Source organism: Pinus tabuliformis, chromosome 6 (assembly GCF_031772625.1).
Source record: "Pinus tabuliformis cultivar Carrire ecotype Pingquan chromosome 6, CPIR1, whole genome shotgun sequence".
NCBI lineage: Eukaryota > Viridiplantae > Streptophyta > Pinopsida > Pinales > Pinaceae > Pinus > Pinus tabuliformis.
Window position 1 is genome coordinate 1523060034 of NC_142292.1, and position 144179 is coordinate 1523204212.

A 144179-nucleotide genomic window follows, 5' to 3' on the forward strand; every position below is an offset into this window, starting at 1 on the left:
ATGGCGATTGTAGAAGGATTGATGTGTTCTCCTGTGAGGCCTGGATTGATGTGTTCTCCATGGCGATTGTAGTAGGATTGATGTGTTCTCCTGTGAGGCCTGGATTGATGTGTTCTCCATGGCGATTGTAGCAGGATTGATGTGTTCTCCATGTCGATTGTAGCAGGATTGATGTGTTCTCCTGTGAGGCCTAGATTGATGTGTTCTCCATGGCAGCCTGGATTGATGTGTTCTCCATGGCAATTGTAGCAGGATTGATGTGTTCTCCTGTGAGGACAGGATTGATTAGTTCTCCTGTCGAGGCATCCTACCCATGCAATCCGGGACTCATGGGAAGTACCTCTCATCTGATCAATGAGCAGGGAAATGAAGTTAGGGACCATAGTAGTACCGATGGATGCATTGTTGTAACTATCGTACTCCCTACGCTAGGATGACCTCCATTGATCTGGGATCAATGATACTGGTCTGGGACCAGTGGTAGGAGTTGTACCATACTATGACGCTGACTTCGGGTCGGTTGAGACTGGTCTGGGATCAGTGGTACATACTCTGAGACTGACTTTGTGTCAGTGGAGGATGATATTGGTCTGGGACCATTGGAGTTGTACTCACTATGACGCTGACTTTGGGTTGGTTGAGACTGGTCTGGGACCAGTGGTACATACTCTAAGACTAACTTTGAGTCAGTATGATACATCCTCGATCATTTCTTCTTTTTCATAATTCAAACAAAAGCAGAGTAGAACAGAACAATGCAAGAGCAGAGCAGAACAGAACAAAACAGTACAGATCAGTGCAGCGCAGAACAAGACAAAGCGGAACAGGCAGAATAGATCAGAGCAGGGCAAGGGTCAGGCTGTACAGGGCAGTGCATTTGATGGATGAATAGTAACGATCGATAGACAGATTGCAGATGAAGTTCTCCATGGTTGAGAGGGAGTGTTAAAATTGGAAACCAGGGAAAAACTTCATGTGGATCATCTTATTCATGCTGATAATATTTTTATTAGATTCCTCTCGTCGAGAGGTGTAGAATTGATATAAATATCATCCGATTCCAATAAGTATTCACGGAGATATGAATTTATTTTGATTATGGAATTATTATCAAGCCGACCTACAACTCATGTAGGCTCAAAAGCCCAACAGTCACATCTATTCACCCACCAACGTTGTGTATAAATATAAGAGGACTTTTCCTCATTTATATTCACTCATCTCATCACATCTCTCTCTCTCTACTGCGCAGATATGAGTCTCTTCTCTACTGTACTGAAATGGGTCTCTCTCTCTCACACATGTGAACCTGGAAGCTGTTGAATTTGAAGCTGCAACTGAAGAAGTAAAGATTGACTTGCGTGGCCTTGAATATCTCCTCTTTGGAACTGCGCTATAGGTTCATCTGAACCTCCTCTGAAAGCCACAACTTTTGGTGGTGGAATGAAGTCAATCTGACGAACGGTTTGCAAGATATCGACTGCCCTAGTTTGAAGCCGGAAACTGCTGAAACTGAAGCTGCAACTGCAAAAGCAAAGATTGACTTGTGTGGCCTAGAAGATCTCCTCATCTGAACTACGTTGTAGGTTCATCTGAACCTCCTCTGGAAGCCGAAACTTTTGGTGGTGGAATGAAGTCAATCCGACTGTCGGTTTGTGAGATATGGTCTGCCCTAGTTTGATAATGAAGCCGCTAATGCTGATGCTACTGATCTAGGGTTTGCTACTGCTGATATGAATCAGATTTATTGTACTATTTCTCTCTGCTGAATTATTGAAGATAAAAGAAGATTTGATCAAAGGGTTTCCCCACACATTGTGGGGTTTGTCCCTGGCTAGCCGCCACATCTTGTGTCTCTTGTCTTGGCTTGTTTTCTGTCGATCGTTTAATGTTCTATCTGCACTTTACTTTATGTACATGTGATTGCTAATCGGTGGAATATAATAAGAAAAAGAAGTAAACTATTATAAGCATAGAACATACCATAACTTAACACATACTAACAATATAGCACCTGTTTTCCAGATTTTCTTATGTTAAGTAACGATTTACAACACCTATAACTATTCATAATTACCCTTGACTATTTAGCAGAGTCTGGTACCCATCATACACAGCTTGAAGTCTTTAAACAACTCCCTTTGTAGCTCCCATTCCACCTTATTCTTCTTTCATATTTCTACCAGAAATCAGTAACTGAAGATTATGTTTTCACAGAGTTCTCCAGTGGATTTCCCCCTTATCCTACCTTTCTTCATCGCCACAGCTATTTCAGTTCAAACTGTTCCATTTCCATGTGTAGGCCAGCAGAAGAAGAAGCCATCCCTCTTTGAAGTTGTCTCATACACCCCCTACATTTAAATCCTTAAATTAGCCTAAAATTCCCTCATTAAAGGCACATTGAACTGGAGCTAAACCCTCTGAACACCATCTCAATTTCGTGACAATTGGAGTGCTGCACACCCCTTTCGAAACATCTCACAAGCACTCCTCTACCTAAGATGTCCTAGGCACTGGTCTACACTCAACCCATAGGCTATATCTAGGGAAGTTTCCTTGCCTCCTGTTGCGCTTGTGTTGTAGGTGCAAGATTTAGCTACAACATCTTTCTGGCATCGTTGTTGGGGAACATATTAGAATATTTTTTCCTGGGTATGACAAAACATTTCATTTCCTCTGATAGGTGAGCACAGGAAGTGTGGGTTGACGATCTCTCACCTTGGAAACTCCACTGTCAAATCTATGGTAAATATCCTAGCGACTCCACTGTCTAGATATTTGTTCTAATCATCCTAGCCTTTAAAACAGCCTTATACTCACTCATACTACAACATTCAAGATGGCCATTCCTGCATTCTTGGGCAACCAAATTGCACCACTATATTTCTCTGCCATTGTTGGTTTTCCTCATCATGACCCTCCATTTCATGAGTGGAACACCTATTTGCCCAAATTCAGTGAGAATTATGAGAAAAGACTTGATCAGTGCCTCAAAGACTTTCACAATTGCATGGAAGAACAAGATATCTTTCTTGAAGATGTCCAAATGAAGCTATTTAAATTTTCTTTAGAGGGAGAGGCTAGAGTCTGGTTTAAAACACTACCTCATGGCAGCATATCTTCCTTGAAATCCTTTCATTCAACATTCTATAACTAGTATAAGAGATTTTACCCACGGAATGCATTGTCTGAAGATTGTTGCATACTTTGTAATGAAGAAATCAGTTTTGAGGTAGATGAACATGCTGAAGATGCTTGTGGAGCTTCTATCCAAGAAAACATTCTTTCTCATCAGGAAACAGTGCCTTATGAGCAAGAAGAAGAAGGAAGGAACACCTCTAATCTGCAAACTAGCTCTCAGAGCACTTATTCTTTTGATTTTAATGTTTTCTCTTCTTATGATCAATATGTTTCTGATGAAGAGACAAGTGAGGCAGAGCTTCCATTCTCCCAGTTATGGGAAGCTGAACAAGAATAAGAGGCCCATCAAGAGGTCAACAAGGGGCTTCAGTCCATGATGCATATCTTTCACATGAAGAGAAGGATCAAGAATCTCCTTCTATCTATGACTTCTATGATTCAGAAGAGGAGGAAATGGTCATAGGGTTGAAAAAGGAACTAATTACCAGTCAGTGGAAGGAAAGCTCCCAGCAGCAAGCTTTCCATGAAGAGCCCAAAGAAGAGTTGCTGCAAAATTGCTCAACATGCCCTCCAATTTATTATTCTTACAATTCTGAAGATGATGAGCCCGTCGAAGATTTTCAGAATAGTTGTCCCATTGAAAAAGGGGCAGTAAATGAGCAGCAGTCAGACAGTGAAGAGTCTGTTGCAGATTTCCAAGACAGTTGTCCCATTGAAAAAGGGGCAGTAAATGAGCAACAGTCAGTCCTTCTTGGAAACACTAAAGTTGAGTTGGATAATGTTTGTGGTTTCCCTGGCCAAAAGGATATTGGTCAACAAACCATAGGTGAAATCAAAATTGCAGCAAACATTCCTAGTTTATTCCATGACCTTGTGGAAGAGTACATGAACCTATTCTTAAGCCAACAACAGAGGTCACTTCACCAGCATGTGACAGGTCCCTTGCTGATTTTTCATGGTGCATGTTGATTTTGGTTGTGTTTTTTCAGTAGTATGAAGGTTTACGGTCCAGTACTCTAATGTTGGCCTGGTTCTACTAGAGAATGGAACATACTTAGCTGAATTTAACATTGTATAGAAGTAGGACTGTACATAAATAAGCTCACCAACTGAGCATTTACTTTCAGTTGCTAGTTTTATTTTCTGCATGTATATAGATAAAGAAAGGTCCTATGGAGATCTTCCTAACTTTTGAAGTACATATACTACTGACTTCATGCCCAATGGTGAAGAAGGTTGGTCTACAGGTTCTCAGCACCTTGCCAGCAAGGCACTGTCCCCAGAAGGAGCCAATGTTGTCACTCACTGCTATTCAGTCACCAGTTGCTTCAGAAAGTCAAATAGCAATGATGTTTGACGTTGATTCCTGAGTCTCAGAAGTTGTCAAAGATTGATCATATGCAGAAATTCATAAAAGGGGTTATCAAAAGGGGCCTAAGACTTATTCAAAAGAAAAAACTGGCATGTTCGCCAACTTGCTTGTTCAAAGCCGCTCGTCTCCTGTTTTGAATTAAAATCCTGTGACCAAGACAAAACACTACACAAAGAGCTTTTCACAGATCGAGGGGGCGGCCGCTGGAAATTAATGAAGTATCGGCATAATCAAGAGAAAGATGACATGTCATGCATTATCAGTTGGCGCCGAATGAATTTTCACTGTTGAAATGAATCAACGTCCATCAAACCACATTAAACCATTGAAGGAATCTCAAAACAGAAGGAAGCTCAGAACAGCAAGAACGTGTCTTAACAAGCGGCTTCCACTGAAACATCAGCGAGACATCTCCTCCTTCCTTTCTCAATCCTCTTCCTCTTTGTATTGATTATTGAATTTTTTGAAAGGGGGATTTAACCATGTTGTAGTTACTTTTCGAGAGGCAGAGCTTGACAGAGACGCAACAGCTCGCCCTATGTGACAGTTGAGGGCTCAGAGCTGGATGTTTGTAAACATTAATGAAAGCCTCCCCTTCTCTTATAAAAGGGTCAAAGCGATATGTAACAAAAGAGGAGTTTGGGGTTCGAGGGGTTTGGTCCTTTTAGGGGTTGGGAATTCTGGTTGCAGTGATTACTAAACCCGTGAGGGCTGATCTCTGTGAGTCGATTTAACTCAATCTGCTTGTAATGAGGGCTTCACTCACTTGAGGAATTAATAAAGGACTGGTTATTGGACCTTAATGCATATGGCATTTTCTCCTATTGATTCTAAATATGTGAATGTACAGTAACTCTTTCCTTTGTGATTCCATTTCAATATGTTTCATTTCTTTAAAATATAAAGTTATGTTTACTTCTGGCTCATTTTTGGATTTACCTTCGTTGTGAGATTGCCAACAGTACCTGCATAGTTACAGATTTTTTTAAGTTGCCTACTAACAGTACAACACCTGTTTTCCAGATTTGCTTCTGTTAAGTAACAATTTACAACACCTATAACTATTCATATTTACCTTTGACTATTTACCAGAGTCTAGTACCCATCATACACAGGGTGAAGTCTTTAAAAAACTCCCTCTGTAGCTCCAATTCCACCTTATTCTTCTTTCATATTTCTGCCAGAAATCAGTAACTGAAGATTCTAATTTCACAGCCTTCCCTAGTTGATTTCCCCCTTCTCCTACCTTTCTTCATCGCCAAAGCAATTTCAGTTCAAACTGTTCCATTTCCATGTGTAGGCCAGCAGAAAAAGAAGTCATCCCTCTTTGAAGTTGTCTCATACACCCCCTGCATTTAAATCCTTAAATTAGCCTGAAATTCCCTCATTAAAGGCACATTGAATCAGAGCTAAACCCTCTGACCACCATCTCAATTTCGTGACAATTGGAGTGTTGCACACCCCTTTCGAAACATCTCACAAGGACTCCTCTACCTAAGATGTCCTAGGCACTGGTCTACAATCAACCCATAGGTTGTCTCTAGGGAGCTTTCTTTGCCTCATGCTGCACTTGTGTTGTAGGTGCAAGATTTAGCTACAACATCTTTCTGGCGTCGTTGTCGGGGAATGGATTAGAATATTTTTCCATGGGTATGACAAAACATTTCATTTCCTCTGATAGGTGAGCATAGGAAGTGTGGGTTGAAGATCTCTCACCTTGGCGACTCCACTGTCAAATCTATGGTAAATATCCTGGCGACTCCACTGTCTAGATCTTTGTTATGATCATCCTGGCCTTTCAAACAGCCTCATACTCACTCATACTACAGCATTCAAGATGGCCATTCCTGCATTCTTGGCCAACCAATTTGCACCACTGGATTTCTCTGCTATTCCTGGTTTTCCTCATCATGTCCCTCCATTTCATGAGTGGAACACCTATTTGCCCAAATTCAATGAGAATTCTGAGAAAAGACCTGATCAACACCTCAAAGACTTTCACAATTTCATGGAAGAACAAGATATATTTCTTGAAAATGTCCAGATGAAGCTATTTTAATTGTCTTTAGAGGGAGAGGCTAGCATCTGGTTTAAAACACTACCTCATGGCAGCATATCTTCCTTGAAATCCTTCCATTCAGCATTCTATAACTACTATAAGAGATTTTACCCACGAATTGCATTGTCTGAAGATTGTTGCATACTTTGTAATGAAGAAATCAGTTCTGAGGTAGATGAATATGTTGAAGATGCTTGTGGAGCTTCTCTCCAAGAAAACATTCTTTCTCATCAGGAAACAGTGCCTTATGAGCAAGAAGAAGAAGGAAGAAACACCTCTGATCTACAAACCAACTCTCAGAGCACTTATTCTTTTGATTTTAATGTTTTCCCTTCTTATGATCAATATGTTTCTGATGAAGAGACAAGTGAGGCAAAGCTTCCATTCTCCCAGTTATGGGAAGCTGAACAAGACGAAGAGGCCCGTCAAGAGGTCAGCAAAGGGACCCCAGTCCATGATGCATATCTTTCTCATGAAGAGAAGGATCAAAAATCTCCCCCTATCTATGACTTACATGATTCAGAGGAGGAGGAAATGGTCATAGAGTTGCAAAAGGAACTAATTACTAGTCAGTGGAAGGAAAGCTCCCAGTAGCAAGCTTTCCATGAAGATCCCAAAGAAGAGTTGCTGCAAAATTGCTCAACAGGCCCTCCAATTTATGATTCTTACAATTCTGAAGATGATGAGCCCGTCGCAGATTTTCAGAATAGTTGTCCCATTGAAAAAGGGGTAGTAAATGAGCAACAGTCAGACAGTGAAGAGTCTGTTGCAAATTTCCAAGACAGTTGTCCCATTGAAAAAGGGGCAGTACATAAGCAACAGTTAGTCCTTCTTGGAAACACTGAAGTTGAGGAGTTGGATAATGTTTGTGGCTGCCCTGGCTAAAAGGATATTGGTCAGCAGACTGCAAGTGAAATCGAAATTGTTGCAAACATTCCTAGTCTATTCCATGACCCTGTGGCTGAGTACATGAACCTATTCTTAAGCCAGCAACGGAGGTCACTTCACCAGCATGTGACAGGTCCCTTACTCGCTGATTTTTCATGGTGCACGTTGATTTTTGTTGTGTTTTCCAGCAGTATGAAGGTTTACGGTCCAGTACTCTAATGTTGGCCTGGTCCTACTGGAGAATGGAACATGCTTAGTTGAATTTAGCATTGTATAGAAGTAGGATTGTACATAAATAAGCTCACCAACTGAGCATTTACTTTCAGTTGCCAGTTTTATTTTCTGCATGTATATAGATAAAGAAAGGTCCTATGGAGATATTCCTGATTTTTGAAGTACATATACTATTTACTCCATGCCCAATGGTGAAGAAGGTTGATCTGCAAGTTCTTAGCACCTTGCCAGCAAGGCACTGTCCCTAGAAGGATCCAATGTTTTCACTCATTGCTATTCAGTCACGAGTTGCTTCAAAAAGTCAAATAGCAGTGATGTTTGAGGCTAATTCCTGAGTCTCGAAAGTTGTCAAAGATTGATCGGACCCTCCCCCCTCCCCCCGCCGTCCCCCCCCCCCCCCCCCCCAATTGGCCTAGTGCTCGGAAAGAGCTTTCCAAGAGTATAAAGAAGTCCAAAAAAGGGTTCATGGATCAAAAAATACACTCAATTGAAGAATCCATTTGGAAAGCCTTGCAAGCATGAAATGAGAAAAATGGCTAAGTGTTGGAGAGAGAGATCGCCATCGGGACAGTGAAGGCACATCGTCATATCGGCTATCAACGAAGTCAAGAGGCACACACTTAAGACTTATCGACGGAGGCGAAGGCTGATTCCGATATGGACCAAACTGTCGGGGGAGGCCGATTTCTGAAATACAAAACAAAAGCACTGCAAAACAAGGCTCAGGTCGCTCCATCTCTCTCCTCCATGTGTCGCTCCACCAGCGAGATCGCATATCGGCCATCAGCGAAATCAAGAGGCACACACTTAAGGTTTATCGGTGAATGCTAAGGCCAATTGCGATTTGCAAAATTTCCCCCAAACACAATAAAAGATCACAGTTTGGTTAATAAGGGCCTCGCGTCCGGATTATCGACGATATCGCAATCCCGCATACCGGCATTCCCTAGGGATCAGAGTTAAGATTTATCATCGGTTTGGAAGGCCGATTGTGATTTGTGATCCCGCATATCGCAATCGGTGATCAGCGAGTTATAAGAGTTCAAAGACCGCAGCGGGGGTCAATATTGCAATAGGCGAGGTTTCTCCTGAATGCGATAAATTATTAGTTGAAATCTATAAATATTTCGGGTCCGAGAAATCCGCCAATAAGGGTTTCATTGCAATATAAGGAAAAATCCTTCCCCACATGTTATGGAGATCCTTAAGCGCTTTAAAGATGGGCTCTTGGTCTCCGCCTGTGGTCATATGTAGAAATTCATAGAAGGGGCTCTGAAAAGGGGCCTGAGACTTATTTAAAAGAAAAAACCAGCCTATTCACCGACTTGCCTCTGCAAAGTCACGCGTGTGCCTTTTTTGAATTAAAATCTTGCGACCAAGATAAAACACTACACAAAGAGATGTTCACATATCAAAGGGGCGGCCACTGGAAATTAATGAAGTATGGGCATAACCAAGAGAAAGACGGCATGTCATGCCTTATCATTAGGCGTCGAACGAATTTTCACTGCTGAAATGACTCAAAGTCCATCAAACCGCATTAAACCACCGAAGGAATCTCAAAGCAGCAAGAACGTGGCTTAACAAGCGGCTTCCACTGAAACATCAGCAAGACACCTCCTCCTTCCTTTCTCAATCCTCTTCCTCTTTGTATTAATGATTGAATTTTTCGAAAGGGGGATTTAACCCTACTGTAATTAATTTTCGAGGGGCAAAGCTTGACAAAGCCGCAACAGCTCGTCCTGCGTGACAGTTGAGGGCTCAGACTTGGATGTTTGTAGACATTAATGAAAGCCTCCCCTTCTCTTATAAAAGGGTCGAAGCGATATGTACCAAAAGAGGAGGTTGGGGTTCGGGGGGTTTGGTCTTTTTCGAGGTTGGGAGTTCTAGTTGCAAAGATTATTAGACCTGCGAGGGCTGATCTCTGTGAGTCGATTTAACTCAATCTGCTTGTAATGAGGGCTTCACTCACTTGAGGACTTAATAAAGGACTGGTTATTGGACCTTAATGCATATGGAATTTTCTTCTATTGATTCTAAACATGTGAATGTACAGTAAGTCCTCCCTTTGTGATTCCATTTCAATATGTTTCATTTCTTAAAAATATAAAGGAAGTTATGTTTACTTCTGGCTCATTTGTGGATTTACCTTCGCTGTGAGATTGCCAACAGTACCTGCATAGTTATAGATTTGTTTAAGTTGCCTACTAACAGTACAACACCTGTTTTCCATATTTGCTTCTGTTAAGTAACAATTTACAACACCTATAACTATTCAGATTTACCCTTGACTATTTAGCAGAGTCTGGTACCCATCATACACAACTTGAAGTCTTTAAACAACTCCCTTTGTAGCTCCCATTCCACCTTATTCTTCTTTCATATTTCTGCCAGAAATCAGTAACTGAAGATTTTGTTTTCACAACCTTCTCCAACTGATTTCCTCCTTCTCCTACCTTTCTTCATTGCCACAGCAATTTCAATTCAAATTGTTCCATTTCCATGTGTATGCCAGCAGAATAAGAATTCATCCCTCTGTGAAGTTGTCTCATACACCCCCTGCATTTAAATCCTTAAATTAGCCTAAAATTCCCTCATTAAAGGCACATTGAACCGGAGCTAAACCCTCTGACCACCATCTCAATTTCGTGACAATTGGAGTGTTGTACACCCCTTTCGAAACATCTCACAAGCACTCCTCTACCTAATATGTCCTAGGCACTGGTCTACAATCAACCCATACGCTGTCTCTAGGGAGCTTTCCTTGCCTTCTTTTGCACTTGTGTTGTAGGTGCAAGATTTAGCTACAATAGTAACAATAATAAATAATTACAATTTCTAACTAGATAAGAATGTCAAGATAAGATAAATCCAAGTTATTGATTAGCAACAACTTCTTAAATTGAACTCTTGGATTATTTTGTCTTAGTAGAATGTTTATTCTATTTATACAAAATTTTATTAAAAAAAATTATTTCAAATTTATTTAATTTGTAAATTCTCTTACATTTCTTTTTCAAGTAATATATGTCATTTTTGAAATTAACATTTTAGATATTGATGTAATTTTTGTGAATATCATTGTTTAAAAGAAAATTTTAAAACATTGTTGTACTAAGTATGTGGTTTAATAGAAAATTTTATTTTAATTTCAACTTATTCTTTTCTCCTTGAACTTCAACTAACCTTAGAAGTTTATAGTAGTATTAATAATAAATAAATACTATGAGATAAAACTAATGATACGTACACAATTTTTATTTGAATTTTATTTGATTTGTGATTTTCTTCGCATTTTTTATTTCAAGTAATATGTCATTTTCGAAATAAACATTTCATATATTGATGTAATTTCTGTGAATATCATTGCTAAAAGAGAATTTTAAAACATTGATGTAATAAGTATGTGGTTCTATAGAACATCTTAGTTTAGTTTCAACTTATTTTTCTTTTTTTCTTGAAATTCAACTAACCTTAGAAGTTCTTAGTAATATTAATAAATAAACACAGTTTCTAAATATATGTAAATGAGATAACATAACTCCAAATTCTTCATTAGCAACAGCTTCTTAAATTGAACTATTGGATTATTTCGTTATATACAAAATTCCAGTAAATTATTTTATTTGAATTTTATTTAATTTTTAATTTTCTTTACATTTTTTATTTCAACTTGTAGATGTCGTTTTTAAAATAAACACTTTAAATATTGATGTAATTTCTATGAATAACATTGTTAAAAGAAAAATTTAAAACATTGATGTATAACTATGTGGCTATATTTCACTTTAATTTTTTTTTCATAGTAATTCAACTAACCTTAAAAGTTCATAATAATAATAATAAATAAATACAATTTTTAAATATATGTGCATGAAATAAAACTAATGATATGCACACAAATAAATTATAATTAGCAATGGTATTTTGTTTTATCTATGCAATCAAAGTTTTTGTTGAAGAACAATGAATATATATATATATATATATATATACATGTGTGTGTGTGTGTCTTTAATTTCTTCTATAGATTTGTAGAGACTTCTAGACATTTAAAAAAGCAATTGAAATGATCTGTTAATGAAAAAGGTATTATAGACTATGTGTGAATTCGTTTAATGTACTTAGTGCAACGGATCGAAAAGATTGCGAATAACATAAACACACAAACAATTTGAAAACATATTTAAACACATCAACACAGCCAAATTTAATAAAGGAGTTCACCAGACTTTCTGGCTACGTCTCCTAGTCCTTTCACTTCCAATGTTGACGTCTTTATTTTGTCTTCAATATGTTGTTACAGGTATGAGCTCGAAAATAGAGTCTCAAATTAGAAAATGGACATCACCACTGCGTCCAGCTCGAAATTTCAAGTCAAACGAGTATAAATTCGACCATATTTGGCCACAGTGACCTCCAAACCCCTGGAAGTCAAAAACCACCTTTGTACCTGCAATAAAACCACTCTCTGCAATCAAAACCTGCTTTGGAATGCGCACTGGTGGTTTTTGTTGGTTCGACACTTGCATGAGTTTAAACAAACTTTGGGCAGATTGAATACCAAGTTTCGTCGCTTGGTATGTTGGCTATCGGACTTGTGTTAAGGCGTTGTTATATATAGTGGGAGGTCGGCAGGTCGAAAGCCCCACCAGACACTCCGGCATTTTACATGGTGTTGATACGAATATACATATCATATATATTATATGATATGGTTTGTTGCGATGTCGTTGTGGTTCGTTGCAATATTAAATATGGTTCATGACTCTGGTTTGATATATATATTCCGGTAAGGTGACCGGCAGTCGTGGGGTTGACCCCGACCGTCCATCCCTTTTCTGATGGCCACATCCCGAAACTTTAATTACAACCACATCCTTTCCAATATCAAGTCCTATCATAGCCCAATCGGTGCGCTATTCCGGTGAGATCTCAGCCTTTCCGGTAGGTCAGGGGTTCGATCCTCCCTTACCCCCAAAATTTGGGATTTCATGCCAACATTGGGCAAATCTAGGTTGCCATGTGTCAGCACTGAATTGGCCCGTATCAACCAATCAGATCACGACACATCACCAACCTTGATGACATCACCTTGGACATATGGCGCATTCCCGAGACAACATGTGTCCTGCTAACATCACCCTGTGTTGACCGTTGATTGTTGACTTTGATTATTTGACTTTGACTTTGTTTTTCCTCATTTTGCCCTAGTTTGCCTTGAAACTTTGACTGGCTTTAACTTTTTCATCTGGACTCGGATTTACGCGCCATTCGTACCATTGGAATCGTATTGACGAGCACTTCGATTTGATTCAACTTTCAACTGAATTTGAAGACTTTGATCAGGGGTCAAAACTGAATCCATTTTGGATCACTCCTCCCCACTAGAAGCTTTTGGACCACCAAAAGATGGTTTTAATTGTCGAGTAAGTGAAGATAAATTTCCTTCACTTTTCCAATCTCTATCCATCGTGCTTTACTTGGACTTGTATCTTTGAGTCCAACTCGAAGATACTCAACATTTCCCCGTCGCGAAGTTCTTATACTCTTGTCAAGAATTGTGTCCTCTTGTAGCTCATTGAGATATTTGGGCAACGGAAGGTAGCTGACCTTGCTCTTCAGGATCTTCAATCAACGAAGGCTGATACAATCACAAGTTTTCAACATTTATGACGGAATAGATCTGCATAGAAGCTGGTAGATCTAGGTGGAAAGCATTTTCACCAATTTTGTCAAGTATTTTCAAAGGACCATATCTAATTGGTTTCATTTTTTTACCTTCTTCCCCTTGCAGTCTTTCTTTGCTGATGTACAATAAGACTTGATCACCAACTTGAAAACTATGCTCAACTTGATGCTTGTCATGTCGTGCTTTATACTTTGCTTGACTTCTTTCCAGCTGTTCCTGTACTGCCTAGTGATTTCCTGGATTTGTTCAATGAACTTGGTCACTTTGTCCACATCATTGTGTCCATCAACTGCTATGTCTTTACCAAAGACAAAATCCAAGAGAGACTTTGGTATAAAACCAAAACAAGTCTCAAAAGGAGATCTCTGAGTAGAAGAATGGTTCGCATGGTTGTAAGCATGCTACACATAACACAAATGCTCATCCCAAAGTTTGGGATGCTTGCTGCAATATCCTCGAAGCAACTGTATCACTATCATGTTAACCACTTATGTCTGACCATCTGTTTGCAGATGAAACGTCGTGCTCTTCTTTAACTTTGTGTCCATTAACTCCCAAAGACTTGACCAAAATTTCCTGACAAATCGAGAATCTCGATCGGATACAATAGAAGTGAGTAACCCAAAATGAACCCATACATTTTGAAATAACAACTTTGCAATTTGTTCAGCTGTGACCTATTTAATGCATGGTGTCAAAATACACATCTTTTTGAACCTATCCACAACTAGATACAAATAATCATGACCCTTTCTAGACTTTGGCAATCCCCCAACAAAATCCATGGAAACACTTTCCCAAGGACGAGAAGGAATTGGTAATGGAGTATACAAGCCTAATTTTATATTACTTGAATGCTTGTAGCACACATAGTGCATCCTTTAATATATCCAGAAACTGTCTCATTCATTCGTGGCCAATAGCAAAATCCTTGTAATTGTGCAACTGTTTTACTTACACCAAAATGACCTGATATGAGAGAAGTATGTGCTTCTCAAAATACATTAACTCTTTCGGTTTGTGGAATGCATAACTTTCCCAAATTATGTAAGAGTTTGTCCTTTATGTAATAATCCAAGTCTTCTACCTGCTTGCCATGATTTAAAATTGCATATACATCCTTAAAATCTATGTCTTGAGCATATTGTTCAATGTAACTTTCATTAATTGCTGAATTATGCTTAAGTATTGCGGATGCATTTATGATTAGTCTTGATAACATGTCTGCAACCTTATTATGTATGCCCTTCTTATATCTAATAACAAAATGAGATTGTTGTAGAAAACCCATCCACCTGTAATGTCATGATTGTTGCAATTTAGTTTGTGAGTGTAAATATTGAAGTGGTTGATGATTTGTGTGTATGATTGTTTCTTTACCCATTATGTAATGTTTCCACTTTTTAACACTTTGAACTAATGCATATAATTCTTAATCATATGTAGGATAGTTAACTACTGCTGATGTGAATGTCTCATAATTAAAGCATATAGGCTTTCCGTGTTGCATCAACACTGCCCCCATGGCATATTCACTTGCATCTGTCTCGATCACAAATGGATGCTGAAGATCTGGCAGTGCTAGTACTGGCGTTGTACTGATCCTTTCTTTCAATGTGTCGAAGGCTTTCTGTTGTTTGCCTCCCCACTGAAACACCTGTTTCACACTTGTCAAAGCATGTAAAGGAGCTGCAATGAAAGAAAAGTTAGAAATAAACTTTCTCCAATATTGTGCTGCCCCTAAGAAACTTCTAACTTTTGTAGTAGTATTGGGCTTAGGCCAATTTACGATGACTTCGACTTTAGAGGGATCTATCTTCAATTCACCACCCCCTACAATATAACCCAAATAATTTAAAGATGTTCTGCCAAATTCACATTTTGACAGTTTTACATAGAGATTTTCTCTTTTCAAAACATCTAAAATCTGTTTTACATGCTTAACATGTTCATCCCATGTTCTACTGAAAATAAGAATATCATCTAAATAGACTATTACAAAATCATCAATGAATGGTCTGAATACATCATTCATGACTCGCATGAATGTCGTTGGAGCGTTAGTTAAGCCAAAATACATAACGATCCATTCATAGAGTCCTTGCTTCATTTTGAAAGCAGTCTTCCATACATCCTGTTCTGCAACTCTGATCTGATGGTAGCCACTTCGCAAGTCCAATTTAGAGAAGTAAACTGCATCTTTTAATTGATCTAACAAATCATCAATACGAGGAAGAGGATAATGATTCTTTATTGTGATTTTATTTAATGCTCTAAAATCAATGCACATTCTCCACGAACCGTCTTTCTTTCGCACTAACACAATAGGTGATCCGCACGATGATGTGCTTGGTCTAAACTCTTGACCGAGCAACTCTTGTACCTGTTTCTTTATCTCTGCATTCCCTAGAGCTAATAACCTGTACATTCCAATGTTAGGTAGTGGAGCATCTTGCTGCAAATAAATCTCATGTTCTATCTCTCGCTTGGGTGGAAGCCCTTTAGGCTCTTGAAACAGAATATCATAATTGGAAACAACTTTAACTAGATCTGCTTTCTGTTTAGGATTACAGCATTGGAAAGCATCAGATTTATCAATATCCTTTGCTTTTACAATCATAAGTAAAAATTGTTTACTTCCATTTACAATTATTTTCATCTGTCCTGAATTTATGAGAGAGGAATTATCTTTTAGTTTATGAGCCCTTACAATATATTCAATTCCATCCTTAGTGAGTTGATACTTATTTTCAATTTGATAGAAGATAGCATTTCTATCGTACAAGTATAGACTTCTTAATACAATTCCACATATATCCAATGGGACTATGTCTAACTCAACCTCATCTACAAACTTTGACCTAATAGCAAAACGAAGTTTACATTGTTTCGTAACTTGTAGCTTAGTTTTATCACACACCCAACCTAATGGATATGGTTTTTTATGAGGTTTTGTTTCTAGACCCAACTTTTTTACAATTGCTTCAAAAATCAAATTAACTTGTGACCCACTATCAAATAAAGTATCAATTTTAGTATGCTTGGAAATGACTCTTATGTGAAATAGCTCATTTCTTTTCCTCTCATCATTATCATTATCAACAGAATGCGAAGAAGTACTTGTAGATGCTTTAGAATCTTTACCTTTTATACATGTAGTTGTAACCGTTGTCTCGTCACCTGAATCTGATCCCAAGTCCTTTTGAATAGCAATAACATTCTTTCGCTCTTTACTCCCAAACTTCTTAGGCTTCAATTCTGGATGTAAAGACCAGCAGTGTGCCTCATCATGTCCTTCCTTCTTACAATGAGTACATGAAGGTTTATCTTTCTTCACAATGTTTGTTTTCTTCTCCTTCCACTTAAGTTTCTTCTTGCCTTTATTCTTGCTTTCAATAGGTTTGGATGATTTCCCAACATCTGGGGTTACATTTTTACCTCTAGCTTCTAGATGAGTTTCTTGAACTGATACATCATCTAAGCAAGTTGGATTAAACATAAGCATGGTATGTCTCAAATAACAATGAAGACCACCTATGTATTTCAACAATGTCTCTGGTGAGTCCAATGATATGCCTAATGTTAAAGCTCTCTTACGGAATTCCTGAGTATAAATTTGAACACTTTGACTTTTTAATTGACGTAGTATTTGCCAACTCATCATTGCTTGTTGCGTATAAGCCAATGGATAAAATTGCTTTTTAATAGCATAAACAAATTCATTCCAAGTTGAAATGATTTTACCATGTTTTTGGAGATCTGCTCATGTCTTGCCTTCCCACCATACAAGTGCGGTTCCTCCAAGTCGAAGGCTAGCAAGCTGGATCTTCTTTCTTTTTGAATCAACTTTCTGCACCCTACAATATACATCAATTTGTCTTATCCAATTATCAAGCTTTTCAGCGTTAAGTTCTCCATCATAAATTGGCAAATCAAATTTTACATCTAATTTGATCAAAGAGGATTTATTTTTCTTCTTTTTCTTAGAAAAACTAGTTTTATGAGAAGAAGAGGATGATGACAATGATGTTGATGATGGAGGAGATGGAGGAGGCTTTTCTCCCTTTCCTTTATCTTCTTTTTCTGGAGAAATAAAAAGAAAAGGTTCCTCTACTCCTTTGTCTAGTTTAGATGATGAAGTGCCTTCATCTTTGTTCTTCTTAAACTCGCGATACATCTCTTCCACCATTTCACGTATCATCATGAAACTATCCAAGAATTGAGATTCTGACCCAAGTGGAGTTTCATCTGCCATCCTTCTTTGTTAAAAGACCCTTCCAATCTTTGAATTTGCCTCAACAAGTTCACCTTCACCTCGTCCGAGCCTCAACCTAGTAAGCATTCAAATCTTCACACAAACTTGTCAAACCTTAAAAACCTTACTGCTCTGATACCACTTGATCCGTTAATGAAAAAGGTATTATAGACTATGTGTGAATTCGCTTATGTTACTTAGTGCAACGGATCAAAAAGATTATGAATAACATAAACACATAAACAATTTAAAAACGCATTTAAACACATCACCACAACGAAATTTAATAAAAGAGTTCACTGGACTTTCTGGCTACGTCTCCTAGTCCTTTCACTTCCAGTGCTGGCCTCTTTATTTTGTCTTCAATATGTTGTTACAAGTATGAGCTTGAAAACAGAGTCTCAAATTAGAAAATGGACATCACCACTGCGTCCAGCTCGAAATTTAGAGTCAAACAAGTATAAACTCGACCATATTTAGCCAAAGTGACCTCCAAACCCCCAGGAAAGTCAAAAACCACCACTGTACCTACAAATACCGCCTCTTCCTGCAAGAAAACCACTCTGCAATCAAAACCCACTTTAGAATGTGCGCTGGTGGTTTTGGTTGGTTCGGCACCTGCATAAGTTTAAACAAACTTTGGGCAGATTGAATACCAAGCTCCGCAGCTTGGTATGTTAGCTATCAGACTTGTGTTAAGGCATTGTTATATATAGTGGGAGGTCGGCGGGTCGAAACCCCCACCCGACACTCCGGCATTTTACATGGCTGTTGATACAAATATATATATCATATATATTATATGATATGGTTTGTTGCGATGTCGTTGTGGTTTGTTGTGATATTCAATATGGTTCATGACTATGGTTTGATACATAAATTGCAATACATATATACCGGTAAGGTGATCAGCGGTCGTGGGGTTGAACCTAGCCGTCCGGCGCTTTTCCAATAGCCACATCCCGAAACTTTAATTACAACCATATCCTTTCCAATATCAAGTCCTATCATAGCCTGATCAATGCGTTGTTCCGGCGAGATCTCAACCTTTCCAGGAGGTCAGGGGTTTGATCCTCCCTGACCCCCAAAATTTTGGGATTTCATGCCAACATTGGGCAAATTCGGGTAGCCACATGTCAGCACCGGATTGGCCCATATCAACCAATCAGATCACGACACAACACCAACCTTGATGACATCACCTTGGACATATGGCGCATTCCAGGGACGACACGTGTCCTGCTGACATCACCCTGTGTAATTTGCCTTGAAACTTTGACTGGCTTTAACTTCTTCATCCAAACTCGGATTTATGCATCGTTCGCACCGTTGGAATCGTATCGACGAGCACTTCGATTTGATTCAACTTTCAACTGAATTTGAAGACTTTGATCAGGAAGCAAAACTAAATCCATTTTGGATCATGAAATGAACCATTATTTTTGGTCTCCTTTAATGTTCGTTAGTTTTTAAATTAAAAAATAATAATAATAATAATAGTATATATATATATATATATATATATATCATTTTATTGTTATTTTCATTAGCTTCTATTTTGTATTTCATTTTTTATCATTTTTCTTGTTTGATTTTATTAATTTTTTATGGATTCTTTAACGTTTCAATTGAATCTAATATTATTGATTTTAATATTATATTAGTTATTTTCCTATCCATTATGGATTAATTGTTGCATCTCTAATATATTTACTTGTTCACCTGATCAAACGATCCATTTGTGTCTTGATGAACCAAAATAAGTGGTTTGAAACATGTCGACCTTAGTAAAACTTGTGATTTATCCGGAAGAGATTTTGTATAAATCGTGAATCACAAAAGCATGCATTCTATAATGGTATACCACTGTTGACCATGGTTAACTTTGGTGGACCTTGATTGACTTTTGTTGATTAAGGTTGTCATGGCTCACTATGGTCAATCATAGTTAACCTTGACCATGGTTGACTATTGTTGACCATGCTCATAAGTGACTATGGTTGAATATGATTGACCATGGTTGACTTTGGCTATGACTATGGTCAACCTTTATTGTTTGTGGTTGAATATAGTTGACCATGACCATAAATATAATTGACTTCGAGTACAATTGGCTATGGTTAACCATGATTGACCTTGATGATGGCTTCATCAAGGTTGATGATGTGGTTGACCTTAATTAACTTTGTTTTATTTGGGATGAGAATGGCTAGACTTAGTTAGCCATAGTTGCTTATGGTTGATTATGGTTGATCATGTTGATCATGTTTAACCATGGTTTCCTATGGTATTGTTACATTCCAATGTTCATCGTGGTTAACTTATGTTGAATTACTACATTCTCAATGGTTGTATCAAATTGTGATGTCCATTAAAGGTTATGTCATATTGTGATGTTCCTCAAGGGTTTTATTGGCTTGTGATGTCTCCTAATGATTATGCTACATTGTGACAATTATCTTCAGTATGCTATGTTGAATTACTTCATCCCTCAATGATTACATCACACTGCAATATCCGTTAAGGTATATCTTACATTGCTGCATTCCTATGGGGTTATGTTTGATGCAATGTTCTTGAAAGGTCATGATGCCTTCTGATATTGGATCTTGGTCAATATATATGGAATTGTTATGTTCCTTAATGGTTATTTCACATAATGACATTCATCTAAGGTTATATTTAACGTTATGGCAAAAATGTACTCTAATAAACCACATCCTTTTATGAATATACTGCCTATTTTTCAGAGTCAAAGGTAACAAAGTTATACCAATAAATGTTCCTAACAGCATTTTGGCATGAATATTGATGTAGATCTCTTCTATCTCCTGACGTAGAACCTCCAAGATTATACAGATGTCCTTTTCCATGAACCTTCCCTGGTAAATCCTGAAGATTAGAAGGGTTACTCTTATTGCCCCATTCAGGTTTGGAGGTATTTTCCACTGCCCATCTCCACGAGAAGATCTCCAACAAAAAATGACTGCACTACTTACCATATTGATACTGGGATAGGGCAAAATTCTATGGCATGAATCTCGTTGCATGGATTGAATCACGTCCCTAAGGTTCCCCTATTCTCCACTGTTATCTGATCAAAGCGGTTTCATAGGAGCCCCCTCACTTTCTCCTTGCCTGACAGAGGGAAGGCACTAAATTCGGTATCAAGCTCCTATGGCATGTACTACAGTATTGACCATCTGATATGCACTACGTATTGCCTCGCTTCCCATGGCCAGTAAACAGATTTAATTTCTTCAAAGACAAAATTTCATAGTTTTTTTAATCAGATTACTATGACGTGAATAAATCTAACTAATTGTTAAAAGACAAAACCTCCAGCTAATCAAAGGATGTTTGTTGCTAGTTTCTTGGAAACATGATCACTTATTTATCAAGTATTCTATGCCTTCATAGGTCATTTACTTCGGCGTGAGGAATGGTCAATCTGAATATACTAAGGAAATTCGTTGAGCTATTACAAAGCCAAAAAGGAAAGGTATAAAATTATCACTTCCTAGGCAAGTGGAAAGTATTCCTTAAATATTATCCATTGCTTTAATCCGTTGTTAGCTTAAATCTTGAATATTCTGGTGGCCGCTGTAACCATGAAAGAACAGAAATCCATGTACATGGTAGAAATTATGATTATATCAATTGCCTCACATTGCAGTGAGTTCAATTTCCATTTGGAATTCCACCAAAATTAGAATCTTATTATTATTTTTTTCAAGTGTCTCATAGGTGTCAACAATCATTGACAAATATGTTGAAGATTATTTTCATGTGTACTTTGCAAAGATGCACTAATATAACAAAGTGCAAAAGTGCAAAGTGGTCCTGTGGCAAATCATCTAACCTTGCATGCAGGTTTAACTTCCGAGTCACTAGGTGTGGGACAAAGTAGAGCAATTTTCAAAACAGGGGATTGGGGGGCATCCAGTGTTGATCTTTGTAACTCAGGCAGGTACTTCTGCACAGGCCTAAGTGTCTAGGCGTCCAGAAATCACCCAAAACCTCATTAAGGTACCTGCTCAAGTATTGAGTAAATTGTTTTTGTAACATAGCCCAAGTCTAACTTAAGAAAAGCACATAATTAATTATGTTGGCTATTGAGCTAAAGAAACTCAGGAAAAGTGAAGTACTTATTTTAGTGATTATGTTTTAATCTCAACTGTTGATCTCAAGTGAGGCAAGATCTAATCTGGGCCATTCATCACTTTGGAGATTAGGGTTAGAGATTTAGCTCAATAAGAAATTATAAAAAAAAGGCCACAGAGAAGTGAAAGACACACCATACAGCAGTACAAAATATTGAGAGAGATTTTCTCAATTGAGGAGTGAGAGACTCAAGTGTGATGGCTCCGAGGAAGGTGCAGGGGTGCACCATAAGAGATCCAGATCAGCCAAGCAGATCAAGGATAGATATAGAGCTTGATCAGTTGGGTCAGATCCAAGGTATGTTGTATATGTATTTACTATTTTCCTCAGTTGAGGCATTATCCCAGGATGGGAGCCCAATTAGGTTTAGATTATTAATTTAATGAAGAATTGTTGATTGGGCAGAATTTGTATGTGTCAAATCTGTGATTGAGATTGGTTGTAATTGTGTTTTCACTAAATAGTTTGTTAAGAACCTAGGTGTTCTTTCAACTGTGATATATCTGCTAGAAATTAATTGCCAAGCTCTGGGTTCAGAATTTAACATCCAGGTACACAAAATTCTTAATAAATGATAAACCAGTTAAAATTTTAAAAAACAGCACTAATATTGGGGTATGTGGAAATTTGAGTGAAGAAGAAAGTGAAATCAGAAAATATGAATAGTGAAGAAAGCTGAAAATGCTGAAAAATATCCCCGAGAACTTAAAATCTGAACAGTAGATTTGTGTAATTCTGCTCTTCAATCTCTAATGGTCGCCACCACTTCCCTGAGAAAAAATCAGCTCTGCTTTTCATGAATGAGCTCAAAAAGAAAGCTGAAAGTTAAAAAATGAAGTTGTTTTAGGGTTTTGGAGGTAATAAAAAAAGCGGGCCCGGCAATGGCCCTAGGGTTTCCTGCTGGGTCCACTCCTTTTTTTATCTTTGCCATTTTCTTAAAACAAAAAAAACTATTTTCATTTTGGGTTGATCCCAATTTCAGGAAACATCTCAAATTTTGGGAAACATTCCCTGATTTTAAAATGTTTTATTGGGGACAATTTACACACTAATGGAAAACATTCCCAGCTGCTGAAAACATCCACATTCTTGTTTTGGGTACAGGAGATACATACCCTAAGATAGGTATACATCCCTGTGCTATATACTTTAGCCTACAGCTAAACAAGAAACATAAAACTCTCAGAACAGCCGATGCAAATCAAATGTTAGTTACATCATTCATCAATATAAAATCAAAAGTTAAAACCCGGCAAAGTAGAGCAGTCTCTTCAGCGTTGTATTAGAATATTATGCAGAGAATCTCATACAACCTATGATGCACAATATTCCAAAACAGAGTAAAAGCAGAACATAATGTTGGCCAGCCTTTAAAACATTACATAGACATAATCAACAAAATTTACAATGTATTAGAGAAAAAAATTCTACCATGAGAAATGTTTAGGAAGAAAAAAACACCCTGGGCCATCTCAGTGCTAAAACACCTACCAATGTAGGTGATAACTAGCTTCCTGCATCAATGGATGGGCAAGATAAGCACCAAGAGTCAACACAAGTATAGTCATGTACGGCACTCGGACAAATTCCTTGTAGTAGTTGTTTGGCAATTTTTGGCGGCCATCAAGTATAGCAGCAAAGGGAATAATGCTGGTGCGGTTTTTCACAGCCTCAAATGATTTCCCATAGCGTGCAGCCAATCGCCTATCTCCATTCCATACTCCAAAAATATGATGAGCAACCAGACCCAGTGATGTCGTTAACATCATGGAGTTTCCCATCCAAAGTGTATGTGCAATACACCAAATAAACTGCCCGACCATCTAGATAGTCATAATCAAAAACAAATCAGCTAAATCTAATATTACTTAGTGATTTGAGAACTTCAAGGATATCATTTTAAAATGGAAAATAATAGCAGCCACATTTCAAAATCAATTTTAAAAACTGCAGCTTAACAATAATTCAGAAAATATACTGCTCAGAAACATATTTGCCAGACAAATGATTCCGCTTCCACACTAATGCATGGAGAAGTTTTTACCAGTACCAAGGCAGGTTTCTTGTCATTTTTTGGCTGAAGAAAACAGAGGCATGGTATAATTACTAACCTGAGGATGCCTTGAAATGCGGATGATTCCAGTTTCCCATAAATGCATTTTAGGTTTATCCACTGCTGCCACCTCTAACAAATTAAATGTGGAGGGATAAAGAAAAAAGAAGGATATAAAAGACAACAGCCAAACAAGTTGGTGTACCCCAGGTATACTTTGGACTTGCCATAATTGCACCCCATCGTATCTGTGATTAATAAAATAAACCTGATTCACATAATTTTGATCAGAATTAGAACTATGCTAGGTAATGGGATAATGGAATTGTAATAACAGTAAAGAGGGTATAATCAGATGATATTGGAATGTCTGAGAAGGTAGGAAATCTACTTTGTGAACACTTTTTTTGCATTGAAGAGTTAAAAAGATCAAGAGAAGCTTGAAATAAACAGCGAGAAAGAAAAAGATGAATGCTTTACCACTGCACTGACTGCTAGAGGAAGTGACACTCCTGCAAAGAGAACACGATAAGCTCGTTCTCCCATCAACCTTTCACCAGCATCTCTGAAACTGGCCATTCCACTGTGTGCAACAGCAAATATGAAAAGAAGAATTAACATTACCACCTGTGGAAAACACGTGTAACTTGGTCAGCTGAAACATTCAGGGTTTAAATTTTATATACAATAGAAAAGTAACTCTTCAATTGACCATATTTCTCTTGATTGGACAAATTAAATAGCATCCATCTTTCCTTTATTTATTTGTTATTCAATCTTGGCAATAAACAAACGTCTCCTACCTTTTTCCATATCTTATTAATGACTTCACTAAAAGGTTGCAAATATTAACCTTTAGTGCCCAAGACGGGGATATGGACTTCGTAGGACTTTCATAGTCATCCTCAATTTGGATAAGGTAGATTGTCACACTTATAAACACATTCAATAAAAAAGAAGCAGCAAATGTTTTTAGAAACCTTTAGTTCTTATGACTGTAGCTTTTAGATTACAAAATCCCAAACAATAATGATTAGGCCCAACCAACATGGACGGTGGCTGCCACACATCCCTTTGATAGCAGGGATCCATTTACTTTGTTTATTTCTACAAAAGCGGGGCACTCTTTAATTAATCTCTTATCTGAAGTTTTATTGATTATCCTAAATACAACATTTTGCTGAATCTTCTACAAGATGCAAAGTAGAATACAATTTTCTGCCAGATAATTACTTCCTAATGATTTTCACACAATATTCTATGCCACTGATATCATTAGGCAATTACACTTCAGAAAATATCAACAGTAAATGCAGTGGAAACAATAAAGATCATAGAAAGACAGCTATGCACAATAGAGGCAATATTTTTACCTTGGGAGAAAACCCAGCAACTTTTCTTTAGGAGAAATTATTCTTCAGCAAGGTTTACAAATCAGCAATTTGTCTAGAAATTTGTGCTAATATCCAAGTCAAATACCAGTCAAACCTAGTCAATCTCCAGCAAGTCAATGCTGGTCAAACCAACCAAAACAGTAAAAAGTCAACACTGGTCAAACTGCAGTCTGCAGTCAACTTCTGGCGTCAAATCCACATGTGCAGACTGTGGTCGAACACGCATTTGCGGCCTCAAAATTTGATCAAACAGAACAGTCAACACTTGGTCAAACAAAATAGTCAATGTTTGGTCAACAGCCCAGTCAAAGACAGTCAAAAACTCCTCCTTTTCTGCACATGCAGTTGTCCAAGAGAGAGAAATAGACCTCTGAAAATCAGATCAGAATGGAGTGAAATAACACAAGGGACACGTACCTTCACCCTTCTGGGCTGCCTTGACTTTTCTGGGCCGACTTGTCATTCAGAAATCAAATTTTTATTTTAATTCTTCATAATTCTTCTAAGCCGACTTAGGCATGTGGGAATACCTACCGATGCTACACAAAAAAATCAACATTCCCTCTTAGCGAGGGAGGTATTCTCCTTAGCTGCAACAAATTTCTCCTTAGCTGAAATTTCTACTCGATAAGAAAAGTTAATGAACTTGCTATGTTGATGTAGTGTCTTTTCACATGCACGTATATAGATCACTCCATCCAAGAGTAGGCAATGTGACTCCTCACATGCGTGTATATAGATCACTCCATCTTGGAGTAGGCAATGTGAATATCCCAGACCATTTACTCTTGGCCAAATCAACATGGCTCCTCAGGTAAATGTATCTATCTCCGCTGGTCAAATCAGCATGACCCAGCCAAAGTTCTTCATGGCTTCTCAAGAGAGGATTTGCCCCTGGACCATTCACCCCTGACCAAATTAACATGGCCTAGCCAAAGTCCTTCATGGCTTCTCAAGTGAATTACATCAATCTCCTTTGGTCAAATTAGCATGACCCAACCAAAGTCCTTCATGGCTTCTCAGGAGAAGATCTATCCAATCCTGCAATTTCCTTGGGCCATTCACCACCGTTCAAATCAGCAGGACCCAGCCAAATTAGCATGACCCAGCCAAATCAACATGGCTACTCAAGGGAATGTATTCATCTCCCCTAGTCAAATCAGCATGGCTTCTCAAAAGATGGTCTGCCTGATCCTGCAAAGACATCAACACTCCCTCTCAATGAGGGAGACATTCTGCATCACACCAAGCTTGTCTCTGAAGTATACAAACTTCACTCTAGACAGAGGCTTAGTGAGAATGTCTGCAATTTGCTCGTCTATGGATATGTATTGGAGCTTCACTTCTCCTCTCTGCACCATGTCTCGGATGAAGTGATATTTGATCTCAATGTGCTTTTGACCTGATCAAATAGCCTTGCAAGTAGCTTCCAAAACTACACTGCATCCTAACTTGCAGCACCGGCTGTGATATACCCCGATTCTGCTTTATTATGTGCAACAAAAGTCTGCTTCCTACTAAACTAGGATATCATAGTTGATCCCACGTTGAAACAACACTCCCAATGTGCTCTTTTTGTCCTTTGCACTCCCTGCTCAATCTAGATATGTATATCCATGTAGCCTCACTTCACCACCGAGATATATCTCAAACCATATACAGTTGTACCACACAAGTACCTCAGCACATGCTTTGTTGCAACCTAATGTATCTGCCTTAGCTCGACCATATACTGGCTCAGGGTGTTCACTACAAAGCAAATATTGAGCCTAGTGTTAACCAGGTACATCAAGGATTTGATCAACTACTTGTACCTTGTGGGATCCACCAAATCTGAATCTAAAGCGGAATCACCTGGCTTCTTCAGATTGGTCACCATAGGTGTAGCCATGTACTTGCAGTCCATCATACTGAATCTCCTCAAAATCTGAACAATGTACTTCCCTTGTTAGAGGAAGTTCTCATCAAGTCTCTGCGACACTTCCAATCCAAAAATAATGTATCAAGCCAAGATCTTTCATCTCAAACTTCTAGGGCCAACTCCCTCTGACATTGAAGCAAATCCTTTTGTGGTAATTGAGGTTGTTCCCTTTGTCACGTAAACAAGTCCTTCTGTCACTGTTGCTTCCTCTATCACTAAAGCATACTTTATTGTCTAACATGGTCCCCTCATAGAAGGCATACAACTCCTAGAGACCTCCCATCTCTAAGCACCTTGTCTGACAATCTCAACTCATGACATCCTCTTGGAAAGTTGCTACTTCCACTCTGCCCGACTCTCTGCTTCCTCGGAACTAGAAGTTCTTCTGGTCATCTGGCACATTCCTAGATGTCCTAAGAATCTATAAAATCCTCCTTCTCAAACTTCAGTCACTTCCTATCGATTATGATCCCTTAAGCCATACAAGAACCTGACCATTTGGCGACTGAAGCAAAAATATCCTCATAGTCCACTCCCTCTTTCTAGGAGAACCCTCTTACCACAAAACTCGCTTGTATGTTGCTATTTGATGCGTGAATCATCGCCTTGGAAACCTCCACAATGGACTTGTTCTTCCTTTCCCCATTTCGTATGTCATGGAAAAGAAAGGAAAAAATACAACCAATCAAAAATACAAGGACAAGAGGCTGACTAAAAAATAAAAGTAATAATAATAATCAAGGGAGAAAAAATATAAAGTACTTATCTCTTGATTTGAGGATTGTAGGGAATTGTCAACTTCCTCTCTAACAAATCTGTAAGAGAGTCTCAGAAACCTATCATATGCCTTGTCCACAAACCAAACATCACTACTATTGGTAATAGTTTCTAAAGGAAAAATTCCTTTGACTTCTTCTGAGGTGGATGCTCATCATCAACAACATTGGTTGTTGATGCATGTTGTTTTCCCTTCCTTTTCTTCTTAGGACACTAGGAGGCATAGTGTCCAAAATCATGACAAATGAAGCACTTGACCTTTGACATATCCTTCTTCTTCTGATCCTGAATAGGAGCAGGTCTTCTACCTGTATTCTTCTTATCAAACTTTCCAAAGTTCCTTCTTCCTTTTCCTTTCCTTGTGTGAGCTGCAAGAGCTTGAGTTTCTTCATCCTGCGGATTCTGCAAGTTATTCTTGGACAACAATTTGGTCTCCTCTTGGACACAATCAGTCCATAGCTTATCAAACTTGGGCAGATTTTCTTGTGCACAAATTCCCTGAATAAATGGCTCCCATGAGGAGGGAAATCCATTGAGAGTCACTGTAACAAGCTCTATATCATCAATGGTATCTCCAATGGCTACAAGCTCATCTCTGATCTAGGAGACTCTCATAAGATATGAGACAACAGAATCTGATCTAGTCATCATGACATTACGGAGACAATTTCTCAAGGTTAACTTCCTACTAGTGTTGTTGCTCTCATACAATCCTACCAGAGCATCATATACTTCCTTGGCAATCTTCAATGCAACAACATGAGGAATCAAGTGGTCCTTTATGGAATCTACCAAGATTCTCTTTACCTTGGCTTCATTCTTCTTATACTTGGCTTTCTCCTCAACTCCCTCTAGCTCTGGAATGACTTTCTCCACATGATCTTGAAGCTCATTCTCTTCCAAGATAAGGAGTATCCTAGTCTTCCAAGATCTAAAGTTGATGGCACCATCTAACCTGTCTTCAACTCTGAGACTTGGTGCCATTTTGACAAGAGATCTCAAAACCAAGTTGTTGAACACTTGTCTCTTAGGCTGACTTCAATAGCTACTCTTTCAATAAAGATCTAATACCATATTGAATTTTCTACAAGATGCACAGTAGAATACAATTTTCTGCCAGATAATTACTTCCTAATGATTTTCACACAGTATTCTATGTCACTGATATCATTGAGCAATTACACTTCAAAAAATATCAATAGTAAATGCAGCAGAAACAATAAAGATCATATAAAGACAACCATGCACAATACAAACAATATTTTTACACTGGGAAACCCAAAGTAGAATACAATATTCTGCCAGATAATTACTTCCTAATGACTTTCACATAGTATTTATGTCACTGATATCATTGAGCAATTACACTTCAAAAATATCAATAGTAAATGCAGTGGAAACAATAAAAATCATATAAAGACAACCATGCACAGTACAAACAATATTTCTACCCTGGGAAACCCAACCTTGGGAAAAAACCAACAACTTTTCTTTAGGAGAAATTATTCTTCAGCAAGGTTTACAAATCAGCAATTTGTCTAGAAATATGTGCTAATATCCAAGTCAGAATACCATTCAAACATGGTCAATCTCCAGCAAGTCAACGCTAGTCAAACCAGCCAAGACAATCTAAAGTCAACGCTAGTCAAACTGTAGTATTTGGTCAAATTCGGCCCTGCGGCCAACTTCAGTGGTCAAATCCGCACATGCAACCTGTGCTTAACCTATCGTCAAACTCACACATGCGGCCTCAGAAATTTGGTCAAATACAACAATTAACGCTCAATCAACCATAACAGTTAACGCTTGGTCAAACATCTCAATCAAAGACAATCAAAAGTGTCCTCCTCCATACATGCAGTTGTCCAAGCGAGAGAAATAGACCTCAAAAAATCAGGTCAGACTTGCCCTTCGTTTTTTGTGAAAATGAGAGGGTCACATCATCTAATTATACTAGTCGAATGGGGCAAAATAACCAAAGGGACACATCCCCTTGTTGTAAAATGTAACTAGGTTCGGTCTTCATAATGACACTGTAATTGTGATTTTGTAAATGATGAAAAGAAGAAAAATGAATTTATAATTATGCTTGCTTCATGGGTTTCATGAGCAAGGTTTTTATTTAGATGGCTCCCATTGAGAGCCTTAGGATTTGTCATTAAAGTCAAAGAGTCAATGTCATAAAGCTCTTCTTGAGCATGTGTAAATTGTATTTAAGTCTATATAGCCCTCCAACTACAAGTACACAGTCCCCTCTTCATGTTGGCTTCTAGATAAGGTTACCATCTCATGTCGGCTTCCCATTATAGAGACACACCTCTTCATAAGTACATGTCGGCTCAATATGACGGACAAACCACTATAAATAGCAACCTCGGCCCAGTTCACAAAGATAGAAATTCGGACATCATTTCTTTGACTTTTTCGGATGACTGTGATGGAAGACAAGTTTGGCTTATCTCTGATTCGCATAATCATTTCAGTGAAGGCCAGAATTCAGTGAAGGCTACAGTTTAGAGAGAGGTAAGGGAATTCGGATCCCTCTAAGATGCAGGTCACAGTGACAACAAAGAGGTGCCAAGTTAGGATGTCCAAGGGACTGCGAGGAAGAAAGGAAGGAACAGTAAGAATGATCTCAGTCAACAAGAAGCTCGGATCTCTCTTTGAGTTTCGGATGGATGCATTATAGTGACAAGAAGAGAAGCAAGTTCGAATCACAGTGTTAAGGGTTCATTACTGTGACAAGAAAGAAGGTCTCGATGATGAAGGGCAGTGAATTTGGTTCAGGACTCAATCGCACTGTTGAAGGAGAAAGTTCAGTTTCCTTGACAAACACCGTGATCACAACTGGGTGTCATCACATTTGGTGTGAAATCTGAAGTAGAAGAAACCGAGGAAGAGTAAATGAGAAGATGAAAGAGGACTTGTGTCTTGGTCTTGGGGAGTCTGCTAGGTCAAGGGTCTTGGTCTTGCTATTTGGCAATTGGAATTCCTATAAGAAGAATTTGGTGGGTTTTTCTCTCAAAGAGTGAGAGATTTTGGCCCTGGATCATAGCCTAGATGTTGTGTCTCTTGTCTATTTATGTTCATGCATTGGTTACTGTTTGATGAAGAAGAACACTAATAATCTAAAAGGAAGAAGATCCTAATCTAAATAAGTAAAAATAATTCACAAGCAGTAACTAATAAAAGAGAAATCACCTAATGTTAATGCCCTAGATTTCTCAACATGGTATCAGAGCTAAGGTGTCAAAGTCAAGGAAGGGCATCTCATCAAGGGACACTCAAGGATCGAATCTCAAGAATGGCATCAAAGCAAGTCGAAGAATATCAAAGCGAAAGTTCAAAGATCTACATTGAAGAATCAAACCCTAGATCAAAGAAGAAGGTCTACTTCAGAAGAAGTCTTGGGATTATCAATCAAGGCCAAAGCCTTATTCCTACTCAAGGTAAATAGATCTACACATCAAAGCAGCTAGAAGTCTACACCAGCAAAAGTGTTGGATCCTATAGTCATCATCAAAAGACCACAAAGACCCTCATCAAAAGCAAGGTAGCTTGAAGTACTTTAAAGACGAAGATCACATCATCTTGGAGAAAGTCAAAACCCTAGAAGCATTTCAGATCTGCACTCATTCACTTCCAAATAAGTCAAAGTATCTTGAAGGCGAGAAGGCATTAAGGCAAGCTCCCTATCATTGCAGCAAGGATCCCCTCCTTATCCTTGAAGAAGATCATCCGAAGAAGCATCAATCACCATCAACAAAGGAAGCTGGATCTAAAGGCATTGACATCATAAAAGGAGCAATCTCCTTTATTGAAGAAGGGCTTTTCAGTTGGAAGAAGATCATCCAAAAGGAGCACTAATACATCTTCTTCAACCACTATCAAAAAGATCAAGTTGAAGATTTCATCTTCACTTGTCAAGTAAGTATCTTTCATTCTATAATCAAATTTGGTAAAATGACTTCGTTTTGCAAGGAAATCAATACGCTGATTGGGTCCTCAAAAGTCCTTGCATGAAAAAGGAGGATAGACATAGTCCTCAAAGAAAGTGAAGTCGTTGAACATATCTATGAAAAGGTCTCCTCTGAATACATGGAAAGGGATTCTTATGAAAGGTCCCCTCATATAGTAGTATTGGAGACATCAAGGAGATATATATAATATGCTGGTAGAGCTATTCTCTGAGGATGCGATAAAGTAGGTCACATCACTTAGATCTGATCTACACAAATTGAAGGTATCAAAGGATAAAGGTTTATCTTCATAAGATCTCAACTGCACGATATGGGACAGATAATCCTCATTGTTCTAAATACACTAACTGGTGAACAAGGTAACAAATGTCTATGAGGATAAGGAAGCTATCTCATTCAACAACTTGTAGTTTCTATGCAGGATAGAAGAAGACAAGTTGAGGGCAAAAAGTGTTCAGACATTTGTCGAAAGGAAAAGAAGAACATAGCTAAGATTCAATGCTATGAACATTACAAGAAAGATTATCCTAAGCTTAAGAAGGGAAATAACAGGGAAGATAGAAAAGAAGCCAATTTCACCGAAGATGTGGAGGAAGCTGAGAGAAGGAAGTCCAAGGAAGAGGAAAAGCATTAGAAGTAAGAGCTCGTGACATCACCATAGGAAACATGAAGGATGTTTGATAATCAACTATGAAGGATATAGCTCTTGGGAACCTCATTCGAAACTTATGGAAAGGAAGAAGTCATCCAGGATAAGGCTCATCATACATCAAGTCAGAAAGAGAAACATCTGTTGAATAAGGATATGTGAGATCCTCAAGATTCTCTGATGGAATCCTCATCGAAAGGGTCCAACGATCTAGAAAGGAAGAAAGCGTTTCATCAGGAACTCCAACATGTGGAATTCATGGGATGATGGTATGATGACATGTGAAGTGGATCAAGGGGTTGAAGCTCTTTTCAATCAAGGAAGTTGCTGAAAGAAGCCTAGATGACCTAAAGGTAAATGAGGTATGTATGTTTGTATTTGATTTTATATATTCACGTTGTATGGTTGTAGGTAACTTGGATCACTACTCTATTTTGAGAAGCATGATCAAAGGAAAGGAATCTCCTCTTATGAAAGAATGTCAAAAGGCATGGGTCACACTAGATGAAATCAACATAATATGTCCTCATATGAAGTATGAGGTGATCGACTACAATTGAGGAACTCTGAATAGAAGCTCCTGGGAATAAAATGTGTGGAGAAAGGAAGGAAGAGATCATGAGATATGCAACCATGGTAAAAGAAATCAAAATCCGAAAGACCAAGAAGATTTGACTAGGAAATTTCCCAAAAAGATATGAAGACGCTGGTGGAAGTCTGAAAAAGATGGAGACCATTGACAATGGATATCTTTGGGAGATATGTCAACATGTATGCAACATGTTGATACCTACAGGAAGATGTCATGATGAAAGACCATCACAGAGGTAATTTTGATTTAAGTGTTCATTTCTTATTTTTGAACAAATATCTGGATGGGCTTATGCAGGGCTATTGAAGGGAAGAACTATGAATGTCTTCCATGAAGAACCATGTAGAAGGATGCAAGAACCTTTCGAAAAAGAAAGTCTGATGAAGGTAGCAAAACATGAAGCAATGCCAGATGAAGACTGATGGATCACTTTTTGATGGAATGAATGATGACATGACTGATGGATGAATGTGATGGATGGTCTGTGCCCTATGAAGAAGCCCCCAAAAGATGAAGACTCCACAAAGAAGAAATTCATGACATCGAAGAAAGTTCTTCAAGCAGCTGCTAAAGGTCCCTATTTTGAGAGGGAGCCTGGAAAGTTTCTTACTTGGAATAAACTTGAAAATTCTTGAGCCAAGAGGGAGCTTAGGTACATTCCTTGTGTAGGAATGAGTAAATTCCTTAATGGAATAGATATGTCCTCCCTAATTGAGAGGGAGAGATAGACACATCATTCTGGTCTTCACCTGGGAAGATAGAATGAGAGGATTGGGTAATCATTTGGCATCCGATACTCTTTAAAGATGAGATAGAGCATCCAATAGAAGAGTAGTCGTGGAGGACCAATATTCTTTAAGGGCTAGGGAGTCCAAGATAAGAATAGTCCTCATGGGACATATCCCGAGAACCCGGGTAGGGTATGTTTTGAGAGAGACAATGATTTTGAATCATTTGTTGAGAAATCTAGGGCATTCAAAGATAACAATTTCTCTGCTTGATAATTGCTTGTGATGCACTTTTACTTCTTAATCTTATAGTCTTTTCTTTGTTAGCTTATTAATGTGTTCTTTCATCAAGACAATTACCAATATGCATAAAAGACAAGTGACATAGTATGTAGGCTTCTTCAGCCAGGGCCAAAACCTCTCACCTCTTGAGAGGAAAACCCGATCAAAATTCTTCTTCTAGATCTTCAATTGATAAGTACCAAGACCATGACATAGACCCTTGACTCTAGTATCCTCTCAAGAACCTTGTCACTAATCTTGATGCCCTACCTCTTCCTTCCTTCACCTTTCTTCTTGATCTTGAACTGCTTCTTCTTGGTTTCTTCAAGAGAAACTCAGCCTCTATCTTTTCCATTGCTCCTTCACAACTTCCCTAGAGAATCTCGGTCTCTAGGTCTTCTAGAGAAACTCGGTCTTTACATCGATTACCCAAAAGAGTCTTCTTTTGTTGCCCCAGAAGATACTTTCCTTTGCTATCCTAGAAGAAGCCCTACTTCACAAGTCCCAGAATAATTCTTCTTTGTATGCCTAGAAGAATTATGTTTACTGCCCCAGAAGAATGCCTCTTTCACTAATCCAAAGTATCCCTTCTTCGTTGTCTGAGAAGAATGACTTTCGGAGCCCTAGAAGAAACCCTTTCACTGTGCTTACTTCGCACTTTCTTCTGCACCTTTTCTTCGCATTTCTCTTTAGACCGAATTCAAATCGAATTGTTGGCTTTGAATAGAGGTCGAGTTCTTCTATTTATACACCTCTTCACTAGGTCTTTAGGCCGACTTGACAGTTGGAGTTAGGCCAACTTTATCTAGCAGTTTCTTCATCGTTTGTAGGTCGACTTGAAGAGGTTAGGTGACAAGTTCTTGGAGGATACTTTACATAGACAATATTGACCTTTTACAAAGTGTAGCACTTACATGACAATGACTCTAACATTTTATGACTAGATGATAAATAAATCCTAAAGACTCTCAATGGGAGTCTTGACTCAAAAACAAAATCCTTTGCTCATGAAACCCATGAAGCAAGTCAATATAATAATTTTATTTTTCTTATTTACATCTCATTACATAAAATCATAATTGTGTGTCATTATGAAGACCGAACCTAGTTACACTTTTCAACACTCCCTCATAACTAGGGAGGTATTCATAATGGTCCTTGGACTTTTTCAATCTAAAGAATCTCTCATAAGAAGAATTTGGATTTGTAACTCATTTGTATAGCATCATATTAACCAACATTGTTATATAGCAAGGCCTTGACTAACAGCTCTATCTCTCCACAAGATCAGAGCACAATGTTGGTGAGACCAATGATTTATAGACACACTCATCATTGTCTCTCTCAGAACATACCCCACCCGGGTTCTCTTAGGATATGTTCCATGAGGACTATTCTTTTCTTGGACTCCCCAATCCCACAAAGAATATCGGTCCTCCACGACTACTCTTTCATGGGATGCCCTATCTCATCCCCTAAGAGTATCGAATGCCAAATGATTACACAATCCTCCATTTTGTCTTCCCAGGTGAAGAACAGAATGACATGTCTATCTCTCCTTTTCAAACCAGGAGGACATATTCCATTAAAGGAATGTACTCATTCCTATCACAAAGGAATGTACCTAAGCTCCCTGCTTAGGAATTTTCCAAGTTTCTTCCAAGTAAGAAACTTCTTTTTAGGCTCCCTCTTAACCAGGGACCTATTGCAGCTCCTCATGTGGAGATCCTGAAACCAATGTTGTGAAAAGCGCGATTAAATCGCGCTTTTTTCAAAAAAGCGCGCTTTTTTCCCTAAGACGATTTAATCGCGCGTTTTATGGGAAAAAAGCGGCTAAAAAAAAATTTGCCGATTTTTTTGGAAAAAGCGCGCTTTTTTCGAAAAAATCGCACTTTTTTCGGAAAAAAGCTCGGGGTGTCAGGGCAGCACGATTTTATAATTTTTTTTTTGGTTTTTCATTTGGTCATTTGGGTTTTTTCATGCAATTTTTTTTGAAAGAAACAAATAATTTTTGAGTGGGGCAACTTAATGATCAAGTCTAGGCCCTAGTATGGATATGCTATTCATGGTAATGTTAAATTCTTAAAGTAAAAGTGACATTCTCCTTAATCTTCATTTTCATCCTTTTACTTAAATTTTTAACATTACCATGAAATGACTCAGGATGTTTGAGAGTGGTTCCAGCCTCATTGGATTTCATATGGAGAAAGTAGAATTTTAGATTTCATTTAAAATCCAGCAGACTTATCAGTTTTTCAGGATTTCAGGATTGGGAGATTGTAATGTTTCCAGGTGACACCACCTGCTCGGGCTACCCCTGCCACCAGTAGAGGACATGGTCTACCTCCTATAGCTCCTACTTCTAGTTCTTCAGCTTCTAGAGCACATCAGACTCCACTACCATCTCCACCAGCACAGGCACCAGCATCCTACATCTAAAGGGAAAGGGAAAGTTGTGGCATTTTCTCGCAAGAGGGGCAAAGGAAATCAATAGGATTAGACCTCATTTTATTGTATATGACATTATGACATGATGAGATACATTATCATATTTTTGGTTGATATTTTGAGGCTGAGTTGGGACTCAGGAGTCGGGACTTACTATTCAGGACATGATTCAATGTAATGTGTGATTTTAGCGCTAGAAATGATATTAAACATCTTATATATTAGTTTTTTTTATCATATTTATGTGTCAATGTATTTATTTTATGTTGTAGATGGTTTAGATATTAAAAAAGTTGAAAAAAAATGAATATTTTTGTACCAAACGCTTTTTTCCCGCTTTTTTCCGCTTTTTTCCCGCTTTTTCCGATTTTTTCCGCTTCATTCCCGGCGTCGATTTAATCCCGCTCGCGCTTTTCACAACATTGCCTGAAACAACTAGCTGCTTGAAGAGCTCCTTCCTTTGATGTCATGAATTTCTTCTTTGTCAAGGAGTCTTCATCTTTTGGGAACTTCTTCACTTTTTTCCATGAGTCAGTCATGTCCTCAACTCATTAGAAAATGATCCATCAGATTTTCCATCTAGCTTTGCTTCATGTCATTCTGCTTTCATGCCATAATTTTTCGGAGGGACATTACATCCTTCTATATGGTTCATTTGGAAGTCATCCATAGATTTTCCTTTGGCAATCCTACATAAGCCCATCCAGATATTAGTTCAAAAATAATGAACACTTTTAAATCAAGGTTACCTTTGTGATGATCTTTCACCATGACATCTTCCTGTAAGTATCAGCATCCTGCATGCAGATTGACATATCTCCCACAGATATCTATTATCAAGGGTCTCTATCTTTTTTCGACTTCTATCAGAGTCTTCACATCCTTCCGAGAGATATTCTAGTCAAATCTTCTTGAACTTCAGATGTTGAATGTCTTCTACCTTTGTTGCATATTATCATGATCTCTTCCTATCTTTTCACACTTCATTCCCAGGAGCTTCCAATCATAGTTCCTTGATTGTAGTCAACTTCCTCATGATTCATATGAGAACATATTATGTTGATTTCATCTAGTGTGACTTATGCTTTGTTGCAATTCTTTGGAGGAGGAGATCCTTTCTTCTCTTGATCATATTTCCCAAGATGGAAATAGTGATCCATATTATCTGCAACCATATGACATGACTTTCATAATTATCTATGTAAGCATACATACCTCATTTTTCTTTTGGTCATCCAAACTTCCTATAGCAACTTCATTCGAAAGGATTTTATCCTGCTTTCCTGTTATGTCATCATGCCATCACCCCTTGAATCCCACGAGTTGGAATTCCTGATGAAAACCTTGCTTTTCTTTCTACATCGGTGAATCCTTTGATTAGGATTCCATCAGAGAAACTCGAGGATGTTTCATATCTTCACCCAACAAATGTTTTCTTTGTTGACTATGATGGTCCCAGACGATGATGACCTCTACTACTTTCTATAAGTATTAATGAGGTTTCCTAAGAGCTTCCTATTCTTTGTAATCAGTAGGATTTGTACCAGACATACTTTCTGCTTCCCATGTCACGAGCTCTTACTTCTAATGCTTCTATAATGCTATTTTCTAATCTGATGCATCCTATCTTATTTACACTGCACCCTATCTATAATTTACAAGTGGAAAGTACCTTCTAGAAGAATATCATCTCAGTCATAGTAGAGATCTTTTACTTCTTCATTCTTAAGCTTCTTTGACTCAAGTTCTTTCACTTCTTCAGTAATGTGGGCTTCTTCCATATTCTTCGTCCTTACTATGATTAGGACAATCTCTTCTATAGTGCCCAAGTTCATGACATCCATAGCATCTTATCTTATCCATGTTCTTCCTTTTCTTTGGAGGACCGAACTTTCCAAATTTTCCTTTTCTTCTTGTCATCGCAGCATATGCTTGATTCTACTCACTTGGTCCAACATCAATCTTTGCCTTCAGTCTGGTTTCTTACAGAGTGACCATAGATTTTAAAATGTAGTCTCTTTCTTCCCATATCAACTTGAAGTGAAGTTACCCCATTCTTTTGGTAGTGCATTTAGTACCACTGTGGTCATCTCTCTATCAAACATAACTTCTCCTAGTTCTTGTAGTTGATCTCGAATTTCTGATATCCTCATGAAGTATGAGGTTATTCCATCTTCCTTGGATATCTTCAGTTTGTAGAGTTCTTTCCTTAGAGAGATTACTTCTCCTGCAGTACTTACAAAAAACAACTCTACCAATTTGTCATATATAGCTTTTGCAGTCTCCAATTTTGATACATATGGGATTAGAGAGTCTTTTATAGATTCTATAAGAATCCTTTGGGCTCTCACTTCTCCTTTCATGTATCTAGCATGTGCTTGAGTATCTTCTTTTGGAGGTTGGGTTATCGATCCCTTAATGTGATCCATGACCTCATTCTCAATAAGATTTAGTTTGTCCTTTTCTTCCATGCAAGGAAATTTACAGCCCCAACCAATTTATTGCTTTCCTTGCAAAAAGACATTTTGATATTATTAGATATAGTCATAGACTTACTTGAGTGATTGTTGCTTGCTTCCTCCTTAATCTCGATGTTGATAGAGGATCTTCTTCTTGAGTGATTGATGAGAGAGAGCTTGATTCACGATCCTTCTTGAACGTTCTAGTCTTCCTCCTTTCTTGAAGAGATTTCACTCCTTTGATGATGTGATGATATCTGAAGTGCTCCTAGGGTTTCGGTCTTTCTTCCTGCTTCCTTCTTCGATCTAGGGTTTCTTTGATGTAGATCTTGATCTTTTTGCATTGATAACCTTCGACTTGCTTTGATGCCTTTCTTTTGAAGATTGATTCTCTTGTGTCTACTTGTTCTTGACTGCCCCTTCTTGTCTTCAGCACCTAAGCTCTAATACCATGTTGAGAAATCTAGGGCATTCAAAGATAACAATTTCTCTGCTTGATAATTGCTTGTGATGCACTTTTACTTCTTAATCTTATAGTCTTTTCTATGTTAGCTTATTAATGTGTTCTTTCATCAAGAAGATTACCAATATGCATAAAAGACAAGTGACACAGTATGTAAGCTTCTTCATCCAAGGCCAAAACCTCTCACCTCTTGAGAGGAAAACCCGATCAAAAGTCTTCTTCTAGATCTTCAATTGATAAGTACCAAAACCATGACATGGACCCTTGACTCTAGTATCCTCTCAAAAACCTTGTCACTAACCTTGATGCTCTACCTCTTCCTTCCTTCACCTTTCTTCTTGATCTTGCACTGCTTCTCCTCAGTTCCTTCTAGAGAAACTCGGTCTCTATCTTTTCCACTACTCCTTCAAAACTTCCCTAGAGAATCTCGGTCTTCTAGAGAAACTCGGTCTCTACTTCAATTACCTAGAAGAGTCTTCTTTTGCTGCCCCAAAAGATACCTTCCTTTGCTATCCCAGAAGAAACCCTACTTCGCAGGTCCCAGAAGAATTCTTCTTCGTATGCCTAGAAGAATCTTGTTTACTGCCCCAGAAGAATGCCTCTTTCGCTGATCCAGAAGATCCCTTCTTCGTTGTCCCAAAAGAATGACTTTCGCAACCCTAGAAGAAACCCTTTCACTGTCCTTACTTCGCACTTTCTTCTGCACCTTTTCTTCACACTTCTCTTAGACCGAATTTAGATCGAATTGCTTGCTTTGAATGGAGGCCGAGTTCTTCTATTTATACACCTCTTCACTAGGTCTTTAGGCCGACTTGACAGCTAGAGTTAGGCCGACTTTATCTAGCAGTTTCTTCATCATTTGTAGGCTGACTTGAAGAGGTTAGGTGACAAGTTCTTGGAGGATACTTTACATAGACAAGATTGACCTTTTACAAAGTGTAACATGACTTCATTTACATGACAATGACTCTAACATTTTATGACTAGATGATAAATAAATCCTAAAGACTCTCAGTGGGAGTCTTCACTCAAAAACAAAATCCATTGCTCATGAAACCCATGAAGCAATTCAATATAATAATTTTAATTTTCTCATTTACATCTCATTACATAAAATCATAATTGCATGTCATTATGAAAACCGAACCTAGTTACACTTTTCAACACCATTGGTCTTGTCAGCATTGTGCTTTGATCATGTGGATAGAGTTGTTAGTCAAGGCCTTGCTATATAACAATGTTGATGAATATGATGCTAAACAAATGGGTTACCAATACGATTCTTCTTATGAGAAATTATTCAGATTGAGAATGACCAAGTACCATTATGAATACCTCCCTAGTTAAGAGGGAGTGTTGTAAAATGTAACCAGGTTCGCTCTTCATAATGACATTGTAATTGTGATTTTGTAAATGATGAAAAGAAGAAAAATGAATTTATAATTATTCTTGCTTCATAGGTTTCATGAGCAAGGTTTTTATTTAGATGGATCCCATTGGGAGCCTTAGGATTTGTCATTAAAGTCAAAGAGTCAATGTCATAAAGCTCTTCTTGAGCATGTGTAAATTATATTTAAGTCTATATAGCCCTCCAACGACAAGTACATAGTCCTCTCTTCATGTCAGCTTCTAGATAAGGTGACCATCTCGTGTCGGCTTCCCATTATAGAGACACACCTCTTCATAAGTACATGTCGGCTCAATATGACGGACAAACCACTATAAATAGCAACCTCGGCCCAGTTCACAAAGATAGAAATTCGGAAATCATTTCTCTGAGTTTTTCGGATGACTGTGATGGAAGACAAGTTTGGGTTATCTCTGATTCGCATAATCATTTCAGTGAAGGCCAGAATTCGTTGAAGGCTACAGTTTAGAGAGAGGTAAGGGAATTCGAATCCCTCTAAGATTCAAGTCACAATGACAGCAAAGAGGTGCCAAGTTAGGATGTCAAAGGGACTGCGAGGAAGAAAGGAAGGAACAGTAAGAATGATCTCAGTCAACAAGAAGCTCGGATCTCTCTTTCAGTTTTGAATGGATGCATTATAGTGACAAGAAGAGAAGCAAGTTTGAATCATAGTGTTAAGGGTTCATTACTGTGACAACAAAGGTGGTCTCGATGATGAAGGGCAATGAATTTGGTTCAGGACTCAATGTCATTGCTGAAGGAAAAAGTTCAGTTTCCTTGACAAACACAGTGATCACAGTTGTGTGTCATCACAATTGGTGCAAAATCTGAAGTAGAAGAAACCGAGGAAGAGTAAATGAGAAGATGGAAGAGGACTTGTGTCTTGGTCTTGGAGAGGCTACTAGGTCAAGGGTCTTGGTCTTGGTATTCGTCAATTGAAATTTCTATAAGAAGAATTTGTGTGGGTTTTCCTCTCAAAGAGTGAGAGGTTTTTGCCCTGGCTCATAGCCTACATGTTGTGTCTCTTGTCTATTTATGTTCATGCATTGGTTATTGTTTGATGAAGAAGAACACAAATAATCTAAAAGGAGGAAGATCCTAATCTAAAGAAGTAAAAAGCATTCACAAGCAGTAACTAATAAAGGAGAAATCACCTAATGCTAATGCCCTAGATTTCTCAACACAGTTCACCCACCTAGGTTTATACTAGTTGAATGGGGCAAAATAACCCAAGGGACACGTCCCTTCACCCTCCTTGGCCGACCTGTCATTCAAAAATCAAATTTTTATTTTAATTCTTCTAGGCCGACTTCGACATGCAGGAATACCTCCCGATGCAACACAAAAAAAAAAAATCAACACATTTTGCAACGTTTGCACCAATTAATTGCATTTTGACTCTTCTAAGCTTTAAAAGACTTCAAGGCAATGCAATCCACACATAGTAAAGGGCAAAAAAAATCAATCTTATAAAGTAACTTTATATAAACTAAAGGAGCTTATTATGCACCTTGTACCCCTCTCCGTGAATCTGCTTAAGGAAGTTAAACGCTTAATACAGCCTATTGTGGCCCTTTAATTGTTTAGCCGCCAAATACTAAATAGTCATGTTTTGGGGCGACAAGGAACCAAATATTTTTTCTAACTTGCACTGTATACTACAGAAAGTTCAAATGACTTATTTAATCCCCCTTAAAGGCCAAGGGAATCATAAATGTGTAGGCAAAACTACATTCAAGAAGATCACTAAATAATGTAGATGTGGAAACCATGACACAGGAGATGTGTATGTGAATTCGTAAGGCAACAAATTGGAAAGTTGGAGCAGGACTAACAAAAGAAAAAGGGGGCACTCATTCGAAAGATGAAGTTGAACTTGAAAGGGTATACAGACCGAGAAAATGTAAAACGTTCAATCAAAAGAAGTAGCAGCGATGCCAAGAAGCAAAAGTGGGTGCTCTTAGTCCAACCTGAAATTCATGTAAATATGACAATGACCTCAATCTTGAGGTGCTATTGAAATGGACGACATCAACAGGGAGATATTTGAGATGGAGAGGATCCAAGATCCATTTCAGTTCAAAATTGCAGTCATGAGGCTAAAGAGCAATGCATCAATGTGATCACCTTATTTATGGCAACTAGGGCCAAACTCCATGTGGATCACCTTATTTATGGCAACTAGGGCCAAACTCCATGTGGATCACCTTATTTATGGCAACTAGGGCCAAACACCATGTGGATCACCTTATTTATGGCTTCTGATATTTTTCCTAGATTCCTCTAATCGATAGGTGTAGGATTGATCTAAAGATCATCCAATTCCGATAATTATCTATGGAGATATGAATTTATTTTGATTATGGACAAATTGTCAAGGTCGGCCAGCAAACTTATGTAGGCTCAGAAGCCCAACAGTCATGTCTATTCAACCTCAATGTTTGTATATAAATACAAGGAGCATTCTCCTCATTTGGACAATTCAATTCACTCATCTTCTCTCTCTCTCTCCTACGCATAAAAGAAGCCTCTCTCTCTCACACACGTGTGGCTAAAAGGAAGACGTCCTAGGGCAAGGAAGACGCAGAAAGAAGGACGCTAGGGCAGCAGGTCATCTCTTTAACCAGCGTTGACCTTCTAGAAGTGCGGATTGGGTGTGGTTGCCTCTCCTAGGCAAGCCGCAATTTTTGGCACAAAAATCGAGGTGATCTGACCTCTAGATTGACCGGTGTTGACTGCCCTAGTTTAGGGCTGCAAGTTGACTTCAGAAATCTGCAAATTGACTGAACTTTTGGGGCTGTTTCTTCAGGCTGTTTGAGGACAAGTTGACCAAAAATTGACCAAGTATTTTAGAGGTCAATTTCAGCTAGTTTGACCAAGTTTGACTTTGCTGATCTAGGGTTTGCTGTCGCTGATATAAAATTACAGAATTCAGATTTTGTACTATTTCTCTCTGCTGAACTATTGAAGATAAAAGAAGATTTGATCAAAGGGTTTCCCCGCATTGGGGTTTGCCCCTGACTAGCCGCCACATCTTGTGTCTCTTGTCTTGGCTTGTTCTCTATTGATCATTTAATGTTCTATCTGCACTTTACTTAATGTATATGTGATTGGTAATCTATGGCTAATAAGAAGAAAAATAAGTAAACTACTCTAAGCATAGAACATACCATAATTTAACATGGTATCAGAGCTGAGGTGAAGACAAAGCCCAAGCAAGAGCAAGAGCAAGAGCAATCACCGAAGAGAAGGTTTGCAAGGCTATCTTAAGGAAATCATGGGGTCCTCAATGCACTTCCCTGCTGAAGACAAACTCCGTGAGAAGTCTGACTATCACGGATGGAAGATGTCTCTCGATCTAACATTAGAAGAGCAGGAAGTGTTGGACCATGTGAGAGGCGGGATTGTTGAGCCTCCATCAAATGCATCCGCTACTGCTTGGAATAAATGGACCAAGGGAGAAGTCAAAGCAAGGAAGATCATTCGGGATTCTATCGACAAATGCTTGGTGGCCTATGTTTCCGAGTTGAACACCTCCAAGGAAATCTACGATAGACTGGTGAGTTTATTTAAAGTTAATGATGCAAATCAAGTCTTGTTTCTTAGAAATAAGCTTAAGGAAATTAAGAAGGGAAAAAATGAGAGTATGCAACCATATTTCTTAAGGATCACCGAGATCAAGAACGATCTCCTATATATTGGGGAAGTAATTCCTGACAGAGAAATGACACTCACAACTCTTGGAGGACTGCCATCTGAATGGTATATATTCAAGACTAGTCTTCTCAACAATAACATAATTCCTGGATTTGAGGAATTAATGGCCAGATGCATTCAATAAGAAACGAGGATGGAAGAGCAAGAAATGCCCATACTTAAAGGTCATCCCTCTGCCTTTTCTTCTCATACTAATTCCGGGGCTAAATTCAAAGGAAAGGCTGGACCAAAAGGTGGAAGAAAAGGACGATGTTACAATTGCAATAAAATGGGTCACTATGTTAGAGAGTGCCCTGATAAAAGGGACTCACACCGGGACGATGATCAAAATCCCTCTCAAGGCAATCAAAGGAATGGCAGGTCAAATGGCAGAGGTAAAAGAAGTGCCAGAAATCAAGGAAGATGGCAACCATTCAAGAAGGCAAGAAATTCCAAGTATGAATCTAACATTGTTAACAATAAGCAAGATGAATATTATCTACCAGCAGCTCTATCTACCACTGCTCCCCCGGACTCGCTGGGAAATTGGCTTATTGATAGTGGTGCCTCAAGGCACTTCACTGGTTACAAAGCTCTCTATAATCTAATAGAGAAGGAAACCAACCTGGAAATTATTCCTGGAGATAATTCAAAATATCCCATGAAAGGCGTAGGAAATGTCACTCTTCAATTGAATCAGGTAATACCATCCACTTACAAGATGTATTATATATACCTGATCTCAAAAAGAACCTGGTGTCCATTTCCGCAATGGAAGACAAAGGCTACAAGGTGGCCTTCAGCGATGGCAAGGTACGTGTATGGAAAAATAACTTTAAAGATGCTTTTACTCTTGGGTTTCGAGTTGATTCATTATATCAGGTCGGTGGAAGTCCGCTGGGTGTCATGTCTTGTGACACATCTCTTCAATCCGAACTATGGCATCGGAGGTTTGCTCACCTTCATTCTAAAGCTCTACCTGCTGTAAGAAAGATGGTGACCGGGATGCCCGAGTTCAAATTAGAGCAAGAAGGTGTATGTCCAGGATGTACCGAAGGGAAGCTCAAAAGGGGACCATTCCCCTCAAGCCAAAGCAAGACCTCCGATATATTGCAATTGGTTCACTCAGACATATTTGGTATGATGTCTATGAACTCCTTGGGAGGATATTTACATTACCTCACTTTTACAGATGATTATTCTCGCAAGACTTGGATATACTTCTTGAAAAAGAAGGATGAAGTGTTCTCCTGGTTTTCGCACTTCAAAGCCTTGATCGAGAATCAAACCGAAAAGAAGATCAAGATCTTAAGCACTGAATATGAATCCAATGGGTTTCATGACTTTTGCAAAGAGGCTAGCATTAAGAGGGAGACTACTACGCCATATACTCCTGAATAGAATTGTTGGGTTGTGTTATATTCTTTCCACGACTAGCCAACGTAGTTAACCAGGGGGTTAGAAGGGGGGCAGAGCCCCCCCTTCGTTGCGTCGATTGCGTAGCAGGGGGGTCATAGGGGGCTTGAGGGGTGCAAGTAACCCCACCCTATGGGTTCCATATGCAAATGCAATCGGTAGCTTGATGTATGCGATGGTCTGTACTAGACCAGACATTGCACATGCAGTGGGAGTATTGAGCAGGTTTATGTCAAAACCAGGGAAGGAGCACTGGACAGCAGTGAAGCAGGTTTTCAGGTATTTGCGTGGCACTAGTGATTATGGTTTGTGCTACCAAGGAAGACCAAGATTGGACAGAGTGCTGGATATTCGTGACTTTGTTGATGCAGACTGGGCTAGAGATCTGGATCAGAGAAGATCTACAAGTGGGTATGTGTTTAACCTATTTGGAGGTGCAGTCAGTTGGATGAATAAGAAACAATCTGTAGTGGCACTATCAACTACAGAACCAGGATACATGGTAGCCACTCATGCAAGCAAGGAAGCAGTTTGGTTGCAGAGATTGTGTTCAAGTATGGGGTTAGTACAGGGAGCTATAAGGATAGACTGTGACAGCCAAAGTGCAATTTTCTTGGCAAAGAACCCTGCATATCATTCAAAGACAAAGCACATTGATGTTCAGTATAACTTTGTGAGGGATATGATAGAAGACAAAAAGGTGTTGCTGGTAAAGGTGGACACTTTGAAAAATATTACAGATGCATTGACAAAATCTGTGAACTCTGAGAAGTTCTCTTGGTGTAGAGAAACAATGGGCGTTGCAGGGCTGGATAAATGACTAAGCTCTCCTGTGGCCCCCTGTGGAAAGAAAACAAGAAGTGGGAGAATATTGGGTTGTGTTATATTCTTTCCACGACTAGTCGACGTAGTTAACCGAGGGGTTAGAAGCGGGGCAGAGCCCCCCCTTTGTTGCACCAATTGCGTAGCAGGGGGGGTCACAGGGGGTTTCAGGGGTGCAAGTAACCCCACTCTATGGGGTCCGGGGCAACGCCTCGGAAAATTTGGTTTTGGACCCTATGTTAGGTTGGGCGGACCTACCTATGATTTTGTGCATGATTTTCGCACATGGTTTTGGATGCGATGGTTTTTGGTCCATGGTATTGGATGCTTTAGCATGTATAAATATGTATTGTAACATTGAAAGGAACATAATGAAAAATCAAGATGGTAGTCCCGGTTTTGGGATCAGGGGAAAATCTCTATGTATATGTGTTTTATGTGTTATGCTCTCACATTGTTTATTTTCTGTGTTTTAGAATTCGTATGCAGGTAATTTCTGTATAGGGTTAAAACCTGTGTGGCAAAAAGGAAGAATCGTACAATTGTGGAAGCTATCTGTGTTATGCTCCATGATCGAAGACTTCCGAAGCTTCTATGGGCCAAAGCTGCAAATAACACCGTATATGTACAAAACCGATGCCCTCATCAAGCATTGGGTTCCAAGACTCCTGAAGACATGTTCACCGATAAGAAACCTGACGTATCTCATTTTAGAATTTTTGGAAGCCCTGTATATTTTCATGTGCCTAGAGAAAAAAGGAATAAATTGGGTGCATCTGGAAAGAAAGGAATCTTCGTGAGCTATAGCGAAAATACTAAGGGCTATAGAATCTATGTAGTTGGTCAAAGGGAAGTCGAGATTAGTCATGATGTCACCTTTGACGAAGATATGGCTCTTAGCAAGGGAGACAATCTTCCTACTTTAAGGGGATCTAAAGAAGCTGACACCAGGGAACCGAAGGAAAAAGAAGATGAGACGATGCCCGATGTGGAAGAACCTATGGATCCTATTGATCCTCCTCCGCAAGAGCCTTCCTCTTCTAGGAAGAGGCCTTCATGGCTTAGGGGGGACACTTGATGATGCTGAAGGAGACAGTGCACCCAGAGGAACCTTTTGTGAAGTAAGAGGCCGAATAGGTATCAGGGATACCTGACCATCATGAGCACGATCATCCAAAATGAACCTTCGTCATTCACAGATGTCATCAAGCATCAAGTATGGAAGGATGCTATGACCGAGGAATATGAGTCCATTATGAAAAATGATGTTTGGGATGTGACCCCAGGACAAAGCAGTTGTCACTTCAAAATGGCTTTACAAGATAAAGCATGCAGTTGATGGAAGTGCGGAAAAGTATAAGGCTCGTTCTGTCGCTCGTGGCTTCTCCCAGAAGGAAGGTATAGACTATGACGAGATATTTTCACCTGTTGTGCGATATACCACCATCCGCTGGATCATAGCCCTTGCTGCTTCGCAAGGATGGAACCTACATCACATGGATGTCAAGACTGTGTTCTTACATGGTTCAATCAAAGAGGAGATCTATGTGGAGCTACCCAAAGGATTTGAGATTTATGATCGAGAATCTCATGTGTGCAGGTTGAAGAAGGCCCTCTATGGGCTAAAGCAAGCACCCTGAGCACGGTATGAGAGGATCGATAGCTACTTAATGAAGCTGGGATTCACTAGGAGTGAAGCCGACCCTAACCTTTACTTTAAGGTTATAGATGACAAGCCTCTCATACTAGTGTTATATGTTGACGAACTCTTTCTAACAGGTGTAGACCCTCTCATCCACGAATGTAAGAGGGAGCTGGCTTCTGAGTTCGAGATGAAAGACCTAAGACTTATGCACTATTTCCTAGGACTGGAAGTCTATCAGAAACCAGGGGAGATTTTCCTATCTCAAGGAAAATATGTGGTGAAGATATTGGAGAGATTCGGCATGGTGGAATGCAAGCCCGTAACTAACCCGATGGAGCTTGACTTCAAGAAGTTAAGCGGTAGTACTGCCGGACCTGTTTTACGAAATGCTACCGAGTATCATCAACTCGTCAGAGCATTAATATTCTTGGTGAACTCCCGTCCGGATATATGCTTTGCAGTCAACACATTGAGTCAACATATGGTTGATCCTCACCACTCACATTGGATTGGTGCCAAGAATCTGTTGAGATATCTTCATGGCACAATCACTCATGGGTTGAGATACACTACTGGAGATTTGAAACTACTTGGGTATACTGATGTTGATTGGGCAGGCAGTGTGGTGGACCGAAAGAGCACTTCCGGGTGATGTTTCTCTTTGGGATCTGCCTCAATATCTTGGATGAGCAGGAAGCAGAAGTCAGTGGCTTTGAGCACCGCCGAGGCAGAGTACATTGCCGCTAGCATGGCCTCCTATGAGGCAGTCTGGTTGCGAAAGCTGTTCAGTGAGCTGTTTGGATTGACATTGGATACCACCGTGATTCTGTGTGACAACCAAAGCGGGATCCGTTTATCAGAGAATCCTGTATTTCATGATCGCTCCAAGCATATCAATATCAGGTACCACTATATTCGAGATATGGTGCAGCAAGGAGCAATAAGGCTCTAACATATTGGTACAGATGAATAGGTCACCAACATTTTGACAAAGCCCCTAGGAAAGGTCAAATTCCTGACTTTCCAAGAACGACTTGGTGTCATTCAAAGACCCTCTTATGAGGGTCGAGTATGATGTATTGAGCTCTGGGAGCTCCAAGGGAGCGCGGGGTACTTCTTGGAGCGACATGTGACCACAGGGCGACTCATCATCCCCTGGTGGTGCACTATGTACAGGGTAAAGGTTCAACCTTCCCCTGTGACACCCCGTGGCAACTGTGGAACAGTATGATTAGTTCTCCTGTGGGCCAGGATGATTCGTTCTCTGTGGCGACTGTGGAGCAGGATGATTAGTTCTCCTATAGGCAAGGATGATTAGTTCTCCGTGGCATCCACTGGACAGGATGATTCGTTCTCTATGGACAGGATGATTAGTTCTCCTGTCGAGGCATCCTACCCATGCAGTCTGGGACTCATGGGAAGTATCTCTCATCTAATCAATGAGCAGGGAAATGAGGATAGAGACCATAGTAGTACTATTGATGGACGCATCGTTGTATCTACCGTACTCCCTATGCTAGGATGACCTCCATTGTTCTGGGATCAATGATGCTGATCTGGGATCAGTGAGAGTGGTTCACACTCTAAGACTGACTTCGGGTCAGTGGAGGATGGTATAATACATCCTCAATCATTTCTTCTTCTTCATAGTTCGAGCAGAGCAAAGCAGAGTGGGGTCAAGCTGTATAGGACAATGCATTTGATGGATGGATAGCAGCAACGGTCTGACGGATTGCAGATGAAGTTCTCCCTAGTTGAGAGGGAGTGTTAAAATTGGCAACTAGGGCCAAACTCCATGTGGATCACCTTATTTGTGGCTTCTGATATTTTTCCTAGATTCCTCTCATCGAGAGGTGTAGGATTGATCTAAAGATCATCCAATTCCGATAATTATTTATGGAGACATGAATTTATTTTGATTATGGACAAACTATCAAGGTCAGTCAGCAAACTTATGTAGGCTCAGAAGCCCAACAGTCATGTCTATTCAACCTCAACATTTGCATATCAATACAAGGAGCATTCTCCTCATTTGGACAATTCAATTCCCTCATCTTCTCTCTCTCTCTCCTACGCATAAAAGGAGCCTCTCTCTCTCACACGTGTGGTTGAAAGGAAGACATCCTAGGGCAAGGAAGACACAGAAAGGAGGACGCTAGGGCAGCAAGTCATCTCTTTGACCAGCGTTGACCTTCCAGAAGTGCGGATTGGGTGTGGTTGCCTCTCCTAGGCAAGCCACAATTTTTGGCACGAAAATCGAGGTGATCTGACCTCTGGTTTAACCGATGTTGACTGCCCTAGTTTAGGGCTGCAAGTTGACTTCAGAAATCTGCAAATTGACTAAACTTTTGGGGCTGTTCAAGGGTTGTTTCTTCAGGCTGTTCGAGGACAAGTTGACCAGAAATTGACCAAGTATTTTAGAGGTCAATTTCAGCTAATTTGACCAAGTTTGACTTTGTTGATTTAGGGTTTGCTGTTGCTGATATAAAATTACAGAATTCAGATTTTGTACTATTTCTCTCTGCTGAACTATTGAAGATAAAAGAAGATTTGATCAAAGGGTTTCCCCGCAGTGGGGTTTGTCCCTGGCTAGCCGCCACATCTTGTCTCTTGTCTTGGCTTGTTTTTTGTTGATCATTCAATGTTCTATCTGCACTTTACTTAATGTATATGTGGTTTCTAATCTGTGGCTAATAAGAAGAAAAATAAGTAAACTGCTCTAAGCATAGAACATACCATAATTTAACAGTATGTGAATCCATAAGGCAGCAAATTGGAAAGTTGGAGCAAGACTAACAAAAGAAAAAAGGGGGCACTCATTTGAAAGATGAAGTTGAACTTGAAAGGGTATACAGACCAGGAGAATGTAAAACATTCAATTTAATCAAAAGAAGTAGCAGTTATGCCAAGAAGCAAGAGTGGGTGCTCTTAGTCCAACCTGGAATTCATGTAAATATGATGATGACCTCAATCCTGAGGTGCTATTGAAATGGACGACATCAACAGGGAGATATTTGAGATGGAGAGGATCCAAGATCCATTTCAGTGCAAAATTGCGGTCATGAGGCTAAAGAGCAATGCATCAATGTGATAGTGGCATGTAAAAATGAGGTGGGAAAGCGTAAGAGAAGGTAAAATCAAAGTTGGTGCATGCTAATTGAAAGAGTAAATTTTTCTTATAAAGCACGAGCAAAATTTGTCAATGATTTCCAAAACCTCATAAATGAGCATGATTAAACAGTGACCAAATACATAAATGAGTTCTACCACCTCTCAACTAGATGATGTGCAAGAAAGTCCAAGACAAAAGATAGTATGACCTGAAAATGGACTTAAGGTCCATATTCACAATGAAATCTGCCCTTCACCTTGAATAGCTTAGAGATTGCTTATCAAATGGCCATTAGAGAAGAGAATGCTTAGTGAGCAAAGAAGATATGAAACAAAGGGTGGTGATTCAATTCTGCGTAGTAACAGCAATTTAGTAGGATGGCAAACTATTTTTGAAACAGCTAAAAAATTTAATTAGGATTAATTATGTAAATGGGGCACGATCAAAATATCATGCCCCTTCTCGAAAAGGCACCCAAGGGCTTATTTAAGCCAGGGCCTTCTTTGTAAAAAATCACCATTCAGTTTTTATACTATATATATAGATATGTGTGTAATTATCTATAAATTTAAGTTGCTCACTTCATTTGGTATCAGAGCAAACAATCCTCCGTCATTCTACTACTACACAAGTTAAGCCACCACTTCGTTGCTGCCCTTCGATCCACTGTTCCGTCGTTTTCCCTGCCACAGTTCGCATCCATCGACAACGTCGCTGCGTCCAGACAAGGTGTTTCCACTGCTGTGTCAAGACAATATTCCAGCGAAATACGACCTTGAATCATCCCACCTTGTCTGTTATTCACCGAACTAAGTCATCATCTATTGTTCGTCGTGTTCCTCACTACTATCTTTTGTTCCTCCTTCGTTTTGCCCCCCATCCACACATTGTCTGCAGCCATTTCTCTACCAAAAAAAATCGACATCGTTCTTTTACCTGTCTCCCTATTCAACCATCTCCACCTCTCGGCTCCAATCAACCCACACTGTCAACAGTCCTGTCCCAATCTCTGATCTGCCTTGTTCCCTGTCGGACCGTCAAACTTGTCTGCTGTAACTGATTTCCGCCGACAGTCATTGTCATCAGTCAAACAATGTATTCATTGGAATCGTGTTTACCATGTTGTACCATTCTAAATTGCATCACCCACAGAGTAACAATAAAGTTATATAATAGTTTATTATTATATAATTTATTATCTATAGTTCATTATAATAAATTATATAATATTTATTATTGATCCGAAATGGATACTAAATGAAGAAGAAAAGGTATTACAGACTCATGTGCAGGAATGCCTATATTATTTAGTGCAACAGATCGAAAAGATTGTGAATAATATAGACAATTAACAATTGGAAAACATAACAATTCAACACATCAACACAGTAAATAATCGAGTTCACTAGACTTCCTGGCTATGTCTCCTAGTCCAGCTTTCAGTGTCGACCTCTATATTATGTCTTCAAGAGCAGATTATTACAAGTGTGAGCTCAAACCGAGTCTCAACACAACAGTGACAAAACAATAGGGGTTTACTCGAAATCCTCAAGTCTACAAGAGTACACAACCGCTTCCTTGCGCTCTCTGTCTTCTGCTTTCTCTTCCGCTCTCCCTTTCTTCCTCTCTTTGTCTGCCATAGAGTGGTTTTTAAGCCTCTCGGCCCTGTCTGTTCGCCTTCCCTCTTCGGGCTCTCTGGCTCCCGGCCGTTGTCCCTTCATCTCCTTCTTGAGCATTTAAACAATCATTGTAAACACTTGAATCAGCAAGGCCACCTGTTTGTAATAGAAAGGACCACTGGCGCGGGTGAAATCCCCGAGAATACATTTCTCTGTTTACACAGAGAAATACACCAAAACAGTGAGAATTTCTGCCAAGTCAGACTTCAAATGATATTGAATCCGACCTATAATCCTATCAGGTCCATTGTTGCATCGCTATCGCAAGTCACAAGCGCCCATCTGCCATGGTCTCCTTTGTATTTTGGTGTTATACAAAAATACATTAAAACAGTGAAAAACTCGACAAAACACTGCCTATCGGATTTCAAATTTGATAGTGCCACATCTATAACCCTGTCGGGTCCGCAAAACAGCGCGTTCATCGTCCACCATCCGATCAGTGATTGATAATCCACGGCTGACAATCATTTTGGGCGGCCCACTTGCACGGAGATTACCCGCCCGAAAAAGCGGTTTTCTCTCTCCTGCGGTGTGCTACGTGTCGACTGTTGTATGGAATCAAACAGAGCCTCTCCAATACCACTTACCGCCTGAAGCCCGCCCAAAATACTGTTTACCACGGAACTCAAATTATATAAAGCCATATTTATAAACCTTTCGGGTCCGTGCATATCGCATAGTCTTCGGCCTACTGCTTAAGTCCTCCCTTTGGAAATATTGCGATGCGATAATGTGATCTCCACCGTTGGATCTGCGCACTCGATCTGACGGCTCACGTTATGTCGCTAGATCGCTGATTGCACTTCCCAATGGGCTGCCTCCGATACGCTCCGCTGGCCTCTCCCGATGTGATATCCCAATTTAATCCAGGTCGTTGATCTAGCCGATCCGACGGCTCCGGTGCAATGTTACTTCAACCTTCGCTTTACTTGGGTTTCTGCCATTCTTTAGTGTTTTCCTCTGCGATAGTGTTTTCCGATAGTTAACATATATGAAGACTTAGACTTAGAGATTTGATACAAGATCCATTTTGGATCACGCCTTCCCACTGAAAAGCTTTTGGACCATCAAAATTTGGTTTTTAGCATTCGAGCAAGTGAGGATACAGTTCCCTCACTTGTCCAATTTCTATCCATCGTGCCTTGCTTGGATTTGAACCTTTGAGTCCTACTCTCAGGTACTCAACATCCCCTTGACGCATAGTTCTTACCTTCCTGTCCAGAACTATGTCCTCCTGTAACTCACTGAGATACTCAAGCAACAAATCCCCAATAGAAGGCAACTAACTTTGCTCTTCAGGATCTTCAATCAATGAAGGTTCATACAATCTCAAGTTTTCTGCATTAATCACTGAATAGATCTGCATACAAGCTCATAAATCAAGGCGAAAAGCATTTTCACCAATTTTATCAAGTATCTTGAAAGGTCCATACCTTATTGGTTTTAGCTTCTTACCTTCACCCTGCATTCTATCTTCGCTGATGTATAGCCAGACTTGATCACCAACTTGGAAACTATGCTCAACTCGATGCTTGTCATGTCTTGCCTTGTACTTAGCTTGACTTCTTTCTAGTTGTTCCTATACTGCCTGGTGAATTTCCTGGATTTGTTCAATGAACTTGGTTGCTTTGTCCACATCACTGTGTCCATCAACTGCTATGTCTTTACCAAAGACAAAATCCAAGGGAGACTTTGGTATAAAACCAAAACAAGTCTCAAAAGGAGATCTCTGAGTAGAAGAGTGCTTGGCACAGTTGTAAACATGCTGCACATAACACAAATGTTCATCCCAAAGCTTGGGATGTTTGCTGCAATAACCTCTGAGCAACTGGATCACTGTCCTGTTGACCACTCCTGTCTGACCATTTGTTTGTGGATGAAATGTTGTGCTCTTCTTCAACCTTGTGTCCATCAACTCCCATAGATTTGACCAAAACTTCCCAACAAATCGAGAATCTCAATTAGATACAATAGAAGTGAGTAACCCAAAATGAACCCATACATTCTGAAAGAACAACTTTGTTGTTTGTTCATTTGTAACCTGCATGTTACATGGTATCAAAATACACATTTTACTGAACCTATCCACAACAAGATACAAATAATCATGACCTTTCCTAGATTTTGACAATCCCCCAACAAAATCCATGGAAACACTTTCCCAAGGACGAGAAGGAATTGGAAGTGGAGTGTACAAGCCTAATTTCCTATTACTTGGTTTGCTTGTAGCACACATAGTACACCCTTTGATATATCTAGAAACTGTCTCATGCATTCTTGGCCAATAACTGAATCTTTGCAATTGTGCAACTGTTTTACTTACACCAAAATGACCTGATATGAGAGAAGTATGTGCTTCACAAATTATGTTAACTCTTTCAGTTTGTGGAATGCATAACTTTCCCAAATGATATAAGAGTTGGTCTTTTACATAATAATCCAATTCTTCTACTTGCTTGCCATGACTTAAAGTTGCATATACATCTTTAAAATCTACATCTTGAGCATGTCTGCAACCTTATTGTGTATGCCCTTCTTATATCTAATGACAAGATGAAATTGTTGTATTAAACTCATCCATCTATAATGTCTTGATTGCTGCAATTTAGTTTGTGAGTGCAAATATTGAAGTGGTTGATGATCTGTATGTATGATTGTTTCTTTACCCATTAGGTAATGTTTCCATTTTTTCACACTTTGTATTAATGTATACAATTCTTTATCATATGTGGGATAATTAACTACTGTAGAAGTAAATGTCTCAGAATGATAGCATATGGGTTTTCCGTGTTGCATCAACACTGTTCCCATGGCATAGTCACTAGCATCTGTCTCAATCTTAAATGGATGTTGAAGATCTGGCAGTGTTAGTACTAGTGCTGTACTGATTTTCTCTTTTAAGGTGTCGAAGGCTTTTTGTTGTTTGCCTCCCCACTTAAACACCTGTTTCAATCCTGTTAAAGCATGTAATGGAGCTGCAATCAAAGAAAAGTTAGCAATAAACTTTCTCCAGTATTGTGCTGCCCCTAGGAAACTCCTAACCTCTATAGCAGATTTGGGTTTAGGCCAGTTCACAATGACTTCAACCTTAGAGGGATCTATCTTCAATTCACCACCCCCTACAATATGACCCAAATAATTTAAAGATGTTCTGCCAAATTCACATTTTGACAGTTTTACATAGAGATTTTCTCTTTTTAAAACATCTAAAGTCTGTTGCACATGCTTTACATGGTCTTCCCATATCTTACTAAAAACAAGAATGTCATCTAAATAAACAATTACAAAGTCATCAATAAATGGTCTGAGTACATCATTCATAACTCTCATAAATGTAGCAGGAGCATTAGTTAAGCCAAAAGGCATAACCAACCATTCATACAGTCCTTGCTTTGTCTTGAAAGCAGTCTTCCATGCATCCTGTTCTACAACTCTGACCTAATGATAACCACTTCGCAAGTCTAACTTAGAAAAGTAAACTGCTTCTTTCAATTGATCTAATAAATCATCAATACGAGGAAGAGGATAACAATTCTTAATCGTTATTTTATTTAGTGCTCTATAATCAATGCACATTCTCCACGAACCATCTTTCTTTCTCACCAGCACGATTAGAGATCCACATGGTGATGTGCTTGCTCGTATAACCCTTTATCGAGCAACTCCTGTACCTGCTTCTTTATCTCTGCATTCTCTAAAGCTGACAACCTGTACATTCCAATGTTAGGTAATGGAGCATCTTGCTGCAAATAAATATCATGTACTATTTCTCGCTTGGGTGGCAGACCTTTTGGTTCTTGAAATAGAACATCATACTCTGAAACAACTTTAACTAAATCAGCTTTCTGTTTAGAATCACAGCCTTCAAATGCATTGGATTTTTCAGGATCCTTTGCCTTTACAACCATTAGTAAAAATTGCTTACTTGAATTCACAATTCTTTTCATCTGTCCTGAGTTTATGAGAGAATAGTTACCTTTGAGTTTATGAGCTCTTACAATATATTCTATTCCATCTTTAGTGAGTTGATACTTATTCTCAGCTCTATAGAAAATAGCTTTCCTATCATACAAGTATGGACTTCCCAAAACAATACCACATATATCCAATGGAACTATATCTAACTCAACCTCATCTACAAATGTTGATCCAATAACAAACCTAAGTTTACATTATCTCGTTACTTGTAGCTTTGTTTTATCACACACCCAACCTAATGGATATGGCTTCTCATGAGGTTTTGTTTGTAATCCCAACTTCTTTACAATTGTCTCAAAAATCAAATTTACTTGTGATCCACTATCAAATAAAGTATCAATCTTATTATGCTTGGAAATTACTCTAATACGAAAAAACTCATTTCTTTCCCTCTCATTATTTTCATTATCAACAGATTGTGGAGTATTACTTGTGGATGCTTCAGAATCTTTACCTTTAATACCTATGGTTGTAACTGTTGTTTCATCGCCTGAAATCTGATCCCAAGTCCTGTTGAATAGCAGCAGCATTCTTTCTCTCCTTACCACCGAACTTCTTAGGTTTCCGTTCTGGATGCAAAAACCAGCAGTGTGCCTCATCGTGTCCTTCTTTCTTGCAATGAGTGCATGAAGGTTTATCCTTCTTTACAATGTTTGCTTTCCTCTCCTTCCATTCCAGTTTCTTCTTTTCCTTGCTCTTGCTTACAGAATATTTAGATGATCCCCCAACCTCTGGGTTTACATTCTTACCTCTAGCTTCTAGATGTGTGGCTTGAACTGATACATCATCTAAGCTAGTGGGATTAAACATGAGAATAGTATGCTTTAAATAGCTATGAAGACCACCTACATACTTTAATAAAGTCTCAGGTGAATCTAATGATATACCTAGAGTTAAAGCTCTTTTTCTAAATTCCTGAGTATAACTTTGTACACTTTGACCCTTCAACTGACGAAGAGTTTGCCAACTCATCATTTCCTGCTGCATGTAAGCTAAAGGATAGAATTGCTTTTTGATAGCAGAAACAAATTCATTCCAGGTAGAAATGATTTTACCATGTTTTTGCAAATCAACTTGTGTCTTGCCTTCCCACCATACTAGTGCAGTTCCTCCAAGTCGAAGGCTAGCCAGCTGAATCTTCTTCCTTTCTGAATCAACGTTTTGTACCCTGCAATATACATCAATTTGTCTTATCCAATTATCTAGCTTTTTTGCATTGAGTTCTCCATCATAAATTGGCAAATCAAACTTCACATCTAATTTGACTAAGGAAGTTTTCTTCTTCTTCTTAGAAGAGCTAGTGTTATGCGAAGAAGATGATGAGGATGACAAAGGTGATGATGGAGAAGATGGTGGAGGAGGCATTTCCCCTTTCCCTTTGCCTTCTGGAAATGGCATCTAGAAAAGGTTCCTCTGCTCCTTTGTCTAGTTTAGGTGTTGAAGTGCTTTCACCTCGACCCTTTTTAAATTCCAAATACATCTCTTCCACCATGGCTTGGAGTGTTAAAACTTTCTATAAATTGAGATTCTGATCCCAATGGAGCTTCTTCTACCATTCTCCTCTGAGAATAGACTCTTCCAATCTCTGGATTAGCCTCAACAAGTTCTCCTTCTCCTAGTCTGAGCTTTAATCTAGTTAGCATTCAAAATCCAGCACAAGCTTGTCTAACCTTAACAAAACCAAATGCTCTGATACCACTTGATCCGAAATGGATACTAAATCAAGAAGAAAAGGTATTACAAACTCATGTGCAGGAATGCCTATATTATTTAGTGCAACGGATCGAAAAGATTGCGAATAATATAGACATTTAACAATTGGAAAACATAACAATTCAACACATCAACACAATAAATAATCAAGGAGTTCACCAGACTTCCTGGCTACATCTCCTGGTCCAGCTTTCAGTGTCGACCTCTATATTATGTCTTCAAGAGCAGATTATTACAAGTGTGAGCTCAAACCGAGTCTCAACACAACAGTGACAAAACAACAGGGATTTACTCGAAATCCTCAAGTCTACAAGAGTACACAACCGCTTCCTCTTGCTCTCTGTCTTCTGCTTTCTCTTCTGCTCTCCCCTTCTTCCTCTATTTGCCTGCCATAGAGTGGTTTTTAAGCCTCTCAGCCCTGTCTATTCGCCTTCCCTCTTCGAGCTCTCTGGCTCCTGGCCATTGTCCCTTCATCTCCTTCTTGAGTGTTTAAACAATCATTGTAAACGCTTGAATCAGCAAGGCCACCTGTTTGTAACAGAAAGGACCACTTGCGTGGGTGAAATCCCCGAGAATATGTTTCTCTGTTTACACAGAGAAATACACCAAAACAGTGAGAATTTCCGCCAAGTCGGACTTCAAATGATATTGAATCCGACCTATAATCCTATCGGGTTTGTTGTTGCATCGCTATCGCAAGTCGCAAGCGCCCATCTGTCATGGTCTCCTTTGTATTTCGCTGTTATACAAAAATACATTAAAACAGCGAAAAACCCGACAAAACGCTGCCTATCGGATTTCAAATTTATAGTGAAACATCTATAACCCTGTCGGGTCTGCAAAACAACTCGTTCATCGTCCACCGTCCGATCAGTGATCGATAATCCACGGCTGACGATCATTTCGGGCGGCCCACTTGCACGGAGATTACCCGCCCGAAAAAAACGGTTTTCTCTCTCCTGCGATATGCTACGTGTTGGCTGGTGTATGGAATCAGGCGGAGCCTCTCCAATACCACTTACCGCCTGAAGCCCGCCCGAAATACTGTTTCCCACGGAACTCAAATTATATAAATTCATACTTATAAACCTTTCGGGTCCATGCATATCACGTAGTCTTCGGCCTGCTGGTTAAGTCCTCCCTTTGGAAATATTGCGATGCGATAATGTGATCTCCACCGTTGGATCTGCGCGCTCGATCTGACGGCTCACGTTATGTCGCTGGATCGCTGATCGCACTTTCGAATGGGCTGCCTCCAATACATTCCGCTGGCCTCTCCCGATGCAATATCCCGATTTAATCCACGCCGTTGATCTGGCCGATCCGACGGCTCTGGTGCAACATTACTTCAACCTTCACTTTACTTGGGTTTCTGCCATTCTTTAGTGTTTTCCTTTGCGATAGTGTTTTCCGATAGTTAACATATGTGAAGACTTAGACTTGGAGGTTTGATACAAGATCCATTTTGGATCAATTATATAATTAATTTATTAAATTTATAAAATATATATATATATATATATATATATATATATATAAAATTAGGTTCAAGTTTAGGAAGAAGGTTACGCTGGCTGAATATACACCACCACACACTCGATCGATGTCATCATCAATGACGATGAACGATTTTAATTAAAAATTGATAAATCTTAAAAATAAGGTCACCGGACACGCTGAAGAAATTAAGGAGCTCCTAAGCACAACGAGGAGTATAAAGAATCGGCGCGAGAAAAATTATAATGAATTTAAAATGGAACATGCAGACCTTATATATAAGGTTGATCAGAATCATAATGAAGCAATGGTGACGTTGAACCTTATCTATCAAAAGTTGAATATTACAACTGATCAACTACATCAGAATAATGAAGCGACTCAACAACCAGATTCTTCAGATACATCAAGCCCATCAGCCTCACCTTGTATCCATGAATCTCCACATACATCTTCCATTCCTAATCCACAAAATAGTAACACGAATTTTCAAAATATGCAACTCTCGAACCAATACCCCTTCTCCACCCCACCAATTGCTACATATCAACGAAGAGCAAAACTTGAGCTTTCTGAATTTGACGGTAACGAAAAATGTAATGTTGCATGGTTCAATCAAACAGAAGAATATTTCGAGCTTTATGGTATTGATAACGACGATGAGAAAATCATGCATCCATGCAAATGGAAGGCGAAGCATATAATTGGTATATGTGGTGGAAGAAAATGACACATGCTATCAGTTGGAGGAAATTCAAAAATGCCTTCTTTAAGAGTTTCCAAGGCGTCAAAGAAGAAGAGTTCTTCTCGACACTAACCAAGCTACAACAAAAAGGAGATGTGGAAAAATATACTAGAGAGTGGGAAACCCTAGCTACAAGAGAACCTTGGTTATCAGGAAGACGCCTTATTCAATCATACATCACTGAACTTAAACCACATCTCCAGGACGAACTTAAGCTTCACGACAACACTTTTATAGAAGAGACAAGACAGAAAGCAAAAGCCACAAAAAAGAAGCTCAAAGAATACGGCTACCAAAAGTTGAAAGAGTATATTTGAGACGAAGGTTTCCCCAAACTTCTAACGTGGAGAATACAAAGTATGTTCCCCCACAGGTACGTGAAGGAGGAAAAACTAGTTTCGAAGTGCAAAGAATGAAAGAAAGTAAGTGCAAACGTTGTGGCGAAAAATGGGATTATAAACATAAATGTGTTAAAGGGAAAGAGACCAAGAACCTGTATACATGTGAAACAACCAATGATTCAGATAGTGAAGAATTAGACAGAGGAGAAGTTGAAGATTCTCCACAATATTTCTCTGAATCAAACAGCGAAAATATTTCGCAAGTATCATTATCAGCCATGACAGGAATATCTCAACCCAAGACATTAAAGTTAAAAGGGCATATCAAAAGAGAAATGTAATGGTTCTAATCGATACCGGCAACACTCACAACTTTTTGGACTCAAATATTGCAAAAAGGCTCAACATCTTCACATATCCAATGCCCAATATGAAAGTGATGGCAGTTGATGGAAAGATAATCGAAAAAGTAGGAAAATGCCATAAGGTCAAACTACAGATACAGGACTCCAATCTAGAATCCCCATTCTACACAGTACCATTGGGAGGAGTGGATGTAGTCCTATGTATCCAATGGCTACAAACCCTAGGCACTTACTCTACCAACCATCAAAAGCAATTTATAAAGTTTAGATGGAAGGGGTAGAAATACAAGTTATATGATTTTCAACCCCCTCAAAATCAAATTGTATCATCCTACCAGATGATGAAGTTGATCCAAAAAGGAGCACCAACATATGTAGTGCAGTGTCATCAAATGAAAATGTTGGCTTCAAAATTAGTTAGCGAAGAACCACCTGAAGTTCAAGAACTGATTCAAAAACACAAAAAGGTGTTCCAAGATCTTCCTATATATATATATATATATATATATATATATATATATATGCGTAATTATCTGTAAATTTAAGTTGCCCACTTCCTATGGTATCAGAGTAGACGATCCTCGATCATTCTACTACTACAAAGGTTGAGCCACCACTTCATTGCTGCCCTTCGATCCATTGTTCCGTCATTTTCCCTGCCACTGTCTGCATCCATCGACAATGTCGCTGCGTCCAGACCAGGTGTTTCCACTGCTGTGTCAAGAAGACAGTCCAGCTGAATATGACCTTGAGTCGTCCCACCTTGTCCGTTATTCATCAAGTTGAGTTCTCATCTATTGTTCGTCGTGTTCCTCGCTACTATCTTCTGTTCCACCTTCGTTTTGCCCCCCATCCACACGTTGTCTGCAGCCATTTCTCTAACAAAAAAAATCGACGTCATTCTTTTACCTGTCTCCCTATTCGACCGTCTCCACCTCTCGGCTCCATTCAACCCACATTGTCAATAGTCTTGTCCCGATATCTGATCCGCCTTGTTCCCAGCCGAACCGTCAAACTTGTCTGTTGTAACTTATTTCTGCTGACAATCATCGTCGTCGGTCAAACAGTGTATCGATTGGAATCGTTTTTCCCATGTTGTATCATTATAAATCGTATCACCACATAGTAACAATAAAGTTATATAATAGTTTATTATTATATAATTTATTATCTCATTATAATTAATTTATTAAATTTATAAAAATATATATATAAATAATTAATTAATAAAAAATAAAAAATTAGGTTCAAGTTTAGGAAGAAGGTTAAGCTGGATAAATATACACCACCACACACTCGATCAATGTCATCATCAATGACGATGAACGATTTTAATTAAAAATTGATAGATCTTGAGAATAAGGTCACCGAACATGTTGAAGAAATTAAGGAGCTCCAGGGCACAACGATGACTATAAAGAATCAGCTCGAGCAAAATAATAATGACTTTAAAATGGAACATGCAACCCTTATATATAAGGTTGATCGGATTCATAATGAAGCAATGGTGGTGTTGAACCTTATCGATCAAGAGTTGAATATTACCACTGATCAACTACATCAGAATAATGAAGCGACTCAACAACTAGATTCTTCAGATACATCAAGCCCATTAGGCTCACCTCGTATCCATGAATCTCCACATACATATTCCATTCCTAATCCACAAAATAGTAACACGAATTTTCAAAATATGCAACTGTCGAACCAATACCCCTTCTTCACCCCACCAATTGCTACATATCAACGAAGAGCAAAACTTGAGCTTTCCGAATTTGATGTAACGAAAAATATAGTGTTGCATGGTTCAATCAGGTAGAAGAATATTTCGAGCTTTATGATATTGACAATGACGATGAGAAAATCAAGCATGCATCCATGCAAATGGAAGGCGAAGAATATAATTGGTATATGTGGTGGAAGAAAACGACACATGCTATCACTAGGAAGAAATTCAGAAATGCCTTCTTTAAGAGGTTCCAAGGCGTCAAAGAAGAAGAGTTCTTCTCGACACTAACCAAGCTACAACAAAAAGGAGATGTGGACAAATATACTAGAGAGTGGGAAACCCTAGCTACACAAGAACCTGGGTTATCAGAAAGACGCCTTATTCAATCATACATCACTGAACTTAAACCACATCTCCAGGACAAACTTAAGCTTCACAACATCACTTCTATAGAAGAAGCAAGACAAAAAGCAAAAGCCACAGAAAAGAAGCTCAAAAGAATACAACTACCAAAAGTTGAAAGAGTATATTTGAGACGAAGGTTTCCCCAAACTTCTAATGTGGAAAATACAAAGTATGTTCCACCACAGCTACGTGAAGGAGGAAAAACTAATTTGGAAGTGCAAAGAATGAAAGAGGGTAAGTGCAAACGTTGTGGCGAAAAATGGGATTCTAAACATAAATGTGTTAAAGGAAAAGAGACCAAGAACCTGTATACATGTGAAGCAACCAATGATTCAAATAGTGAAGAATTAGAGACAGGAGAAGTTGAAGCTTCTCCACAATTTTTCCCTAAATCAAAAAGCGAAAATATTCGCACGTATCATTATCAGCCATGACAGGAATATCTCAACCCCAGACATTAAAGTTAAAAGGGCATATCAAAAGAGAAATGTAATGGTTCTAATAGATACCGGCAACACTCACAACTTTTTGGACTCAAATATTGCAAAAAGGCTCAACATCTTCACATATCCAATGCCCAATATGAAAGTGATGGTAGTTGATGGAAAGAAAATTGAAAAAGTAGGAAAATGCCATAAGGTCAAATTGCAGATTCAGGACTACAATCTAGAATCCCCATTCTACACAGTATTGCTGGGAGGAGTGGATGTGGTCCTAGGTATCCAATGGCTACAAACCCTAGGCACTTACTCTGCCAACCATCAAAAGCAATTTATAAAGTTTAGATGGGAGGGGCAGAAATACAAGTTATATGGTTTTCAACCCCCTCAAAATCAAATTGTATCATCCTACCAGATGATGAAGCTGATCCAAAAAGGAGCACCAGCGTATGTAGTGCAATGTCATCAAATGGAAATGTTGGCTTCAAAATTGGTTAGCGAAGAACCACTTGAAGTTCAAGAACTGATTCAAAAACACAAAAAGGTGTTCCAAGATCTTCCTATGAAGATGCCTCCTGAAAGAGAAATCGAGCACATAATCGAAGTCAAATCGGGGTCAAACCCTGTCAACATCAAGCCATATAGATATCCACATCATCAAAAAACTGAAATCGAAAGATTAGTCCAGAATCTCTTGAGGTGTGGAATCATCACGAAAATTAGAAGCCCTTACGCTACTCCGATGGTTCTATTTCAAAAGAAGGATGGATCATTTAGATTATGCGTAAATTACCAAGGGTTGAACAAGATAACGATTAAGAACAAGTTTCTAATTCCTTTTATAGACGAAATGCTAGATGAACTTCATGGAGCTAGATATTTTTCAAAATTGGACTTAAGATCCAGATACTGTCAAATCAGAATAAGGTTAGAGGACATAGCGAAGATTGCCCTTCCAACACATGAAGGTCATTACAAGTTTAAGGTAATGCCTTTTGGGTTAACCAATGCTCCAACAACCTTCCAAGCTACCATGAATGAGGTATTTCATCCATATCTAAGGAAATTTGTGTTAGTGTTCTTTGATGACATTCTAATCTATAGTAAAACGTGGAAGGAGCATGTACAACATCTGGAGAAATTCCTCACTATATTAGAAGAACATTAGTTTTATGCAACAATCTTCAAATGCACCTTTGGGAAGGACGAAGAAGAGTACCTTGGACACATAATATCCAAGGAAGGAGTAAAAGTAGATCCTAATAAGATCAAAGCTATAAAAGAATGGCCCAAACCTATGTTGCAAGAAACGTTGGGCCAGAGGTCGTTTCTTGGCATAAACGATACAAAAACGCGGAAACGAGTTTGATACGGCCTGGAAACGCGTTTCAGGCCGTACTACCACATTTCATGTGGGGGAAACGTGGACCAGTTCGCCCTGAAACATGTTTCCAGGTCGTAAGGCCACGTTTCAGCTTTTAAGTGGTGTTTTTTCGGTTTTTTTAATTTTATATTTTTATTTTCGCTCCCTGCCAATTCAGGAGTGATAGAGGGAGCTATTGAAGATTGGAAACAAAATTTTTTGAGTGGGGCAGCGTAATGTTCAAGCATATGGCCCTAGTGTTGATATCAATGTTTTACAAACCGGTCATTTCGAAACCGAAACGGCCGAGTCGAACCGTTTCAATAGCCTCAAGACTGACCCGGCCAAGTAACCGGTCCGGTTGACCGAGTCATGTGTGACTCGGTCAACCCGGCCGGGTCCGATATGACTCGGCCGAGTCACAAGGGGATGGCTGGGCAGCGTAAAAACACAAAAAAAAAAAATCACTTTTTTGGTATTTTTTCAAATGTTTAATGCAGTTTATGGATTCCAAAGTGTTATAGTAATTTGCTAAATGTTTTTGGGGTCCATTTCCCCCTCCCAAACCCTATTTAAGACACCCAAATGCTCTCATTCACTCACAGCAGTCTTATGCATTTGAGTGAGAGTCTTCTTTGAGAATTAGTGAGCAGTTCTTGAGCTTGTTTTGGAGCAGCAGTGAGCAGTCTTGGAGGAGCATTGTAGCTGGAGTGAGGAGCTTCTTGGGCAGCCACTTGGAGCAGCATTGAGGAGCTGATTCTTGGAGCAAGCTTGAGGAGGCAGTTTGTGCCTGGAGGTATTTTTTTCCACCTCTATAAATCTGTTTTTGCTTAGTAAATTTTAGGTGCATATCAAGAAAGCTTAGAGAGTGTTTTTTTGTCAAATAAATGAACATTGAATCAATTTTATTTTTTTTTCATTTTCAGATTGTTTTCCTAGTCAAAAAATGGCACCTAGAGCAAAAGATCCTGCTTGGGCATATGTTGAAATGGTTGATAGTCAAATGCATTGCAAATTTTGCCATAGGAAAATTAAGGAAGGTCCTGGGGGCATTAATAGGCTGAAACAACACTTGGCAGGGATTAGAGGCCAAATTACCCCATGTACCTCACCAGAAATTGGGGAGATTAGAAAGAATTTGTTGGCCAGCTTTGAGAAATTTAAAGAAGATAAGGCTAGGCAAAAAGAGATACAGGCTGAAATTGGGAGGAAGAGGGAGATACAAAAAATGATGGCTACCAACCCCCACTATGATTTTGAGGGTTCTTCCTCTATCCCTCAAACTGAGGCATCCAACCCTTTCCGTTATGTTCCTCCCTCTTTTGGTTCTGTTCAAGATAAGGGAAAGGGTAGAATGAATTTGAAAAAGGGTGATGTGACTATCAAAAGTTATTTCACTCCCTCCTCTCCATCAGATGCACATGGTCCTGAAGTTAGTAAAGGTCAAATTCAGCCCACTTTAGATGACCATTGGAAGAAAGAATTGAGGGAGACTGCTTGTGACTACATAGCTAGATGGTGGTATGATGCTGATATCCCCTTTAATGCTGCTCGTTCACCATATTATGAGCCTATGTTTGATGCCATACATGCTGCTGGAAAAGGCTTCAAAGGCCCTACTATGCAAGAGCTAAGGGGGTTTCGTTTGCAGAAAGAAATTCAATCCATTAATGAGTATTTGCAAGAGTTCAGGGACTCATGGGCAAGAACAGGGTGTACCATCATGTCAGATGGATGGACTGATCAAAGAAACCGTACCATCATAAACTTTCTTGTCTTCTGCCCACAGGGAACCATGTTTTTAAAATCAGTTGATGCATCTGATAAGGTAAAAGATGGCCACTTGTTGTTTCAGCTATTGGATCAGGTTGTTCAGGAGGTGGGGGTGGCTAATGTTGTTCAAATCATCACAGATAATGCCTCTAACTATGTTCTTGCTGGTAAACTGTTAGAGGAAAAACACAAGACCATCTTTTGGACCCCATGCGCTGCACATTGCATAGACCTCATGCTTGAGGATATTGGAAAATTAGATTGGGTCAAAAACACTGTAGATCATGCCAAAAGCATAACAAAATTTATCTACAATCATACACTGGTTTTGAATCTCATGAGGAAACACACTGGAGGCAAGGATATTATTAGGCCTGCCATCACTAGATTTGCTACACATTTTTTGACATTGCAATCTATGCTTTCCCAACATAGAAACTTGCAAAAGATGTTTTCCAGTGATGAATGGAATCAAAGCAATTGGTCTAACAAACCAGAAGGCAAAGAATTGAAAAGGAAAGTCCATGAAGAAACTTTTTGGAGAAAGGCAGCAGAGATTGTGAAGCTTGCTGAGCCACTAGTTAAGGTGTTGCGGTTGGTGGATGGGGAAAGGTTGGCTATGGGCTTCATTTATGAGGCTATGGATCAAGCAAAGGAGCAAATAAAGACAGCATACAAGGATAGAGTGGCAAAGTATGGGCCCATTTGGGCAATCATTGATGAAAGATGGAACAATCAACTCCATCGCCCTATACATGCAGCTGGGTATTTTTTGAACCCACGTATCATTATAAAGCTAAGGAGTCAGGAGCTTTGAGGGGGGAGGTAGAGATGGACTGGTTGATTGCATTGAACGCATGATCCCATCAGAGTCTGATCAGCTGGAGATACATCAACAGGTCACATCCTTCAGCAATGCAACAGGTCCCTTTGGGAAGAACCTAGCAAAGATTGCAAGAGAAGCAGATGAACCAGGTAAACAAAAATTTCAATTTTCAATTTCTTAATGGTTTTACTTTTTTCATTAAAGTTTGTTAAATCATTTATAATTTGAAAGTTAGATATAATTTGTAATTTTGTTGAGCTTCAGCCTTCATCTAACTCATAATTCATTACACTCCTATGTTTTTTGCAGCACAATGGTGGGAGGCCTTTGGTGGCCAGTGCCCTGAATTGCAAAGGTTTGCAATTCGTATTTTGAGTCAAACTTGCAGTGCATCTGGGTGTGAGCGCAATTGGTTTGTCTTTGAGAGGATTCACACAAAGAAGAGAAACCGTTTGGATCAAAAACGGTTGAATGATCTAGTTTTTGTCCAATACAACCTTCGGCTCAGACGAAACCAATTGCTGAACAAAAGACCTGATTCAGATCCCATTGTGTTGGAAGACATTGATCCAACATCAGATTGGGTAGTGGAGAGTCGTCCACCAGAGTTTGATCCTGATGAGGATCTTGATGTAGATTTAGATATGGAGACATCAGTTGAACTTGAACATGCTGTTCAACTTCAGCCTGTTCAGTTGAATGCAGATCCCAATCCACCAGCCTCAGTCTCACAGCCAGCAAGGACTCCAGTTGTAGGTGCTTCCTCTGCTCAGCCACGACAGAAGCACAGCCGCATATCTACTCTATCTCAGCTTGCATCTGCTGCATAGCCTGCTAGTGGTACTGGTACCACTTCTACAGTTGCAGTTGGAGACGATGATGATGAGGAGGAGGAGCCATGGGGCCCCTTGTCTGACTCTGATGATGATGATCCAGAGATTGGTCGAGATGATCTTGGCTCCTCTGGCAGTAGCTACTAGCTAGTAGTACTAGTATTGCAGTCTGGTCACCATCACAGTTTACTTTTGTTGTAGAGGCCATTTCTAGCCTCCTTGGTTATTTGTATTTTGTTTTGAGTCTTTGATCATGTATGACAGTTGACTATGTATTGCCATTGGGTACCATTTTGATATAGTGGATTGGTTCATGAGCCTACTTTGATCATATGTTGTCTTCCATCTATATTATAATGCTGTGTGTTTGGAAACATGAATGAAAATCTTTAAAATTATGTTTAAAATATTTAAAATTATGTTTTTTAATAAAAAAAATAAATATTTAATGTATTTTTTACAACGACCGAGTCATTGAAATCGAGCCGGCCGAGTCATTACCGTTTCGGAGTCGGAGTCGGAGTCGATCCTCGGCCGAGTCGGAGTCGGAGTCGGAGTCTTAAAACATTGGTTGATATATAGTTCATGGTAATGTTAAATTCTTAAAGTAAAAGGACCTTTTACTTAAATTTTTAACATTAACATGAAATGACTCAAGATGTTTGAGAGTTGTTTCACCCTCATTGGATTTCATATGGAGAAAGTAGAATTTTAGATCTCACTCAAAATCCAACAGATTTATCATTTATTCAGAATTTCAGGATTGGGGGGATTATAATGTTTCCATTGGATTTTGTCATGTACTAAGGTATGGAACTCATATTTAATCAAGAGCACCACGACCTCTATGCAAGGGAGACTCCTAATAATCAAGAGCACCTAGGGTACTAGGCTATGGAGCTTGTATTTAATCAAGAGCACCAAGGTTGTTCGACTATGTAGGAGGAGACTCCCAATCAAGCACAAGACAAGAAATTAGAAATTTCTCGTGGCAAGAGCATCAAGCAGTGGATAATATATTTACTTGCATTTTCTAGTTTCTAGTACTTTTTATAACTATTGACTTTCATATTTATTATGGTATTTTTTGTAAACAATACCAACCTTCACCTTGCATCTCGTAGGGGTCCAAAATATAGCAGTGGTCCTTCTAAAGAATGGGATGTGGATCCAGAAAGCCCTGATTTGGAGCTCTCTCTTGCTGCCCTGAATATTGAGGACCGAGAGCCTAGAAGTGGAATTGGCCAATCATCTTCTTCAGCTCCACCATCCACTGTTGAGCATGCTTTTGCTTCTATTTTTGACGAGGATTATGATGATCAGTATGAAGGTTGAAGGCTATTAGTCTTTAGTCATTATAGTACTTGCAGCCTCATTGACTTTATTGTACTTGCAGCCTCATTGACTTTATTGTACTTGCAGCCTCATATATATAATAAAGGCTAATTTTGGATATTGTTATTTTCATTATGTGATCATTCATGAGTAGATGTGATGTAAATTTAGAGACTTATAGTTTATGTATTTACATTGGACAATTTAATCATAATGTAATAAATTATAATGTATCATGTATGCTTTATGATTGCACATATTTCTTAAATGTCCATATATATATATATATATATATATAGAGAGAGAGAGAGAGAGAGAGAGAGAGAGAGAGAGAGATCGCGTTTCCCCGTTTCCAAAATTTGGGGGGGTTGTAGAAATTTCTGTTTTCCCACCCCGGTTTTCAGTTTCTCCTTATTTCTCCCATATAGTTAAATGCCCTTTCCCATAACCATACATTTAACAAGCTGAAAAAAATAAATTTGCTGAAAACACAAATTCTGGAAATTTTACAGAATGCTGAAAATTGCAGAAATATAAATCAGCAATAATAAACAGCCATTAAAACACATTTAAACACTGAGATTTTTGGTCAATGTGACCCTGGAAAAAACCCCTACAACTCTTGGGGAAAACCAGTTTGAGAGCTCTTCTTTATTTCTGAAAATTGCCTTTTACAGTGAGAAATTTTCAGCAAAAAATCAGCAAGCAAATTTACAACTTATCTCTTTTCCCATGCTTCACAGCAAACTGGAAATTACAGCAAACATGACAGCAATAAATTTTGTACGGTCTCCTCGATTTTCGTGCCCACTTTCAGCATTAAATGTTGTTGTATGGCCCTCGTTTTGCGTGCAAAAAAACCAGCAAACTGCTCCTCGATTTTTGTGCAAACCTCTCCTCGAAAATTGTGCCAAAATCTGCCTTTCACTGTGTGCTGAATCCGCTGTACAAATCTGCTCAACTGTTGCCTTGGAATGTGTGCCAAGCTGCTGTCTCCTTCTCCTCCCTGCTCAGAAATCTCTCTTGCTCTCTTGCTCTCCTCCCAATCTGCTCATGAAAGAATTGAATCGAATGTGATCTTTTCCTCCTTTTCCTCCCTTAATATAACTCCAAATGACTTTTGGGTGATCTCTAAATCCAATGGCTGAAATAGATTTAGATCAATGGCTGAGATTAAATGCTCATTTAAATCTCACTTTTTATTTTTTAATTCACCCCACTTTAATAAAGACCCACTTAGTCATTTATTTCCAAAGTCACTTTTCCTTTCTAATTTTTCATTGACTTTATAAAAGTCACTTTAAAATTAGACTTAGTAACTTTATCACTTAAAGTCACTTTTAAATTAGATTTAACTTTATAAAATTATAAAGTCACTTTAGGAGAAAATTAAATTCTTTTGGACACTTTTCCCTAGGCCAAAGATCAAAGCCTAAGGGAACCACCTGTCCTCCGGTACCAAATTTCAACACTCCCTCTTACCGAGGAAGGTGTTTCTCACCACACCCATCTTGTCTCTGAAGTAGACCTGCTTGCCCCGTGGTAAGGCTTTGGTAAGGATATCTGCAACCTGCTCATCAGTGGAAATATACTCAAGCTTCACAACTCCCTTCTGAACATAGTCTCTGATGAAATGATATATGATCCCGATATGCTTTGACCTGTCATGAAATACTGGATTCTCCGTGAGTTTAATGCAACTCTGATTATCACAGTAAATCACTGAAGGTCTCAACGGCTGACCAAATAAGCCAAACAACATCTTGCGAAGCCAGATAGCCTCACAACTAGCTAGACTGGCTGCCATATACTCTGCTTCCGCTGAACTCAGTGCTACTGACTGCTGCTTCCGGCTGAACCATGACACTACTGCTGAACCCAACCCAAAACAGCACCCTGAAGTGCTCTTCCTATCAGAAGCACAACCTGCCCAATCAGAATCAGTGTATCCTGCCAATCTCACTCCATCTCCCTGCCTGTAGTCCAAACCATAATCCACTGTCTCCTGCAAGTATCGCAACCCAGTGAACCTTCCTAGGCTCACACATAAACTGACTCATCGTGTTGACTGCAAAACAGATATCTGGTCTAGTGTTGACCAAATACATCAAGGAACCAATCAGCTCCCTGTACAATGTGGGATCCACCAACTCAGAATCCGAAGCATGAAGCTTCTTCCAGTTGGTGATCATCGGTGTCGACATGGGTCTACAATCCTCCATGTGGAATCTGCTAAGGACGTCCACAATATACTTCCCCTGCCCAAAGAAGAAATGCCCCTCCTCCTGCCACACCTCCAAACCCAAAAAGTAATGCATCAAGCCGATGTCCTTCATCTCAAACTACGTCGCAAGATCTCTCTTGCAGTGCTCTATGAGTCTCTCTGCACCTGTAATGATCAAGTCATCCACATACAGCACCAGAATGAGAGGCTCCTCACCAATCACAATAAAGTAAAGGTTCGGATCTGCCTCACTCTTTGTGAAACCCATCTATTGCAAATATGTATCTATCCTGGAGTACCAAGCTCTGGGAGCTTGCTTCAGGCCATAAAGGGCCTTCTTCAGTCTACACACATGGGACTCCTTCCCATGCACCTCAAAGCCCTGTGGCTGCTCAATGTACACCTCCCCCTGTATGAAGCCATTGAAAAATGCGGTCTTCACATCCATCTGGTGGATCTTCCAACCCATCTCTGCTGCTATCGATATAATGGAGCGGATCGAAGTATATCGAGCCACGGGAGTGGAGGTCTCCTCATAATCAACTCCCTCTACCTGGGAGAACCCTCTAGCCACAAACCTCGCTTTGAATTTCTCAATGCTGCCATCTGCAGCATGCTTTACCTTGTAAAGCCATCTGGAAGTAACCACGGATTTGCCCTCAAGCCTCGGCACCACCTCCCAAACATCATTCTTCATGATAGAAGAATACTCCTCCTGCATGGCCTCTCTCCAGACCTGCTGGCTAGCTGCCTCCTCATAGCTAGAAGGCTCAGAGTAAAGGATGCTGGTAACCATCGCCATATAGCTACAAAACCTCTCAGGTGGTCTACTCTCTCTGACCGGCCTCTTCGGCTCAGCAACAGATGTGGCATCTCTCAAGGTGTCCTGAAGCCACTTGGGCTTTCTCTTCCCTGAGCATGCTTCTCCCATAGGAGAATGAAACTTCTCCTCCTCATCACCATCAGTAGCCTGAACTCCTGACTGTCTGTCTGCTGTCCTCCTACCTGCACCTGAACCTGTAGAAGCTGAGGCACCGTGTGAACTGTTCATCAATGGACTCCCTAGTGAACTGCTCTGTGAACTGCTCTGCATGCTGCCCATAGCACCACCCCTATGGCTCGGCGACCCACTGCTCACTGACGGACCTGACATCCTCATAGATGTACCTCTGGATCCTCCTGATCCCTGCCCATTGGATCCCTGCGACTGACTCAACTGCTGTTGAGGGTCTGGCTGATCCAGATACTCTAACTCCCGTGACCTCCTAAAGGCCCTGTCCTCCTCGAACTTCACATCCCGTCTGACAACAACTCTCCTCTGTGCAGGAATGTAAATCCGAAAGGCCTTTGAGGTCTCACTGTAGCCCACAAAGATACCCTTCTCTGCGGTGGGCTCTAGTTTGGTCCTCTTCTCCTTGGGTATATAGGAGTATGTAATGCATCCAAAGATATGAAGATGACCAATATCAGGCTTCTTCTCAAAGAAAGCCTCCTCCGGAGTCATGTGCCCCAAGGCACGATGCGGACTCCTGTTCTACAAGTAAACAGCTGTGTTGCAGGCCTCTGCCCACAAGAACAATGGCAACCCCTGATCATGTAACATGGCTTTGGCAGCCCCTATGATGGATCTGTTCTTCCTCTCCGCAACCCCGTTCTGCTGGGGGTTGTAAGGAACAGTGAACTCCCTCCTAATGCCTGCCTCCGCACAATAGTCAACAAACTCTCCAAGGGTGTACTCTCCTCCATTGTCCGACCTCAAGGACTTGATCTTTCAACCTGTCTGAGTCTCCACAAGAGCTCTGAACTCCTGAAACCGCTTGAATACCTTACTCTTGGTCTTCAAAAAATAAATCCAGGTCCTCCTGGAGTGATCATCAATGAATAAAACATAGTACCATATCCACTCAAGGAAACATGAGACGTCCGACCGCTCACATCGGAATGAATCAAATCAAGTATCCCCGTCGCTCTGCTGTCACTGCTGGGAAAAGGGGATTTGGCAAATTTGCCCATCGCACAACCTCTGCAAGTATCAAAGTGATCAGTACTGAAATCTGGCACACCTGAGGTGATCTCCCGCAATGTCCTCAAGGCTCCATGATACATATGTCCCATCCTGCGGTGCCAAATCTCACACAGCTCAGAACTGCTAGCTCTGTTGTCGGTACTACTGCTCAATGCCAAAAGGGGCTGGAATGCAAACTTGTACACCTTTGCATGGCGTACACCTATCACTCTAGCTGAATCAGCTGGAGTGCCCCTGGGATACATCAACACCTGTCCTCCCCTGAACAGTACGTCATATCCTCTGTCCTCCAAAGCTGAGACGGATATGAGGTTCTTCCTCATCCTTGGCACATAAAGAACTTCTGACACCTTCAAGGGAGGTTTGGACTCCCTCTGAAATGTCACTGTCCCCACCCCAACTGCTCTAACAACTCTGTCATCACCGAGTACTACCTCAATATCAGTGCCACTCTCTGAAAGCTCTGAGAAGTACTCACGGACTCCTGTCATATGACGTGAAGCCCCACTGTCCACATACCAGATACCTGAAGATGCTCCGCTAATCGAGGGAAAAGCATGCTCCCTCTGAACCTGTGTGGCAGGTGATCCTGCACTAGAGGACTCACACGTAGTGAACGCAAACTCTCGGTCAAAACGACCAGCAAAGTCCTCAATCTCTGCTGAAGCTGCCACGTCCTGGTTCTTCCCCTTCTTCTTCTTATTCTCCGGACACACAACTGCATAGTGTCCTATCTTTTGACAATTCCAACACTTCACCTTGGAATAGTCCTTCTGTGTGTTCCCCTGTTTACCTTTATCTTTGCCTTTGCCCCCACCACTGCTTGTGGAAGCCTGCTTCTTCCATTTGCCTTTCTTGCCTCCTGCCACCAGTGCTACATCCTCATCCTGCTCAACTGGCTTGGCTGCCCCAAGCTGACCTTTCCTGATCTCTGTCTGAATGCAATCATCCCAAAACCTTTCCCATGTGGGAAGGGTCTCACGTGCACAAACCCCATCAGCAAAGTTCAACCATGAACAGGGGAGGCCATTCACTGCAATCCACACCAACTCAGTGGGTGGAATGGCCTCTCCAATCGCTGCCAACTCATCTCTCACATTAGTAATCTTTGTGATATATCCAGCTGCACTATCATTACCCATCTTAATGTTCTTCAGCTTCTCCTTCAGGACCATCTTCCGGTTCTCATTGGTACTCTGGTAGAGATTGGACAATGTTGTCCACATCTCATGGGCATTGCTCTTTCCTCTCACATGAGGAATGCAATGGTCTTTGATTCCGTCTAGAATCAGCCTTTTACCCTTGTTGTTCTTTTTATTATAAGCTGTCAATTGAGTAGCATCAGTAGGCACAACAACAGGGTTCTATGTGGTATGCACCATGATATCCCAGACTTCTGCCTCCTCAAAGATACTCTGCATTCTCTCCTTCCAAACGCTGTAATTTATATGCCCATCCAGCCTATCCTCCACCCTCAATCCCAATGACATCCTGCTGTCCTAAAACTGAAAAATAGCACTGTTGTAGTAAAGATAAAACTGTTGTTTATGAAAAAAACAGCTTGCTGGAATTTTCTGAGTGAAAAATCAGCAACTTTAATTTTTCCTTTTGCTGTCCCAAACTGCCCTTCAGCACTCAAGCTCTGATACCATGTAGAAATTTCTGTTTTCCCACCCCGGTTTTCAATTTCTCCTTATTTCTCCCATATAGTTAAATGCCATTTCCCATAACCATACATTTAACAAGCTGGAAAAAATAAAAATAAAAATAAAAAAAATTGCTGAAAATACAAATTCTGGAAATTTTACAGAATGCTGGAAATTGCAGAAATAAAAATCAGTAGTAATAAACAGCCATTAAAACACATTTAAACACTGAGATTTTTGGTCAATGTGACCCTGGAAAAACCCCCTACAACTCTTGTGGAAAACCAATTTGAGAGCTCTTCTTTAATTGCCTTTTACAGTGAGAAATTTTCAGCAAAAAATCAGCAAGCAAATTTACAACTTATCTCTTTTCCCATGCTTCACAGCAAACTGGAAATTACAGCGAACAGGACAGCAATAAATGTTGTACGGTCTCCTCGATTTTCGTGCCCACTTTCAGCATTAAATGTTGTTGTATAGCCCTTGTTTTGCGTGTAGAAAAACCAGCAAACTGCTCCTCGATTTTTGTGCAAACCTCTCCTCGAAAATCATGCCAAAATCTGCCTTTCACTGTGTGCTGAATCAACTGTACAAATCTGCTCAACTGCTGCCTTGGAATGTGTGCCAAGCTGCTGTCTCCTTCTCCTCCCTGCTCAGAAATCTCTCTTGCTCTCTTGCTCTCCTTCTCCCAATCTACTCATGAAAGAATTGAATCGAATGTGATCTTTTCTTCCTTTTCCTCCCTTAATATAACTCCAAATGACTTTTGGGTGACCCAAGTGACTTTTGGGTGATCTCTAAATCCAATGGCTGAAATAGATTTAGATCAATGTCTGAGATTAAATGCTCATTTAAATCTCACTTTTTATTTTTTAATCCACCCCACTTTAATAAAGACCCACTTAGTCATTTATTTCCAAAGTCACTTTTCATTTCTAATTTTTCATTGACTAAAAGTCACTTTAAAATTAGACTTAGTAACTTTATCACTTAAAGTCACTTTTAAATTAGATTTAACTTTGTAAAATTATAAAGTCACTTTAGGAGAAAAATTAAATTCTTTTAGACACTTTTCCCTAGGCCAAAGATCAAAGCCTAAGGGAACCACCTGTCCTCCGGTACCAAATTTCAACAGGGTTTACATTTCATACCCATGCCCGTTTCCCCGTATTGTGCAACTTAGGCCCAAACTGATTAACCTCGCCAAATTAAGACGATTCTTAGAGTTGAATGAAAACTATCGAAGGTTTATTCGAAACTATGCTCATGTAACCACACCCTTAATAAACCTTCTAAAGAAGAACTCATTTTGATGGGATGATGAAGCAGAAAAGTGTTTTGAAGAGCTAAAGGAAATTATGTCTAATGCACCTATATTAGCAACTCCAGACTTTTCAAAGCCATTTGTAATTGAATGTGACGCTTCAGGTTTTGGAATTGGAGCAGTGTTGATACAAGAAGGCCATCCAATAGCATTTGAAAGCAGGGAGTTCAATAAGCGAGAATGTCTAAAGTCTACATACAACAAGGAAATGCTCGCCATTATGCATACACTAGCCAAGGGGAGACAATATCTCTTGGGAAGTAAATTTCTAATACGAACAGACCATAAAAGTCTTCAGCACCTCCTCCAGCAGAAAACACTTTCTACAGATTAACAAAAGTGGATTGAAAAAGTTGTTGTCTTTGACATGGAAATATTACATAAAAAGGGCAAAACAATGTAGTGGTAGATGCTCTATCCAGAAAAGATGAAGAGTCGTCATTGCTTGCAATCTTGGTTGTAGTCCCTGTTACCCACCATTTTGTGGGTGATATCCCCAAGAGAAAAAAAATTCTCCAAGATGGTCCTCAGCCAGCAACTAGCAACCCCTTGCAGCCGCCAACTAGCTCGATGTGCCATTTCTCTGCCACCTGAGACAGCCATGTGGTCCCTCACCCATCTGTCATGATCGTATGTTTGAAAGCAAGCCCCCAAACCTAAAGGTATGTCTTGTTATTTGGAAATTGAGTATTCCAGTTTATTTATCATGGAAGCTTTGGGCATGGATTAATGGGGGGATTTGGTAGAAAGAGTGGTCTAGGTTTGTGTTTGTGTCCCCTAGGTCTCTTTGGGGTTTCCCGTGGGATCTCTTTTACTAACCTATTGGCTTCAAGGATGGTAATACATGGGAAACCCCAATTTTGGGTGTGGTTCCACTCCCTGATTTGCATATATTACTTCCCTTTCGCTCACTACACCCCCAAACATCTCTCCTCCCAACTGGGTCCACATAGGGTCAGCCACCCCCTCCCTTTGCCCCACACCTTGGTTCGGGCCTGGAATGATGCCCAGAGGTTGATGCTTCTAAAAGCAAAGGAAAAAAAGCATAATTGGCCACATTCAACAAGAAATTATACCACAAAATGCAAAAGATGGTCGAGACAAAAAAATTTAGCACGTGAGCAAAAGCCATGACACGAGCTCTACCCTATTCCATGGCCATCACCCTAGTTCCTACATAGCCCTTGATGAGCCTCCATTATCATTCAGGAATCCATAATTGTCTCAACCCCCGGTGGGCGATGAACTCTGTTAATTTTTTAAACTGCGGTCAAATTCTACCTTGGACCGCTCAAATGACTGAGATCATGATCGCATTAGATTCCTCTTTTCGAGAGGACCAAAATCGACCTAAAGATCACCCAATTTGGTCAAGCGAAAGTCGAGTTATGAATTATTTTATTCATACATGTAATATGGAATGGGTCGGCCCTAACCACATGAGTAACTCCTTGGGTCAGTCTTAACCCCAAGTGAACCCTCAGGAAAGCCTATAAATAGAAGATACCTCGAGATCATTTGCACACATCTTCTCTTCTCTTTTGTCTTGGTTCGCATGGGTACGACGGAAGGAGTTCGCTCAAGGGTCCGAAATCACAGGCGAAAGGTTCGCTCTGGATTAAGGTCTTCTAGATCTCAGTCGCTAGCATAGAACATAGCATTCTCATCCTTGGACGCTAACACATAAGCCAATGAGAGCGACTATAGACCCTTGGACAATGGCACAGAGGCTTATGGGAGCGACTATGGCTTAAGAGACAAATCTAGAGGTATCGGTCTTCGGTGGCTCACACAGATTGGTCCTAAGACAGACCAGGACATCTCGGTCGCTCGCACAACAACAGTAAGGGAGCAACTCTGAGTTTTAAATGTATTACGCCACAGTCGCACACATAAAGACTTCCTGAGAGAGACCGTGTAGTCACAATCGCCCGCATACATTGATCGAGAGAGCGACCAAGGAGTTTCAGTCACACACAGACAGTTTTGATGAGAGCGACCCGAATTCAGATCTAGGGTTTGACATCTTGACTTCAGTTGACTTCAGTGATATGGTAGATCTGGGTTTCTCTCTACTGTTATACAGATATGTAGATCTGTAAATCTGATTTGTTAGTTTCTGCTGCAAACATATGTATTGGGCTCATTGACAGTAACAACGGTGTTTGGCACAGTGACAGCAGTATACGGCAGTTGACATCAGTTTGTGACAGCACATTACATCCATCAGTATGAGGGTTCAAATTCCTAGCATGATTAAATCTATTTCATAGATATCATTATTGTTTTACTGCATAGATAAAGTTAAGAATCATTGTACTCTCTTTTGCTACATCATTTGATGACGATCTAAAAAGAAGAATATTTGCAAGGGTTTTCCCCATAGTGGCTTTTGCCCTAGTCTCTGACCAATCCTGGTGTCTCTATGTGTGTGCATGCTTTCTTATACTGTTCCTTTTATGTTCCACTGCATTTATGATGATGGTGATGTTGTTTCTTTATATGTAATTGCATATGTTGATGTATAATGGTGTAGATATGAATAATGTAACGATGATATGGGGTGAACTTAAAGTATTAACGGTGAAATGCAATTATCAAAGTAAAGAACAATGTCGCCCTAAGAAAATTTAACATGGTATCAGAGTTGGGCTGAAGAAAAGTCATGGAGATCACCCCGATGATGACACCTTTTATGGAAGCATGAAGAGGATGGTGGAGACCTAAAAGAATTCTAGGGTTTGAAGAAAACCCTAGGCATCTTGATGATTAGGGTTTGATGGATTATATGAGGTTAGGGTTGGAGAGAAAACCCTGGTTTATGGCAAAGACTTGAGATTTGATGTATGAAACTCTAGCATGGTCTATGTGAAGATGCTCAAGCACTTGTGGGAGATTTGATGAAGCCCTAAGGCAACATTGGTATATGGACCATGGACATTGATGGATCTTGAAGATTGGTTCAAGAGGGAGAGGATCACCTCTCATTGAAGATAAATATTTCTTGACTTATGATGCTTCTTACTTGTTAGACTTATAGATCTGATGATTATGTTTATTGCTTGTACTTCCTGCATATGTATTTGAGTATATGGATGTTTCTAACCTCCTTGATGAGATGTGATGAGTAGATCCTTCTTGAGGATCATTTTGAGATGCAGATCTGGAAAGAGACAAAGAGGTACTTGATGAAAAGATGACAAAGTCCTTCTAGCGACCTATGTCTAATGAGTAGGTGCTCAGATATATGAATACCATAAGGTATGCATAGTATGTTGTGTTTCAGCGATTGGCTCGGTAAGCCTTAAGGTATGATGAGAATGCCTCTTTATTTAATGTCTCATACATGCATATGAAAGTGACTTGGATATATGTCTCCTATGATGAAATTATGCACTTGGTGTTGAACATTTTGACCTTCTTGAATTCTACAAGGCTATCTAGTGTTCATACATTGATACTCTTGATGTTTGGCTAACATCTATGATCTATCTGTTGGACATCTTGATCTTATAAAGAAGGCTAGCACCTTGGCTCTAGATCTCTTACTACCTGTGGTTTTGTCTTGATGACATATGGTTAAACTAGATATTGATGGAGTGACTTGACAGAAAATGTTATTGTGTTCATAATCTTTGAGATATGATGCTACATCTATCCACTGCTTTGAGTCTAACCCATGTTGCGGGGGACCCATGTTGCGGGGGAGCGCCCCCCCCCCCTCGAACCCGCTCCCGAAGCGCGCTCCGGGCGGGAGCGCGCTCCCGAAAATCGCTCCGGGACGGGAGCGATTTTCGGGAGCGCGCTCCCGTAAAAAAATTTGCGCTCCCTGGTCTGTTAGGGAGCGACTCAGGGAGCGATTGCTCCCGCGCTCCCGGAGCAATTTTTAATGCCCGGGAGCGATTGGGGAGCGATCGCTCCCGGGCATTAAAAATCGCTCCGAGAGCGAATCGAGCCGGGCCAGGAGCAGTTCGGCGGAAAAAAAATCCGCCGGACCCGAAAAAATTAAAAAATTTAGAAAAAAAAAATTGTTTTATAAGGCCAATGGGCCAAAAAACATTCATTATAACTTCATTGAGCAATTTTGGAGCTGGAGCAAGAGCATTGGAGCGAAGAGCAAGTGCTGAGGAGCGAGGAGCAAGTGCCAAGGAGCGAGGAGCAAGCCTGCAGAGGTAAGTAACTTAGTAATCTAGTTAGTTTAGCTGGTTAGGTAGTTAATTTAGTTGATTTAATTTAGTTGTTTGAGTTTAACTGTTTAAAAATCATGTATTTAAATTAAATTAATAAATTAAATTAATTAATCCCAATAAATTAAATTAATTTGCAGATTCAAGACTCAAAACCCTACAAACATCAAACACCATGGACCTGGCGATATTTATTGGCATTTTCCTCTTCCTGGTCCCTTTTATGGTTATTATGGTGCTGGAGAGTAGGAAACGGAGGGGGCCCCAAACTGAAGAGGGGGATGAAGAAGCCGGAGAAAGTCAAATGGGTGAAAACCCCAGTGAGGAGGAGGTGGAGGAGGGTGAACATGACCCTCAAAAAACTAAACAAGACCAAACTCCATTGTGGAAATATGTTCACAGGGCTGAAACAGGGAGAGGGGGTGGAACCACTAAATTTCATTGCCCCCATTGCAACACTGATTACACAGGTTCATACACCCGTGCTAGAAGACACCTCTGCGGGGAAAGGCCATGGGATGGAGAGAAACAAATAGGAATCAAAACTTGTGCAGCGGTGTCAACAGCAGATAGAGCCAAATACATAAAGGAAGAGGAGGACGCCCAATACAGAACAAAAAGATCAAGGGGTTTCTTTGAACCAGCCTCACAATCACAAAGAACTCCTTCAGCATCCTCCCAAGGCAATGGACATGGACATGGAGGCACAGGGTCATCATCTTTAAGGCGTAGAACCATATCAGATTTCCTTGATGAGGGGTGTAGGAATGATGTGGATTCAAAAGTTTACAGGTTCCTCTATGCATGTGGGATACCATTCAATGTTCTACGCTCACCTTATTGGCACGAAATGGTTTCTGCCATAAATGATGCCCCTAAAGGATACAAGAGCCCTGGGTATGACAAGGCAAGAACTGTTGGCCTTGATCATGAAAAAGCAAAAATATCACATTCTTTGAATAAAATGACAAGTTCTTGGACTGACAATGGGGTGTCCATTGTATCTGATGGATGGACAAATGTAAAAGTCAAGCCATTGATAAGTGTTCTTGCTATGTCTATTAGTGGTCCCATCTTTCTAGCTGCACATGATTACTCAGACAAGTTCAAGACCGCTATCAACATTGCAGAAGCATTACTTGAAACAATTGAGCGTATTGGCCCATACAATGTCATCCAAGTCATCACTGATAATGCTCCTAATTGTAAGGCAGCGGGAGCAATTATTGAAGATAAATACCCGAACATATTTTGGTCTGGATGTTTGGTTCACACATTGAACCTTCTGTTGCATGATATTGTCAAAAACAAAAATGAACAATACCAATGGATTGGTGATTTGTACAAGAAAGGAAAACAAATGATAAAATTTATTACAAATCATAGCAATACCCATGGCCTTTTCCGCAGTCACTCGAGATTGGAGTTGCTGAAGATTGCGAGGACTAGATTTGGTAGCTATTACCTCACCTTCAGGCGCCTTTTGAAGGTAAGAGAGGCATTAGCTAGCATGGTATCAAGTCCACATTGGCAGGTGTTAAAGGAAAGGGCTACAAATGTAGCTGACATGGCAGGTTTTGAAACAGTGGAGGAGGTTGCTCTTGATGGGCAGTTTTGGACAACTATGAGGCAGGTATTGGATTTCACCAAGCCAATTTATCACATGATTCGGTTTGCAGATACAGACAAACCAATGATTGGCGAGGTGTATGAGCAAATGGATACCATGTTGGGGGAAATAAAAGACATTGTTCATAATAGAGATCCCAACTTGTACAAACTGATTCATGATTGTGTGTGTGAACGGTGGAATAGGCTTAACCTTCCACTACATTGCTTGGCGTATATCCTTACGCCAAAATACTACTCTACATCTTGGTTGGGCCAACCTGCAGCAGGGGGTGGGGTTAGGACCAAACCCCATTTAGATCAAGAGGTAACTAAAGGATATCTGGAAGCATTAGAAAAGTTGGTGCCTGACAGGGAGGAATGTGCAGCTGTGCGCCTTGAAATAGGCAGATACTTCAGTGGCACTGGTTTGTATGGTAACTTCCATGCAATGGACGACAAAGATAAATTTGATTCTCTCACATGGTGGGAAACATATGGCGGCCACGGACTTTTGCCAAAATTGGCAAAAAAAGTTCTTTCACAGGTTGTAAATTCTTCTTCTGCAGAGAGGTGTTGGAGCACCTACAGTTATATACATAATGTGAAAAGAAACAGACTCAACGAAAACCGAGCAGAAAGCTTGGTTTATGTGCACTACAACTTGAGATTGTTGAGTCATTACTGTGATCGGGCTAATGAGGATCCCACATATAAAATTTGGGACAATCACCCAGAGGACGACAATTTGGAGGATGGCATTGTACATATTGAAGAACTAGAAGAGGAACTTGTAAGGGATGAAAATGAAGCAGCTGCAGCAGCCATGCCACCTCCACCTCCACCATCCAGTAGCAGTGCTCGAGGTCCGAGTCTTGTTCCTTTGTTGTCGCCACCTCCATCTACACCCTCGCGTGGAGGTTCTAGTTCTGGTCGTCGGTCTGTGCGGGAGACTCCTAAAAGACCACCACGACCTGCTTATACTCCTGGAGACTCTCGTGGCAAGGGCCACATGTAGATTTACAGTTTACTTGTCTTTTTTAGTTTCTATTAGACTTTAGTTTTCATAACTGTTGAGTTTTGAGTCCTTGACTCTTGACTCTTGACTCTTTCATATCATTATGATATTTTTTGTAAACATTATATCACTGTGACAACGAAAATTTGAAGTTTGAAGTTGGGCCTTGGCAATTATAACTCATTGGTAATGATTGTGAATTATGAATATGATGCTTTGTGAAAGACTAAAGTTGTTTCATTTCATCTCATTATTCATGTTTCATTTTATAAATTTTTAACATTTCATATCATGTTAACAGTTAGAAGTTAGGACTTAGAAATATCTTCGATATTACTTCTTGTAATGGTTAAACTTAGCTTACAAGTACAACTTTGGTGATCAATGATGATAAATGTTATTGAATTTTCAATTCTGAAAGCTTGAAGTTGAAACTTTAATATTGAATTTGATGAATCATGATTTATAAGACTCAATATGTTGCAGTTGTAATATGTATTTTACTAACTTGTGGACATGGTTGATGACGATTATAATTTCTAGATGATTGATGTGATATGGTTCAATGATCAATTTATGTTTTTTTATGTTTTTTATGTCTATTTCATCATTCTACATGTTTTTGTTGACATATATGTATCAAAAATTAAAAAATATAAAAAATATATATATTTTTAAAAAATCGCTCCCAGATTCGCTCCCAAACCGGGAGCTTCTGAAAATGGTCGCTCCCACTCCCGTTTTCGCTCCCGCTCCCGCTCCCAAGTAACATTGAGTCTAACCTTCGATGAAAGATTGATGTCATAATACTGATAGCCATATGTCTATGATCTAACAGATCTGTTGTTGCATGACTCTAGTAGAGACTAGTTGGTTACATGAATGAAGATAAATGATGCAGATCCCCAGTCAGAGGAAGAATCTCTTCTCAAGATTCTTGCCCTTATTACTATTTGTATTCTATGTTGTTGAAGTATGATTTATGTGCATCTGGCAGTATTGTCCTCGATCTGAAGCCTATACATAAATTAGGGTTTTTTCTCCGGACGCAGTCACAAATCTCGCAGATTTCATCCTTGGACGCACTCATGCTAAGGCCTAGACAGCGTCCATGTAGCTAAAGTCGCTCCCATGCTAACCTAAAGAGAGTGACCAGAGGTTTGACTGATGTTGACCATCATCTGAAGCTTTATGAAGTTGTCTGAACTCTGAATCATGATGTCCCTGACATATTCTACCACTGTTAACTGATTTTTTAAGTTGTTGAGTTAAATTGTTGATCATATAATAAAGTATTGTGCATGAAATTAGATAGTCACCTGGAAGATGTCAATACCACATATGTATTGTAGATTTGTAGCAAGATCTGCTAGCAAGAAAAGCTTGAATGTTTGCAATAACATGAACATGCAGACTGAACTTGTGTTTGCGGGTGACTGGGACATACATATAGATATGTCACTATGTTTGTGCTACAAGAGGTTGGCATGATTTGGCATTACTAGTATATATGAAAAGTGTTTTGTCATGATGCTTGACAATAACTTTGAATTGATGATTGAGATGTGCTTTGACTATAGATCTCTCTACGATAGTAATATGCACTTGACCTAATGTCTAATGATTTGATTTGATGATTGTTGATTCGCCTTGATATCAATACTATGAGGGCATGATGACTTATCTGGGTATGTGGAGATTGGCCTCCTTATTCTTAGCACAATGGTTGAAATAATGATGGTTGTGATTTGGCATGAAAAATAGAACCTGCATGACTCATCCTTGGTGTATGCATTTGCACCTAGTGACAAGGTGACTTATATTATGATTATGAGAATGACTTAATCAAGTTCGGATTGATAATGCATGACTTGTTGGCATGATGAAGTCATGACTTGATATGAGCTCCACCTGTCTCCTAGTTGAAAGTATTAATACTATGATAATGATGACTTTGATAATGGTCGTGATTTGGCTTATAAACTCTGATGAGTTGACCTTGTTGATTGATGGTATTGTTAGTGTCAGTCAGTTCAGCTTGTCACCAGCGATCAAATATGCTCTTACAAGGTGTTGTTAGGGTGTCAAGTCAAATTTTTGTCATTTCAGTAAACCTTCAAATAAAAATTTGGTCACTGGCTATTGATGTCTAGGTCACTGCTGCTCCCTTCACTTACTCATGGTATTCATCACTCATCATGGTCATTGTCTTCTTCGAGGTATCATATCTTCATTTAAGTGTCTTGGGTCATGAAATGGTTAAATTCCTCATTTTAGGTCATGGTCTAGGGTTTCACTCCATGTGTCATCATGATACCATAGGTCAAAACAAAAACATGTCCATCATGTAATTCAGTGGGTAAAGGGAGTTAGCAGCTTAGGGAAAGCAAAATAAAGATAAAGGTAATGTTTTATTTCAAATAAAACAATATTGCAGTACACTACCTCATCTCATCATTTCTCATAAGGCCATTTTTGCTTCAAAATATGTTTATGACCAAATGGAGAAGAATTTTACAAAAGTGAAAGAGTTTTTTGTCAATTATAGTCCAAGGAACAAAAATCTCCTTCAGTTTATGCATAGGTATTATGATTTGAGAGAAATGCCCAAACTACACTTGCAACAAGAGAGTTGTTACACTTCTGGATAGTTTGACTTCAAGACAGATTTTCAGGGATTTGGAGCAGGTGTTGGTAGTGCTTAAGGACTCTATTGTGTAGCAAACATCCTAAGCTTTCCAATGGTACCTTCAGATAGTGATTTGGATTAGTGGAAGGCATCCAAAAGTGCTCTGCAAGTTGGCGTTGCGCTTTTGTCAGAGACACCCTGGGTTTTTGGAGTGACCTTGGGAAAATCAATTTTTCTCCCTACTGGAGTGTCCAAATTACATTCTTGATGAGTCCATCTTGTAGCAAACTTCAAGAGCTTTCCAACAAGCTATCAAGTTCGCAATTTGGAGCCGTTTAAGGCCTCCAAAAGTTGGTTGGAAGACGACGTTGCGCTTCTATGAACTGCGTTGCGCTTCTGGAGGTGGCGTTGCGCTTCCATGAACTGCATTGTGCTTCTGCTAACTGTTGTGCACTTGTGACGGAGTAGCCCGAAAACTGCCCAAACTCACCCAAATTTCAAATTTGAGCTTTCATTCCTACTTTTTGTTCTTCTAAGCTTATTCACAAGTAAGTATTATCATCTAACTCACCTTTTTCCTTTGGCAAAGTAAGTGCAAATGTGAGTTTTCTTCATCTAGGGTTTATGAGAAATTTCATGCTGCAAGGCTAGTGTAAATGATGGTTTTGTTAGTTATGACATTGTAAATTTGTCATCTCATACCTCTGCACATGTATAAATCACCCTATCATTCACTAATTAACTCATCTACCCTCAGTTTACCTCACCTTTACACAAACCCTAGCTCATACCTATCATTTTGGACAATTTCCTAGTAGGACTGTTTTTAAATTCTCCTACTCATTTCTCTCTCTCATTTCACTCCATTCAAACTTCCTAAGTTTTCTATAACCCCTATCCATCTCCCAAAATTCCCCTATCATCATCTCCCTTCCCTAACTCCCTCATTTCATCATTTCCTTCCTTGAGCAAGAAAACAGTCAGCTTAAGGCCAAATAGCTCATCATGGAGAAAGAGCAGTCCAAGATGTTGCAACAAGCAGGAAAAGGCAAAGCAGTATTGGAGCCTAGTGAACCTGAGGAAACTGAAAAACAAGGCAGGAAAAAGAGGCCAAGAACCAAGGGACTCAAGAAGGCATTGAAAGAGGAGAAAGAGCACATTTTGCTAGATGAAGACCTAGACATGGAGGACAAAATTGCCTTAGAAATCAATGAGGACAGGGAGTGTCACTTAGATAAGGTCAATGACCACTTGGAAAAGCTTCTTGACAAAGTCAACAGAGATAACCAACTACTTAGGCACATGGCACGTCACTATCAAACCAGAAACATGATATGTAACGTCAAGCTCAAACAGTTGGAAAACAAGCTCAAGGAAAATCTAAAGGACAAAAATGAGATGGATAACTTAGAGATGCTTGTTGAAGCATCCATGAGGGCATGACATCCATCATTTTGCAGCTCATGACCAATTTTGAAGGAATTTTGAGGATTTTTGGTTTTTTGGCTATTTTGGTGCCTGATTCAAAAAATTAGCTAGTCACAAAAGCGCAGCTCCAAGGCGTTGCGCTTTTTCCTCAAGCATCCAAATCACAAATGGTTTGCAGTTTTGGAAATCTCATGGCGTCCTCTCAAAACCCATTTCATCAGATTTCTCAAAGAGGGCCTAAATTTTGAGAAAAAGGGGTCAAAAATCAGTATTTTGCCCCTCTTTTTGACAGGCGTTGCGCTTCTAAAGACACCTTGGGAGAATGAATTTTTGAAGGCCTTCCCATGGGTCATTTTCAAAAATTCAAGGTGTTCTGGAAACTAGACTTGAAAAGCTAGTTGATCGTTCTTTCAGATCTTCATTTGGACCTCAGGAAGACACCTTAAAGTGGGCTCAAAGTCGACGTTGCGCTTCTGCAAATTTCTGTGTTTTTCATTTAAATTTCACTGTGTAAATTTCCTAGTTTTTAGTTTGACTTGGTCAAAGTCAAAACTCTTGATGTAATTGAAGTTAGTTCGAGGTTAGATGATGTAATCATGAAATAAATAGACATGATAGGTTGTTTTTATGGTTTATTAGGCCTCATTAAGGAAGCAAAATCCAAAACAAAGTCTAAAAGAAGTGTTTGTATTTGATCTTCTCACTCTCACCTGTTCGTAGAGAGAATCTTGGAAACAGTTCCACCACCTAGGAATTCAACTCCTGAAGGTGGGGAAGTGGTTCAATTGAGTCTATATATAGCATTTCTCATTCAGAGATAAGGGTTGGACTTTTGTGGAGAAGGCTTGTATGTTTATGTTCTCTTCAGCTAATACAGGAGCAGTTGCAGCTATATTTCAGGAACTCTAGTTCAGTGAGTCTATGGTGTTTGTTTACTCTTTCTATCAGTTTCTAATGGATAAATCATCTCTCTTTACATGCTTTATCTTCTTCCTATAGATAGGAATCTTGAATTTAAGCTCTGTTTATGTGGAATTCATACTTGTGTTTCCTTTCTTCTAAAGCTAATGAATTCATGCTTTCACATGCTCATTAGTTTCTTTTAAGCTCACAAATCTATACTACATTGACAAACACTCCAATTGCACCATAACACACTGATATCTAGCTCCTATTTATACTTGTCTCTGCATACTTGAAGCCTAAACCTAATAAACTGCTCTAAACCCTAGTCCAGCAAACCTAAAAACCCTTAATTCACAAATACTCAAAGTAAACTTATATATCTAGCCTAAAACCTTGTTCTTTATAGTTATTCATTGACAAATCCTTAGAGAGATCCCTCTCTGGTTCAATAGGGCTAGCTACTGAAACTGAAAGTGGTTTGAGGTTCCCTCTTTCGATCTCCTCCTCAGCCTAGGAAATTGTAGAGGATAACAGGTACAACATTGAGTTATGTAAGGATGATTATGTTGGCTTAGCAAGGCATTGTGCTTAGAGCATTGCAATCCAGATATGTCTAGATTTGATAGTTATCTGATGAAGTTGGGATGATGAATTCCAAAGTATGGCTTTAATATTGATTATGTTTTTGGTTTTATATCCTGATGATCTACTTGTGACAAGTGATGAGCCTCTAATGATCCAAATTAGAGAAAGAAGGCTTATGAAGCCCGAAATAATGTATCATGGCATGATGAATCGATTTCTAGAATTTGGGAAAGAAATTCCATATTGCAAAGCTATTGGAAAATGTTTTTGAATAATGAAGCTGCATGATTATTTGAATGCTGACTGGGCAGGCAGTGTGGAGGATCATTAGAGCACTTCTAAGTGTTGGTTCTCTTTGGATTCTGCTTCAATATCATGGATGAGCAGGAAGCGGAAGTCAGTTGCTATAAGCACCGCCGAGACCAAATACATAGCTACGAGTATGATCTCGTGTGAAGTTGCCTGGTTGTGGAAGCTCTTCAGTGAGTTGTTTGTACACATGATAAATACCATTGTGATTCTCTGACAACCAGGGGGGATTTGATTATTGAGGAATCCCGTATTCGATGATTGCTCCAGCAAATAGACATCAGATACTACCTTATTTGGGATATAGTAAGTCGATGAGCGAGGAGGCTCCATGCATTGAGACTGATGTACAGGTCGTAGACATTTTGTCAAAGCCCCGAGGAAAGGTCAAATCTATGACTTTCCCGAACGACTTGGAGTCGTTGAGAGACCTTCTTATAAGGGTCCTGCATGTTGCATGCATTGAGCTCTGGGAGCTCTGGGGAACTTGGGGTACTTACTGGAGCAACACGTGACCATAGGGCGACTCACCCTCCCCTAATGGTGCGTTGTGTACAAGGTGAATGGCTCAGCCTTCCCCTATGATACCCCATGGCAACTTTGGGATAGGATGATTAGTTCTCTTGTGGACAAGATGATTAATTCTCCTGTGGGACTAGGGATGATTAGTTCTCCTGTCGAGGCATCCTACCCATGCGATCTGGGACTCATGGGAAGTACCTCTCATCTGCTGAATGAGCAGGGAAATGGGGTTAGGGACCATCGTAGTACTATCGATGGACGCATCGTTGTATCTACCGTACTCCCTATGCTAGGATGACCTCCAACTGATCTGGGATCAGTATGAGTGGTTTGGGACACTCTCTTGTGATATTGATTTGGGATCAATAAAACTGACTTCGAGTCAGTAAGAGTGATATGACACGCTCTCTTCAAATGAAACTGACTTCGGTTCAGTAGAGAATGGTATGAGACATTCTCGATCAATTCTTCTTCTTCATGGTTCAGCAGAGCAGAGCTCAACAGGGAAAAGCAGAGCAGAGCAGTGCAGGGCACTGATGGCAAAGATAGTACAGTCGGACATATGAATCAACGAATGGAGTTCTCCCTAGTTCAGAGGGAGTGTTAAAATTGCCAACTAGGGCCAAACTCCATGTGGGCCATCTTATTAATGGCAGCTGATATTTTTCTTGGATCCCTCTCGTCGAGAGGTGTAGGATTGATCTAAAGATCATCCAATTCCGATAAGTATTCATGCAGATATGAATTTATTAGTGTTATGGGACTATTTGTCAACGTCAACTAGCAACAAAATAAACCCCACTTGTGCTCAACGTTTTAGTATAAATAGAGGTGGCCTTCAAGTCATTTCGACACATACTTGGGATCTCTTCCTCTACTTGTCTTTGGGTTTTAGTAGGAGGAGAGATCCTAAGGGATAACGCTGCCCTAATCTAGAGGGAGTGCCCTAGGCCCTACGCTGCCCTATGGAGAAGCCCTAATGCAGCCCTATGGAGAGGCCCTACACTGCCCTATGGAGAAGCCCTATGTTGCCCTATGAAGAAGTATAATATACAGTCATGAAGGGTCTAAGGAGAGATCTTAAGACACTGTCAAAAGGAAGCCTATACGTTGTCCTAAGGGTGGTATGAATATACCCTAGCCGCAGCAAGCCTAGAAGATAACAGCTCATGTTTTTATCTCCAATTGCTGAAAGTCGAAGCTGAAAATTGCTTGCAAAAAATACTGCTTCAGCAATCTTTGTGAAGGGTTACTCTACTGCAATAGAAGGAATTAGGTGTGGACTTTCATCTCTCAATCTCCTATGTTGTTTTATTTTTTATTATGTCAATATTGCATCTATCATCTTTAGAGTTGTTGCAGAAATTATACTTCATTGTAAGACACACCCTCATAGCAAGCTTTAAGAGGAACGCCTTTGGAAGGGCCCTCCAAGGAAATTTTGGCATTAATTAACGACACATTAGGGCTGGCTGTAGCACACTATTGCAGCTCCATTTGCCTTTATTACTGATAAAAACAACCCTCTAAATCTGATCTCTTGACTCCATATGCCCTGGATTGGTTTAGGCACTAGTCTCTCTTTCAAACACCTGATAAAATACAAAAAAAATACACTTATTTTTATCATAAATCCGATTTTGTGCTAAATAAAAAACCCTTTCATGTGAACATAAATTTGACTTAGTTGTTTCTAGGATTTCCCCCATTGTGCCAGAGGAGAGCCGGCCTAAAGAGATAGAAGAAGCTATCGTCGCAACAGTGGGCAGCCCTTCTTCATTACCCCTGGGATCTCACTTGTGGTTAAGGCTTTGTCGCCTGAAGTGTAGGTTTCGGAGATAACACTTTCAAATATGTCCATGAGCATCCAAACCTAATTTAAACAAATAATCATCCCGAATCATATGTCAAATTGCAATAAAAGCAAGCCAGTCCACTGCCAAAATCATAGCTACTTCCTTGCATACTTGTCACATATATCTTTGCAACCGTGAGAACCATTCCTCGCCAACCTTTTTCTGACAAAGGAAGGATTTAATCGAATTTGCCTTGTTCCTATCCAGAGAGAATCCAAATTTGCCATCCCTGGATATCAACCACTAGGTACATGTGTTATCGTAGTCCCCAAGTTCAGAAGCAAAATGTCTAACATCGGGTTTTTAAAAACTAAAAAAGAGAAAAAATGGATGTCCCTTCATAGGATTTTCAAAAGGCATACAAATTATTTTTTAGTTATTTGTCATTGTTCCCTGTATTTTCTTCATTCCTTCCAGGTGTTATAGTCAATTATTTGTAAATTAGTTTTTTATGAGATGCTTTTTATTAATAGAGAAATTTCTCTAAAATTAAAGAGATACTTTTTTTTTAAGAAAAAACGTGCATAATGGCAAGAAATGTCAGGGATAAGAAGTTACCTCGTGACTGGAGAAAAACGAAGAAACGCCATCAAGGTAAGCGCCTCCATAGCCAGTCGAGGGATCGATCCACGCAACGTACAAAATCGCCAGCACGACCCCGAGAATTGCACTGAAATATATCCAGGACAAGGCCTTCTGGTTACCGACATCAAAGGCTGCAGCGTCCTCTCCCACGAGGGCGTCTGCCGCGTCCTCCCCCGCGAGGGCGTCTGTAGCGTCATTGCCTTCGGTGGAAACTGAACCGCTGTTCAATTCCCATCCTGCTTTTTCCTCTGATTTCTCTGGACTCAGCCGAGCTCTGCAGGCAAGCCTGTAGTGGTTCGGTTTATGGATTTTAGAGATTTTCAGGTTCTCTACCTTGGCAGACTGTCGGAACAGATGGCGGGCTGATAAATATGGGCTATATTTAGCGGGAGATACTCGAGCTGGAGTGCTCAGCAAAATTGCTGCCATTGCTGCCCAAACTATCCCTGTGAAAACCAGTGTTTTACCTTATCCCCATAGAGGGCTGGCCTTTGGCCATCACTGTCAGGGCACGATTGCAAGTGCCTTTGCACTGTGATCGCCACTTCAGGCTTCATGATGTGATATAATTATTTGTTTTCCCACGAAATCTATGTTTTTTATAGACCCCACGTCACCCTACAGTTTCAGGATAGTATTTTAAAAAAAATAACGGGTTGTATGCATCGAGCTATGGCTTATTTGTATTGTATGGGTATTATATTAAAGTTAGTGGGTAGGAATAACTAATGATTTCGTCCTCGAGTTATCTACTGTGTTCTTGAATTTTTTAACCCGTTGTCAAATTGGCACCGTGAAAAATCCTCGTCTTTTGATTAACAACATCCCATCTCGCAGCCATTCGTAAGGGTGGATTCAAAGCTCTTCCACTTACCGAGGTGGATATTGGAATTAAGAAAGGTAAAAGACTTCATTGAACTTCAAGCAGAGTATTTAAAATGGGGAATGAACATTTTTCACCACATATCATGGAAATATTTAACACCATTATTCAACAAAGATTCTTACAAAACTAGACAATTAATCTAGCAATACCCTTTTTTAAAGTGGAGACATTAATAATCCTTCTAATTATAGAACCATCATGATCAATCCTTTGTTTGCAAAGCTTTTCAACAACATGGTAGAAAATAGAATTAGTAAGTGCGCAGAAGTAAAAGAAAGATGGCAAAAGGATAAGTGGGTTTTAGGCGGAAGCATTTTAAAGTGGATCATGGTATTATGTTGAGACACATTATTAAAATACCATGTTGAGACACATTATTAAAAAGGTTTGGGAGGACAAAGAATAAGTATTATGCTGCTTTGTTGACTTCAAAAAGGCATTTGACACTATCCCTAAGGATAAGTTGTGGTGTAGAATAGAAGAACTTGAAATTTCTTTGCATTATAGAGTCGTTGTCCATAGACTTTATGAAGAGGTGAAAATCAAAATTAGAACCTCAACACGTATTTCATAAAGCTTTAGTAGTGGCATTGGAGTCAAGCAAGGTTGCCATCTATCCCCTACTCTTTTTAGTTTATATATTGATAAACTAGAAGAGTGGCTAAATATGCAAGGTGGAGATGGTGTTCGGTTGGGGAAGTTTGTGATAAAGCTTCTTTCATATGCTGATGATTTTGTATTGATTTCTAAATTGGCCCATGGATTGTAGACGCACCTATATGCCCTTGAGCATTTTTGTAGAGTAGTGGGGATGCAAGTCAATACTAGCAAGACGAAAATAATGATTTTTTCTATAAAAAGAACCAGAGCCAACATATGTTCTTCTTTGAAGGCAACATTCTTGAAGAAGTAAATGAGTACAAGTACCTCGAGATTGATTTCAACAACAAACATAATTGGGAGAACTGCATAAAGAAGAGAATTTTAGGAGGGTGGAAAGCATTATATGCTCTTCAAAACAGATGTAGAGAGGCAAAGTTATGGGATTGGAAACCATTAAAGTACTTTTTGGACTCCTAGTTTGTCCAGTGATGCTATATGGGTGTGAATTGTGGGCTAGCAGCACCCTTGCCTCAAAATGGAAACAAATTGAGAAAATCCAAAAATGCTTGATCATGAGCAAGTTCAAAATAAAAAGTTTGGTACCTTATGAGATAATGTTAAGTGAAATAGGAGTAACTCCCATCGAAGCAATTCCTATAGTGCAACTCATAAGATATCTAAAAATAATTGAGTAAATGGGAGTAGGTAGATGGCCTAATGTTATCTTCAATGAAGGCGTGAGTGAAAGAAAGAAAACATGGATGAGACAAAACCACACATGGATGCAAAAATGGAATATCTACCTCAATGCTTGTCCCACAAATAGCAAGGAGCTAAAGAATTTTGTTATGGAGAAGTTTTGTAAATGGGTATGGGGAAAAGAGTTGGGTAGAAAGAAGAAGTACTACAATGAGGAATTCAACCCTATGTGTGATCTACAACAAAAAAAAATTCATTGGAGCTGACATTTTGTGGAGGACAAAGATCCTTATTGCTTAATTAAGAACCAACTCACATTAACTTCGGTGTGAAACGGGACGATGGAAAAGGCCTAAAGAAGCTTGGGAAGAACGAGTGCGTACATTTTGCACGTTTGGGGCAGTGGAATCAGAAAAACATTTCATTTTGAAATGTGATGCATTAAAAGAGATCAGAGAAAGTTATGGGAATATGTTAGCATCAGTTTCTTGGCATTGTCTTTTCAGAGGGGGGATTGTTGGAAGGTTGGGTCAGCTCATCATCAATTTGAATAAGAAAATGATTGAATTCAAAAAGGAGAAAGCAGGGAGCCGATGGTCCCATACTCTATTTTTAGTGTCTTGGTCGTTAAAATATCATTTCATTTTCATTTCGTTCCTTGATTTTCATTTTGAATGTGTAGAGTAACCCACAAGAAGAAAATGTGGACAAAAATACCCAAGGGAAATATAACCCTGCTTGTCCAAACAATATTGAGAGCAACCAATATTAACAGCAATGGGTGATGGTCATCCTTGGAACTCTCTTAATAAATTTTATGTTAAAAACTTCAAAAGTCTAAGAATTTTTTGTGGATAGGTAGGCTTTTGAAGTTCACTATGCACATAGACTTTGAAAGACATTAAGAAGCAACCCAAGGGAAATATAACCTTGCTTGTCCAACCAATATTCACAGTGATGGGTGATGGTCATCCTTGGAATTCTCTTAATGAATTTTATGTTAAAACCTTCAAAAGTCTAAGAATTTTTTGTGGATAGGTAGGCTTTTGAAGTTCAATGTGCGCATAGATTTTGAAAGACAATAAGAAGCGACCATTCTTACCATTCTTGACTAATGTGATTAAATTGATAAACAAGAATGTATAATGCTTAGATAGAATGTCTAATAAATATATGGTCATTGAACTCCATTTTGATAACATCACAATTTGTTGTGGCATATTTTAGTCAACTTATATGTAGACTACATTTAGATTAGCGAGTATTATTAGATCAGAAAGAAATCAATGGTTTAATGGATCCTTGTCATTGTTATTATGAGCAAAGAAAGATAAAATATTGTTGTCCCCGATTATGATTATTAGGAGGTCAAGCCTTAAGGGATAGCTCAGTTGGTCGAGTTCTTGTTGCTAAGTACCTTGCTTATCAGGAAGTCACAAGGTCAAATCTCCTTGACGCCCTTCGAGTTAGGCCTTGCTAGTTTGGCTGACGAGTAGATCCCTTCGGGTTGATCTACCTAGATTTTCTCATGGATGTAACAGCCATTCAGTATCCGTAAACCACCCTAAAAACTATTATTAGGAGGTTAATGTTAGCAATATCAAGAAGAACCTAATCTTTTTCTTAGTAACAACTCAATGGTCTTTGGAGAGAATCTTGGTTGGAGATGGAGAAGATGTAAGACATAAAGAGCATCTTGACATAACATAATAACAATAATAGTTTATCAAATTATGTGCATCCACCATTTTTCTACATTAAAATAAAAAAATCTTGATAAGGTTTTGGAGATCTATACAATTTGTGAATTAACAAATGTTTAATTGTAATCATATCAAGACATCAACAAATGTTTATGATCTCGCTCAACATGAAAAAACAAAAATCAAAAGGAATTGATGCAATCAAAGCAATGAAAGTGCAAACAACTTATGGAAATAAGGATTCAACCACACTAATCTCATGGGCCTCCAAATTTCTTGCAAAAAATAAATAACTTTTCAATCTTCTACAAAAGAAGTTATAATCACTACTACAGGTAATTCAATCAATATACAATGTCATGAAATCAAATAAGGAAATCTATCACATGATTCATTTCCTATAATTGCCTCGAGAGGCGCTCTCTAGCCTAGTATGGAAGAGATATTGTTATGGTATGTTATGTAAACATTTTGACTTGGTCAAATTACATTAAAATAATTTTAAAAGAATAATAAAAGTAAAAATAAAATTGAGGTAAAATAATCAATTTATGGTTGTCAATTTTTGGCCTTAAGATTTTGAAAACCCATGGTTTTTCCAATGCTATTCTTCTTTAAGGTGAGACATTCATTGCAACAAAAGTTTAAAAGCTAAAAATCATAATTATGTGTGAAGGAGTACTACACCAGATTTAGCTAAATCAAAGTAAACCCTAATTTTCGCCACAAATATCAAAACCCTGGGCAATTTTCCTCTCTGATTCGACAAAAAGAACTACTCAATAAAGGCACATGACACAAAGAGTTTGTATGATCCGAAAATGGGGCACTAAGGCTTCTTGTCAAGCTTACAAGAACCTCTCCCACTTCCAAAGCTTAAATATTCCCAAGATATTATGATTAACCAATTGCGGAATTAAATATGCTTGAAAATAGGTGTATGCTTTTGTTTGTCTTTAAACTGTTTATGTGTCTTAAGTTTATTTGCTTGAACTGATATAAAACATATAACAGCAAATAAAGCAGCAAATACAATGCAACAACAATCAATCACACATAACAACAATATAATATGGAGTTTGTTATCACTCAAGTTTTTCCCAAAAGTTGTAAGAAAGGGAACACTGCCGAGGTAACCACAGACCAATCTTTTAGATACATAATCTAGCCAATCTGTATCCAGAAAGGGTTCTCTCTTTATGATTTAGCTTTGTTTTTTGAAAGGTATTAGGCTAGTTATGAAGTTCAAGGGTTTTGTTTTGAATTTAGGTGGTGAGATTCAATAGAACAGTGAGGTAAAACATAATAGTTCAGTCCATTGGGCATGATGGAGTCAAAGAAGCAGGCTTTCTGGATTTGGTTTCTTAACAGAGGATGGCTTTACAGAGCAAGGTAGTCAAATAGGGAACAAATCAAGGATTGAAATAGATGGAATGGGCTCAAATGGGTGAAGGGCAGTTAAGGATCCTTCAACATATTGAAGAGGGAAAATGGATGATTATTGACAAAGAGCAATTAAGAATTCTTTAGCAAATAATCAACATGAAAGAATCACGAAACAAGAGCAATTAAGAATTCACTGTTTATTCTAATTCTGAAGAAAACACAGAGAACAATAAATACTGGAAACAGAGTGCAGTCAAGCAAATTCTGAATTAACCATTTTCTTTATCATTCATATTATGAAACACAGATGATATAGTAAACAAGAAAACTGTAAAACACAAGATATATGGGACTTATTGATCCGGAGTTTGATTCAAGAATTCTGTGACAAGTCCTCTGCTTCAATTCTTCATCCAGTAGGCCAGACAACAGTTGGTTCCAACAGCTTTTTATTCCAAAATATTCAGTATTACAGCACAGTCTAAGAAATCTACACACCACAAACTACTCCAATACTCTAATGGAGGGGGTATTTATACAACAAAATATGTACAACCTATATCTCATAACAGTTGTGAGATAATATCTAGTTTTAACCTAAAATAGTTTACAAGTAACATAGAAGCAGCTCGAGAAAGATAACTGATGTTGTGCTGGAGGCAGGCCTTTAGGGTTTGGCTTGCAGCTGTCTTCTATAGTAGCTCTGCGCCGACTGCCTATCTTAACTATGTATTAATTCTGATGTGATTTTCTTCAACGCCGCCCTGATACTCTTTAACTCTGCTCTGACAGTCTTTATTGCTGATCTACTTTGCCTTTAATTATGCTCTGATACTCTTTGACTTATTTTGTGATTTGCCTTTAATGTCGATCTGATAAAATTGCTAACGTGTCCTCGAATCATCTTTCCTCTGGCAACTTGTGTCTTCTGAAGGTCTACTAGTTTAAGGTAGCAAATATCCTTGTTCATTCCTTTATTTCTTTTTTCGCGAGCTTGAATGTCCCTTGGCGCTGGTTCGAACTGTTTTAAAAGGAAGAAGACTATAAAATGGCAACTTGGTTGAGGCCGTGGTCTTGTTGCTGGAGCTTTTTTGGTCGAAAGCGGTCTGAAACTAGAAAATTTGATTTCGGCCGAGTTTACACCTGGAGCGCGTGGGGCGCTATATGCAGAAAAACATAACAAAAATGACCCTTTTCCCTTTTATTAAACAAAAATGAAATTTTGGCGGGAATTTATTATTTGAAGGATGGATGACATCAACGGGGGTACGATATAGATGACATGGCGGGCGATGTGGCGGTGACATCAGCAGAGGGACGGATGACGTCAGCGAAGGATGACGTCAGCAGAAGGATGGATGATGGTGGTAAGCGGTTTGGCCCGCACCACTTTTGGGGTTGGGCGGTTTCGGGCCGGAAGGGAGCGAATAGGTTAAACGGGCGACGCATGGCTTTGTACGAGCGGAAAAACTACCGGTTCCCTGCGACTTAAACCTCGGCTGTGGAGGGTGGAGCGAAATGATCATCGACCTTCAGATGTGAGGGTGTTGATCGGACGGTTGACGGAACATGAACTTGGCGGAACGTTATGCTACGGGGCCGACAAATAAACAATTTTTTTAATGGTATTGGGGTTGGTTTTAATTAACTCGGGCAACTAATTAACCCATTGATAGCGCGGGAAGGTTATTAGTAAGTTTCAAATAAACCTATTAATTTCTGTTAAACGGTGACTATGGTTATAGTTAACCGGGGTGGGGATATTAATATTTTTGGGGTTTTTATTATATTTACAAAATACGTGATAAGGGTTTTGCAAAGGATTTATATAATAAGTGTTAATAATTAATATGAAAGAAATGTAAATGAAAGTGCTAATATGGTTAAAAACTTAGGCTAAAAGGGAAAAGTGGTTTTATATGAGAAATATGGCTATTCTCCTAAGTAAAATAGGGTTTTACTTAGATAATTGATGAAATGGAATGAGTGGCTTGTGAGTGATATTAAGCATATCTTAATACCTTTGGAGGGGAAATTAGTAAGTGATTGGGGAAACAGTATGAAGGGGAGTTAGTTATGAAATCTGCCTCGCTTGAGCTGCATCAAAATATCTGCCTTGCCCTTGTGATGGGAGTGAAAGTTAACCCACCTTTTGAAACATAATCCATCACAAGTCTCATTTTGCAACACCAATCTACCTACCCTGCCTACTTTGCCTAGCATTTTCTCTTCTCTTTACTTGGGTGCACTTAGACTAGCAAACCCTTTTCAACTTTTCTTTTTTTTGCATGGTAAGCCTACCTAAATCTGCACTTATTACTTCCAAGGGCTCAGATTAAACTGTTGAGCTCCTTTGCTTCTCTACCTATCTACTTATCTGCCAAGTTTAAACAGTTTGGTCAAATTTTATTCTCTATCTCTAAAACATGAAATTCAAACATGAACTGGCCAAGATTAAGCTGTTTGGCCATTCATTAATTTGTGGCATAAAGTTCAACAAACTACACACAATGCTTTATTTACAGAAAATGAAAAAAGTAGTGGCATTTGGACTTGCACACTTTCCTGGTCTTTCTTTATTTGGGGTTCATTTCTTCTCATTTTTTCTTTTGACCATTTTATTCTTTTTACCCTTTGATTTTTCTTTTAGGGCATACCCTCTTTACATTTTTTACATTTTTTTATTTTTTGATTTTTTGATAATATGGAAACCTTTACAGCAAGGAAATGATGAACATATTACAGAGCTCATCAAGTCAATCATGAAATATGACACCTATTGGTATAGGAGTACAACAGTGGCTCCACTTGGGGATGGCTTTCCCTGGTGGAAAGTCAAGAACAACAGGTCAGATGGCCTTATGACTTTTGTTGTGCTCTGAAATCTTCCTTTGCTGGTTACTTTATTTGTATATATGATAGCACACTTGTGAAGCTTAGAGCCTTCTCTTCGGGTTTCAACTGCAACAAGTTACTATCCAATCCAAACTATGACATTATTAAGGATGTAGTATGTACATGTTAGAGTCAAAATTCATCAAAAAATTGGATCAAAGTAATGTTTTGGCATTTGACCATTCACTGGTCCTTCTTCTATTTTTGTACCATCCAGACTCTTCAGAAAATAAGTATTGTTCCCTTGCAATGCATGGACAATAAATGGCCATTTCCACAGGAAGTCAAACTTCCCATGCTTTCCTTTGTCTTCTCTCCTGGAATCCCACCTTAGAACTTTGTCTCCAATGTAGAAGTCTTCTGCTTTGGTCCTTTTATCAAATATTTTCTTGAGTTTTTCTTGTAACACTTGGGATCTTTGGTGCACTTCTTCTCTGGTTTGCTGCAAATGGATGGTCTGATTTATTCTTCTTTGAATGTCATTTGGTTCCACCTGAGCTTCTTGAAACAATTTCATTATATGAACTCCTAAAGATGATGGAAACACAACCTCCATGCCATAAACCAACTCATAAGGGTTGGTTCCAATAGATCTCTTTGTAGTAAGTCTGTCTGCCCATAGTGCATTTGTGAGCTTCTTGTGCCAGTTTTTCTTGTTCTCTTCCAACAGTTTCTTAATAATATTAATCAGGCTTTTATTGGAGGACTCAGCTAGACCATTACCTTGAGGGTAATAGGCTATGGAATGGCCTAAAGTGATATGGTATTTGCTGCAGAAATTTATCAGTTTATTGGATTTGAAGGCAGCAGCATTGCCGGTTATGATCTTTTCAGGATAGCCAAACCTAGACAAGATATTGCTTTCTAGGAATCCTATAATCATTGTATCATTGGCTTGTCTAGAAGGAATGGCTTCTATCCATTTGGTGAAATAGTCTGTGGTAGTAAGAATCCATTTATGTTGGCCAGAAGAGGGAGGGTGTATTTCTCCAATGAAGTCCAAACCACATTGTTGAAAGGGCTTTTCTGTTGAAATTGGTCTCAAGGGTAAGGGTAACAGTTTTCTTTTGCCTTCAAAAATTTGGCATTTGTGGCAAGCAGTGACAAACTTCTTTACATCAACGAACAAGGTTGGCTAGTAAAATCCAGCCCTTAGGATTTTGTCTGTAGTTGATTTCCAGTATAGGTGTCCACCGTAGTCCCCTGCATGAAATTCTTTGAGAATTTTGTCAGCTTCTTCTTTTATTAAACAATTCGATATAATATATTCATGATTTTTCCAAAAAAGAGCATTATCTAAAATACAGAATTTTGAAGCTTTCATCTTTAAAAACCTTTTCTTTGTTCTGGATAACCCTGGAGGAGCCTGCAGGTTTAATAATACATGAATTATATCAGCATACCAAGGTGATTCTAAGAAGGCCTGACTGATTTGTGGAGTCGCCATCTCCTGTTCATTATCCAGTTCATTAATATCCAGGGCTTGAAAGTTTGTTTCAGTCATGAGTTTAGCCAATCCCTGTCCTTTTATCAGCTTTGTAGGTTTTATTTCAATGTCATACTCCAATATTTTAGCTATCCATTTACCTCGTTTGCCTTCAATTCCATCATGAGTCAGTTGACAACAACATTTGGTACATAAGCTACTACATGGGAGTACAGTATATAGACTCTGAAGTCTTGAATAGCTTTCACAAGTGCAAAAGCCTATTTTTCCATGATTTTGTATTTCAGAGGTGCATCTCTAAGTGCTTTACTAAAAAAGGCTATGGGTTTTTCACATCCTTGATCATCTTTTTGCAGTAAAACAGCTGCTATAGTGTGTTCTGATGCAAATGAGAAAATTATAAAGTTTTTGTCGAACTTTGGACTTGTGAGGACTGGTGTTTTGGTCAAAGCCATTTTAATTTGTTCAAATGCTTGTTTGGCTTCTGCTGTCCATTTAACCTTTGAATCCTTTTTTAACATATTGTTCAGCAATCTAATTAATTCAGCCAAATTAGATATGAATCTTCTCAAAAAGTTAATCTTCCCTAAGAAAGCTTGAAGTTCTTTGACATTTCTGGGGTGAGGTATTTGCAGAATAGCTTTTATTCTAGTAAGATCAATTCTGATGCCATCTTTGGAGATGATATGGCCTAATAGTTTTCCTTCTTCTAGACCAAACAAAGATTTTTTAGGATTTAATGAAATACCATATTCTCTGCATTTTAAAAACACTTGTCTCAAATGATCTAAATGTTGTTGTTCTAATCTAGAAAACACAGTGAGGTCATCTAGATATACAACCAGAAAATCGTGAATCTCTTTTGCAAAATCTGTATCCATTGCTCGTTGAAAGGTTGCCCCTGCATTCTTAAGTCCGAATGGAATTTTAACATATTTGAATGTACCCCATGGTGTTGTAAATGCAGTATTTTCTTGGTCATCAGGATGAACTAGAATTTGATTAAAACCTAAAAACCCATCCAAAAGTGAAATCCATCCATCTTGGGTAAAGGGTAGTTGTCTTTCAAAGAAACCTTGTTTACATTTCTTAAGTCAACACATAATCTGATTTCTCATGTTTTCTTCCTTGTAGGCACTAAATTAGATACCCACTCTGAAAATCTGATTGGAGCAATTATCTCTGCATCATGCATTCGTTTGATTTCTTTTTCAATTAACGGAAGCAGTACAGGGTTGATTCTTCTGAGCTTTTGTTTGAATGGTTTTTGATTTTCCTTGAGGGGTATTGTATGTTGAATTATAGAGGTGTCATAAGATTTCAGGTCTTCATAGCTCCAAGCAAAAACATCCTGGAATTCATTGATCAATTCGACATACTTAAGTTTTTGATTAAGGGGCAAAGATTTGGATAATTTTACCATCTTTGGATTTTCTTTTGTTCCTATGTTGTAATCTTCAATGTCTGCTTTTGGAGGTTCCATCTGAGGTTTCTTTGGGATATCATTAAAATCAAAGAGATCTTCCAAAGGAGTTAATCCTTTGGGCAAATGATTATCTTTTAAATTGATAATTTCATATTCTCCTTCAACAATCTCATCAGCGTCTGTTTTTTTCAGATCTTGTATTTCTTCTTTGGTAAATCTTGTTAGATGAAGCATTTGAGTTGCATTTTCTGCTAAAATGTCTATTTCTATCTGATTTGTTTGATCAAGCTCACTAACTGTATCTGCATCTACGTTAGTGTTGAAAAATTCCTCTTATAGGGTTAAAAAACTGTTGATCTGATTGTCACTTTCAAACACTTGCCAGTTCTTCACATTATCAGGCATGGCTGGCCTATATCTAATCTCTGCTGTGAATTGATGATTTGGTTCAAATGGCAATTTGCAAGTGCTGACAAAAATTGCTAGGCTATGAGCTTGCAAGTTATGTTTTCTTGGGATTTTGGCAAGCTGAGTTTCCAGAAATGTATTAAGGATCTCTAGAGTTGTCCCTCTGTACTCTCTCAATCTGGGATCATTTTTTAAGAACTTCCCTTTTATCTGTTGAATGATTAAATCAGAATTTCCTAGGACTGACACTCTAGTTACTCCCAATTTTTTGACCAATTTAAGCCCTAGCAGCAAAGTTTCATATCTAGCCATATTATTAGTGCATCTAAAGTTTACTCTGTAGGCATGACCTTCAGCATGATTGTTTTCGAGATTGTGTACCTAGACTCTTGCCCCTGCTCCTAATTTGTTCACAGAACCATCAAATTCTAAGTATCAAAGGATTTCATGTTTATAATTAGTATCTGGACTTTCAAGGGTCTGTTTAACAGGGAGATCTGGTTTTTTAGTTTCTTCTAGTTTATTTGATGTTTCATGATTTTCAGAGATCTCTTGGATTCGGACACTAGACCTTTCATTTACAACGTTTTCTGTTTTATCTGCTAGAACTTTTATTGCATGTGGGGGACCAATTTCAGCACTGTAAAGGATAAAAGAATCCATATCTGAATGTACCGATTAGATAGGGAAATTTTGAGGTTTCTCTTGATTACTTACTACATACTTCATTAAGGTTTCTCTGTATAGTCTCTTGGGTTGACCAAATACTAAAATAGTAGCATAAGACATGTCTAACTGTAGAGATCCTTGAAGTTTTGCACCCCAAGATCTAGACAATAAGATACCATACTTTGGTGGAATATCAGCTACTACTATGTCCATTAGGATGGTTTTCGCAGGATATTGGACTAGTGACACACATAAGTCTTTGATTAAACCCAAACATTTGACTTGACTTGAATCAAAAGAGAAAAGATCTTTATATGGCCTGGTGATGTCAAGTTCAAGTTTCTCCATTACAGATTTAGGAATTAAGTTATGAGAAGCATCAGAATCAAACATGGCATTATGAAGTATTTTATCATGTATGCTTAAACCCACATAGAAAGGAGGAATTTGTCCTTCTGTTGTTTTTCCATTTACTTCAGGGCCAAATATCAGTTTAGGCTGGTCATCAAAAATATTTACTGAATCTTCGCTCACAGAAATTTTGAGTGATCTTCTAATTTGACTTCTGTAGACATCATGTTTAGCTAATTCTGATAAGGGAACAACTATATTTAGTTTGCCTACTTCTGTCTCAAGATTAAAAGGTTTTCGGTCTGAGTTTTTGTAATTTGGACAGTTGAATTTTTTGCGGTTTTCTCCTCTTCAAGAGTGGGATTAAGGGATGGGTTTGTTTCCAAATTAAGTTTTAGAGGCTCTTCTACTTTTCCTTTAGCATGAATAGCAGTGGGGGGTTTTCTGTTAGGTGGCTGATTGTCTGATATATCTTCAACAATTTGGTTATTAGGGCTAGGATCTGTTCTGGAAAAAATATGTACAGGCGGGTTATTGACCTTACCTTTGTTGGGTTGCTTGGTATCTTTCTGTTTGCTGATTTCAGGGACACCTATTCTTCTGCTCCTCAGATTGTACTGTTTATGGACTTCATAAACGGTTGTATCATATCCCTCCCTAAAGTCAAATGATTCACCTGACTGAGTTTGGAATTGTTTTAGGATGTGAGCTTCTTGATCCTCTTGGGTCAAGAAAACTTGTTGTTCATTGTTGAGTCCCATCAGATTAATTTGAGTGTCTTCTGTTGGTTCATCAGAAGTTGAGGCTTCAGCATAATTTTCTTGAAATGGGGGCCTAATATTTTGGTCAGGCCCTGTCTTTCCAGTGTTAGGATTTTGGTTCTTCCTGAAATTTGGATTTCTCCCAGTATTGCTTGGTTGACCATCCCAAGGGGATTTTCTCTCAATTGTTTTCACTCTATCTCCAAGTCTATTCATTCCTTTAATGATAACATCTAATTTCTGTTCAAAGGCAGAAGGTTCTTCTTTGAAAGGTGTTTTCCTTTCAGCTCTGGCCCTAGATCGTTTAGATATCAGATTGGCCTCAACGCTGACAACTATACTCTGCATTTCTTCTAAGTTTTGAGGAGCTCTTTCCCTAAGTTGGTATGCCATATCAGAATCAAATGCATCAGGGAATTTGATCAAGGCCAAATCTGGAGGAGGTCTGAGATTCTGAGGAATAGCATTGTAGACATTATTAAATCTGGTACAATAGTCTTGGATAGTTTCTTGTGTGCCTCTTCTTAGGTTTTCATACTTTGATAAAATGTGGAGAGGATCTTTCTTCTTTTCCCATCTGTTCAAGAAGGTCTGATAAAGAGCTTGTGGGTCATTGATACTATTTGCAGGGAGGGCTCTAAACTAGGTTCTAACATCTCCAGTTAAACTTTGAACAAATACTTTCATTCTAACATCATCATCATCAATCTCATAACTTTCAAAATAGTCGGTCATTTTCTTGGTATGTTGTTGAGCTGTGTAAGTGCCAGTACCTTCAAAAGAAGGGATTTTACTTTGATAGTCTTGGGGCATAGCCCCTGGATTGGCAGGTAAGTTTAGGGGAGTATATCGGTTTGCCATGGTTGCAGAAATAGATGTGACAACTAGAGGAGTAGGGATAACAATGGGAATGTGAGTTGTAGATGGAGGAGTGGAAAGGGTAGATGGAGGTACTGTTGGTGAACTTGGAGAAGCTGTAGTAATCATAGAAAGGTTTGGTGTTCTCTCAGAGGTAAGCTCAGATTGAATGGAGTTCTGCAAATGTTTGTCAAGGTGTGAACTAGCAGAATTTCCTTGGCTCTCTTGTCTTCTAAGAATCTTAGGAATCAGATTAGGATTTTCAAACACAGGTGGGGGATTAGGATCAGGATTTGATCTGGTGTAATGAATCTTTTTTGAAGCCAGTTTCTAGGTGTGTTTTTGGTTTTTTTCTTGAAATAGTTTTGACAATACAACTTTTAACAGTCTCTTCTAGGAGGTTTTAGATGTGGGAGTTTTGAACTTTCCTAAAGACTTTTTGAAAAAAGGAACTGATCAAGTATTTGAAACCAACTGTTCAATACATAAACTAGACTAGAGATAGACTGAAGCAACATTCATTTACTTCTGCAATTGCAAAGCAAAAGCATTTCAAAGGCTACCTGGCTAACTTCAGGCTCCATCTGTAGCTTATGAAATAAACAACAGTAACAAAAAATTATTCTGGTCCCCTGCGGAGTCGCCAATGATGTTATCACTCAGGTTTTCCTAAAAGTTGTAAGAAAGGGGATACTGCCGAGGTAACCACAGACCAATATTTTAGATACAGAATCTAGCTAATCTGTATCCACAGAGGGCTCTCTCTTTATGATTTAGCTTTGTTTTTTGAAAGGTATTATGCTAGTTATGAAGTTCAAGGGTTTTGTTTTGAGTTTAGGTGGTGAGATTCAATAGAACAATGAGGTAAAACATAATAGTTCAGTCCATTGGGCATGATGGAGTCAAAGAAGCAGGCTTTCTGGATTTGGTTTCTTAACAAAGGATGGCTTTACAGAGCAAGGTAGTCAAACAGGGAACAAATCAAGGATTGAAATAGATGGAATGGGCTCAAATGGGTGAAGGGCAGTTAAGAATCCTTCAACATATTGAAGAGGGAAAATGGATGATTATTGACAAAGAGCAGTTAAGAATTCTTTAGCAAATAATCAACATGAAAGAATCAGGAAACATGAGCAATTAAGAATTCACTGTTTATTCTAATTCTGAAGAAAACACAGAGAATAATGAAGACTGAAAATGGAGTGCAGTCAAGAAAATTCTGAATTAACCATTTTCTTTATCATTTAGATTATGAAACACAGATGATATAGTAAACGAGACAACTGTAAAACACAAGATATAGGGGACTTATTGGTTCAGAGTTTGATTCAAGAATTCAGTGACAAGTCCTCTGCTTCAATTCTTCATCTAGTAGGCCAGACAACAGTTGGTTCCAACAGCTTTGTATTCCAAAATATTCAGTATTACAGCACAGTCTAAGAAATCTACACACCACAAACTACTCCAATACTCTAATGGAGGGGGTATTTATACAACAAAATATGTACAACCTATATCTCATAACAGCTGTGAGATGATATCTAGTTTTAAACTAAAATAGTTTACAAGTAACATAGAAGCGACTCGAGAAAGATAACTGATGTTGTGCTGGAGGCAGGCCTTTAGGGTTCGGCTTGTAGCTGTCTTTTGTAGTAGCTCTCCGCCGACTGCTTGTCTTAACTGTGTATTAATTCTGATGTGATTTTCTTCAACGCTGCCCTGATACTCTTTAACTCTGCTCTGACAGTCTTTATTGCTGATCTGCTTTGCCTTTAATTCTGCTCTGATACTCTTTGACTTATTTTGTGATTTGCCTTTAATGCCGATCTGATAAAACTGCTAACGTGTCCTCGGATCATCTTTCCTCTGGCAACTTGTGTCTTCTGAAGGTCTACTGGTTTAAGGTAGCAAATATCCCTGTTCATTCCTTTATTTCTTTTTCCGCGAGCCTGAATGTCCCTCGGCGCTGGTTCGAACTGTTTTAAAAGGAAGAAGACTGTAAAATGGCAACTCGGTTGAGGCCGCGAGCTCATTGCTAGAGCTTTTCTAGTTGGAAGCGGTCTGAAACTAGAAAATTTGATTTCAGCCAAGTTTACACCTGGAGCGTGGGGGGCGCTATATGCAGAAAAACATAACAAAAATGACCGTTTTCCCTTTTATTAAACAAAAATGAAATTTTGGCGGGAATTTATTATTTGAAGGATGGATGATGTCAGTGGGGGTACGGTATAGATGACGTGGCGGTGACGTGGCGGGCGATGTGGCAGTGACATCAGCAGAGGGATGAATGATGTCAGCGAAGGGTGACGTCAGAGGATGACGTCAGCAGAAGGATGGATGATGGTTGTAAGCGGTTTGGCACGCACCGCTTTTGGACGATGCGTGGCTTTGTGTGGGCGGAAAAATCGCTGGTTCCCCGCGACTTAAACCTCGGATGTGGAGCGTGGAGCGAAATGATCGTCGACCATCAAATGTGAGGGCATTGATTGGACGGTTGACGCAACATGAACTTGGTGAAACGTTATGCTGCGGGGCCAACAAATAAATAATGTTTTTAATGGTATCAGGGTTGGTTTTAATTAACCCAGGCGGCTAATTAACCCATTGATAGTGTGGGAAGGTTATTAGTAAGTTTCAGATAAACCTATTAATTCCTGTTAAACGATGACTATGGTTATAGTTAACCGGGGTGGGGATATTAATATTTTTGGGGTTTTTATTATATTTAAAAAATACAGGATAAGGGTTTTGCAAAGGATTTATTTAATAAGTGTTAATAATTAATATGAAAAAAATGTAAATGAAAGCGCTAAGTGATATGGTTAAAAACTTAGGCTAAAAGGGAAAAGTGGTTTTATATGAGAAATATGGCTATTCTCCTAAGTAAAATAGGTTTTTACTTAGATAATTGATGAAATGGAATGAGTGGCTTGTGAGTGATATTAAGCAGATCTTAATACCTTTGGAGGGGAAATTAGTAAGTGATTGGGGAAACAGTATGAAGGGGAGTTAGTTATGAAATCTGCCTCGCTTGAGCTGCATCAAAATATCTGCCTTGCCCTTGTGATGGGAGTGAAAGTTAACCCACCTTTTGAAACATAATCCATCACAAGTCTCATTCTGCAACACCAATCTACCTACCCTGCCTACTTTGCCTAGCATTTTTTCTTCTCTTTACTTGGGTGCACTTAGACTAGCAAACCCTTTTTAACTTTTCTTTTCTTTGCATGGTAAGCCTACCTAAATCTGTACTTATTACTTCCAAGGGCTCAGATTAAACTGTTGAGCTCCTTTGCTTCTCTACCTATCTACTTATCTACCAAGTTTAAACAGTTTGGTCAGATTTTATTCTCTATCTCTAAAACATGAAATTCAAACATGAACTGGCCAAGATTAAGTTGTTTGGCCATTCATCAATTTGTGGCATAAAGTTCAACAAGCTACACACAATGCTTTATTTACAGAAAACGAAAAAAGTAGTGGCATTTGGACTTGCACACTTTCCTGGTCTTTCTTTATTTGGGGTTCATTTCTTCTCATTTTTTCTTTTGACCATTTTATTCCTTTTACCCTTTGATTTTCTTTTAGGGCATACTCTCTTTACATTTTTGATTTTTTGATAATATGGAAACCTTTACCGCAAGGAAAGGATGAACATATTACAGAGCTCATCAAGTCAATCATGAAATATGACACTTATTGGTATAGGAGTACAATAGAGTTCACCCAAAACTCTTGGGCTACGTCTCCTTGAGCTCTAGTCAACTTGACTAGGCTCTCTGGGATTATGGCTGAAATCTTTTTACAAGCTCCACGCTTAAATCCATTGTATTACATAGACAGAAACAATGGGCTTAGAATGTCATCTTATCCCTGGCTATGAAGCTCTCCGGCTTTCTGGCTCTGGCTCTGGCTCTGGCTCTCGGCTCTTGGCTCTGTGAGCTATCAACAGTTCGCTCGACCTCCAAGCAACTGTCTCCACAACTTTCAGCTCTCCGGTTTTTCACTCGACCTCGAAGCGACTCCCTCAGCTGATCTGCGCTACCGCTCCACCTGCCCTCCCCTCAATCGTGATCTCTAGCTTCTTTGAGGCATTCTTCTGGCTCTGCGGCGTCCTGTCCATTTCTTTGCGCATAATCATTCCTCTATCTCTTCACCTGGCCCTCTGTCTTCTAGCTTTGTGACTCTACGCGTTTCGAACGCATCATTGTTTACAAAATGCCTGCTTGCCACGTGGTATAATGATCAGGGGCTGCTACAAAGGAATCGATCCCTTTCTTCGGGCGAAAACCCGAAAATGGAAAAAAATTCCAATACACAGAGTTTTACGAAAATACATTATCGGGCACAAAATCCCGGACTTCAAATTCTCTGTAATCATGCTTATGAACCCTTTCAGGTCTGCCTTTTATGGCTATCACAAGCCCACCATTGACCTGTGTGATCTCCGATCCAATGGCTGACAGCCATTTTGGGTGGCTTATATGCACAGGGATTACCCGCCAGAAAAGGCAGTTTTCTCTCTCCTGCGCCATGCCATGTGTCGGCCAATGTATGGGATTGGGTAGAGCCTGTCCAATACCACTTACCGCCTGAGGCCTGCCCGAAATCCCACTTACCACAGAACTCAAACAACTCAAAGCCGCATCTATAAACCTTTCGGGTCTAGCTTTATCGCTTTCGGGTAATTTCCTTTGTATTTCGATTTTATAGTGGAAATGCGCTAATACACAGAAAATCTGAAAATCCTGGATTTCAAATTTTATGCAATCGGGCTTATAAACCCTATCGGGTCCGCGCCCTGATCGCTAATCGCAATCGTGCTGCCCAACGACCCTTTGTATCGGGGATCACCAATCGCCGATATCAGCATATCGCTTTCGGCCCCATCGCTATATCGCACATTGCAATCGCAACGGTCCCAGGGGTCTTCCCTTTGACCATGCCGACCGTTGATTCGCTGATCGTCGATATCGCACCTCGCGTATCGCACCGATTGGGGTCTATGTCCTTGCTCCTCCGATCGTCAATCGCCCCGAGCGCCGATATCACAATCACTCATCGTGAATCCTTCATGCCTTTGGCTTAAGTCCGCCCTTTGAGCCTTTCTGATGCGATTTCCTTAAGGAGTATTTTAGGCCATTTTTAGAAGAAATGCCTCCTTTTCCAAAGGACAAAGGCAACCTTCTTTCTCCGATAACTTCTTCATCCAAATTCCATTTTAGCCCATTCAAGTTGCAGTAGATTCAAAATGAGAAGATCTATGCAATGGGACTATTTCCAAGAGCATCCTTGGACTTTCATTTTCCTCTGTGAGGAACACTTTAGACTTAGAAGTCTATCTTAGATCCATTTTGGATCATTGTAGCTTGAGGATGCATGTATTCCAGGGAAAACTTCAGAAGAACAACCTTGCTCACTTTGTTACATAGCCTTCAAAGATGAGGTTTTTTCATGTTGTTACTTGTGTCATGCGTTATTCATTTTATTTTATAACTTTACTCTTGAGTGTGACTAGGAATGCAAAAATGTTTTAGAATTTTTCTTTGATTATTAACTAGAAGTGGTAATCTGATTTTTTGGATTTCTATTTTTCTTCAGATTTTATGATAAATCCATGAGTCCAAACAAAAATACATTCCTTTAATCCAAATAGAAGTACATTTTCCCAAAGTTAAAAAATATTCCATTCAATCTTAATCTAACACAATACTCTTTTAGCTGTAATAGAAATATATTTATTGCTAAAGTTAAAAAATATTGCATTCAATCTTTAATCTTATGCAAAACTCATTTAGCCTTAATGGTATACAACTCCTCAAAGTATAAAATTAAATTCATTCTCTCCATCTAAAAATATAACATTGATTTTGTCAAAGTATAATCTAGAAATACAATATTGAATTTGCCAAAATTATAGATGATATGTTTCTCTATGTAATAGTAAACTCCCGCAAAACTCAATGAATCCAAACATAAATACATTTTTTCAAGTATAAACCTATACTCGTTCGAACAAAATAGAAACACAACACACATTCTGTCAAGATAAAGAGAGCATTTAATTGCTTCTACTTGAGGAAAAGGAAACTTAGTTCCAATCGGTATCGATCCAAAAGTAGGTATCAGTCTAGCAATACTAAATATCTTAATTATATATATCAAACTGCTAGTTGAACTTATAGTCAATGGTGCACTTGTAAGAGGAGTTGTCTCATTTTCAAAATCAACATTTCCTGTTTGATTTCACATGCATATTCATGCCCTTAATGATCTGTCCAATCCATGTTCATTATATCCTCTAGTCTCGCTGGATAAGACCTGTAAGTGGAGACTCCTTCCTGTGAATAGATAAACATGGTCTAATTTTATAATTTTTTTTATTTTTAATAAATTTAATAAGAAAGTGAAAGATACTTGTCTCTATTTGTGATTATCATATTAAAAATATATCCCAACAAAAGCTCTCTCTCTCTCTCTCTCTATATATATATATATATATAAACTTCAGATCTATCAAGTGTCGAAAGGGATCAAATTTCTCGAGGTGCAAACATTTCCTCAAGTTTTTCACTCCAAAAAAAAGATTTGCATCGTGAGAGATTTGATCCCTCTCAGTGCTTGATAGATCATGAGTTAAGATGATTCAAATCCCTCCCATATAAATTAAATATACATTCATCACTATAATAAAATATAAAACAATGTGAAAAGAGTGGTTTGAAAAATAATATACCAACATGTTTATGAATTTGAATATAACAAGGTCCAATAGCTAGTGTTCCATTCCACTTAGTTTAATTATTGAACTTTGAAAGGTATGAACCAACTGCCACATTTGAATAGGGATACATTGTAGATACTCTCGCTTAGTTTGAATATAGTTAAATTAGAATCAAAGACGAAACTTTCATTATTGTGGGTGATTGAGAGAGATGTAATCATAATAATGGGAAAAGTATAAGCATTCTCAAATTTTATGTGCGTAAAGCATTGAGTTAGATTGTATCAACCTTCATTTAATCATATTTTTTAAGTTCATTGTTTCATAACTAATATTCTTTTGACCAAATCATTTTACAAAATCACAAATTTTTCGAAGTAGAATATTTATGATGTAAAATTATGATGTTTTTAAATTGAAACATTTTCATACTTGTATTTAATGTGGTAGAACCAAGTGTCTTGCACAGTTACAAAAATGTCTAAGTTGGAACATCCAGTTGTTAGTTATAATGTAAGAACACACTTGTCAGATTATTTTCCATATTTATTTATAATTTAATGTATATAATTATGTTGGGACCTTGATTTTGAGATTTTGCGGAGAAAGAAGCCGACAATAAGTGGCAGAGGTGACTGTTGCGGGGTTGACATTCAAGGGAAGGCTGGAAACTAAAGGAAGACTGGAAGTCACGGAAGAGTTGCGGGAAGAAGCAGGGACAACCGAGCGAGGAAAGAGCAGAGGAAACCGAGGATGAAGGCATTCGAGCATAAGGAAAGAGGAACTGGCAGCCCGGGCGGATGGCATGAGATAAAAAATAGAAAAAAGAGCGAAGGAGGGGTTGGTGCTAGTCAGTTGTAGAAACTTTGTTGTATTTCTATTCTTCCTAGGTTGTGGAGTGATGTAAAAGACTCCATGATCATGTTTGTCTAGGTTTATATGCTGGTTGTGTGATGGTTATTGTTGATGATAAGGCCTCAAGCCTTATGTACTCAATTTTTGTTATGTTAATGAAGGAGACTGTTCTAGATCTAGTTGGATTTACATGTTAAGTTATATTTTTGTGTTCTCTTCTAGTTGATATGATTCCCATGGTTTCTAATCCCACCCTCATCTAACTTCAGTCGTGGCGCGCCTTGGGTGAGACTCCTTCCCCTTCCCTGGTAAGTGAAAATGTTGGTGTTGTGCTAGACTACAGCGGAGCCTTGTTGGCCCCTTGTGCCTGAACCCAGGGTCTCAACCCTGTTGTCATTTTCGTGCCAACAAATGGTTCTATTGCTGGGACCTGAAATTCAAAAGGAGGGTTCAGAATATGGTATCAAGGATTTTTAAGAAGGAAATACGAAACTGGTGGGATGAGCAAGTGGATCAATTTGTTTCTCAGCAAGCTCAACTTCGTCGCCAAGCTGTTGCGAAACTAAAAGATGAGATCTTGTATTCGAAAGTTGCAAGTGATTAGTATGAGATCTTCTGGTGTAAGTTTCTAGAAGAACTGTATAATTGGTTGCAGAGATTGCAGGTGAAGGGGAGGTCTGGTGGACAGACATTGTCTCATCATGACTGGACTCAGGCAGATCTCGTTGTGCTCCACTGTCTTGACACAGATCTGACGAGAGCAGTAGATTTTTGGGTGTAGACCACCCTAGAAGGGTACGTTGTCGAGTTTGCGACAGAAAGCCACCAGTCCTTCTCAAAGGCTGAAGTTGTGTTTTGAGCGGGGTTGAGAGGGAAGTTGTTGAAAGAAATAACCCTCTAGATTAAAGTCTTAATGGTGGAAGAGGGTTTGCTTGTGTTCCAAAGTCCAAGCATGGTAGCGTAAACACCTAGTACTAGGGGAAGGATCTAAAGGGAGGGATGCTACCAAGTGGGGGATCATGAAGTTATTAGGAGGATGGACGTAGAGGATTCACAGAAGGCCAGGGAACTGAGAGCGTAAAGGAGAGCGCAGATAGCAGAGAAATGGTAGGAAAGGGCCATGCAGGCGATTAAAAGGCAGTCAGAGGAACTACACCAAGCAAGAGTAGTATTGAGGAGTGCAGAGTAGGAAGGAAGGATGGAAGAGGACTCAATGAAAGGGATAGAGATGGTTCGAACAACTGGGAGCTCAGAAAGCGATAGGAGCACTCCCTCACTAGTCGCGAGGGAGGGGTTGAATGGAACTGATTGTGTTGGATCAGAGGAAGGCTTAGAGGATGATATGTACTTTGTTATGCAGAGACTGTTCACGGAAGATGATGCGTCCAACAAAATCAAGGATCCAACCCCCCGAGGCTAAGGTAGTGTCTCCCCCAACCTTCCCCTAGTACTCTACAACAATCCTGACAAATTTATTTCCAAATTGCTTGAGACGATAAGAGTGCATAGTGTGCATCTTAACTATGAAATTGGTACTAATAGCAATGGAAATAGTAGTAGTAGTTTGGTTTAACAAGGATCTCTACAACCGGGATCACAAGGCTTTGTTATTTTAGCACGAACACAGTCCATAATGGTGGGGTCATTCATAACATATCCAAAATTATCCAGCTGAGGGAACAAAGATGTAGAGAAACACTGGTACCTATGTGAGGCTACCTGGAGAGCTCGCTAGACGCCTAACAATGTGAAGCTAATAGAGTTCCAAACCAGTCTCAGGGAAAGGGCCTTGAGGTGGCTCATAAAATGGTCGGAACTGCACTAGAACCCGACCGTGGACGAGGTTAAAAGAGAGTTTGTACAAGAATTCAAACTTTCCCAAACAGATTAGTAAGGGTTTTTGAATCTATGGGAGGTAAAGCAGCGGGAGGGAGATACCACCTGGGAACTAATGTAAAGGTTTAAGGATGCAATTAGTAATCTCAGTTACATTATAGACCTGAATCACCAGAGGGATTGGTTCATCAAATCCCTGTTACCCCTCACCAGGACGTTGTTGACGTAACAAAAGATCAAGACGTTATAGGATGCTCTAAAGCAAGCAACCCGAATAGAGGATATGGAAGGGTATCTGCATGAATACCGAGGGGGAGTAGCTTCACATGATCCCTCTATCTTGGGTCTTCAACACCAAATTGCAAGTCTAACAGAGAAGTTGAAAGATCTACAACTAGCCTGGCCGACGAGACCAAATGTGTGGTGCACCAACTGCCTAGTGGAAGGTCATGTTGCCATGGAATGCCCTAGCTGCAAGGCACAGGTGCCACATCATCTCCAGGGGGTCACCTGGGCCTCCACCCACAACAAGAGTTGTGGCGGTAGGATCACAGGGAGCATATCCTGGCTGCAATCAACCAAAGTACTGTGAAGTATGCAGGGAGTATGAACACCCTCCTCAATTGTGCTCGATATTGCAAAAGTATTTTAGTGTCCCAAATAAAAACTATTGTGAGTTTTGTGCTTCCACAACTCACCAAAATAACCAGTGTAGAGCGTTGGATGCACTAGCGAACAAGTTAGACCATAAAACCTTCTAGGTCAATGAGACTGTTCAAGGTGGGCAAGGAGAAGGACCAAGGGGCGGAAGGGCAGGAGGCAGGGGGCATGTTCGTTGTTACAACTGTGACCAAGAGGGACATGTTGTGTGAGATTTCCCTCTACTAAGGAGGCCTCGGTGCTCTCAGTGCAGGGTCAATACCCATGCGACGGAGGATTGTTCAGATTTGATTGCAAGATGGGAGGAACGGAACAAACAAAGGGGAGTGAATTTCATCAACGCAGAGCCATGGATCACCGAGGCAACCCTACTATCCAATATTAACATAGTTACATGTGGCGGAAAAAAGATTGGGGCTAATCAGGATACTCCGGACCAGCCCACAATCATCCAAGTAGCCTCCTCGAGCAGCATAAACAATACTACAAGGAGGCAACAAGATTGTTTCACATTCTGACTAAAAGCATAGGGCTACGAAAAGGGAAACAGATGCTCACAACCAAACTCCACGGTGGCCAGACCTATTGAGGAATGGTTCAAGTTATTCCTGCAGATTGTCAATGATGACCAGATGTTGGGGCAATTACGGAGAAGCCTGAAGGCAACCATACCGGAGGAAGAAGCTGAGGGGGGAACAATCTCTGCTAACTTGCCCGAAAGGCACACCAAAAGAGTAAGGAGAAATAAGAAGAGAACAAGCAGAGAATTCAGAATTGATGCTCAGATTGTAGGATTTCAGATCAAGGACACTATGTTAGATCTTGGTTCTGATGTCAACATCCTACCAAGAAAGACGTGGGAAGCACTAGGGAAACCTTAGTTAACATTCTCACCAATCCAGTTGCGAATGGAGAATCAATACTGTATACTTCCAATTGGGAGACTGGAGGATGTGGAGGTAGATGTAGCAGGAGTAAAGACACATGTAGATTTCAAAGTAATCGATATTATGGGAGACAAGGATCCTTATCTGACACTGCTAGGGATAGATTGGGCCTATGAAAATTATGTCGTCATAGATCTGAAGAAAGAACTAATGATATTTGAGGTAGAAGGAGTAAGAGTGATTCAACCACTAGACCCATATCAGGGGCCCAAATTCACAGAACCAGTAGATGACAAAGAAGAGACAGGGATGTTGGATCAACTCTACAAGCTAACAGCGGGTAAGAGAGAGGATTACATAAACCCAATAGTTGAAGGATCGATTAGCTGGAGGAGCATTAAGAGCTTTGAGGTTGGCTCAGAAGCCGCATGGGATGATTTGTAGCAAGGTGGATACGAGGTCAACACCAGACTATAACAGCCCTGGTGAAAATTCCACGTAATAAAAGTAAATAAAGGAAAAATAATAACCAGAGATGATGGGACATTTATTCAAAGCTGAATGTTGGGCAAAATCCTAGTGATGGGGATCACTTGTGATTGTTTATGGCTAAGGAAATAGGCAAAGGAAATGGATAAGGATTTGGAAAGGCAAAATGGCATTTTTGGCACATTTATTTATGAAAATAATGGAAATTAGGAGAAAAGGGAGGTGAAAGGTCACAAGTTTCATGTGAGGAGGAAAATAATGGAAAATGAAGAAAATATAGGCCTCATTCATAGAAAGGCTTCTGAGAATCAGTTGGTAACCTTTTGTGAGTTCAATTTTGCATCTCCCTCATTATTCTCTCTCTCTCATGCTCTTGAAGACTTAGATTTTTCTTGGAGCACTCTTGGAGGGTGTGGCATACATGGAATTTTGAAGCAAGAAGGAAAAGGAAGAGTAGGAAAGTGCAAGAGGGCAGTGGGATCAACAATTACATCAGATTTGCTTGCAAGTACCAAGTTGCATGTATGTTTCCTTCACTCGTTTTGGCATGCATGTCATATGCATGTGGATTTCTGGTTGTGATTTGTCATTGGCATGGAGGATGGTCTGGATTGATAGTGGATTACCTAACCTTGCCATTTCCTAGATAACCATGGTGATTGTGGGTTTACTTTCATTGTCTGTTTTTGGTTGGTTCTCATGTTTTCTTAGCTTGGGTTGAGTCACTAGTCCTGGAAGCCTTGGTTGGATAGTCGCTATAGAAGCCCTGTAACAGCTTGGGTTGAGTTACTAGTACTGGAATCCTTGGTTGGACAAACGCTCTGGAAGCCCTTGGTGGGTTGAGTTACTAGTCCAGGAAGCCCTGGTTGGAAAAATTCTCTAGAAGCCCTGTATAAGTTATGGGTTGAGCTACTAGACCTGGAAGCCTTGGTTGAACAAACGCTTTGGAAGCCCCGGAAGGCTTGGATGGAGACCAATTTGATGATGGCTTTGTGATGTTCGACTGTGAGGTGGAATCACTATTTGATGGGTTGAGGTGGATGGCCTATGGAAGACTTGAATGAGTTTTTATTGATGTGTTCTATGAGATCCCACATTCATGCTTGGAATATGGCACCGGGGTGAATGGATGAAGAGAGATTTGTCTCAGGCAATCTACGGTCGAGTGGAATGTGGAAGTCCCATCCCGGGTTTGGATATTCCATCATTAATGAAAGGTTATTTTCCTTATATTTCTATGAGCATTTTGATGGATTATATGTGGTCTATATGGCTGTACTTTCATGAGTATTTATGTTGCTATTATGTTGGTTATGTATGTGTTTTATGACAACATCTATGTATGGATTTCACCATGTTTTTACTTGTAATTGAATGATCAATGTATCTATGACCTAATGGATGGAGTCACAATTGATGTGTTGAGACATCAATGGTTCTTAGCGATTCTCAGCTAAGTATGGACCCCCATGCTCAAAATTGTTATTTACACCTGTAGATTACATATTCGTGATATGTTTGACGAAATGTTTGTCATGGATAGTATGGGGTTGAGTCAAGGTTTCATTCAAGCATTTGCTTTAATACTGTTATTTCCATGTTATTTTACTATTCTGAAGGTGTCATGAAATTATGGGCAGTGACCTGGGCTCTGGGCCTGAAAAAGTGGCTCAAATCCCAGGGACGCTAGTATAGCACTGACAAATTTAGTCTCTGGATGCTGGCAGGTAAGTCTGTGAGAGTGACTTTGGGTTTATGGACGTTGTCATGCCTATATCATTAGAGCGACTGAGACTTAAGTTGTCCAAAAGTTCAGTGGGACCCAAGGGCAAACTGTCTAAAGTATTAGATTGGTTTTTGAGGTTCATGTATCTGATGTTGAATGTTTGTATGGTGTGTTTCCATCGGTTCCACTTCCTTAGCGTGACTTAGGAGGCCAAATCATATCATTGTGGCCTCTCGCTGCATATTTACCCCAGCTGGCCGGTTGCTTGGGTAGATGTGGGAGGAGGGTGTTACAAAGTGGTATCAGAGCATGGTTCACCCCTCAGACAGGATGGGCTATCTGTTGGTCATGCATGCATGTGTGTCTCTCACACTTGCATTCCATGTGCTTGTTGCATTTGCATGATGTTGTTCATGGTTGTAGTGATGTCGTCATGTGAAACTTGAGGTTTTTATTGTGGAATGTAGCATCGTGAGTGTAGGACTGGTTACATGTCGACTTATGTTGCTTACATGTATCATGTAGTATGTTTAGTTACAATATTGCTTGTTGGTTACATTCTTGTAGGTTTGATTTCAAGTATCGTCATTCATGCTTGATCATATGTGTTTATGCATATGTGTGGATGGTTATGCATCGTTTATGCATGTTCATGTTTGCATGTGGTTAAGTGTATAGTGACGTAATGGTGGTGGTTGTCATGCATGAGGTCATAGTATGTGTTGTTGTTGAGGTCATGCATTGGTGACCAGACCCTAAGTATAATGACGGTTGCATGGTCATATGCTTTTGTATTAAGTTTCTATATGTTGTCATGATTATGGTATACATGTATCACACTAATTTGTTGATCTTGCAGACAAGGTATCCTCCTCAAGCTATACTAAGGCATGTTGGTTTATAGTGATTTGGTTTAGCTGACATGATATACCTTGCAGAAAGAAATATCAAATGGATAACAAGATGGTTGACTACAAAGAATCTCCCTATGAATCAGAAGAGTAGTATGGTGTTGGGAACTCTTATGATTTAGCAGTTACACTCAGAATTTTAAAGGAAGAAATAAGGAGCTATAAGGCAGATAATGATAGAATCATACAGGCACAAGAAAAGTTATCAGAGGTAAATGCAATCATACTTCAGAGCTTGTCAAATTTGCAGTGACAAGAACTGCTACGGATCAGCCATGAGCAGGAGGATAGAACTAATGGGGCATATGGTAGTAGATCGCATGGTGGTCACAGATTAGATAGTGATGACACGGTTAGAGATGGCAGATTGTTGGACACTTTGGATAGGAGAAGGGATAGACACAGGTATGATTTTAGTTTTGATTCAGATAAGCACTATGATTGTCATCGGTATCATCCCTACAGGAGGAGTGATCAGGGGTATTTTTAAGATGAGTTTAAGAAAGAAAAGCCACCTACTTTTGATGGAGAGGTAAATAAATCAAAAGATGCAGAGGAATGGTTGCTAGGCATGAAGAAGTTCTTCATATTGCATGACTATTCAAAGAACAAGAAAGCTAGAGTGGCTACATTCAGTCTCAAAGGAAAAACAGACATTTGTTGGGAAGATGTGAAGAATGTTAGAGGTATGAGGAAGACTTGACTTGGAGTGCGTTTGAGTGGCTATTCAAGAATAAGTACCCATCAGAGAGATACTTTGATGATAGAGAAAATGAATTTTATCAGCTAAAGATGGGATCCATGATAGATGATGAGTACACTAGCATATTCTTGGAGTTGCTGAGGTATGTGTCTTACCTCAAGGAGGAGAAGGCTAATATTAAGAGATTTGTTAGTGGATTACCAATGGAATTAAAAGATAGGATCGAGTTTGATGAGCCTAGATCATTGGAGGAGGCCATTCGAAAGCTGAAGCAATGCTATGAACAATCGAAGCTCAAATATGAGACTAAGCCAGACTAGAGAGGTAATGCAAAAAACAAAGGCAAATGGGACAAGAAGCGACTAAGACCATAGGATTCAGGTAACAAGGAGAATGTTGCACCATACAAGAGGTTCAATGCATCAGACAGGGGATAGGGTGTTATGAACCAACTCACAAAAATATAGAAAAGATAGATCAACGACTTCAAAATCATCCTCTTCGATTGGGAAACCTCCTTTACATTACACAAATGAACAATTCTTGGATGATACAAATGACTAAACCTCTTTTATATATATAGGAGTCTAAGGGGTCACAATATAATCAAAGTCGACATAACAATAGTAATATAAGGGCACAACAATAACAATAGTGGCCTTCTATGGGGCACACTAATAACAATATGGGGACAATAGGGGCACAATAATAACAATAAGGCTACAATGACAATAGTAATGGGGGATCACTAGTATTATAGGGACCTAACATGCCCCTCTCCTTCTAAAAAGTGTTGTCCTCAATGCTTGAGTAGTTATAGATGCTTCTGTATAAAATTCTCATCCTCCCATGTGGAATCTTCAGCGGGTAAGTTCTTCCACTTGATGAGATACTCTGAAATTGATCAATTCCGTCGCTGTTGAGTTCTTGCTTCTGTGACTGCTTCAGGTTCCAATATGATTTTCCTTCCTCATCAAGTTCTGGCAATATTGTTTGAACTGGGAGCTTGTCACCTATAACCTTCTTTAAACATGAAACATGGAAAACTGTGTGCACTCGGGAAGTTGTAGGAAGCTCCAATTTGTATGCCATAGTACCAATCTTTTGCAACAACTTGTATGGACCATAATATTTTGGTGATAATTTATTATCTGTCTTAGCTTGCTTGAGGGACATTTGTTTATATGGTTGCAGCCATAGGAATACCCAGTCACCTACATCAAAACTTCTTTCGTTGCGATGTTGATATGCTTGTTGTTTCATTATATTTTGCACCAAAGTGAGGTTATCCTTTAAGAGTTGGAGAACTTGTTGTTGATGCTCGATTTGATCTTCCACTGCTTGAACCTTAGAATTTTCTCTTAAATATGATGTGATGGATGGTGGATGATATCCATAAAGTTCCATAAATGGGGTCATTTTTGCTACAATATTGAAGGAAGTGTTATACTACCATTCAGCCAGAAGCAAGCATTTGACCCATTGTGTCTGTTTATCAAAGACAAAGCAACGAAGATATCCTTCCAAACATTTGTTTACTATCTCAGTTTGCCCATCAAATTGAGGATGATAAGATGAGCTATGAGCTAACCGAGTACCGAGACAAGAAAATAATTATGTCCAAAAATTTCCAGTGAAAATGGGATCTTTGTCGCTTACAATAATCTTTGGGTTTCCATTTAGCTTTTGAATTGTTTCCATAAATGCAGTAGAAACTGTATTGGCTTTAAATGGATGAGATAATGCACAAAAGTGTGCATACTTGGTAAGTCTATCAACTAACATCATGATGACACTCTTTCCTTCGGACTTGGGTAAACCTGTGATAAAATCCATCGAAACCTCTTCCCAGCATTGGCTTGGAATGGATAAAGGTTGGAATAGACCTCAGGTCTTAATTGTTTCAACTTTATTTTGTTGGAAACCCAAACATTCTGCCACAAACTTTTGAATATCCGATTTAAGGTCATCCCAAAAAAATTCCTTCTTAACCCTGTGGTAAGTTTTTAAAAATCCTGAGTGCCCTCTTAAGGGAGAAGTGTGCAGTTCCATAAGAATCTTTTGTTTGAGTTGGGAATTCTTACATAGGTATAAGCGATCTTTGTACCATATGTTGAAATATGGAAACAAGAATATTCCAATTTAATTTGTCCTTGAATTAAATTGTGAATGAAAATCAAATTTAGTCTTAATAGCTACTTGGAAATAATTAATTAATTAATTAATTTTAAATTAATTAGTTGGAGAAATTCAAGTTAGAAGTCTTTATGAAGTCACGAAAGATTTATCCCTTAAATTAAGGAGATAAGATTGAGTTATATTTGAGTTGTAATTAGTTAACTTAGTTTACTGAGTTAAGTCCAGATAAATTAGTTCCAAACTGTTTGAGGAACTAATAGTGAGTTAATAGTTAGTTGATGCATTAATGCACTCAACTAGTGCTACTCCAGTTAACTGAAGATTCCCTCATTAGAAACTCATGCATGTCTATTCTGAGAAAGACCCAGTTAAGATTAAAGTTCAAGGACAATGTACTATCAATTCCATGTGTTTTCTCATGGAGAAAACTCATGCATGCAGTCAAGGATTTAATTCTTTAGGATTGCCCAATTTTGGAGGAGATCATCCACTTGGTAACAGGAGAATCATCCACAAGGAACAGAGCAAGGAAATAGGTGCTGAAGGCTGAAGAGAAGCCAAGATTTCCTGTGAGCATCTGTGAGGATTGTATTGAGAGCTGGCTGGCTGTGAGAGCTAAGGCTTTGTATAATTCCTATGTATTTCCACCATGTATGATAATACAATAGTGTGGGTTTTTTAGCTGAGGCTTTCCCTAAAGTATTTTCATGTGTATTGTGCAATGGATTCTTCTTCTTTTGGTTATATTGTTCAACTCGATCTTTAAGCTTCCGCAAATTGATAGTAAAAGTAGGTTATAATATTCGGCTTTGATTTATATTACATTATTAGGTTAACCTACACAGATTTTCTACATGGTATCAGAGCTGGATCTGTAGAAATTTTCTACATGGTATCAGAGCTATGAACAATATACTGAGAAGAGAATTCGAAGTTTGAAGTTTGTGGTTGCAGGTGCAAATCGAATCTATATCGTACTTCAAGGTTGGCTAATGGCGTTCTATGGCTTGAGACTCGAGTATGCCTTGGAAGGTAGCTCGAATTACATAGCATGGAAAGACAAAATGAAGGATATATTAGAAGACAATGGCTTGAAGGAATTCATTGATCAAGAAATCCCAAAGCCAACTTCAACTAATGCACAAGAGTTGACTGAGTGGAAGAAGTGTGTGGCGAAGGCGAGACGGATCATCCTTGAGGGAGTTCGAGACCATATTGTCTCGAGTCTCCATGGGAAGGATACTCCAATTTCAATGTTGAAGACATTGAAGGACCTCTACCAGAGGAAATTGGCGCTCAAGGATAAGCTTCAAAGAATCGAGATGGAGAAGGGCGATACTATTTCTGTTAGGATATTCCGACACATAGGAAATAGTTAAGTTCAACTTGGTCTAGTATAGAGTTAGGTAAAGTGTGTTTCTTTACCGTTGTACATTTTGTAACTTACAATCCGACGGTCACGATATGTAGTGATCCGACGGTTCACTCTCACCTCGGTATTACCGACACTTGATCCGTGGCTTGACACCCAATTGGTCCATGAGTTCTATTTAAAGCGCATGGAGGGTCATTGTTCGGGTAATCCGTGCATGAGAGAAGCTTATGTAAATTTTCATTCTTTGATTAATAAATTGCCTGTAGTACCCACGTTGGGACAGGCCGTGGACTGTTTCCCTCTTTAAGGGTTTTAACCACGTCAAAAATACTGGTGTGTTGATCTGTGATCTGGTTGTGAGCGGTGTCCTTTTGGTGTTCTTTCTGAGGAACTTACCTTGTAAATTCCTACATGGTATCGGAGCTATTTGAGGGCCGCGTCCGTTGGTGATCCAAATCTAAAGCCGGTAGAACTGCATGCGGCTGTCGTTTCCTAGATCTGTTGTTTCTGACTGCTTTCGGGCCGAGAGGACTGCTCTGTTGCGTTCGGAGCATCTGTTCCAGTGAGGAACCCCTTTCGTTTCACGCGAAAAGGTTTCCGGTAGCCCTAGCTGCGTCATTTTTCAGATCGGGAGGTATACAATGTTTTTGCAGTTTACTGTTATTTTCTCTCTGCTTATTTCGGTTTTGGTTTATTTAGCCCTTTTTTAACCGGATCTATACCTTTCATTTTTGCGTATGCTCTTTGCCCTGCGATTCTGTGCGATCTGGGCAAATCAGAAACAGAAAGGAAGGATTTTTCTCATGCGTATGCTCTTTTCCCTGCACCTTAGTGTGATCTCGGAAAATCAGAAACATTGAGAAAAATATTTAGTTTTTCGGCTAAAGCTAACTTTGAGCCGCAAGGTTCATTTTTTTAAAATATCTAGTTTTTTGGCTAAAGCTAACTTCGAGCCGCAAGGTTCGTTTTTTCTTTGCATATTCGTGTTGGGTTTTGTGTTTTGTGTTTTGTAGGGAAAAAGAGCTTTCTCAAGGCAAGCACGCAAACCAAGCCCCCCCCTCTCTCTCTCTCTCAAATTTTTTGTATAGATCAATTGGTTCAAAGCTATTTTAAGAGAGTAGAGGTCTTGGGTTCAAGTCTCCATTTTGTGGGGGCGGATTTTTTTCATTCCCGCACATTCGCGCACTTTGCTGGCAACTTCAACAATTTTTTTTCAAAAAGCCATAACTTCTTCATCCGGAAGCCTTTTTCAGAGCCGTTTTTTTTAAAACAGCCTAATTTTTCGAGATCTATCCATTGGAACACTTACTTTCAGCGTCTTCAGCTTTAGTTTTTTTTAAAAAATGGAAAGTCCATGCCAAGTCATTCTTGACAACACTAACTACTTCCAATGGGTAGCCTACATGGAAGATTTACTTAGAAGTAAAGGTCTCTTCAGAATAGCCACAGACCAAGAGAAGAAACCAAAAGATGAAGACAAGGCTGCAAAATGGGAAAATAGACAAGATCAAGCACGTGGTTTGATAGGGATGTCTATTTCTCCTGATCTTAGATTCCATATTGCAGAACTTGAGACTCCTCATGAAGCATTGGAAAAACTCGCTAAAGTTTTTGGGATTAAAAATGAAATTAGAGCCCATCAACTTGAAAATGAGTTGCTTACTTTGGATCCTAATAATTTTTCTTGCATTGAAGATTTCTTGTCCAAATTCAAGACCCTTAGGTATCTCTTGGAAGGTGTTAAGGTTAAGAAAGAAGATGGTAACCTTATTTATTCCATCCTTACTAAGTTGGGACCAGCCTACTCTGTATTTGTTTCCACTTTCCATTCTACAAGGGAAGCTTTCATTTGTCAAGGAAAAGACTACAAGGCCCCTTCCTTTGACTCCTTTTGTGATTCCTTAATAAGAGAACAAGAAAAACTCTTACACCTTGGTCTTCTTAATCTTGGAAACTCTTCCAAAAAAGCGTTAGCCGCCCAGCAACAACCAAATTCAAAGAATCCTAAGAAGTCATATCCTAAAAAGAATGGTCCTAAACTAAACAAGGGTCCTAAGCAAACTCAGCCTCAAAATGAAAGATCATTTCAGCAAAATGATAAGACCAATAAAAACAAATGGAAGAAGACTGATAGACATTGTAACTTTTGTAATCGAGATGACCACTTAGAATCTAAATGCTTTAAGAAGATGGAAGCCTTGGAAGCCGCAATGAAGAAACATAACATCCATGTGGAGCATACTTCAACTTCAACTTCCGGAATGGCACTTTCTGCATGTCGTTGTCAATCATCTCAGTCTGGTTATGCATTAAATGTATCTTCTTCTTCTCCTTCTCATGAGTGGCTCATTGATTCTGGAGCCTCTTATCACATGGCCAAAAACCAAGCCATGTTCTCTTCTTTAAATGATTGTAACACCAAAAATATATATGTTGGTGATGATAGATCTCTTAATGTTGTAGGGACTGGAATTGTTCATCTAGACAATGGTCAGTTTAATGATGTATTATGTGTTCCAACCTTATCCTGCAACCTTCTATCTGTATATCAGATAACTCATTCAGGTGAAGGTAAAATTGTTGAATTTTCACCTCATGATGTTGTAATCAAGGATCTAAGAGATCCTAAACAGATTCTAGCTATTGGTATTGCTGATGATTCCACAAGGTTGTATAAGTTTCACAACTTTGGGTCATCAAATCTTCCCTCAGTATTTGTTGCTCATAATGATGAAGTGAGCAAACTTTGGCATGAGCGATTTGGTCACTTAAACTATCGCTCCCTTCAGCATCTATGTAAAGAAAATATGGTGACAGGTCTTCCTATGGTATCTTGCAGAGATGGTGTTTGTTTCGGATGTGTACTCGGAAAACATCATCGGGACAGTTTTGAAAAACGTGCCTCTTGGCACGCCTCAGCCCCTTTACAGCTTGTGCACAGTGATTTATGTGGTCCACTTCCTGTTGCTTCATTCTCTGGCTGCAAGTATTTCTTAACTTTCATTGATGATTTCTCCAGACGCACTTGGGTATACTTCTTAAAACTCAAGAGCGAAGTATTTAACACATTTTTGGCCTTCAAAGCCTTTGTTGAAAAACAATCTGGACATCAAATTCTTAAGCTAAGAACTGATAATGGTGGAGAATATGTTAAAAACACATTCATCAACTTTTGCACCGAAAATGGAATTCAAATGCAACATACTGTTCCATACACTCCACAACAAAATGGTGTAGCTGAAAGGAAAAATCGCACCTTAAAGGAAATGGCTAATTGTATGCTGCAATCTAAAGGACTCAGTCTTAGTTTTTGGGCCGAAGCAATTAATTGTGCAAATTATATAATCAATCGCACTCCTACTAAGGTTCTAAAGAATATCACTCCAGAAGAAGCTTGGAGTTCCATTAAACCAGATGTAAGTCACTTTCGTGTTTTTGGAAGTGAAGCATGGGCCCATATTCCAGATGAAAAGCATAAAGCTTTAGAACCTAAGAGTGAGAAATGTACTTTTGTTGGATATTCTGAAGATGTAAAAGGTTATAGACTTATTCCATTTAAGTCCAAAAATGTTATCATTAGAAGAGATGTAAAATTTGATGAAAATAAATCGGCCTGCGAGCCTAGTCCGGCGGATGTGCCACCTCTTCCTATCTCTTCTACTTTTGAAAACATTTCTTCTTCAGATGATGAAAGTGAGGATGATAATCCTCCCCCACCTTCTCAGGATCCTCAACTTCCAAGATGGGTCCGTGCTACTCGGGATGCAGCAGGTGATCCTACAGATCAGCGACGTACACGTTCTCAGTTTGAAAGAGCCTCTTCTTTACTGGCTCAAGCTCCAGTAAATCATGATCCTGACACTTTTGCAGAAGCTTCAGGCCATCCACATTGGGAAGCAGCTATGAATGAAGAATATCATTCATTGTTGGCAAATGATACATGGGATCTTGTTCCTCTACCAAAGGGACGCAAACTTGTTAGATGTAAATGGGTTTACAGAACCAAGTATGGACCAGATGGGAAAGTTGATAAACATAAAGCTCGTCTTGTTGCTAAGGGATTTTCACAGGTTGAAGGCATTGACTACACTGAAACCTTCTCCCCTGTTGCCAAAATGAACTCTATCCGCCTTGTTCTTTCCCTTGCTGCCTCTTTAAAATGGGAAGTCCATCAGATGGATGTTAAATCTGCCTTCTTGCATGGGGACTTGCAGGAAGAAATCTATATGGAACAACCCATTGGCTTCATACAAACAGACTCCAGCCTTGTTTTTCGACTTAAGAAATCCCTTTATGGTCTAAAGCAAGCTCCTCGGGCTTGGTATGCCAAAATGGATAGCTTTCTTTTAGAATCTGGCTTTTCTAGGTGTCATTCTGACAATACTGTCTACACCAAGAAAGTGGGCAACTCTCTTATCATCCTTGTTCTTTATGTTGATGATCTTATTCTTACTGGTAGTGATCCCAACCTTATAAACCATGTGAAGTCCAGCCTTAAAAAGAAATTTGAAATGACAGACTTAGGACACTTACACTATTTTCTCGGTCTTCAAGTCTTGCAATCCAAGGAGGGTATTTCCCTTTCCCAGTCCAAGTATGCTTGTGATATTCTTCGTCATTTTCACATGGAAGACTGTAAGCCAGCCCCTTCTCCCTTTCAGTCTGGAGTCAAACTTTCAGTCTCTTGTACTTCTCCTGAAGTTGATGCTACCTTATACCGTCAACTTGTAGGAAAACTCTTGTATTTAATCCATACTCGTCCTGATCTTTCCTTTGCTGTTGGCCTTGTTGCTCGTTTTATGCAAAACCCCCGTGAAAGTCATTGGAAAGCAGCCAAAAGAATACTTCGTTATGTTCGAGGTACAGTACAGTTTGGGATTCATTACAGTGCCAAAGCAGCTCCTCTATTAGTTGGTTTCACTGATTCTGATTGGGCTGGTGACCCTGATGATCGGAAGTCTACTGCCGGTTATGTCTTCACTCTTGGTTCAGGACCTATTACATGGGCTTGTAAGAAACAGGCTGCCATTTCTCTTTCGTCAGCAGAAGCAGAGTACTGTGGTGCCGTGGAAGCTAGTAAGGAAGCCTTGTGGCTTCGTCAGATCCTATCAGAGTTTGGCTTTGAGCAGCAGCATCCAACCACACTTTGGTGTGATAATCAAAGTGCCATTCAGCTATGCAAAGATCCAGTCTAGCATCAGCGCAGCAAACACATTGAACTACACATGCACTTCATCAGAAAGCTCATTCATGACCATGTTCTTGAAGTGCAATATTGTTCAACAGATGATCAGGTTGCAGACATCTTCACAAAGGCTCTCATAGAGGTGAAGTTCACTAAACTTCGATATATGCTTGGAGTTCAAGAAGTTGTCACTAAGGGGGGATAGGCTCTAGTGCCTCCTTCCTTCTCCTATTGTGTCATATTTGTAAATCCTTCAATCCTATCCCAAGTTGTTCTTAAGGGGGGATGTTAGGATATTCCGACACATAGGAAATAGTTAAGTTCAACTTGGTCTAGTATAGAGTTAGGTAAAGTGTGTTTCTTTACCGTTGTTTATTTTGTAACTTACAATCCGACGGTCACGATATGTAGTGATCCGACGGTTCACTCTCACCTCGGTATTACCGACACTTGATCCGTGGCTTGACACCCGATTGGTCCATGAGTTCTATTTAAAGCGCATGGAGGGTCATTGTTCGGGTAATCTGTGCATGAGAGAAGCTTATGTAAATTTTCATTATTTGATTAATAAATTGCCTGTAGTACCCACGTTGGGACAGGCCGTGGACTGTTTCCCTCTTTAAGGGTTTTAACCATGTCAAAAATACTGGTGTATTGATCTGTGATCTGGTTGTGAGCGGTGTCCTTTTGGTGTTCTTTCTGAGGAACTTACCCTGTAAATTCCTACAATTTCCACATATCTGAACAAACTCACCACCTATAGAGATGCGCTTGGCAGTGTGGGAATAACTACTGCCGATGATGATATGGTGAGCCTCACTCTCGTTGGTTTTCCAAAGAGTTGGAATAGCTACCAGGACTCTGCAAATGGAAGGGAGAAACTGTCGGATTGGTAACGACTGTGGTTGGATCTTATGCAGGAGGAGATCAGGAGGAGAACAGGAGATGGTTCTTCATCCAAGAATGATGATGAAGAAAATTTGGCCTTAGCAAGTAAGGCAAGGGAAGGGAAGGGGAAGGCTTCCCATTTCAATTGAATTCTTCTCATGGAGGGAAGAAGGGTGACTTGTCTAAAGTAAGATGCTTTAATTGTCACAAGATGGGACATTATGCGACTAATTTCCCTTTGAAGAAGTCCAAGAAGGGATCCTCGGAAGGATCGGAAGGTGAGGCATTAGCCTCTCAGTTCGAAATGGACTTTACCCTCATCGCATGCATGGTGTCATCGATGATGGGTTGTGTTTGGTATCTTGACAGTGGAGCCTCATTTCACATGACCAGTGATAAAAATTTATTTAGTGCCTTGGAGGAGAAATACCTCAAGATGCGCATAGAGATGGGTGACGACAGAAGGTATAGTGTTTCAGGAGTGGGCACGGTTTCTTTTCAGAGGGAGCATGGAACTCCTCTCACCTTGACAGATGTGATGTATGTGCCTGGACTGAAGAAGAACTTGGTATTGGTCGTGATGTAGGAGGACAAAGGCTACGATGTTGTCTTCTGTAAAGGAAAGGTGTTCCTAAGACACAGCCACGGGTTAGACCAAGAGGATAGGGATTCGGGTGAAGAATCTCTATAAACTAGAGGTAGATGATTGTGCAACATTGAGTACGAAAGCAGAATTGGGACAAAGCCAAGACATTGGCGAGTTGTGGCACAGGCGGTTGGGCCATTTGCGTCATGGGGCTTTGAAGATAATGCAACATATATCTACAAGATTTCCCAAAGGTAAACTTGAGTAGGTTGACACATGCAAAGGTTGTACCTTGGGAAGGTACACCAAGTCTTCCTTTCATGATCGAGACAATCGAGCAGAGGCTATCTTAGAGTGAGTTCATACTGATTTGTGTGGACCATTCTCGACGGCATCCACAATGAAGCAAAGGTATTATGTGATTTTCATTGATGACTATTCTCGTAAATGTTGGATTTATTTCATGCAGAAGAAGGACCAAACTTTCACAAAGTTTTGTGAGTTCAAAGCTTTGGTCGAGAAAGAGTCAGGGAAGAAGATCAAGGCCTTTAGAAGCGACAATGGTGGAGAATATGTCTCTCAAGAGTTTAAGGACTTCTGTGCAATGGAAGGAATTAAATGAGAGTTAACGGCTCCTCATAACCCACAACAGAATGGGGTGGTCGAGAGGAAGAACAAAACTATTGTAGGGGCAGCACGGGCAATGTTGCATGACCAAGGTCTATCACTTCACTTGTGGGTTGAGGCATGTAACACAACGGTTTATTTGCATAATAGAAGCCTGCATCGCATACTTGGGATGAAGACACCAGAAGAAAATTTCTCCGATAAGAGACCAGATGTGGGTCACTTCAGGATCTTTGGCTCATCGATATATTGCCATATGACAAGGGATGCACGGAAGAAGTTTGAGCTGACAACAAAGTTGGGGATATTTGTGGGGTACACAAATACACCTCACAACTATCGGGTGTACTTGCCTGCTAGTCGGAGGATAGTGGTTCACAAAGATCTCAAGTTTGATGAGCAGAAGGCCATGCCAGTTTCCCTTGAGAGGGAGCTCCAACTACAAGCTATGGAGGAACTATTCGTTCCTAAGGAGGAGGAGCCTCAGACTAATGCGGAGCAGGCGCATGCAGAGGTTCCAAGAGTGGAGACATCCACTCAAGAAGAGTCTTTTACAGATGGATGAAAGCACACAAGGGAAGCTGAAAAATTGTTGGACGATGTGAGAGAGAATGTGGGAGCACCATCTTCTCAGTGCAGATAGAGGAGGTCACTTGAGAGGTACACTGGATACATGGCCCTTGCTGGGGAATGTGTTGAGACCGAGCCATATTCCTTTGAGGAAGAAGTGTAGCAGCCGATTTGGGTTGATGTTATGGTGGAGGAGTATGACTCCATAGTTCATAACAGTGTTTGGCATGTGGTTTCGAGACCGAAGAACAAGTTAGTTGTGAGTTCACGTTGGCTTTACAAGGTAAAGAAAGCTGATGATGGTAGTGTGGAGAAGCATAAGGCAAGATTTGTTGCCTATGGCTTTTCACAGGTTGAGAGGATCATGTTGTTGCAGTATATTTCGACAGAGGAGCAAGATGCTGACATTTTGACAAAGGCATTGTCAAAGTGTAAATTCGAGTTCCATAGAGACAGGATCGGGGTGACAAATAATCCCTTTCTTGTTGAGAGGGAGTGTTGAAATATGGCAACAAGAATATTCCAATTTAATTTGTCCTTGAATTAAATTGTGAATTAAAATTGAATTTAGTCTTAACAACTACTTGGAAATAATTAATTAATTTATTTTAAATTAATTAGTTGGAGAAATTCAAGTTAGAAGTCTTTCTGAAGTCATGCAAGAGTTATCCCTTAAATTAAGGAGATAAGATTGAGTTATATTTGAGTTGTAATTAGTTAACTCAGTTTACTGAGTTAAGTCCAGTTAAATTAGTTTCAAACTATTTGAGGAACTAATAGTGAGTTAACAGTCAGTTGATGCATTAATGCACTCAACTAGTGCTACTCCAGTTAACTGAATATTCCCTCATTAGAAACTCATGCATGTCTATTCTAAGAAATACCCAGTTGAGATTAAAGTTCAAGGACAGTGTACTATCAGTTTCATGTGTTTTATCATGGAGAAAACTCATGCATGCAGTCAAGGATTTAATTCTTTAGGATTGCATAGTTTTGAAGGAGATCATCCACTTGGTAACAGGAGAATCATCCACAAGGAACAACGCAAGGAAATAGGAGCTTGGAGGGCAGAGAGGAAGGCTGAAGAGAAGCCAAGATTTCCTGTGAGCATCTGTGAGGATTGTACTGAGAGTTGGCTAGCTGTGAGAGCTAAGGCTTTGTATAATTCCTATGTATTTCCACCATGTATGAAAATACAATAGTGTGGGTTTTTTAGCTGAGGCTTTCCCCAAAGTATTTTCATGTGTATTGTGCCATGGATTCTTCTTCTTCTGGTTATATTGTTCAAATCGATATTTAAGCTTTCGTAAATTGATAGTAGAAGTAGGTTATAGTATTCTGCTTTGATTTATATTCCATTATCGGGTTAACCTACACAGATTTTCTACATGGTACTAGAGCTGGATTTGTGGAAATTTTCTACACCATAACGAATCATTTTTCCAGCTAAATGTATCAGATGTACTAGGATCTTTTTTGTATCTTTTGAATGAGTGCCCACACTTCTTCGTCATTCTTCCATTCATCCCTTGCTTCATTTATCCAATCTGGTTGGATAATAGAAATGGCGCAAAGCAATGCTTCCACATCCTCATCCTTTCTTGAGAGTGCATCTGCCACAACATTTTGCTTCCCTTTTTTGTAGATGATTTCAAAGTCATAACCAACATCTTTTTGACCCATTTTTCTACTCTTCTGAAGATAATATTTGTTCTAAAAAGTATTCAAGACTATCATGATCTGTTTTTACCTTGAAGTGTCTTCCCATTAGGTAGGGTGGCCATTTCTCAAGTGCATATTTCCTTCTCATAAATAGCTTTGTGTAAATACTTTCCTTTGACTGGACAACTTTCGAAATCAATGAGTCTTCATTCTTGCATTAAAACAACACCAATTCCATTTCCTGAGGCATCACATTCCACAATAAAGGTTTTTGTGAAGTCCTATGTAACTAAGACCAGCGCTTGGCACATTGCCTCTTTAAGATGTTCAAAGGCATTTTTTGTTTCTGGAGTCCATGAAAATGCATCTTTCTTCAATAATGGTGTTAGAGGTGCTGCTATTCTCCCATAATTCTTAACAATCTTGCGATAATAACCTGTTAACCCGAGAAATCCTCGTAGATGCTTTATGGATGTGGAGATTTTCCATTCCTTAATGGATTTAATTTTGCTAGGGTCTACCTTAACACCTTCATGAGATACAATATGACCCAGATATTCCACCTCTTGTCCAAAGAAACATTTGGACCTTTTTGCATATAATTGTTTCTCCTCCAATAGTTTGAGCACCCTGTCAACATGTTGAACATGATCCTTCCAAGACTTGTTGTAGATTAGTATATCATCAAAAAATACTAACACAATTTTTCTAAGTAAGGGTTTGAAAATGGAATTCATCAAATCTTGAAATGTAGAAGGTACATTGGTAAGGCCAAAAGGCATGACCAAAATTTCATAACGACCCTCATGAGTTCTAAATGTTGTTTTTGGAATGTCTTCAGTCTTCTTTCTGATTTGATGATATCTTGAACGAAGATCCAACTTAGTGAAGTAAATTGATCCATGCAATTCATCCAATAATTCATCAATGACAAGAATGGGAAATTTATCTTTAATAGTGAGCTTGTTGAGCTCCCTATAATCTGAACACATGCGCCATGATCCATCCTTCTTGTGCACCAATACTACTGGAGCAGAGAGAGAACTTTGACTAGGTTGAATTATACCAACCTCTAGCATTTCTACAACCATACGTTCAATTTCACTTTTATGGGCATAGGGATATCTGTAAGGCCTGATGTTTGGAGGAACACTTCTTGGAATCAAATGAATAGCATGATTATGATCACAAATAGGTGGGAGGCCTTTGGGAGTCTCAAATACCTTGGAATGATTGTCCAAGATTGTTCGGAGATATGGAGAAATAGATGATTTCGATGTGGGAACCTCTAGCGAACATAACTATGCAATTACACCTCATTGTTCTTTCTTTAGAAGCTTTTTCATTCTGTTAGAGTTGATTATCTTTCTTGGTTTCCCTGCGATACCCATTAATTCAATTTCCTTTCATTCCGAACAAAATTTCATGAAAAGTTCTTGAAAATTAAAAGCTATTGTACCCGAGGATTGTAGCCATTGGACTCCTAGTACCACATTAGCACCACCCATTGGAATGGGAAGCATTGGGCTATTCAATACATATTCTCCCATGGATAGCTTGATATTATGGAACTTTCCAGAGCAATTTATGGTTCTTCCACTTGCAACCATCACTTGACACTTTGGTGTTGGATATAGGAAGAGATTCAATTCCTTGGCTATCTTACAATGAATAAAATTATGGGTACTGCTCGAATCAATCAACATTATTACCTTTTTCTTCTTGATATGTCCTTCTATCTTGATAGTTTGAGGAGTGGTAATTCCAGCCAGTGCATTACAGGATATTGTCAGATTCATTTCTTCTTTCTCTAGGGTTTGTTCCTGGTGTATATCCTCTTCTTTTGACATTTCTTGTTCCTTTTCTTCCTCCTCTTCACAATCTATGTAAAATAATTTCTTCTCAACACAATTATGACCTTTAGTGTATTTGCTATCACAACTGTAAAAAAGCCATTTTTCTCTTTTTTCTTTCAATTGTTGTGGTGTCAAAATTGTAGGTTGTGGAAGGCTAGGGGCAACAACACTTCCATCTTTATAGTTGTGAGTGGTAGGCTTCCTTGTCGCCATAATTTTGCTTTCCATTTTTCTTGCCACCGTGAATGCCTTCTCCAATGAATCAGGTTCCCAAAGGCGAACCTCATGTTGGATGTTATCCTTTAAAGTCCCTATGAACACATCAATCCTATGCTCCTCTAGAATATCTTTTACCCTTATATTCAATTTTTGGAAGTCCTCAATCTGCTCCATCATTGAACCCTTTTGTTTGAGATTTATCAATTGGCTAAAAAAGGTGTTGCTTTTTGTATCCTCATAATGTGTTATCATTTCTTCCATAAAAATTGCCTAAGTGACAATTTGTTTATGAGAGCAAAGCCATCGATACCATCAAATTGATTTGGTTCCAAATATAAAGTTGCAATGCATACCTTTTGTGTATTTTTCACATTATGGAGATCGAAATATTGCTCCATCTGTAGTATCCATGTTACGGGATCCTTGCCATCAAAATTCCTCATATCGATCTTTGGAACATGGTGGGTCTTCAATCCAACGTTAGATTATATGAAATCATCATTAACATTTCTTTTGTTCTCATCTTGAGTTTCCTTTACTACCCTTTCGCCATTAGTAAACATTTCTTGTAGCAACTTTGTCAAATTTGCCTTCAAATCTTTCATTTTGCCTTCCATCTTAACTTCCATGTCATTCATCTTAGCTTCCACGCCTTTCTTTAAACCATCCATCTTATCTTCCATGCCATCCATTTTAGCTTCCACGCCTTTCTTTAAACCAACCATCTTAGCTTTTGTTACTTTTTGTGAGAGTGAAATTTGTTGTACTTGGTCTCGTAATTTTGATATATCATGTTGCATTTCTTCCTCTTCTTCATGAGTCATGCTAGAGATTTCACGTTGTTTGCTAGCTGTTTCCGTATTCTTTCTTCGGGGCATCAATTAATGATAATTATGCTTCACTATGCCCTTTGAATTCCTTCAAACTAATTTTTCAAACCAAACTTATGCAAAAAATTTAAAAAACTACACACATTTTTTTCACTTTGTAGGAGCTCGATATTGAATCTGATGTATCTCTGAAATTTTGGATCTCCAAGGTCTGGAATTGCTAATTGTGGTAGCCCTCTGAGTTCTCTTTCCAATGCCACCAGTCTGATCGAAATTGGATTCTCCAAGGAGTTATGCCCAATCTCCCAAGATGACTTGATTATACACTCTTTTAGTAGAGTGAACTTGTACGAAGTGCCACATGTCACTGTTTCAACCTTTGGACTTGAAAAATATATACAAAAAGTTACAAACCGTCCTCTTTCTGTAACTTCTTACGAAATTTCAATCTGATACCCAGAGAGAAAGTTATGACGATTTTCCCAAGGTCACCATTTTGGGATGTAATTTGGGAGCTTGCAAAAACCCTAACTTCCTTAGATCATATCTCCGAAAATATAGCGAGACAAGATCTGAAATTCAGACTCGAGGATCATCGAGATTTCGACTCAAATGGGTTTTTTAAGCTTTTGAAACGTCACAAAAAAAGATTTGTAGCGAAAATACCACAATGACTTGTTTGGAGCAACGAAACCCTAGAATCCAAAGCTCTAATACCAAATGTTATGAACCAACTCACAAAAAGATAGAAAAGAGAGATCAACGACTTCAAAATCAGCCTCTTCGAGTGGGAAACCTCCTTTACATTACAAAAATGAATAATTCTTGGATGATACAAATAACTAAACCTCCTTTCTATATATAGGAGTCTAAGGGGTCACAATATAATCAAAGCCAACATAACAATAATAATATAAGGGCACAAAAATAACAATAGTGGGCTTATATGGGGCACACTAATAATAATATGGGGACAATAGGGGCACAATAAAAACAATAAGGGCTACAATGATAATAATAATGGGGGAATCACTAGTATTATAGGGACCTAACATAGGGATTCTTGTCAAGGGAACAAAATAAGGAGACAAGCTGGAAGCCTGTAGAGTGTTGGATTTGTGGCAAGGATCATCACATGAGAGATTATCCGTAGAATCATGGTGGTAGACCTCAGATATACAGTGTGCAGGAGGCACAGACTATTGGGGATGTACGTCAAAGTGTTCCACGTATCTATGCAACATTGGATAAAAAATAGGAAAATCATCAGGCATCTATCATTGAGATGGACAGTAATCTTTGTGATCAAGTTATTTCTATTTTGATTGACCCTGGATCTAATTATAGCTATGTTATTCTTGACTTGGTGGATCAATTTGGTTTGAGTAAGGAATTGCATGCAGAGTATTGGTTAGTGTAGTTGGCTACATGTACGAAAAAATGAGTTCATCATTGGGTAAGAGCTTGTGCATTTGATTTGAACGATATGCCTACCGCAACACATTTGAATGTATTACCATTGGGTTCATACAATATGTTGTTGGGCATGGAGTGGTTGTATTTGCATAGAACCAAGGTAGACATTTATGACAAAGCCACTGAGTGTGTTGATGATAATGTAGAACGAAGAGTTTTACAGGGTAAGAAGAAAGCTACATCAGTTAGGATGGTGATAGCTATGCAAGCAAAGCGTAGTTGCAGGAAAGGGTGTAAGTTGTTTGTAGTGCACGTTTCTAGTGATAAGGGTAAGGAAGTTGAGGATATAGATGTTTTGAGTAGGTACCCAGTTTTACAGCAGTTCAAGGATGTATTTCCTAAGGACATTATAGAGTTTTCACCTTACAGGGAGGTAGACTTTTATATCGAGTTAGTGCCAGGGGTAGCTACAACATCAAAAGCACCTTACAGGATGAGCACACCTGAGTTGGTTGAGTTAAAGTTGCAGCTGAAGGAAATGTTGGACAAGGGACACGTTAGGCCAAGTGTATCACCATGGGGCACACCGATATTGTTTGTGAAGAAGAAAGATGGTACTCTTAGAATATGCATTGACTACTTGCAGTGGAACAAAGTGACCATTAAGAACAGGTATTTGTTGTCGAGGATTGATGACTTATTTGATCAAATGAAGGGAGCAACAATGTTCTCTAAGATTGACTTGAGATCCAGATATCATCAAGTACGCATCAAAGAGGAGGACATTTACAAGACCACATTCAGGACCAGGTATGGGCATTATGAGTTTGTTGTAGTTCCATTTGGCTTAACTAATGCTCCAACTACATTTATGTTCTTGATGAATAGTGTGTTGCATCCGTATTTGGATAAGTTTGTTATTGTGTTCATTGATGATATACTGGTATATTCTAAAAATGAGGAAGAGCATGTCGAGCATTTAGCGGGAGTGTTGAGGTTGTTCAGAGAGCCTTAGTTGTATGCTAAGCTTAACAAGTGTAGATTCTTTTAGACAGAGGTACACTACTTGGGGCATGTTGTCTCCAAGGAGGGCATTGTAGTAGACCCAGAAAAGATAAGGGTCATCATGGAGTGGGTAGCTCCTAAGAATGTGGATGAGGTGAGAACTTTCACAGGCTTGGTAGGCTACTATAGGAAGTTCATCAAGAACTTCTCACATATCGCTTCTCCTATCACATCATTGCAGAGTAAAGGTAAGAAGTTCGAATGGACAGAGGAGTGTGAGGTTAGTTTTGAGCAACTAAAGCAGTTGTTGACACATGCACTAGTGCTAAAGATCTCAGATCCAGAAAAAGAATTTTTAGTCTGCACAAATGCTTATAAGAAGGGACTTAGTGGATTCCTTATGCAGGATGGACAGTTGGTACATTATGAGTCGTAGAAACTGAATGAGCACGAGCATAAATATCCCATGCATGATCTTGAGTTGACAATGATTATACATGCATTGAAGATATGGAGACACTATCTTCTGGTAAGGAGATTTACATTGATGAGTGATCACAGTGGTTTGTGATATCTATTTGACCAACCGATTTTAAATGGTAAGCAGGCTCGATGGTTGGTTACGATCAATGAGTTTGATTTCGAGATCTGATATATCAAAGGTAAAGAGAACAAAGTGGCAGGTGCTCTTAGCACGCGAGTACAGGTAAATCACTTAGCATTTATGAGCTCCAATGGAACATATCTACATGATAGGATCTTATGGGTAGGTCAACAGGATGTCATATATATGGATATTGTGCATTGGTTGCAACAGAGCACAGGTATAGGTACATGTGATGGTACAAGTACATGTACATGTGATAGTACATGTAAAGGTACAAGTGATCGTACATGTATAGGTGTAGGTGCACAAGAGGTTATTATCTTATGGCAGATGGATTGGTCTGATTCAGAGATAGGATATATGTGTCGGATAAAAGTGAACTCAAGAAGATGATCTTGAGAGAGTTTCATGCGAAACCATATTCAGGTCACCCAGGTTATCGGAAGACTCTGACAACAGTGAAGAGATTTTACTATTAATCAAATTTGAAGAGGGATGTCGCAGAGTTTGTGGCTAGATGTTTTGACTACCAACGTGTGAAGGCAGTGTAAACATCCATGTGGACTGCTACAACCGATTGCGATTCCATAGTGGAAATGGGAGGTCATTTCCATGGACTTCATCACAGGGTTGCTGAGGACAGTGAGACAACATAATTCCATCATGGTCATTGTGGACATGTTGAAAAAGGTTTCACATTTAATCCCAGTAAAATCTACATTTTCAGCTAGTGATGTAGCACAGGTATTCATAGATGTGGTCAGATTGCATGGTGTTCCAAAGAAGATTGTTTCGGGGGATGCAAAGTTCACTTCCAAGTTTTGGAAGGAGTTATTTGCAGGTTTGGGCAAAGAGTTGGCCTTCAGTGGGACTTATCATCCATAGACAAATGGATAGATAGAGAGGGTCAATAGGATAATGGAGGGCATGTTGAGGATGTATGTGATGCATCAACAATGAAAGTGGGAAGAGTATCTTCAACTTGTAGAGTTCACGTACAAATATGGGTATCAAGAATCATTAAGGATGAGTCCTTTTGAGGCATCGTATGGGCGAAGTTGCAATACTCCCATTAGTTGGAGTGATCCAATGAAAAGGGTGTTGATTGGACTAGATATGTTGGCAGACATGGAACACGAAATGCAAGTGATCAAGAAAAATCTAAAGGAGGCACAGGATAGGAAAAAGAATTATACAGATCGGAATAGGTTGTTCAAGGAGTTCCAAGTTGGGCAACAGGTGTACTTGCACATCAAACCAAAGAAGAGCTCCTTGCGGATTAGCTCATGTGCCAAGCTGGCACCACAGTTTTGTGTAGCCTTCACTGTTGTTGAGAGGATTGGGCCAGTAGCCTATCAACTTGCACTGCCTCCGACAGTGAAAGTCCATGATGGTTTCCATGTGTCATTACTTAAGAAGTATGTTAAATACGTTGATCATGTGATTGACTAGTCTGTATTGCAGGTGGAACCATATCGAGAATTCCAGTCAGAGCCTCAGTGTATATTGCAGAAAAAGGTGTTCATGCTCCGGAACTGAGAAATTGAGCAAGTTAAGGTGTAGTGGAAGCACTTTGGGCCTGCTGAAGCTACATGGGAGATGGCGGATCAGATGTAGGCTATGTATCTTTCCTTGTTTGCTGGTTGAGGCAAAGAAGTTTTGGCTTGGTGTTTTAGTGTGATTTTGGTATATGCTTTGGTATATGTTTTGATATATGTTTGGTGATGTTGGTTTATGTACATATGTATATGGATGTAAATATGGCCATGAGCTATGTTATAAAGCTCCAATAAGGGGTATGGGTGTCATATCATTATGATGTTACCTTGTCGGGTTTTCATGTTGGTTTTATTTTCAACAGGTTGATCATTGTAAATACTGCATCGAGCTAAGTTATAAAGCTCCATTGGCAGCATGTTTTTCTTGCAACAATTTTGTGGTTATAGGTGTTGTTGAACACCGAGGACGGTGTTACACCAAGGGGGAGATTTTTGTAGCAGCCTTGATGAAAATTCCATGTAATAAAAGTAAATAAAGACAAAATAATAGCCATAGATTATGGGACACTTATTCCAAGCTGAATGTTGGGTAGAATCCTAGTGATGGGGATCACTTGTGATTGTTTATGGGTAAGGCTTTGGAAAGGCAAAATAGAATTTTTGGCACATTATTTATGAAAATAATGAAAATTAGGAGGAAATGAAGGTGAAAGGTCACAAGTTGCATGTAAGGAGGAAATTAAGGAAAATAATGGAAAATGAAGAAAATAGAGGCCTCATTCATAAAAAGGCTTCTGAGGATTAGTTGGTAACTTTTTTTCAGTTCAATTTTGGAGCTCTATCATTATTCTCTCTCTCTCTCATACTCTTGGAGACTTAGAGTTTTCTTGGAGAACTCTTAGAGGGTGTGGCATACTTGGATTTTTGGGGCAAGAAGACAAAGGAAGAGCATGAAAGTGCAAGAGGGCATTGAGATCAGCAACTACATCAGATTTTCTCGCAGGTACCAAGTTGCGTGTATGTTTCATTCACCAGTTTTGGCATACATGGCATATGCATGTGGATTTTTGGTTGTGATCTATAATTGGCATGGAGGATGGTCAGGATTGATAGTGGATTACCTAGCCTCTTCATTTCCTGGATTGCCATGGTGATTGTGGGTTTACTTTCATTGTTTATTTTTTGTTGGTTCTCATGTTTCCTTAGCTTGGGTTGAGTTACTAGTCCTGAAATCCCTGGTTGGACAAACGCTCTGGAATCCCTGTAACAACTTGGGTTGAGTTACTACTCCGGGAAGCCTTGGT

At 39.3% G+C, this 144179-nt stretch overlaps 1 protein-coding gene across 1 annotated transcript; it reads right to left on the reverse strand.

The window, feature by feature from the left end:
- Window positions 1-23047: 23047 nt before the first annotated feature.
- LOC149264514 (15-cis-zeta-carotene isomerase, chloroplastic-like) lies at window positions 23048-94085 on the reverse strand. Its single transcript, XM_089428218.1, has 4 exons — window positions 93502-94085; window positions 24339-24485; window positions 23917-24126; window positions 23048-23628 (listed from the first exon to the last, which is right to left on the reverse strand). Exons 1-4 carry the CDS (start codon window positions 93955-93957, stop codon window positions 23293-23295), a joined length of 1149 nt encoding a protein of 382 aa, XP_089284344.1. The 5' UTR covers window positions 93958-94085; the 3' UTR covers window positions 23048-23292.
- Between the last annotated feature and the right edge of the window lie 50094 nt (window positions 94086-144179).

Bases quoted from the DNA above. Each gene is read 5' to 3' on its own strand.
- LOC149264514 (XM_089428218.1), bottom strand. From the start codon at position 93,957: ATGGCAGCAATTTTGCTGAGCACTCCAGCTCGAGTATCTCCCGCTAAA. The intron at 24,127-24,338 runs GTAAAGCATTCA...TATGTGAATCAG, and splicing joins CTCTAGCAGTCAGTGCAGTG to GTTTATTTTATTAATCACAG. The intron at 23,629-23,916 runs GTTAGTAATTAT...ATGACTATCTAG, and splicing joins GCATTTCAAGGCATCCTCAG to ATGGTCGGGCAGTTTATTTG.